This window comes from Callorhinchus milii, unplaced genomic scaffold (genome assembly GCF_018977255.1).
Source record: "Callorhinchus milii isolate IMCB2004 unplaced genomic scaffold, IMCB_Cmil_1.0 Scaffold1, whole genome shotgun sequence".
In the NCBI taxonomy this organism is placed as follows: domain Eukaryota; kingdom Metazoa; phylum Chordata; class Chondrichthyes; order Chimaeriformes; family Callorhinchidae; genus Callorhinchus; species Callorhinchus milii.
Window position 1 is genome coordinate 24,823,191 of NW_024704742.1, and position 144,179 is coordinate 24,967,369.

A 144,179-nucleotide genomic window follows, 5' to 3' on the forward strand; every position below is an offset into this window, starting at 1 on the left:
GCGCTGTGCCAAATACAGGCACCATTACTGATGTGCAGGTAGCTGAAGTTAGCTGGATTTGGACGGGCGGGATAGGCTTGTTTTAGTTTGTGTTAACATTTACAGATCGTGGGTGCCTTTAAGCTGAGTTGCTGGTAGCTGTCCCTTATCTATACTCAAATTATACGATAAGATTGAGTTTGCCTATGCCCAGTAGTGTTTTTAGCAGAAATATGTGAGTTTACCATTCTAACATTTAAAGCAAGTTAACGTTTCTGAAATATGTTTCGCAAATGGCAGTGCATCTCTTAAATCGTAATTTGCTAATTAGAATTATCCTGTCAGCTATTTTGATCTTCCCTTCTATTGTAACAGTATCACGCTTTCATGAGTTTAAACGGAGGCAGGATCATGAATATGCTGTAGCTTCCTATGTATCAAAGAACAAACTTCTAATGAGGTCAAAACACCTGTCTTCCCCTCAGTGCATATTTTAAGATGTAGAAGAAAACAGGCAAGGAAAAACAACACCCATCAAAAGGTATCAGGTTAAGACAAAATACCTGCTCCGCTGTCAGACCTGGTGTGGTGGAAGCTTGTCCAGTCACTGTTAAAATTTATGTATGTGTGGTTTAAATAATAAATATATAATTTCTGGAGGTGTGAATTGGTCAGGAATTATTTATTATTTTGCTTGAATATGAAAACAAAATGATAATGTAAGTAGGGATTTAAATCATTTTCATTGAGCAATAGTTTCAAGAGGAAATATTTAATTCACAAATCAATAAATAACATGTCAGAAACTTGTCAGGACGTCCAATACATTAGACGTTGAATCTATTTTCTGTTGGAAATAGATATATCCCGGAGACCCTCTTCTTCACCCCCTTCCCCCCTTAGGTCAACATTGAAGGACATTGAATGTCAGAATGAAAATATCTCCAAGCAAAGTCAAACTACAATCTCCAGAGAAATCAGACAAAGCATGAATAAGAGCTCCATGCAATTTCAAAATAAAATCCCAAAAAAATGAAATTTCTTTTTGAGAAAAATATCCTTGCTTCAAAATCCAGGTTGTGAAATGGACAATGCTCTGCCAGCTTTAATCTTTGAGTTTCAATTTATTTCTGTTGCATAGGATGTCAAGCATAGGACCAGTAAGTCTATACCCAACATATATTGAAGAATATTAAGCACCCCCTGGAATTTAAAAAAGGACTTTGTTTAATAATAATCACTGCATTTGATAGAGAGCCTTATCACATCTTTGAGACGTCTCAAAACGCTTCACAGAATATATTGTAAAGTGAATGGACTATATTTTGTTCGCGAACCATGGCAGCCAATAGCACACAGCAGTGCCCCACAAGCAGTAGTGAACCAAGTCACCAAATTATTATTAATTTTATTTTTTTGGAGGGATTATTATCCCCGGAAAAGCAATCTGTCAATTGACTTAACAACTGGGTTCTTACTTACTGCTAGATAATAATAATAATCCTTACATTTGATATAGTGCTTTTCACATCTTCGAGACATCTTAAAGCACTTCACAGAATATACTGTAAAGTGAATTGACTGTACATTTGTGGGTGAAACGCGGCAGCCAATTGTGCACAGCAGTGTCCCACAAACAGTTGTGAATTGAGTGACCAATTTTTTTTTGTTTTCTTGAGGGATTATCATCAGGCATGTGGAGTAAGGAAACTTGCCCAAGGTTTCGCCCTGCTGGGAATCGAACCCAGGTCTCTCGCTTGCAAGGCAAGTGCTGAAACCACTGAGCTACAGGACTCCAGGTTTAAGTAAAATCTGTAGTCATTCTAAGATTTTCAACTCTGTCTGAGCTGATTTGAGGTAAATAGAGGCATGTGGAGTAAAGACACTTGCCCAGTTTGGGAATCGAACCCAGGTCCTCTCGCTTGCGAGGCACTGACAGCATCAGCATCCAAGGCTGCACTCTCCACCTCTCAAAGCCAATCAGGAACCTCGGGGTTCTGTTCAACCCTGAGCTGTCCTTTCTTCCTCATATCCGCGCCACAACTGGCACTGCCTTCCATCATCTCCGAAACATCGCCAGACTACGGCACTACCTCACCCCTCACGCTGCTGAAACTCTGATCCACGCCTTTATCACCTGAAGGCTGGACTATGGGAACTCTCTCCTCGTCGGCCTTCCCGGCTCCTCCCTCCACAAGCTGCAGGTCATTCAGAACTCTGCAGCTCGTGTACTGTCCCGCACCAGGCTTCGGGACCACATCACTCCCACCCTCGCTCGCCTCCACTGGCTCCCCATCCCCCAGAGGATCGATTTCAAGATCCTCATCCTCACCTACAAGGCCATTCACGGCCTTGCTCCCTCCTACCTCTCCGACCTACTATCCCCCTACCTACCTGCCCATACCCTCCGTTCCTCTGGCTCCGGTCTGCTCTACATCCCCCGCCCCAACCGCCCTACCATCGGTGGCCGGGCCTTCAGCCTCTCAGCCCGAGGCTCTGGAACTCCATCCCCAGTGCCTTCGCCGCCTCCTCCCTTTCCTCCTTCAAGGCCGGTCTCAAGACCTTTCTCTTTGACGTGCCTTCAGCTCCCCTCTCGACTCTCTACCCCCTCCTCGCTCCCTCCCTTCCCTCCCCTCACCCTGACCATTTCCCCCCAAGGCTCGGGTCCCGACCCAACTGTCCAGCGCCTTGGGACATCCTCCCAACGTGAAAGGCGCTCTATAAATGCAATCTTGTTGAGTGCTCTAATCACTAAGCTGCAGGACTCCAGGTTTAAGTAAAGTCTGTAGTCATTCTAAGCCTTTCAACCGTCTGAGCTGATCTGACAAGGCAAACTACTGCTTTGCTTGAAAAAATGAGAATCTGTAGAAAAGGCCAGTCTTTTTTTTGCGGTTCACAATAGTGAAGCAAGATTAAAATAAAATCTAAACTTTTGGTGCATATTGTAACATTACCTTTTCAGATTTCAGTAATGTCATTTGTGGCACTTTCAATGTGCAAAATAATAATGTGGGCAATACCTAAGAATACATTTTCAGGCATGCAAACGTCAAGGCTGATAAGAGAAACAAGTTTTAAATTTTGGGAGGGGTAGAAGAACCTTTGCTGGTCTTTTACAAGTGCTGACAGTTCTGAAAAAATTGTTTTAAGAGATGGTCATTCACTTTATGAGGAAATCCGTTGGGAGTGGGAAAAGCTTATTTGAAGCTTCAACATTAAATCCACTCGTTCCAAGATATCAAGCACTTCAATATCAGAATCATTATAGGGAAGTTTATGATAAATTAGAGAAACATGTAGTACAGTATATGGAAATACAGTATTTTAGGGTAGTTTATTGATTACCAATAAAAGGCTATGAAAATTATACTGTTCCATCCACATTAAAATCAACATCTCAAAACAATGAGGTTAGAAAACTGACAGGCATATTTCGATAGTTATTCAATTACAATCATTCAATTGTTCATTTAAGTGAAACAAGTCATCGCAGATAGAACTAAAATACAATTTCAGTAGGTATTTGCTGTATTGGGGTATAAAAAGGGGAGGCTTTTAAGATCATTCACACATTGTGAATGCAAAGATACGTAATAGGTTAAACCCCTTGACTAAGCAGTGTAGCCACAAATTCTAGATAACAAATGGATTAAGCAAAAACTTTAAATAGAAATTTATGAATATGAAATACACAATTTTTGTACAGAAATGTTTATTATAGGAAAACAATTTACAACAGCATTGCTATGATGAGTTAAAAACATAATTTGACAATGTTTCTCGTGGCTTGTACAGTAATCTATTGGTCAGAGACAAATTGTAACAATTGACTTTGTGCAGCCCATTGATGTGGATTGGTAGGATGCTGGTTTGCACCTTCAATTTCCCACATGGCAGGACACCAATATTTGCTGCGATATCATGGAATATGTTGAGATGACAGGCATTTTACTAATAAATGGGAGGGGGAATAAAAAAATGGAGAACTTTCACATCTAGCAACTAACTGGTCACATATTGTCAAGTTCTGGGAAGCAGTCCAAGTCCACTTTTGTGTAAAGGAATAGTTGGGGAAGAAATCGGGAGCAGGGGAGGAAAAAAAAGAGCCTTATGAAAACAAACAAAAAAAACAAATGCAACATAACTATTTTTAATGTCAGAGTAATTTAGAATCTCTTCCTTTTGATGATCTCTGGCTTCCAATTGACTGGGTGAGTTTCTTCCGTCTGCAGGAAACATGGCAGAAGTCAGTTTCAAATCAGCAAAGAATCATAAATCAAAACAGTTTTAAAAATGTTTAGAGCTCTTTTTCAAAACAAACACTAAACTTGATCAAAAGAAATAGTCACAACCCGCATAACAGTTCAAGAATATGTGCATTTCACCCATTTATGTCTGATACTGAGCAGGCTCCGGAGCAAATTGGAGCAAAAACTTATATGAACTTGACTAGTGATATTACGACAAAAACTACCACAAATGTAAACGGCATATTCTGGATTGCTTGGTGCACGGTGTTGCACACTGCTTGGTCTTCAAGAATCAAGTAACTTAATTTTAAACTTTTAAAATAGGACATATATTTGAAGAATGTTTCTGCCAATTCATATATTTTACCTCCCAGTCAACAGTAAATGAGGAAATCATCTGCCACCGATAAGTTTCAGCTCTCGATTTGGTGTTAAGAAATGCACTGAAGCAACCACATTAAACATTTCTGCCAGAGTTATAACTTGCCTTCAGTCTTTAGTTTGCTAATTTCTCCCCACAGCATTGAAAGGCGAGGGTGGGAATTTAGACAAACCATACCTTATATTATTAATCGAATATTGAACGAAATGTTATTTCTCCTTTTCTGCAAATTACATTGTGTGAACAGAAAGCCTAGTATCTACAATATCAGCCAAGTTCGGATGCCTCGGTTTCTGATTCTGAAGGTTGTGGGTTCAAGCTTCAGGTCCGGACTTTGAGGTTGTTGCACCAATGTAGTGCTGGAGGTTTGGGGGCGCTGAAGTTACTCTTCAGCTGCTTGTGGGACATAGCTGCGTGCAAATTGGCTGCTATTTTTGCCTGTAAATAGTCTACACTTCACCGAAAAAAAATGAAGTGCTTTGAGATATTTCAAGGTGATAAAACACAAAATCAAAGGCAAGTTTTTTATTATTATTGATATACTATCCACACAACTGAAATTGAAGTACACAGAATGTTGAGGAAAGGCCCACTACAGACAAATCTGTGCTTTTAGTTTTAATTTAATTAATTATATACCTTTTAATCACAAATATCACTTATGTTTGATCATCTTTAAAATTAAGGTTTCTTTGCAGATTAGAGGAACTGTGGAAGCCACGCAAGTAACATACTTACAGCAGTGTCATCTTCTCTGTAGACTTTGATTGTTTTATCAGCCTCTGCGGTTAGCAATCTGCTCTCCGACTGGTCAAAGGTACAAGCGAATATTCCAGATTCACTGTCTAAAGAGCCTGGCTGAACAGCAGCATGTATTCGCTGATAGTTGTATCCAGTTCGCCAATCCCACAGATGCATGGTACCATTATCAGCTGTTAATAAAGTAGTCGTGTGAGGACTGATATACATCACTGATTTAACGCAAATATTAAAAATAACACATGCAGAAGTACCCCAACTTATTTAAAATGTAATATGACTAGAAAGATATTGAAAAAACAATTGCATGTGTGGAAAAGATGAGCATGGTACTGAAAGTGCACCCACACATTCAGATGTACTAAATTTAATTCAATTTAGGTGTACTACATTTTAGTTTGATTTATATTTCTGATACAGAACACAAGCAAAAGCTACATTAACCATTACATCCCACCTGTTGTATCTGAATTTTGTGTTATATTTTGAATACTTAAAAAATGGGTTATCTAAGCGCTAAGCATATTCTCTGTTCACTATCTCCTCTCCCATCTATCTCACAAGCAGCTTACCTCCTGATACGAGCACTCCATCTGAATTTACAGCAAGTGTATTGATGATCGCATTGTGACCTGGCAGATTTTGAATAAAAATTCCATCTGGGCACTTCCACTGCTTTATATTATCCGGAGAACCAGAGGCAAACGTGTACCTGTAAGAATAGGAATTGTTTACATTAAATATAAAGCATAACTGGGAATAAACTTAAAAGCAGAATTTTGCTTTCATTGAGAATCTTTAAATATTTAATCTAATCAAGTAATCCATATTTTTTGTAAATGGAATTGCCATCACAATTAACTAGGAGCAATAAATTAAAGCTTGTATTTGCATGAACCGCTTTCTTATAAAATGTCCTTTACACGTGATTTACAGAATACAACCGATTAGAATTGAAAGTAAATGGCAGCTAATCTGCAGCAGCAATGTCTTCTACACAATACATGAGTAGGCAATTCATTTGAATTGGCGGGGGGAAACTTTGGATTAGAAAGGAAATATAAGTCAGGATAACTGGGAGGCGAATGCCATATAATCTTTGAAACACCAAGGTCAGAACAGTCCTACTAATGTTCACCTGAATCATAGAAAGATACAAGCTAAATTAATATCAAAAAGGATGATAACCAGGAAATTATAAATTACTACTTCCCATAAGTAAGTCAATTAAAATTAAATACATTGAAACAGGTATAATTTTCCTAAACACTTACTGTCTTGGATGTAGAACTAGAGAACGCACAGATTTCTTGTGGTTTGTTAGGGTGACTCTAGTTTTCCCTGCCACCAGATCCCACAGCCGTATGGTAGTGTCATGACTACCTGCAAGAAACAAATTGCTCTTTTCAAAACACATTCAATGTACACAAAATAACCAAGGCAGTTTGATCTTTACAAATCCTTTAAGTGGTTACAGAGACACACAAATACAGATGTTACCTTTTACCGATAAAAAGTAAGTAATCAAAGGCATGCTCCTTAAATTTCAGTTGATGAACCATTAATGATGTTTTGCTTTAATATGGATCTGCATAACTTTACAAACCATACCTTCAATCTGAGTCAGATCTGGCTTACCCAAAATTAATATTATAAAGAAATGATTTTTTTTTAAATGTGAAAGAGCAATTGAACTCACAGTGGATCCAAGCGCATAACCTTCTGGTCCTCACACTTTCAATTCATATGGAAACAAAGACTGTACTTACCAGTTGGACCACACAATATCACCAAAACTATCCAATCAAAACAGAAACTGCCAACTCATCCCAAATGATGTACATGTACTAAAACATTGGGTTAAATGGGACAAATGGCCTATTATCATTCCTACCCAATTATGTTCAAAATCACATATATAAAGGTACTGACCTGTAATAATCTGTGGTTCTCCTGCTTGGCATTTCACTGTGGCAACAGTATTTGTGTGTCCTGATAAGGTGTGAACATTTGCTTTAGTCCGTATATCCCATACCTATGCCGAAAAAAAAGGTAAAAGTACCAAATAGTATCCAGTTATATTTGCTCAACCAGAAAAATAAGACCACCTCTTCCTTCCCCCACATCGCCTGGCTCCACCACCACCTCTTTCCTCATGCTGTTGAAACCCTCATCCACACATTAATTACGTCTGGGCTCAACTATGCCAACTCCCTGTTTGTCGGCCTTCTCAACTCTTCCCTTCACAAGTTGCAGATCATCCAGAACTCTGCAGCTTGTCCTCTCCCACACCAGGCTCTGTGACCCTATCAACCCCACTTTGCCTGACTCACCATCCCTCAGAGGATAGAGTTCAAAATCCTCGTCTTCAAGGCCCTCCACAGCCTGGCTCCTTCCTACCTCTATGACCTGCTAACCCCATATCAACCTGTCCGCTCCCTCCGCTCAGCAGGCTCTGGCCTACTCCACATCCCCAGCCCGGCTCGCCCCACCATCGGCAGTTGGACCTTCAGCTTCTCTACTCCCACCTTTTGGAACTCCACCCCAGTCCCTTTGCCTCGCCCCTTGGTCTCTTTCAAGGTACGTCTCAAAACCGTGCTCTTCGACCGCGCCTTCGACTACACTCCTATCTCTATCCTGCCTGCCCTCCACCCTCCCTGATCCCAAACCCACGCTCGGGTCCAAATCCCTGACTGTCCAGTGCCTTGGACATCCTCCCGATGTGAAAGGCACTATACAAATGTAATTTTTACTGCTGCTGTTAGAATGTGATTCCTTAAAGGTTTGCTTATAACACAAAATTGTAGGTTTGCTTATTGCCCTATGACCCCAAGACTTACATACGAAATGCACAGTGAATGCAGTAGTGACTGGCGATCACACCCAGTTATAGAACTTGTTGGGATTTTATGGACCACAACTACCATATTATGATGAGGACCTACTGTATTGCACCAAGAGAAGCCAAAAGCAAAATATTTTTGGTGGGATAAAATCAAATGCATCGAAGGGTTCTTCTACACCTCTTTGCAGATCTTATTAAATATTATGTTATCCATTACTAGCATTTACATCATAGAAACAGGCCATTTGGCCCGATGAGTGTGTGTGGGGATTTATAGTCCACATTTAGGCTACGCATTGAATATTTGAAAGGAACTAACCCGTGCAGTTGAATCTCTGCCACACGTTACAAGGACATCAATGGTAGGGTGCAGATCCAGCCCATATACTGCACTTAAATGCCATGGTAATGTCGGATAACCTACAAAACAAATAAATAAGATTGCACTCAAATAACCAGGTAAATTCAATGTCTTCTTACGTTCTGAGCATTAAGAATCTGTACCTTGTTATATTCCAGATCCCAGCATTTCACTTGCTTATCCTCTCCACAGGAGAAAAGGTACGGACTTCGTGAACTGACTGCCACTCCTCGTACTGTGCTGATGTGTCCAGTCAAAGACAGCTTCAGCTTACCACTGGCAAGATCCCAGATCTATACAGTAAATAAAAATGACAGGAAATGTTTTTTCCTCCCTTGATCAGTATAAATTCAATGGAAATCTAGATGATTCACAGTCACTGTTTTGTTTCTCATTTAACATATGTGCTACTAACACTAGACTTCAGGTTTCAGTTTCCAAGAACAGTAGATTCTCTGCCCTTAAAATGCAGTTATTTGTTGTAAGTTTAATAACTGAGTATTGTAAGGAACTAGAAAATGCAACAAACCAGAAAACATATCAATGCATCAATTTTATGCTAATACTTACTATTATATTCAAGCTTGAAAAATTCCAGACAATGTATTAATTAAAAGAGTAGATCATTCGAATCTCACTTGTAGCTTGAATATATTCTTGCAATTTTTATTCCATTAGTTATTTCATTGCATTGAACATTTAGTTAATGTTTGTTTTACTTTATTCAGTTTTCGTTTTCCTATATTTAAATGATTCCAATTTGCCTCCATTCCCATCTATCTTTCCCCCCAACCAAATATTTATTGTTTGATTGCAGTAAACTTTAATGCTTCTCTTTCAACAATAAACACAATCAACTGTAGTGGACTGTTGGAAAATGTTGAAATGCAGGCAAGAAAATACACAATTAAACTATTTTATAAATCCCAGACAAACCCTCCTCTCTGGGAAATAAATATTTATACCAAGAACATCAGCTGCCGCTCTGTAATTCTTCTGCAGGCTCTTACCTTAATCGTTCTATCAGCTGAGCCAGTGACAAACCACTGATTCCCAGGTTCTACTCCAAGACACCTTACCCAGCCCAAATGGCCACTGATTACCTGGAGAATAATGAAAGCACAGTTAGCAACACAATGTACAACAGTATTAAAAACTTAGATGATAATATTATAACCTAAAGATACATTTATTACCCTTGGACAATTAAGCAATCTTTGGAGCCTTCTGTCTCCAAGTGCCAATTGTTTTGTCTATTTTCAGCTCATACACTGATGCTGAAAATATTTACAGAAATAAAGCTACTTAAAACCTAAAATCACATTTATTATTGTATTCATCCTAATCTATTCTCACCTTTACTTTTTTCTATATTCTATCCTTCAATGATAATGGCATGCCAGTATCCTGTTGATAGTGACTCTAATCCAAATTCCAAAGGCCAACTTCAAGCCTAACCTCTGTGATGAAGTTGAGTGAAGGGGGGAAGAAAGGAAAAGGAGGGTATCCATGCTCAGTCAAGCCATCAACAAACCCCAATGCTTGCATTTACCAATGATTTGATAAATATCATTCGTGATAACATATTGCATCACAATTTGCACCTTAGCAATCAGAACTATTTTTGAGCTTTTTTTAAACTTTTCTCGTCGGTTTTCCAGGTGTATATTATTTTGCCTGTGAAGAAGGTAATCTGCACCCAGGCATATGGGTCATTCATAATGTAATCACTAAGAGATAAAAGAAAATAGATGGTTCATCCAAAAAGCACAACTGAGAAGAGAACCAAAGAACCCAAGTTTCTGCTGCAGTTTACTATGACTAATCTAGAATCACTATTGATTAATAAAACATCAATTTTATAGCTAGTTAGGATGATATATATATGTGGAGTCCTGTAGCTCAGAGGTTAGAGCATTTGCTTTGCAAGCGAGAGAACTGGGTTTGATTCCTGGCATGGCGAAACCTTGGGCAAGTTTCCTTACTCCACACGCCTAATAATAATCTCTCCAAAACAAATCAATCATAAATTGATCACTTGAATCCACGACTGCTTGTGGGACACTGCTGTGTGCAATTGGCTGCCGGGTTTCGCCCATATAATATACAGTCAATTCACCTTACAGCATATTCTGTGAAGCGCTTTGAGACATCTAGAAGACGTGAAAAGCGCTATATCAAAGGCAAGGATTATTATTATTATAAAACCATTTAACTGTAACCTTTTCTTGGCACATACCAAACATATCATTTAGATGTGAAGCTGTCTTTAATTAAGTAAGGGGAATATGTTCTAGGTTTATATAACAAAGTTCATTTAAAGTTGCTTACCCTGTAGAGTTTCCAAGGTGGATGCCACTGTGGTTTTGGCATTGCAGGAAGTTTCCTTGTAATTAAAGCAGAATTCTTTGTGCCTCCAGCATCCATTAGAGCCTAAAACACATTTTTTTTAAAAACTGCATTTAATTCAGATTGTACATTCACTTTAAGGTTTTTTAAATAATCTCCAAATTCTGACCACTATCAGGCAACTTGCATGCTAGTATGTTGGGATATTTGCTCCAGTTCTGGAATCTTACCAAGGCAGATCCTGGAGGCTGTGAACGTTCAGCAATTCCTGCATGTCTGTGGATATCGGCAACGCTAGCTGCAGTATGATTAGCATCTTGTCTGAAAGAGAAATAAACACATACTTAGGAGTGGATTCCAGGAATCCTTTAAGTAAAATCAAACCAGCAACTTCAAGATCTTGTGAATGCTTCACTTTTACTCTCTCTCCATCCCCCACCCCTCATTTTGCGTATAGCCAGTAAATCACCTGGAAAAATGACTCCAGAATTATGAAGCCAGTATTTAAAAGATGAAGTATATGCAGTTGTTAATCAGATGTGCTTTAATGTTGTAGGTTAGTAGACCTTTACACAGTCCAAATTAGCAAGTCTGCTAATGTAGGTTATTCCAACATTGCTAATGAAATCAAAACTGCTCCATAAAAATGTATTTTTCTTCTGCTGGAAATCTACAACTAAGTTTTCAAAACACACACAAAAAAGAAAATCGTGCTTATTGTGTTACTGATATTAACTGTACTGCCAAGGAGTTAGTCTTCAGCAAGACCATGCTGGTCCACAATAATGTGTCTGAGGGATTGTTGTCCGAGGGATGGTTGTCCAGAACACCAGGAGAAATCCCTTCTCTTTTCAAAGGATGGTACCTCCAACAATGCAGCACACTATATGGGAATGTCATAGTAAACTGCGATTTCAAAGTCTTGATGTGGGGCTAGAACCCACAACCTTCTGACTCAGAGACCAGAATGCTACCAACTGATCCAGGCTGACACTAACTTGTTCAATATTTTACACTGTAGTTGAAAGAACATGCAATTACCTGGCATCTAGATATGGAATGTTCATGCATTGGGGTCTGCACATCTGTGTTAATATGCAATATATAATTTGTCAATTTCATAACCAAACCTTACCTGGCCTTTGAGGGAGGAAGAGACAAAGCCAAGGCTTGAGCATTTGCCTCAGATGGCATTTTCTGCATCTGCGTTTCAGCTGTCAAACCCACTCCTATGGACAAATGCGATTCAATATTTGTAAGGAGCAATAAAAACAAACCTAGTAATTATCTCTTATTAGTGCTTTTATTAAAATTAAATGTTCAATTTGAAACCATTTAGAGAAATCCTCACCTCTCCTCCCAACAAAGAAACATAGTCATTTAACAATGAGTAAGTGTGTGCTCGACCCTTTAGACAAGTAAATGTATTGTAATTGTAGAATACTCCCAAACACAGAGGGCCTCTGGTGTAGACCAAAACAAAACGATTTAGTGACAAGGTACAGTTTTAATTATCTTCAATTATCATGATGTTGAATTGTCAATTAGAAAGCTTGCATTTTTAGAGTTCCTTATTTTGGCTGCAAAAATCTCAAAACACTTTCAAGTGTAGTGACTGTATGTCTTGGCAATCTTGACAGACATTTGTGCCTGGACAGACTGATAACAACCATGAATGAATGATAACCTGACCCACAGCATTATTTGAAAGGAAAAGGGAGTGTCTCCCGGTGTCTTGGCCAAGAAACCCCCAAATAAAATTGGTTATTCGCTTCATACGTTTTTGTGGGACATTGCTTTTGTGTATGTTAGTTGCCGCGTTTGCAAAATACAGTCACTACATTTTACTCCTGTGAAGTACTTTTGAGACAGCCTGTTGACGTGAAAGGATCATTTTTATTATTATTAATTATTTATTATTGTTATCATTATTATGAGTATTATTAAATGCATTGTAAGAACCACTACTAACCTGGACCGGATGGATAAGGATGTGTACCAGTTATAATGTATTCAGATTCCTGACCTGAAACAATACAATGACAAATTCCAACCTCTTTGAAATTGTACAGCAGTGTATTTTATAAGTAGAATATCCTTAAAGGAGAAAGAAACATAAGTAAATGATACACTGTATGTTTATACAGTATACTGTATGTTAATAATGTATGTTTAACAGTGTATCATTCATGTATTTTCATAAACTTTTTTAGGGGCACAAAAAACTTCAGTCCCAGAATTGTTCAAATGTATTGCGATACAATGCCTCACACGATGGTTATTCACTGAATGGAAAGTCATCAAGTAATAGTTTAATGTCACAAGAACTTTCAATGGCAAAATACGCCCTATTATTATCATATGATTGATTGGCTGCCTCATTTTGCCCACAAAATACACAATTCACTTTACAGTATATTCTGCTTTGAGACGTCTCAACAACATGTTGAGGCGCTATATCAAATGGAATGATGATTATTATTATTACATTAACCAATATTTGCATGTAAACATCCAAAAGTCACTATTTCTGAAGTTTGAAACGATTTTCACTCCAATTGCTGTCGTATAAACCTGGCCAAAGATCCTGGGAGAAATTTGGGACTGCTCATTTATACACGTATGTTGCGTCTGATCTTCTTATGTGCAGTGCAGAGGCCCCAATTAATCAGATAAACTGAAAGATTCATAATAACACATTTGGTATCAAGATGTTTGCTTAACTAAAGCAATGTTAACGTACCATGATTTAGGTCATAATGCCCAGAATTGTATGGATCGATGGATTGTGAACCTTTTTCTCTGGCCTCTTTAAGTACAGGCATGTGCAACACAGGACTGTACTCTGTACGAAGCTTCACATCCATCTTCAGTTTGTAACTGATGAAAATAAAATACAAATTAAAAAAACTTTATACAATAAGAAACGGTTGTTGAATTGAACAAATTGAAGATTATACCTGCTCACGTGGCACCACGGTTTAGCAGAGCTATTAAGGGTATGCCTTTAATTTTCCCATTTAGCATGGTCATCCCAGTATAGAACAACACTGCACAAGGACCAAGTGCTTACCCCGCAGTGTTATACTCCTGACGTGAAAGGCGCTATAAAAATGTAATTCGTTGTGGTTGTTGCAAAAACTGAGGGAGACCAAAACCAGGGCCCATCAATATAAAATAGTCATAAATAGATCAACAACAAGATTTCATTTATATAGCGCCTTTCACGTCGGGAGGACATCCCAAGGCGCTGGTCAGTATACAGCATTTCAGACCCGAGCTGGGGTCAAGGAGGGAGAAGAAAGGGGAGGGGAAAGGGGGTGGCCGATGGGATGGTCGAAGAGGACGGTTTTGAGGTGGGACTTGAAGGAGGCTAAGGAGGGCGCGAGGCGGAGTGATTGGGGGATGGAATTCCAGAGGTTGGGGGCAGAGTGGCTGAAGGCTCTCCCGCCAATGGTGGGGCGGGTGGGTCGGGGGATGTGGAGCAGGCCAGAGCCGGCTGAGCAGAGGGAGCGGGCAGGTTAGTAGAGGGTTAGGAGTTCGCAGAGGAAGGGTGGGGCGAGGCCATGGAGGGCTTTGTAGGTGAAGACCAGGATCTTGAACTGGATCCTCTGAAGGATAGGGAGCCTATGGAGTCGAGCGAGAATGGGGACGATGGGGTCACAGAGTTTGGTGCGGGAGAGGACACGGGCTGCAAAGTTCTGGATTAGCTGCAGCCTATGGAGGGAGGAGTTGGGAAGGCCAACAAGCAGGGTGTTTGCATAGTCGAGCCTGGATGTGGCAAAGGTATGAACAAGAGTTTCAGCGGCCTGAGGGGTGAGGTAGTGGCGGAGTCGGGCGATGTTACGGAGGTGAGGGGAAGCAGAGCGGGTCATGGCTTGGATGTGGGGAAGAAAAGACAGTTGAGGGTCGAACAAGACACCTAGGTTCCTGGCTGGCTTGGTGAGTTGTTGTGTGCAACCATGGAGGTTGATGCTGCCAGAGCCTGAGGTGCAGAGACGCTGGCGCGAACCAATCAAATAGGGAAGTTAGAAGAAATTTCTTCACACAGAGAGTAATGGGAACGTGGAACATGCTGCCACAAGGAGCTGTTGAGGCAAATAGCATAGATGTATTTAAGGGAAAGCTAAATAGGTACATGAGGGAGAAAGCAATAGAAGGTTATGCTTGAAGGCTTAGTTGAGGAAGGGCAGGAGGAGGCTCATGTGGAGCATAAACACCGGTATAGACCAGTTGGGCCAAATGGCCTATTTCTATGCTGTATATTCTAATGTATTCTAATGTAACTGTACAATTCATTATCACGAACAACTAATATCATGTGAGATCCTATATTCTGATTCTACGATTCTGTGAGCATCCACAGGAGTCAGTGGACACAGCCCAATTGCCAGCTATATGAATCCAAAGCCAAAGCCATACACAAACAAAAAGGAAGTCTTGAATTTAGTATTATTTTTATTCACACAAAAAAAGGTACTGATTCGGGTAATTACACATTATACAAATACGATTATGGGGCTCAACCAGCAAAACCCAGGTTGTGATTTTAACATTTGTATAATAGGCGATTGAATCCCTTCAATGCACAAATACACCATACTGGAATTTAAGTTATCCTTTACCCTTTGTGAGGTATCATACAAATATTGAAAATAAATCCTTCCCAACATTTAAAATGGATAAAAAATTATTTTAAATAAATAAGACAAAACTTTTTTTTTTACTCACAACTGATGTGATACAACTCCATTGATGTCCACAGTTAAACCGATCAGTATCAAACTGTGGGCATCGCATGGGGTGATGAGGGCTTGAAAACGCAGGCTGGATTTTTAGCATGCGGAACTGTGGAATTTATTTTCGGACCGCTAATTCCAAATTCCAGATATCTGGGGTCAGGATAGTTGGGGGTTTACTGTACTTACCTTTTCTCATCTATAATGACGGGCTTGGCGTGATCAGCTACAAACATGTCATGAGTCCTTTTCAGTGATCTGAACACTAACGTGTGCACAGAGTGCTTCTGCACCTCCTGAAACAAAAATGAAAATGTTTCAATTTAATGTAGGAATCTGAACTAAACTTGAAATGCAACTCAAGTGATAATTAAAACAATGTAATTGTATAGAGAAAGTACAAATAAACAAAATGTACGAGGTAATAATGCTACATTTAGCTTGCAAATAACATTCAGAAATATCTGAAATTGTATCCATTAAACAGACTCAGGCTGTTGGGGTCTTCATCAATATTGATAATTATATTATTTAACAATACAACAACAAAATTACATTTGTATAGCATCTTTCACGTCGCGAGGACGTCCCAAGGAGCTGGACAGACAGAGTTACAGACCCGAGCTGAGGGTCGGGATGGACGAGACGGAGGGACTGAGGGATGGAGTTCCAGAGGGTGGGTGCAGAGTGGCAGAAGGCCCGCCCGCCGATAGTGGGGCGAGCAAGGCGGGGGGCATGAAGCAGCCGGAGACCGCTGAGTGGAGGGAGCGAATAGGGTGGTGGGGAGTTAGGTGGTCGGAGAGGTAGGGGGGGAGCAAGACCGTGGAGGGCTTTGAAGGTGAGGACCAGGATCTTGAACTGTATCCTCGTGTGATGGGAAGCCAGTGGAGTTGGGCGAGGATGGGGGTGATAGGGTCGTGGAGCCTGGTGCGGGAGAGGACACAGGCTGCAGAGTTCTGGATGATCTGCAGCCTGTGGAGGGAGGAGTTGGAGAGGCCGACAAGCAGTGGTTGCATAGTCGAGCCTCGATGTAATGAAGTCATGTATGAGGGTTTTGGCTGCCTGCGGTGTGAGACAGTGTCGGAGCCGGGGGATGTTGCGGAGGTGGGGGAAGGCAGAGTGGGTCATGGTGCAGATGTGGGGTAGGAAGGATAGTTGAAGGTCAACCAACACCCCAAGGTTCTGGACTGGCTTAGTAAGATGGAGTATGAAACCATGGATGGTGATGCTGTTAGCGCCTGAGATGTGGAGGCGCTGACAGGTGCCAATCAGGAGAGCCTCGGTCTTGTTGAAGTTCAACTGAAGAAAGTTAGCTCTCATCCAGGACTTGTTGTCTGACAGACATTCTGTCAGGACAACAGTGGTCCTGGAATCAAGGGTGGAGGCAGAGAGGTAGAGTTGGGTGTCATCCGCTTACTATGGAAGTTGACCCCATGTCTGCGGATGATGTGAACAAGAGAGAACATACAGATATTGAAGAGGAGGGGACCAAGGACAGAGCCCTGAGAAACACCGCACAATATAGTGCGGGGGATAGAGAAGAAGCCGTTTAAGGAGATGAAGTGCAGGAGGTGTGAGAGGTACGATCTGAACCAATCAAGGACAGCGCTGTGGAGGTTGAAGTAAGAGGAGAGGTGATGAGGATAGAATGGTCGACAGTGTCGTAAGCAGCAGAGAGGTCAAGGAGGATGAGGAGGTAGAGGGGGCCCTGGTCGCAGTTGGACAGAATGTCATTTGTCACTTTGATCAGGGCTGTTTCTGTGCTGTGGGTGACATAGAAGCCCAATTGGAGGGGTTCGAGAAGGGAGTGGCGGGAGAGGAAGGAGCGTAGCTGAAAAGCAACAACTCATTCCAGGACCTTGGAGAGGAAGGGGAGGTTGGAGATGGGGTGGTAGTATGGGAGTAAAGAAGGGTCCAGGGAGGGCTTTTTAAGAATAGGAGTGATGACAGCGATTTTTAAATGGGTAGGAACAGTACCAGAGGACAGGGAGTTTTACCATGTCAATGAGTACAGGGGCAAGGAGATGGAGCTGGGAGGTAAGGATGGAGGTAGGGATGGGGTCGAGGGAGCAGGTGGTGGGTTTCATACGGATTATGGTGGTGATGAAAGAAGAGGGGGAAGCAGGTTCAAAGGTGTGGAGGGAGGGATGGGTAGGGGTCAGGTGGGAGGGGGAGATGGGGAGGGGGTAGCAGATGCAATGGCAGAGGCAGCTGAACGGATTTCCCTGACTTTGGATTCGAGGATGTCCATCATCGCCTCGCAGTTCGCATTTGAGGTGAGGATGGGTGAATTGTGAGAGGGTGGGCGGAGGAGCCAGTTTGTGATGGAGAAGAGGAGCCTGGGGTTGTCCTTAGCCTCCAAGATTGTCTTGGAGCAGAATGACGATTTAACGGACGATTTGACAATATCCGACATACAGCCATGAAGTGAACCATGGAAGTGAAACATGAAGTGAATAAAACCAATTTTGTCCGTGGGGGGAGGGGTTTTGTTGGTTAGAAACTTCTTTCTCTTTTTGATTAGCGCAATGGGACCCTGAAGTCCACCTGAACAGGCAGATGAAGATGAAACCGCAGTTTAACGTCTCATCCAATGGACAGCACATCCAACAATGCACACACTGTTTTGGAATATCAACAAAGAGACTACTACTACAACAACAACAACAAATTACATTTCTTTTGCGTCTTTCACATCAGGAGGAAGTCTATTTGAGTTCAAAGTTCTGACATTAGGCTTGAACCCACAACTTTCTGACTTAGAAGCAGCACACATTCGTTGAGTGAATCTAAATCAGTGAAAATTAACAAATTGGTAAAAGCAATCTAGCAAAGCAGCAACATTCAAAGTTACAAATCAGATCAGCGAACCAACAGCAGTAAATAACTGGGAGAAAGCTTGAAATACAACTGTTTGCATTCACATAGCATCTCCATGTAGGGAAACATCTTCAAGCGATTGTGCATGTGTGCGGTTGCCTGTTTCTCTATGCATCTTGTCTTTGTAAAATCACCTACAAAATTCAGTCATTACACTGGATAGCAAACCCTGTACAACGTCCTCACAAGTATAAGATAGCAATTGGGGGTGGCTAAAACAGGAACTTCTTCGAGAAAGAGGGCATGCAGTCCTGTAGCTCAAGTTAGAGCACTCGCAGGGCAAAACCTCGGGCAAGTTTCCTTACTCCATACGCCTGATAATAATCTCGAGAGAGAGAGAAAAAAAACTCTAATAAATTGGTCATTTCAATCCACGCCTGTCTGCGCGCAATTGGCTGCTGCGTTTCGCCCACAAACCTACCGCCAATTCGCTTTACGGTCTATTCCGTGAAACGCTTTTTTGGAGACGTCGAGAAGACGCGATAAGTCGCGGTGTCAAAAATGCAGCGATGATGATGACGACGACGACGGTGATGACGATTACGATTGAGATTGGGGAACACAACGCCCCAAAACAGATGGTTAGAGAGTGGCGCTCAAGAGGAACCCGGACGTACGCATATGAGGCAGAGGGAGTGGGAGCGGGTGGAGGGCTCATGTGGTGGAGTATAAAACACAGAGGCACATGGAGGGGAGGGGGAGGGGAGGCGCTCCCTCGCTCTGTGTGTGTGAGAGAGTCTCACTGCTCCGCTCCCAGTGAGGCCCCACTCAAGGCGGGACAATACAAAGCTGTCTGTCAGCCCGTGACACATTCTATACAGTTTCTCTCTCTCTCTCTCTCTATATATATATATATATACACATATACACACAGACACAGACATATATATAATGTGACGCTGTGGCACACGCACCACTGACAATCGCTCCTCCGGCCTCACCTCCGCCATGTCAGCTCTCCGCGACCAACCGCCCGCCCGCCCCACAATGCACTGCGACACCCCCCCCCCCCCCTCTCTCGCTCGGACCATCGCGAGATTTCCAGCCCGCGCGCCCGCCCCCCCACCACCAGGCTCAACCCAGCCCGTTTGGGCGGGTTCACGCCCGATTGGGCGGGTTTTTTGTTGTTGTTGTTGTTGTTGCGGTCGCTGTTAACAACAGGGCATGAAAAACGCCTTTGCGGGATGAGTGTCTTTTTTTTTTAAAAAAATGTTTCATTTAAACCTGCAAAACGTTTGGGTTTTTCTTCTTTGAGGACCTTTTCTGGCACAGTTTCAAAATCGCTGACCTAAATTGGCCACTCTCTTACCCACGAGCAGACGAGGCGTAATACTGGGCTACTTTTGGACCGGCATCTGATTGACTTTTTTTCTACAGACTCTTTTAATTTCTGGCAACTCTGCTACCCAGCACTTTACCCTTGCAAGCATCCGGTAACAGGCAGAGGAGGAGACTGGATCATCTCTTACATTTTATAATAACAACAACTTGCAGGATAGCATCTCGGAGCACTTAACAGTAATGTCCAATTCAATGTCTAAATTAATCCACCAAAAGGTATCCGGGTACCTCTGTACCGTTGCCGAGCGGAGAGAGTCGATAAAGTTGTTGACAGTCGTCTTAAGTCTTAGTCTTGATCTTTTTTCTTTAGAAGCTGGAATATGGTTTGGGACTCGCAAGTTCCAACTCCCAATCTCTTCTAATTCTCTTCCCGAATCGATCTCTCTTTCTCCAGTTTGTAGATGACAATTCACCTACTTCATCTTTCACAAGATGTCTCTACTTTGTCTCTACTTTTCCCTCTGAAAAAAATGGGAGTAAGCCCCCACCCTTCTCAGGCAGGCTGTTTTCCAATGAGAAAAGAACTGATAGGGAGAAAGAGAGATGGACAACTTTTTTTTGTTTTGGCAGTTCTCTGCGTGTAATCAGAAGCTGACCTTCGCCGGGTCAAAAAAATATACATTTATCTTCGCTAACTCTAATCAGCACATGTATCCTCTCAGGAGCCCTAAACTAGTCATTAAACCAAATAACTTTATGTAAGGATTATAGGTAGGTTACATTCTAAAAGAATATAAAAATTAATTAAAAGCCTTAAAAAACATCAAGCATCACAAATCTAATTTCAGATAATATTTAATTCATTAGTTACAGAATCCTCACACTAGGTGTCAGGTTTGATCCACAGTAGTACTTCTGGTCCCTGACCAGGACCGCCTTCCTCCACTTCCACCACATTACCTGCCTTTGACTGTACCTTATCCTAGGTGCAGCCGAAACACTTGTCCATGCCTTCGTCACCTCCTGACTTCAGAATCCACCTGATCCAAAACTTGGCCGATCGTATACTCACATTGCATACTAAACATGTGAAGCGTTGTTAAATCAGATTATAGTTAGGTTGATGTGAAGACTACATTTATCATCTTAGACTATGTGATTCCAAGTCCTGATATAGGGCTCAAACCCACAACCTTCTAATTCAGAGGCAAGAGTGCTACCACTGAGTCAGACTAGACTCAAATTTAAATTCACAAGTGCCTTGGCTCTTGACATGGGTATGCCCCTACAGAGACAGAGTGCATATTCTATTCCAGACAAAGGGAAATTTCCATATGTAACTGGCATATCTGACAATCTCAGTCAGGTTTGGATATTCTTAAGCATGGAATGGGTTTCTGCGTACAACCATCTGACCCAAAATATCAAATGTGACCAAAAATATCAAATGTGGGCAAAAATGAGCCAATATTTTGCTAGCTATTAGTCTACATATCAGATTTATTAAACTGCCATTTTTACTAGAAATCACAAGAATGGTTTGTGTTATGAATGTAAATATCACACGGATGCAATAGTAGATAGGCTTTTGAGGAGGAAAGATATACTGTAGAGGACCAATGGATGAAATCAGTGCGAAGGGGGTTTTAACCTGCAACTGATTTGACCTGGGTGTGTTTGAGACTGGCAGTGAGTATCAGGATTGAGTAATGTTCCAGGCGCAATTAAATCTAGTAATTTCTGATTAAATTCTACTTATAGATTTGAAACAAATGGGTAATTTTTGCGGTATTAATGGATTTCTTCATCAGGAAATTTGAATGGGGACTCCTTCCAGTAAATGGAGGTACATTGCACACATCACTCCACTCAAATAAAGTCCCCTCCAAAACTAGATTGAGCTGTAAAAGTATTATCAAAAGTTGGCATCATGCACTTTCAGCTTTCTTAATTTAAAAATCAATTTGCAATACTGCAAAATTCATCCCAAGGTATGTAACTGTTTTGATATTCCTATTGGGTATTGCAGTCTAATCCACTATATAGCAAAAGAAAGATTATCAATCGCTACAGAGTGCTAATTTCATGATTCTAGTCAAGTGTGTGCAAGTGAGGATGTATTGAGCAGAAATTTGAAATCCTCTATAATACTAAGCCTTCCATTTGATATAAAGCATCATCACATCTTTGACTGTCTCAAAGCACTTCATAGAATATACTGTAAAATTAATTGTCTGTATATTTTGTGACCGAAACGCAGCAGCCAATTGCACACAGCAGTGTCACAAAACTATATACTTGGAAGTTAACTTTAAATTCAACCAAAAGGATTTTTTTTGTAACTGCTGCTCAGAAAGACAAGGTGCGAGCTGACCAGAAATGACCAGGAAGAGAAGAAAGAAGCTTTATCTCTTTGTTGCATAAATCATTTTATTGATGAGCATCGGGTAAGCACAACTTAAATTAGGTAATAACGGGGATGAGTTTATTGTAGAACCAATGACGATGAATGAAAATCTGTTCGGGAAGTTGCCTTGTCTGTCTTTATGTGCTGCAGAATGAAACAAGGACACATTAAAATTCTGTAGAAAGCATATTGTAGTTTTCAAAAGAGAAATGGAACAAAATCAGTCCAACCAGCATTACATTTTACGTCACATAGATAGATAACCAGAACTTCTCCTTCATGTTTGTTTTCCTCCCTTCTCAGCTATACCCCTATTGGAATTTTGATGGACTGTTTTATTGGTCCCATCCATTGTCATTGGATTTTCTATTATCGTCAGTCAAAGAGAGCAGAATCAAATCTCAAGGATGGTGTGAGTTAAAACCTTTTGGGGCATAATTCATTTGGAGTTCACTAACCTCATTAACTAATACAGAAAATTCTTTCTGTGCTGTAAATTTCGATGATTCTGTGACTGACTGGATATAGAGTTAGAAAGACAGCTGTGGGTTGAACAAAATGTCTCTGTATATGCTTATCTAATTCATAGGAACATAGGAATTAGGAGCAGAAGTAGACCAATCGGCCCCTCGAGCCTACCCCACCATTCAATAAGATCATGGCTGATCTTCTAACCTAACTCCATCTGCCCACCTTTTGCCCATATCCCTTAATCCCTCTATCCTTTATAAATCTATCAATCTCAGTCTTGAGCATCTACAGCCTGCTGGGGTAAAGAATTCCATAACTTATTTTTTAAATTCTCCCAATTGACGCTGCTTCAACAGACATTCTTCAAAACAAGCCTCCTAACTTCTTTCACATTTTGAATTAGAATTTTAAATTTGTACTTTCTGATCCTTAAATCATCTACCAGCAGAAACAGTTCTTCACAATTTATCCTCTCAAATCATTTCATTATCTTAATCATCTCTACCACATCACCCTTCAATCTACTCTACTCCAGTGGAAAAAGTCCTATTCTGTCCAATCCTGAAGAGTTACCCAGAGGAATAGAGCATAAGTTCCTTTAAGACCCATCTCAAGACCTTCCTGTTTGATCATGTTTTGGATCACCCTGCTTTCCCCCTGCCCTCTATCCTCCCCAATCCCGCCCCCAGCTCTGGTCCAAAACACTGACTGTCCAGCACCTTGGGACATCCTCCCAACGTGAAAGGCACTATGCAAATGTAATTTTATTGTTGTTGTAAATCACAGGAGATGATACTGAACAAGGATCGATCACTGGTTCATCCCCATCTGGATTATCCAAATTTGGCCATTATATTACAATAAGGACATCTCGGTATTGGAAAGGGTACAGTGAAGAGCAATTATATTTATGGTCGGAATTGTAGGTGGAGATATGAGGAGAGACTAAACAAGCTGAGAATGTACACATCTGTGAAGATAAGGCTCAAGTGAATCCTTTTTGATGAATTCAAAATCGTAAATTGAACTCTAATAATAATGATCCTTGTATTTGATCTAGTGCCTTCTCACATCAACTTAACATCAAAAAGCGCAATATAGGATTTATTGTATAGTGACTGTCTATTTGGAGAGCAAACATCACAGCCAATTTGCTTACAGGACACAACCATGAAGTGAATGACCAATTTTTATCTGGAGGATTCTTGGCGAGGATACTGAGGAAAACCCCTTTTCTTTTTGAATAGTACCATTGGATCTTTAATGTATAGCTCAACAGGTAGTCGGAACCTCAGTTTCATATCTCATCTGAAGAATGACACTTAATAAATCTTTGCACGTGATATAGGGAGGATGTCTCAAAATGTTTCATAGGATTTACTCTGATGTGTATTTTGTAGACTTCTGACAATGCTTCAACACTGTATTGGAGTTTCAGCCTAGGCTCTGAACTTAAAATCCCAATCATATGTTGAAAATGGTCATAAACTCTACCACAAACAGTCAGCAATCAAGCACAAAAGAAACTTTGATTGAATTACACAGAGAGACCGTGGTGAATATATATAAGGCACTACTGATGGAGGCAGATTGGGCCATAAAATTCAAGCGGGAATTAGATAGTCATATGTTAAAGAAATTGGTTGAGGGGCTTTACAGATATTAATATGTATATTTTTTTCAATAGTTTGGATGGTCTACAAGGTTTTTTGTTTCTTACCTCATTCTGTACAATAGCGTGATCCAACTGGAGGCCCAAGGGCCGATTTCACCCCCCCCCCCCCCTTCCTTCCAACCCATTTCATCTGTCCCTCAGCAGCCAAAAGAGTGGCCTACCCTGCACATTAAAAAAAAGCAGTCTCAAAGCATACTTAATCGACTTACCTTTCCCAATGTAGCTTTCATGCTATATCTTGTTATTTCTATTAGATGTGACCTTTCCGGTCAGGAATATCTTCTCCTCTTTCATCCATAGACATGCGTTGCATGGCACTTTTTAACCTTCTTTGAATTGATTGTTGATCTGGAGAGTCACCTCCTTGGGTGGACCAGGATACTGAATGTGTTGTACGACTTCCAACAACTGAACTATCTCCATCGCTTACACTACCACCGGCGTCAGGTAGTGGCTGTCTCGGATCAAAAGTATGAAAATCCCTGAATTCTTCGAACCTTGCAAAGGGATCGAAATCATCTGTGCCTCTCACTGCATGACTTTCAGTAACAATAGAGTGTTTGCCTGTTTTGGTGCCTGAGGATGTTAAAGCACTAAAATCACGTGTACTTCCACCTTTACCTGTTTTAGTTCCTGTTACTGTTGTAAGCCTCCTGGACCCCATACCTGTGGTCCCAGGTTCTGTCCCAGATTGTAATCTAAGTCTGTCAAAATGTGAGCCCATAAATTCCGGAAATTCCGAAATTTCAGGAAAACCATCTGAGCCGCTTGTCATTGTGACTCTTTCAGTGGTTTTGCCATTTTTTGTAACAGTTGTTTTTGTGTAGGTTCTGGAACCATGTGTTGTGTGGAACCGTGTATCATCAATATCACCTCTGCCTCCTGTACCCTCTCCAAGACCATGTGCAACTCTGCTTTCTTCCCTACCACCGTCCCCAATTACTATGCCACTTGTCTGTTTCCGATCAACAGTGTGAAAATAACTGTGATCTGAAAAAGGTTCAGGTGTCCCAGCAACACCCCTGCTACTACCCACCAGTCCACCACCTAATGAGGTTGTGGAGCCTGCCTGATGATGAAACGATCCATCTGTTTTGGTTGAGTAGCTTGTACCAGAGGTAGAAGCCCCACCTCTTTTGGGAAAGTAACCTGTATCAGAGGTAGAAACCCTATCTCTTGTGTGTAAGTAGTCTGTACCAGAGGTGGAAGCCCCACCTCCTGTGGTTGAGTAGCTTGTACCAGAGGTAGAAGTCCCATCTCTTGTGGGTAAGTGACCTGTATCAGAGGTAGAAACCCTATCTCTTGTGTGTAAGTAGTCTGTACCAGAGGTGGAAGCCCCACCTCTTGTGGTTGAGTAGCTTGTACCAGAGGTAGAAGTCCCATCTCTTGTGGGTAAGTAACCTCCTGTATCAGAGGTAGAAACTCTATCTCTTGTGTGTAAGTAGTCTGTACCAGAGGTAGAAGCCCCACCTCCTGTGGTTGAGAAGCTTGTACCAAAGGTAGAACCCCTATCTTTTGTGGGAAAGTAACCTGTATCAGAGGTAGAAACCCTATCTCTTGTGTGTAAGTAGTCTGTACCAGAGGTGGAAGCCCCACCTCTTGTGGTTGAGTAGCTTGTACCAGAGGTAGAAGTCCCATCTCTTGTGGGTAAGTAACCTGTATCAGAGGTAGAAACTCTATCTCTTGTGTGTAAGTAGTCTGTACCAGAGGTAGAAGCCCCACCTCCTGTGGTTGAGAAGCTTGTACTAAAGGTAGAACCCCTATCTTTTGTGGGAAAGTAACCTGTATCAGAGGTAGAAACTCTATCTCTTGTGTGTAAGTAGTCTGTACCAGAGGTAGAAGCCCCACCTCCTGTGGTTGAGTAGCTTGTACCAGAGGTAGAAGCCCCACCTTTTGTGGGAAAGTAACCTGTATCAGAGGTAGAAACCCTATCTCTTGTGTGTAAGTAGTCTGTACCAGAGGTAGATGCCCCACCTCTTATGGGTGTGGAGGTTGCACTATGAATGGAAGCCTCACTTCCACCTTTAGGAGTTTCTTCTAGGGAAAATATTTGGAAATCTCTTTCAGCCCAGAATTCAGGATATCTACTGTCAGTCATTCCAGATTTATGAAGAGAGTCTGGATCAGATTCCTTCAAACTCCTCATTTTGAACACGTGCGTTGGCTTTGAGTATTCAATCCTGTCGACTGACATGCTATGTAATGATCCGAGTTTTTTGTCCAATTGGGCGTCACTCTCCCCGCTGATGCTGTAGGCAAAGGACTTGGCACAAGATCCTTTGCAGGATCGTATCTTGATGTCAATGTCAACCTAACAGGAAAACAGAAGAAAACAGTCATTGTTAATAGAAAAAAAATGAGGTGAAATATCATGTTTGTCTCAATTTATACTGCAGCACTATACAGTTTGTTCAGGGATGACCTCCCTTCCCCCCACCCCACCCCTGGCCAAGGACAGAGCCATTCAAAAGAGGAGTCATGGACACCACAAAATTTACAGTCAATTCACTTTACAGTATATCCTATGAAGCGCTTTGAGACATCTCGAAGACGTGATAAGGAATTCTATCAAATACAAGGATTATTATTATAGACCGGCCAGCCTGGCTCATCAGCTGGACTTGAACGGACAGACTAGTCACCGGGGGCAGTAATTCTTCTCACTCAGCTCCTGTTAATTCTGCAGCACTAATGGGTAAAGTGGTTCTAGCTGGACAAGCAGTGGGAAGCTTGTTATATAGTTATAATAATGATCCTTTCATTGATTTAACACTTTTCACATTGGGAGGACATCTCATAGCGCTTCACAAGATACACTGTAAAGTGCAGTGACTGTATGTTTTGTGGCAGGTTATGCTGTTTTAACTGGTTAAATTACAAAACGTGCCCCAATACACACTCTGGGTTTGTAGATTTCTTGCCAACCTGTGCCTAATACTCTCTAGATTTAGGTAAAGAGAGTGAGTCCCTACACAGAGAGAGTTTGCATTCCATAAGGGGCATTTTTACGTGTTAGTGGTGTGTACAAGTCCTCTCAGACTGGTTTGGCTATGCTTAAGCATGGTAATGGGTTTCCACACATAACAGAGTCCCTGCTGTAAATCTGCTGCTGTTCACAAATGTACTCAGTTCATAACCCTCACGATAAAGAAACAAATACCATTTTAACAGCTGTTCCCATAGTAATACTGTTCTTTCAGGGGGAAAAAAAACATGAGTAAAAGTATTCTCAAATTTCAACAAAAAAACCTTGTCATTTACCTCCAGTCGGGTGATTTCTTTGAATTGTTCGAATATACCTCTTTTCAGAGATTGTATTTTGGTGGTTTGACGATTGATTCTCTCCTGCAAGCTGAGAAGTCGGGTCTTGAGTGAATCCACCAGCTGATAGTAGGTAGTACCAGAGTCTAAAGGTGCAGAAAAAGACAATAATTCGATTAGAAACGTTTTGAATCCCGGGCAGGGTGAAACCTTACACAAGTTTCCCTACTCCACACGCCTCTGTTTACCTAGTAGTAAGTAGAAAACCGGTTGTTAGTTGATTGGTTAGCTTTCCGGGGTAATCATCCCTCAAAAAAATCTGGTCACTCAATCCACAACTGTTTGTGGGATACTGCTATGTGTAATTGTCTGCCGCTTTTCACCCACAAAATAGACAATCAATCCTCTTTTCAGTATATTCTCTGAAGCAATTTGAGACATCTCAATGAGTGATTGGGCATTATATCAAATTCAAGGATTATTATTCAAACAACGTTATGAAATGGACGGGCAGTAGAGGAAACTCTCACCTCCCACTTCGTTCAGAGTTTCCCTGATTCTTCTGGCCGCATCGGTGACGCTCACATGGGTAGATCCATATATTTTTGAGTAGTCGTCCAACATCTGTCGAATCTTCCTTACTCTGTCAGCCGTTTTGCGATCTTCATGGTCCATCAGCCCTTGGATTCGGCATCCGGATGGGCATTTCGGACCCTGTGCCAAGTAATTCAGATTTTTTTTAAAAAATTGCTTTGCAACATGTCATTCATTCAATGCATGACATTGAATGAATGATATAAAAAGTAGTTTCAGACACAAAAAATAGAATCAATTCACTTCACAGTATATTCTCCTCGAAGAAATGATAAAGTGCTATATGAAATTCAAGTAATTATTATTGATCTCGCAAACCGAGATCTAAATGCCACCTACCCAGTCCTCATCAGAGCACAAAGAGAAGCCACTCTCATCTGAGCATCCCAGTTTAGTAGATCTACTGCGATCTTTGGCTTGTGTAGGGCGGGCTCCTCGAGCTGTCAGCTGGGATTCTGACTGAGAGAAAACATCAAAAGTAAGGTTCGTCTTTGCAGATCAAATGTCTATTTCTATCTAAGATTTTTACTGAATCAAACAAGGTTCGTAAGGAAGATCTGATACACGTTTCACTCACTCAAAGCCTTGATCGTTTGTTTCTAAGTGGTACCAAAGAAATACGATTGGTGTTTAACTGTGTCTTTTCTGTGCTGGTCAAAGTAAATGAGTGAAATCCGCCTTTCGGCAGTGTGCAGAGCAAGAAGGGAAACCCACCCAGTGTAGAAGCGTGCAGCATACTAACAACCCCAGCACCAGAGCCGATCTCATCTTTCCTATTGCTCAGTAGACCTGAAGGAGATGTCTCTCCTGTCTCCCTTTCATCCAATTTGAATCTCAACAAGATCTGTGATGTCAGTTAGTGTGTGTATGTGTGTGGGAGAGGGGAGGGGGGGAGGGAGTGTCCTGTTTACGCAGAACTTGTCAATTATTTACCACCCATTGCTTACACAATTTATCCCTCGTATCTGTGACCTTTCCAGTATGTCTGCTGACACATCCAAGGTCTCAAAGCTTTTCCAAACTCCTGCACAAGCATGTCATGTGCAAAACAGGATTGCTCCACTCCAAATGATGTGGTCAGCTCTCTGGGATGGGAAAAAAATGGATGATTTAGTCCATGTAGAATTGTCCTACCGCACTAGGACTGTGAATGCCAAGGTTGAGCATCCACATCCACACCTTGGGCAAGTTTCCTCACTCCACACGCCTAATAATAATCCCTCCAAAACCAAAAACAATAATAAATTGGTCATTTTCAATCTACGACTGTTTGTGGGACATTGCTGTGCGCAATTGGCTGCCGCGTTCGCCCACAAATATACAGTCAATTCACTTTACAGTGTGTTCTGTGAAGCGCTTTGGGACGTCCTCCCGACGTGAAAAGCGCTATATCAAATGCAAGGATTATTATTATTATCTCCAAGTCTCATTAATAATAATAATCCTTGCATTTGATATAGCGCCTTATCACATCTTCAAGATGTCTCAAAACGCTTTACAGAATATACTGTTAAGTGAATTGATTGTATATTTTGTGGGTGAAACGCAACAGCCAATTGCACATAGCAGTGTCCCCCAAACAGTCGTGGATTGAGTGACCAAATTATTTTTATTTACTTTTGAAGGAATTACTAAGATGATGTGATAAGGCACTGTGTCAAATGCAAAGATTATTATGAAGGCTCAGTTTATTGCTGTTGGGTCCAATTTGAATCTCAACATTGCGGTATACAAATTGACTAACTTGTTCACCTACAAGTATATAGTCATTACACTTTAAAGGAAAGCCTGTGAAGTACTTTGAAAGACACTTTATTGAATACAAGGATTATTTACAAATATTTTCCCTCAGTCATTAATTAGTTTTCAACAAATTCCCATAAGATGTATCCTAATAAGCCCCTGTATCTGTAACATATTTGCTTGGAAAATATTTGTTGAACAGTGTGTTTCAGTTTGACTAAGAAACTTGTGACCTTGTGTTCTCTTTGCTAAATAAAAAGATCAATACTGTCTTCATCAAATGAAAGGGTTTTGAGTAAAAATGGACAAGTTAAACTTTTGTTCGCCTACAGACTATATAGTCACTATACCTTATAATAAATCCTGTGAAGCACTTTGAAAGGAATTGTATTAAATGCACTGTATTAAATTATTATTTTGTTAAATATTGACAAATGGAACATTACAGAATCCATAAAAAATCAAATATATCTTTAATTAGTAATTATATAATACAAGTATTGGGGAAATGTATCTAGAGTCAACCGAAAATTGTTAATAATTACAAATATAACCTTTAAGTTGGTTTAATAGCAACTTACTAACTAAAATAATAATCCTTGTGTTTGATATAGTGCCTGTAGTGTTGAACCATCAAATCTATTTCATAGGATATACTATAAAGTGTAGTGACTGTGTATTTACAGAAACAGCTCATTTTTGCAAATCATTGATAAATAGTCCTGTAGTGCAACGAGAGACCTGGGTTTGCTTCTTGGCAGGGCAAAACTTGGGAAAGTTTCCTTACTCCACACGCCTGATAATATTCCCTCAAGAAAAAACCCTAATAATAATTTGGTCACTCAATCCACGACTATTTGTGGGACTCTGCTGTGCGCAATTGGCAGTTGCGTTTTGCCCACAAAATATACGGTCAATTCACTTTACAGTATCTTCTGTGAAGTGCTTTGAGACGTTCAGAAGACGTGAAAAGTGTTATATCAAATGTAAGGATTGTTATTAATAAATAGCCATGAATGACCGATTATATCTGGAGGATTGTTCATTAGTACTGGAAGAAACTCATCTGCCTGTTCAGGTGAATGTTAAATATCCCTATGGCACTATTCAAAATGAGAAGTGAGTTTCTCCCAGTATCCATTTTTTTTGGTCAGCTGAGTGTTTGACACATGAGGAAACCCATCCACATGTTTAAGAGTATCCAAACCAAGCTGAGAATTCCATGCATCCCACCTACACATGGAAATCCCAGAGATAGATTGTTGGAATGGAATGCACACTCTCCCTCTAGAGGGACACATCCTGCTTATCTAATTCCGAAGAGTATGAGGTGCAGGTTGGCGAGAGCCAAGGCTTGGGGACCCCGGAGTGCGTGTTGGGGTCCTGCTGGAGTCTAACCAGCTAAAACTGCACAGCTTGCAATTGATATTGCTATCCGGCAAGCTTTCCCACTGCTTGTCCAGCTAGGACCACCCTACATGTTAGAAAGGACAATAATCCCCTGGATAAAATTGATCATTCACTTCATGCCAATTTGTAGGACATTGTTCTTAGTGCATAATTAATTTAATGCTTGAGGGTAGGTAGATGTTGAAGCGGGTAAAAGTTTTGGATAAACACTTTCTGATAAGTTTACCTCAGTCCTAAAAAAAGTTGAAACTTCATGGTTGCACTTTTACTGAAGAAGAAACCTTGGGTGTATTTTGGTCTTTTCCATAATTGGAATTCACAATTCACTGGCTGCAATTTTTGCTGCATATCTTGCAGTTCGATGTTCGTAAACCAGAAGACGCAACTAATGCAAAAATAATAATAATAATTTGGCCACTCAATCCACGACTGTTTGTGGGACATTGCTGTGCGCAATTGGCTGCCGGTTTTGCCCACAAAATGCACTGTCAATTTACTTTACAGTCTGGACTTGATTCAAAGTTCCAATGTGGGGTTTAACCCATAAACTTCTGATTCAGAGATAAGAGTGCTACCAACTGAGACTGGATGACACCCAAATTTACTTTGCGGTATGCTCAGAATGGAAGACCAACATCTAAATGTTTCAACTGAACCAAATTATTATGCAATGAGCAGAAGTGGAAATATCAATTCTAATCATAGACTAAAGGGAATTGTGCTGGACTCATTTAATGGCACCATTGGTAAAAGCCACTAATCAGTTTGAAATTGATCAATACTGAAAGGTTCCTGATTCAATTGCATCTATGCTGAATTAGCTGATGGCAAACAGACAGGCTCTAGGGGGCTCTATTAGTTGGCCTCAGCAAACAGGAGGAAACAATCAGCCAGTGTTTCCAATCTTCATGGAAAGTCCATGTGTGTGAATGGCAGACAAGGCAGCATTAGCTCAGCAGTGATACCTCCATAGTCAACTAGCCCTGACGCACATTTTCTAGGTAATTGTATATGAGTCACTAATTTTCAGTAATGGACTAAAATGATTCGTTACCCGTTTACTGAAAAGTTAAAAATACTTTTTTTTTACTCTGCTCCCATTGTAAAATAGGAGACAAAACCAAGCAAGCAACAGGAATTACAACAAGCCTGTTGAGAATTTATAGGCTTACCCCCAGTGGCTGATGCCTGTGCAACTTGTATGTGGAGTCCCATAGCATAGTGGTTAGAGCACTTGCCTTGCAAGTGAGAGGACCCAGGTTGATTCCCGATGCGGTGAAACCTTAGGCAAGTTTCCTTACTCCACACGCCTCGTGTTTACCTAGCAGTAAGTAGGATCCTGCTTGTTAGTCGATTGACGGATCACTTTCCAGGGATAATAATTCCTAAAAAAAATTTGGCCACTCATTCACAGAATACCGCACTTCACCCACAAAATACACAGTCAATCCACTTTACAATATATTCCGTGAAGCCCTTTCAGATGTCTCAATGATGTAATAAGATGCTATATAAAATGTAAGGATTATTATTATTAATTTTACCCCATAAATCGAGGGTTTGAGGAGAAGCTGGGGAGGAAAAAATGACAGGGTAAAAATACCTAAACCAGCTTAGTATGCAGACTGTGATCTATTGTTTATTAAAATACTGGTCAAATTAGTTGTGGAATCATAGATAAGGCTCCCACCAACATCTCCTCATTTCCACCTTTGGCCTCCGCCTCTGACTTCCCTGGCTTTGCTCTGACACTTACTGAACCAATGCACAAGATTGGGGTTCAGTTTGATTCTTGGCTCTCCTCCTATCCTCACAATCATTCCTGACCAAGACGGCTTTACTTCATCTTCGCCACATTGCTCGCCTTCCTCCCTATCTCACACAAAATGCTGCCAAAATTCTCATTTCACGTCTTTGTTATCTCCTGACTCTCTACAGTCTTCCTAGTTCCACCATTCACATGTTCCACCTCATTCAAAAACTCGTTTGAGAGGCGAGTGTTGTAACCACTGAGCAACAAGGTCACACTAAGCTGCAGGACTCCACGAACGACTGGATATAAAGAAGGAAAAATAACTCAGATTGAACCAAATGCCAAGGCTGGTGATGGTGTGAGCTTCAGAAAGGTTCTTGGTAGTGTCCCAAGGACAGAGCATCATTTCAGTAAATGAGCTAACAATTAGAGACCTATTCACTGCTGGTTTTATCAATGTACCTCATCAGTGGTACCTCAATGTATATCAGTGGTACCTCAAAGATCAGAGTTTAAAACTGCAATGTTCACTGTGCTGAGATATATGGTACTTTGATCTATGTTACTATTGACTGGCCCTGTTTCATAACCTTAAAACAATGATACAAAGGCACATTTCCTCCTTGATATTGTACAATATTTTCTAATCATTTTTGTGATGTTAAAAAGAGTACAATCCTTTTGTTTAATGATAAGAAATATGCATGATACTTCAATCATAATGATAAAACATCTGAAGGACGTCTCAAAATGCTTCACAGGATGTGGTAAATGTATTTTGTACATATTTTGTAGACAGGGACTAACATGTCAAACAGTGATTCCTAGGATGCACCTCCATTGACCAATTGACCTTTATTGATCAGCTAACTAAATGTTGCTGTTGCAAGTAGAACAAGGATCTGCGATAGCAAAGTTAACCTTTAAAGAGATAAATTCAACCACCTTTGTAAAAAAAGAGGACATTGTACTGCTGTCCAAGTAAACATAGTGATTTTAGTTTGGTTTATTATTCTTGCTCAATATGGCCCTGGGGACATGATGAGACATATTTACTGATGTGGTGGTTTATTGATTAGTTTCTGTTGAAGTACTGCCTTGTGAAATAGAAATGTTTGGAAATGTCACTGTCAAATATTGATAGTCCTGTTGGTTTCATCAATGTATTCCATGTATTATATGGCAATGTTAGTTTTACATTTAATCTAATAACAACAATAGCAATGACAAATTACACTTGTATAATGCCCTTCACTTTGGAAAAACATCTCAGGGTGCTAGACAGTAAGAGTTTTTTGAATCCAAGCTAAGAGTTGGGATCAGAAGGGGTGGAGGGCAATGGGTGTGTGGTTGGAAAGGTGGCCAAAGGCATGGTCAAAAAGGAAGGTCTTTAGAAGGAGGAAAGAGAAGGGGTGAGGTGGAGGAATTGTGGGATAGAGTTCCTGAGTGTGGGGGTAGAGCTGCTGAATGCCCAACCACCAATGGTGGGCGGTAAGTGCGGGGGACCTGAAGCAGGCCAGTGTCCGGGCGTAGATAGGCTGATTTGGGATTAGGAGGTCGGAGAAGTAGGGGGAGCAAGACCATGGAGAGCTTTGAAGGTGGTAATGAGTGTTTTGTACATGATTCTATGAGGGATGGGGAGCCAGTGAAGACAGGCAAGAATGGTTGTGATTGGTTCACGGAGTCGACTGTGGGAGAGAACACAAGTTGCAGAGTTTTGAGTAATCTGCAGCTTGTGGAGGGAAGAGTTGGGAAGTCCGGTGAGCAGGCAGTTGGCGTAGTCATGCCAGGACTTGATGAAAGATTGACTGTATATTTTATGGGCAAAACACATCAGACAGTTAGCGCACAGCAATGTCCCACAAACAGCCATAGAGTGAGTCACCAATTTTATTTGGGAGAGTGTTGTTGGCTGTAAGAGGTTTAGTGGGGGACGACACAGTCACCAGTGCAGCAGAAGGTCACACAGACCAGGTTTCAGATTTGATTCCCGAGTCTGTGTGGAGCACTATAATTGGCTGTAGTTTCTCTATAATAATAATACTAATGATGTGCACTGCTCAGTCACTGCACTTTACTGCATATCCTGTAAAGTGCAGTGACTGAGCAGTGCACATTAAAGTGCAGTACCTCTTGGCTAGGATGGGGAAAATGATCCAGGGTTCCTAATCCTGATCACTATCTGTTGAGTCCTCCTGGAAAGTACTTGTATGTGAACATAGGAAAACAAGGTCAGGCTCAGCTGCAAGTCAATTACAATAGTTATCCCACAATGCCTACACGCACACGTGGAGCTGGTAACGTGCATGGAATGCCCCACCTTCAGAACCTAAAATTGGTAACACTATATTGTGGAAACTAATAGTCATTGTACAAATACACAACAAAACATAATTAGTCCCCAATTAAATTACAACAACTTGCATTAATTTAACTTTTCATGCAGGATGGAGTCTTGGAGCACTGTACAGTAGAGGGTTTGGAGGCTGAGAAAGCAAGAAGGGGGAGATGATCAGAGGCACAGTCTATGATGTATAAGACACTTTACTGCCTTATACTAGTTGTGCCACTTTTGACGATCTGTGCTTTAAACCTCAAAGTAATTTGTCTTCTTGGAATACCAATAAAAAAGGTTTAACAAAATTGTTTTTCTGTTGTATTAAAAGATCCAATGCAAGGATCATCTATTGGCAGGCCCAAAGTCTCCGGGACCATTTGAATGCAAAGCCCATGAAGTCCATAAAGATATTTTATTGTACTATAAAACCATAGAACATTTCAGCAGAAAAGGCCTTTCGTCCATCATGTCTTTACTTGCTCTTTGAAAGAGCAATCTGTTCAGTCCCATTTATCCACCTTCTCCCCATTACTCCTGCAAATTACCCTTTTCGGCTTAACTTCAAGCCTAATCCTATATCTAATTTTATGCCCAATCCTATTTATGTTATCCTATGACTAATTCTATGACTAATCCTATACATAATCCTATGTCTCATCCTGGTTACTATTTGCACACAGCAATGTCCTAAAACCATTTTGAAGTGAATGACCAATTTTATTTCGGAGGGAGATATTTGCTAATGACACTGGAAGAAACTTCTCTTTGTTCAGGATACTCTCCCAATTATATGTCTACCTCTTCAAGTTACATTAAGCCTATCAGGATAGTTAAATACCAACAGAGCCCTGGAGAACTGCCAGGCTCAGGGTGCTGGATTGTTGAATCCACCACAAAGAGCCTCAACACAATTTCTCTTCACCAAGTGTTTCAATATGGAATTTCCCCAAGGAGAAAAGTCACATCTTGGTTATCAGGCAGCTGACAAGTGCGAGACTCATTTCTCTAGACAGACAGGTATTACCAGGAACTTTCCCCAGGCGGTAAGTTCAGTGCGACTCCTTGAGTTCTTTATGAATATTATTAAAAATTAATATTAGTATAGCTCTAAACTCCGAACTTCTGTCACACTAGTCCTCACCAGGCTTCACTTGCTCCCTATCAGAAAATGGATTGACTTCAAGATCCTTGCACTTGTCTACAAATCCCTTCACACCCTGGCACCTCCCTATGCCTCTGACCTATTTTCTTCCCACATCATCACTCGCCACCTCCGCTTTGCTGACTCTAGCCTCCTGCTTGTCCTTTGTTCCCTCTGTTCCACCATCAGTAGCCGTGCTTTCTGCTACTACACCCCAAAACTTTCCCTCAATCCCTCTGCCTTACCCCTCCTTCCCCACTTTCAAAACACGCTTAAGACCTTCCCCTTCAACTGAATGTACTATAGGAAGAATAGCTGTGGGTCGAAATTGATGTCTAGGGTGTGCACCAGTTTATTGAGTCTAAGGGATATGCTGGGAAGGTTGAGGAGGTCAGAGCTGCACGACAGAAGACGAACTAGACAGACTTCAGAAGGGAACTAGATAGATATCTAAAAAGGAGTAAACTACAAGGGTATGGGGAAAATACAGGGATTGAAAAGATTGCTCTTTTAAAAAGAACCCGCATAGACACAACTGGCCGAATGGCCTTCTTCTGTGTTGACCTGTAAGTATTTATCACTTTATGATTTTGTACTATTTCCTCAATCAGCAACTAATCTTTCTTGTTGCATCTGTACTAAAATGGCCAGGGTTACAATAGGAGTTTGCCAGTCACCAACCTGAAAAAAATCCTCCTGTTTCAAATATTAACCAGATTCTAAACACTGATCAGTCATTTGATCCAACCTCCTCTGGCCCCAGTACTGATGCTGAACCAAAGATATAAAAGGAACTGCAAAGGCCAGAGGGAGAGTTTGTGAGAAGGGACAAGTAAGTAGAGGTAGTAGATCAATAGAGCTACCACTTCAGCAACATGAAAGTATTCTTCCTACTTCTGTGCATCACAGCAGCTCAAATGTCTGATGTTAGTTCGGTGGACCTTGACAGTCTAACTGATTATGACGAAGATTTAGAATATCATGGTGGGATGGTGAGTGGCATGACTGTGCATGTTTTCTTGTGGCGGATACATTGTATATGAGAAGGCTTACGGTCCAGTGTTTCTTTTCCTTTGAAGTCCAAAAGTTTATATCTTCTGACTAATTTTCTTTCTTTTCTACATGGGAATCTCAATACTCAAGGAAATCACTTTGCATGTGTCAAGCTCTCATTTGAAGTTATTTTCTAATAATGCTTCCATTGAACCTCTGAAACAGATAATGCAATAATCTCAATCTTAAGAACTTCAGGAATTTTCGGTCCCTGATTTCAAACTACATACATATATTTTGATATCTACAAAGGTTTTGTTTAAACATTACTCTATTAATAAGGGTATAAATTGCACCCAGAAAATAGTTATTTTCTTCAGCTTCCTCTTACAGCCATGAATCTTCTAATATTCTCCTAAGGGAGTCCTGTAACTCAGTGGTAAGAGCATTCACCTAACAAGCGAGAGACTTGGGTTCAATTCCCAGCAGCGTGAAACCTTGGGCAAGTTTCCTTACTCCACACACCTGATAATATACCCTCAAGAAAAAAACCCATAATAAATTGGTCACTTCAATCCACATCTGTTTGTGGGACACTGCTGTGCGCAATTGGCCTACAAATATACAGTCAATTCACTTTACAGTATATTCTGTGAAGCGCTTTGGGACGTTTAAAAACGCTATATCAAATGCAAGGATTATTATTTTTGTTTATTTTATTCACTGCTGAAAGAAATTGTAAATTCTCTTAAATAATAATGAATAATTAATTATTTAATAATAATACTTGCATTTGATATAGTGCCTTATTACATTGTTGAGATGTCTCAAAGGACTTCACAGAATATACAGTACAGTGTAGTGGGCGAAATACGGCAGCCAACTGCGTATAGAAGTGACCCACAAATAATCGTGGATTGAGTGACCCTCAATTTTTTTTGAGGGATCATTTACAATTTATAGTTGCTGGCTGTACTGAATGTTCTGTTGTTTATCCCACACAGGAAGGTGAAGTGTACCCAGTAATTGATCCTCGTGGACACAGACCAACGTCTGGTCATGGAGACAGGCCATTGCCAAGTTTGCCAAAGCCAGCGGGTAGGCCAACATACGATGTTGCAAGAAAAAGAACTTCAAGCCTGCTCCCAGTTCCAGAAAAACAGGCCAAAATATCTGATGAAATTGAGGTGTCTGATCAAGGAGGATGCATGCATCTCAGCAGTGAACTGGTGAGAACAATCTGCAACAATGTGGAATGGGAAATAGTAACTTTCTAACATGGGAGTAATGAGGGAGTGATGTGATAATTCAGTAGAAACACAACCAAACTTCTGTGAGAATGGTCTTGGGTGTGAGGGGAAGTGTTAGTTAAGAAAGCCAGGTCTGATATAAGTGTATATTGTCCCAAGAAGTTGTCCTATGTAAAGAGCGCTACATAAATGCAAGTCGTGTTTAGATGGAGATAGCTATAAACAAGTTTACTGAGCATAAGTTTAAAGATTGTCAGCACAGATGTACATGTGCCCATTTTCAGTATTGTGCTGCACTGGTAAAAGACAAACACAACTGTAGCATTGCTGTTACATGCTCTATGCTGTGTTGATACAATGTCACTGTGCACAGACATGTGCAAATTGTACAATGCAGAATAACAAAGCACCTACAACTAGGGGTTTCCTCTGCTCAAGCATCTGCAACCCCACCCCACTGAGAGACAGAGAACGAAGAGACTTGGAGAGAGATAGAAGGGCTGGCACAATCTAGTACAACAGTGACAGTATAATTCATAATGGAACAATGTTTTATTTAGCTCTGTAGCCAATTTATATTTTGCATGATGTGCAACTACCTGCATTGTTTGTTGATCTGCAATGGAGCCAGTCAATCGCCTCTACTATATTATTCTGAATGAAAATACATTTTCGCAAATGTTACTCACTTATCAAATTGATTTGTTTTTATTCATCAACCTTCTGTTCAAGTGTGTAATGTGCCCTACTGGTTGTGTATTGAGAACTGACCTCCTGAAGCAGGAACGCGATATTAAACCAGTCATTACAAGTTTGCAAAGCAATGTTTCAAGTCTTAGTCGCTCGAGTCACTCGATTCAGTATTATGTGGAAAAGATGGACAAGGAGCTGGAACGGAGACGTTCACAATACACAGGTACAGCATTCTTGTTTCTTTGTAAGTACATAATTTGCCCAGTTTATAATACTTATTCCTTAGAGCATCAGGGGAAGAATCTCCCATTCCGTTATGTTTGTATTTGGGGTGATCATTTTCAAATGCAATCTAAAAAAGATCAGATGCTTTATGTTTTCAAATGGACAGTGTCACATGTCAGAATTATTGGGCACATTACTCTGAAATCAATTGCTCCAGGCGAAAAACATGTCATCTCTTGTGAATATGCAACATCTCCTTCACAGGTAACAATTATGTAGTGGAATCATATAGTACAGAGTTGGAGGAGCGTTTTATCCTGATAAAGGACACCATGGACAGGAGTCTTCCCTCCACCATCCGTATGATGCGCTCCATTGTGGACAGCTTCAAAGAAAAGCTGCTGAAGCTTGAACGAGCATTGGAGACTCAGAAAGGTTACTGCAAAGATCCATGCGTAGTTTCCTGTAACATACCAGCAATATCAGGAAAAGGTAAACTAGCCAGACAATTTTTTTAACATTAAGTATCTGTTTTTAAAAAAAATTTCAGTAAAATGAGCAATGTTCCCAATTCAAGATTCAAACACTCACTGTTGGATCTTTCCTAGACTGTGATGAAATTCGCAGTAAGGGCGGTGACACATCCCAACTCTACTTAATCCAGCCAGATTCCTCCCAACCCTACAAAGTGTTCTGTGACATGACAACAGACATGGGAGGTAGGAATTTTTACTCTTCCGTGCAGTGCAACATGTGGCTTTGTTCATGCACAGAAGCTTTGTATCGTTTTAACATTCTTGAAACAATTCACGTTTTCCAGGATGGACACTAATTCAAAATCGAAAGGATGGCAGTGTGGACTTTGGGCGGACCTGGGACGACTACAAAAAAGGATTTGGAAACATTGCATTCGATGTGGGAAAAGGTTATTGCGATACCCCAGGTGAGAATTCAGGAGCTCTCCAGAAAACCTGGTTTTAGTTCCAGTCAAAAGTGTACAGCAGTGCAGTGGACAATTGACTACAAGGGGTTTTAAAAAGAGATAGCCCCACAACAAGAAAGATTTATGTTTAAATTGTACCTTTTGTGTTGGAAGAATGTCACAAAATTGACTGGATGCCCAAGGTGTCCAGAGGGAGGAGAGCTGAGGACAATGGTGGTGGGGGCTGGGGTGGGGGGAGATCGGGGGAGAGGGAAAGGAAAAGGTGACCCAAAGTGCTGTTGAAATGATAGATATTAAGGCGGACCTTGAAGGTGGGTGGGAAGCGACAAGGTGAAGGGGTTCCACAGGTCAATGGTGGGTCGGATTGAGGTGAGTGACATTCACTGAGTGGGGTGAGCGATTGGGGCAGAAATTTTGCAGGTGGACACTGAGGTAGGGAAGGTTGTGGCCCATGGGGGGATTTGAATGCGAGGATGAGGATCTTGAGTTTGATCCACTGGGAGATGGGGAGATAGTGGAGTTGTAAATAAAAGGAAAGGGTTAGATGGCGCCTCATACAATTGTAGGGTTCACATGAATGGAAATCTGTAAAGTGATTATAATTTGACTACAGAATGGTTAGTTCCAAGTTCCATGAAATTGTCATCTGGGTGAAGATGCAGAGTGTCAGTCATGATAAATCCCATTTACCAAGCCTTTTGTAAATCTCACAATTTAAACCTATTATGTGTAAGTAAATCACTGCAGTTGATGCATGTAATTGCGATCAAAATGGCAAACACCTCTAATCTATCGCCCCAGAAAAGAAAGTTAGCCAGACTTTCTTGGGAGAATATAATGCTTTTTTAATGTCTCAAAAGCTACAAGCATTGCCTGCTGTATTACCAGGGAATCTTTTACACTGTGAGGGCTAATAATTTAATTTAATTATTTACTATTTTGCTTAGTATCTACATTAATCTGATCCCAATAGAGTACAGTCCTACCCACTTATCTCAAACTCCTTTATGTCCACATCCCACTTATATCAACAAAAAAGTGAAGTCCCGATCCCTACTCCATACATTAACACTAAAATCTAATTGTCTATATTGACGTACTGTCTCTGGCACACTTATGTTTGACAAATGGTTAGGTCCCTAACAACAACAACAACAAATTAAATTTGTATAGTGTCTTTCATGTCAGGAGGACATGAAAGGCATTGTATTAAAGGCATTGTTCTATTAGAATAATTTGGTCACTCAATCCACTTCTATTTGTGGGATACTACTGTGCACAATTGGCTGCTGAGTTTGCCCACAAAACATACAGTCAATTCACTTTACAGTAGATTGTGTGAAGCGCTTTGAGATGTCTAAAAGACGTGATAAGATGCTATATCAAATGCAAGGATTATTACTATTATTACCACTTATGGCGACAGTGTACTCTTAATGAACTTTTGTTTTGCTTGCTTGACTATTTTTGGAAATAAGGTAATGAAAACACATGTAAACAAATGGTTCGGGAATTTTAATTAAATGTATGACATTTTAAAATAAATCAATGTAAATACAGGGTTCAGAAATTTTAATCACAGAACACCTATTGCCTGCTTGTGACCCTCTATGTTGACAAACTCAAATGATCCATGATGTGTTGACATAAGTAGATAGACTGTATCAATTTTAAACGTCTCCCTTTCATCTGAAATAAATGGAAAACCATGTCCTACGAGTGTCTAGTGCGTCCACAGCTCACTGCACTCAAATGCTGCAGTTATTACCAGAATTGCAATCATGTGTTCACTCTTATCTGAACACTTAACTCCATATACATAGACAGACAGAGACAATAAACTTGCATTTGTTACATTCAATACAGCAACTTATGATGTAGAAAGACCTTAAAGTACTTCAAAATATGAGTAACTTTGGAAATTGTTGCGAAGGGGCACACAGCACCTCGTCTGCAGCAATAATATCCCACAAACAACAACAGGATGAAGAAAGCATTCATCTTGAGGTTTTCTTTAGTGGATCTGTAGCAGGGAAAGATTGTAGGCCTGGAAAACTCACTGCTCCTCAAATTTCAATGTGGGGTTTTAATATGTACCTGGACCAGCAAGCAGTCCTTGGTTTATTGTCAAATTGATGGTTTATGTTTTACTTCTTGTTTTCCCTCCAGACATCATTCAGTGATGAATGCCAGGTTTTCAAACATTATCTTATAATAATAATCCTTCCATTTGGTACATGTAATAATAATCCTTTCATGTCAGGAGAACATCCCAAAGCACTTCCCAGGATATACTGTCAAGTGGAGTGTCTATGTATTTTGTCTGTTGAACACAGCCAATTTAAGCACAGCAGTGTCCCACAAACAGCCATGGAATGACTGACCAATTTTATTCACTTTAACAGGAGGGATATTTAGATTTTGAAATCTATTGAACTAGAATTTGAAATGTACAAAACATAATCAGGAAATGAGAAGTGATGTGCTGTCTTCAAATCAAATATTTTTTCCAAGCATTGTTCATTGCATAACTTCTCTACAGGAGAATATTGGCTCGGAAACGATCGGATCAGCCGACTGACCAAATTGCGAGATTCAGAGCTTCTCTTTGAGATGAGTGACTGGAAAGACAATAAAGTGACAGCTAGCTACAGAAAGTTTTTAGTACAGAATGAAGTTGGCAAATACCGACTGACTGTAGATGGTTACTCAGGCACGGCTGGTAATACGCTGATGGATGGAGCAAAAACGCTGTATGGCTATAATAGAACCATGACTATCCACAAGGACATGATGTTCAGCACATTTGACCGAGACAATGACGGCTGGTAAGTTGAGAAGATCAATCTTCCCTCTTTATGTTCTGCAAACAGTTTATATAAAAATCTCAGATCTTTCTTGCGTAAAGATGATATTTTCTGTCTGAATATATTTTTCAATTAAAATTTAATTTTAGTAAATGTTGTCAGTTTAAATTTATATTAAGCCAAACCTGGACACAGGTTGGATTGAGAATGTAAACCTAGAACAATACTTCCGAATGCGCCAAGTAAGTAGAACAAAACGGCGCAGGTTCAGGGTAGCAATTTGAGGACAGACACCAGGAAGTATTTCTTCACTGAGAGAGTAATTAATGACTATAACAGGTTACTAGGAGGAGTAGAGGCTAGGACCCTGGACTCATTTAAAAATAAACATCAAAGCTATGATGTGAGGATGATAGGATGAGATTCTGGAAGGATAAAATCAATAACAACAATTACATTTGTATAGCACTTTTCATGTAGGTAACACTTCCCAAAGTTCTGCCAATTTCAGAATGACAACTTCAGAATGGATTCTTCATCCAAACTAGTCTTGTTTGATCTTGTTTTCCAATGCACTGAACTGAATCTTCCTCCTCCCCCTTCCAATATCTCTTGTTTCATTCGTAATGTGTAATTAGGCATTTGATGGTAAATGATTACATCCGACTATCTTCAATACTAATTAGGTAACTTGTTTGTTTTAACCTTTAACAGGATTCCTGGAGATGTAACCAAACAGTGTGCAAGAGAGGATGGTGGTGGCTGGTGGTATAACCGCTGTCACTCAGCAAATCCAAATGGCCGATACTATTGGGGTGGGGGATACACAAGAGAAATGGCAAAACATGGCACAGACGATGGGATTGTGTGGATGGACTGGAAAGGGTCGTGGTATTCTTTGAAAAAGATGAGCATGAAAATCCGAACATATCTGGATCCATCAGCTCATGGGATGATTCAACAGTCTCAATCTTTCCAGTAGAAAGAACATTTTAAAATGTTGCCAACAATAATAAACAATGCAAAGCTTTCAAACTATTATTGTGTTGCACTTTTATTCGAAATCTGTCATGATATCATAGTAATCCTTCCATTTGATGTAGCCAACGTCATCAAATCAGCTAAAGTGCTTCACAAGTAATTGCTGTGACATCTGGTGTTTTTATGTGTAGGTGAGAGCAGCAGCCAATTTGCACACAACCACAGTTCACAAACATCTATGAAATGAATACCCAATTTTATCTGGAAGATCGTCAGCCAGGTCGCCAGGTGAAACTCCCTTCTCTTTTCAAAGAGTATCATATGATTTTTAACACCTGCCTGAACATATAGATTAGGCTTCAACTTAACATCTCATCTGAAGGATGGCACCTCTGAAATGCTGTGCTCCCACTACATTACAATGAAGCATTAAGCCTAGACCAGTGTTGGCCAACCTATTCTCTGGACCGCGGAACATTCACACGAGTCTAGGTTTAAAAGCAATAGTGTGTTTCCAGTTTTTTTTGATTGACTATTTCTTGATTTATGTGATAAATCACACAGTATTCCATGAAGAATATTAATTTTGTTCGCCGACCAAAAGGTTGGCCATCACATGTGTAGACCATGATCTCAAAGACCCAACATGCAGCTTGAACTGACAAATTTTTCACCCAGACGTAAGAGTGCTTTTAATTGAACCAGAGTAACCATTAATAATGAATGATCGAATAATTAATTTGCGATGCAAACAAGTGCTCATTACCTGGAAAAAGTTCCAATATGACCTACTAAATAGATACTCAGGTATTCATTAAAACAGAAATTTCTTTTTGCAGTGGAATGGAACATCTGTATTTCTCAAACCAGGCCCTTTCTCTTCCTTCACACCCTGCAGCACTACCCAACATTTTAAGGCACATTAATAAATGACAACATTGATGCAAAAAATGTATAACCAGGACATGTACACACACACAAAATAGTCCCCAGAGTTTAACTTTCATATGATCCATTCAGAGGATCCTCAACTGATCATCTCCTTACAGAGTTTCTCAATGTTGGAAATAAAAGAGAAGTTGGGTAATGGGCAATATAGGGAAAAAGTCCACAATCCATAATTAGTTTATAAACTCTAGATGTCTACGTACTAATGATATGATGTATTATTTGTACAAAGCATAAATTACTCCAAATTGTATTGCAGCGCAGACCCCCTGAGCCAGGAAGAAATGGACACACATGGAGAAGCTCACTATAACACAGGTTTAATCTCAGGGGAGGGGAAACCTGGAACAGTGCAATCGCTATCCTCCGCACTAACTGCTAACCAACCTGAGGCCATCCATGTGGCCTGGGTCTCATGTCTTTGGCAGTGAGCCAAGCCAGGGTCTCATAAGAACATAAGAATTGCTAGACGAAAGAAGACCAAGGTCCATCCAGTTTGCCTTTCACCATCCTGGCAGTTGCATGCACATATCATGTCCGAAATTATATTGTGCATCCCGGGATATTATTTCCCAACAGATCTCCACCTTTCTTAGTCCATCCCTGGCACATAGAAAAAGATGCAGACATCAGCATCTCCTTAAGAAGACATGGGCTCCACCCTTCAGCCTCTTTGCCATGAGGTTTCCTCACTCACTTCTTTGACCCTCTCAGATTTCAATATAGTGTGTTCACAAAGTCCTGTTGAACCCATGGCTTTATTTCTACTGTGCATTGAGCATTGAAACATGTGGAAGAATTATGATGATTGTATTTCGAAGTACTTAAGTGTATTCAGTACAAGCGTTCAATGTTTTTGGGGGAGCCACTTTTTGAAATCCTTGCCTTAAAATCACAACGTATATTTTCCATTGTATTTCCAGTTGTTGGACGTTCATGGTCCCAGGTACTGACCACAACACGTTCCTTGATGGTATAGTTACTGGTATCAGACATTGTTACATTTGACTCATCTACAGCAGAAAATAAAAATTATTTGTAAGAAAAAAACAGGGGCTAACAGGACTTTGTAAACACCTTGTACAATACACAATGCATTGTACATTTTATTTCACCTCGGGATGACATCTCAAAGCACTTCACACAGCTGACTGGGCACCCAAACCAGGGAGTGGGAGGTCCTGAGGGTCACGGTTACCCTATTTTTGCAATCCTTAGTAACGTGTAAATAATATATATATAACTATATAATATTATTTAAGGAAAATGGGGAGGCCTGCCCTTTTCATTAGATTCTGTTTAAGAAACTGCTTGCAAAAGACTTAACGAACAGAGCACATGAGGTGCCCAAGTTGCAACAACATATAGCATAAGGCTGCTTGATAGACAGGCAGTTAACAAGCAGCCTGGAAAGGAAATAATACTTGGGTGCTCGCGTGGGAAAAAGCCCCTCGCATTCACTTCATACAGTGGGTGGAGCTACCTGCCTATAAAAGGCAATGCTCAGCGCTCCTCGTGGTCACTAGCTAATGGTCATCACCCGGTACACACTGGCTGTACAGGACTACTGTACAGTCGGGTTGGTTGAAACCACTTTACTAAAGTAATATTGTGCTGCTGGTTGTATAGTTATGTGTGTTGGTTATACTGGATCCCATTGTTGTTTATCTTAAATTGTATCTTTCTTCTATCTATTATATACTAATAAAACAACAATATATGTTTGCGCCTCAAGAAGGATCTCAATAACCAATTGACTATAGACACGATTTATACCTCATCAGAAAGGTATTGCAACTGGGAGTGACATGGGCATATTTGCTTTTTGGTATCTCCTATAGTTCATGAGTCATTTTCAGTTTTGAGTTTTGCACCGCAGTTACACCTGGTGGACGCCGAGTTAAAGTGGCACTATGGCATTGTGCACCACAGAGCACCTACGTATGTATGTACATACTGCAGTTACACCTGGTGCCGTGCCAGCTGCCCATGGCGGTGTGGCATTATCCATCACAGAGCACATACGTAGCCAAGGGACGGGAACAAAATAAGAACAACAATACAATTACATTTGTATAGCGCCTTTCACATTGGGAGGACATCCCAAGATGCTGGACAATCAGTGTTTCGGACCTGAGCTAGGGGATGGGATCGGAGTGGGTGGAGAGCAGGGGGGGAATGAGGGAGACCGAAGGCATGGTTAAAGAGGAGGGTCTTGAGCTTGAGGCGGGTTTTGAAGGAGGCAAGGGTGGAGCTTCAGAGAATGGGAGCAGAGTGGCAGAAGGCCAGCCTGACAAAGGTAGGACGAGTGAGGCGGGGTACATGAAGCAGGCTGGAACCCGTTGAGCGGAAGGAGTGGGCAGGTTGGTAGGGAGTTAGAAGGTCGCAGAGGTAGGGGGGAGCAAGGCCATGAAGGGCTTTGAAGGTGAGGACCAGGGTCTTGAACCATATCCTCTGTGTGATGGGAAGCCAGAAGAGTTGGGTGAGGATGGGAGTGATGGGGTCGTGGAGCCTGGTTCGGGAGAGGACATGGGCTGCAAATTCTGGATGCTTGTGGAGGGAGGAGTTGGGGAGGCCAACAAGCAGGGAATTTCCATAGTTGAGCCTGGATGTTATGAATGCATGTATGAAGGTCTCGGTGGCCTGTGGTGTGAGACAGTGGCAGAGGCAGTTGATGTTGTGAACGTGGGGGAAGACAGAATGAGACATAGCACAGATATGGGCTAGAAAGGCTGTCAACATCATAGTTCTGGCAGTACGAGCGGACTACGATTAGACATTCCAGTTACCGGGCATTGGAGTTAACTGGGAATGCCAGTCTGAGTGTCTAATTCTGACTCAGTTGAGCCACCTTCGAACAGGGATTCACACTGACAGGGTTAGGAAAGAACAGATGCCATTTATTACGAAAACATTACTAAAATTCACATATACATCAAGGAGTGAGAACAAGGAGTGAGCTTTGAAAGTGAGGGAGGGAGGTGGTGCGACGGAGGTTTGGATGGACTTCCAGAAATCCAATTATACAGCATATTAACCCCCCCGCCACACACACACATACACATATCACACACATATATAGTTCATAGTGTCAAATTGTATAATGTATCAGGTTGGCTCAGTTGATGTCGGAGGTCAAGTCCTGGATGAGGGCAAATTTCCTACAGTTGAATGTGAACAAGACAGAGGCCCTCCTGATTGATTCGCGCCAGTGCCTCGGCACCTCAGGCTCTGGCAACATCAACCTCCATGGTTGCACACTTCAACTCACCAAGCCAGTCAGGAACCTAGGTGTCTTGTTCGACCCTCAACTGTCTTTTCTTCCCCACATCCAAGCCATGACCCGCTCTGCTTCTCCTCACCTCCGTAACATCGCCCGACTCCGCCACTACCTCACCCCTCAGGCCGCTGAAACTCTTGTTCATACCTTCATCACATCCAGGCTCGACTATGCAAACGTCCTGCTTGTCGGCCTTCCCAACTCCTCCCTCCACAGGCTGCAGCTAATCCAGAACTCTGCAGCCTGTGTCCTCTCCCGCACCAAACTCCATGACCCCATCTCCCCCACTCTTGCCCGACTCCATTGCTCCCTATCCTTCAGAGGATCCAGTTCAAGATCCTGGTCCTCACCTACAAAGCCCTCTATGGTCTCGCCCCACCCTACCTCTGCGACCTCCAAACTCGCTACCAATCTGCCCGCTCCCTCCGCTCAGCCGGCTCCGGCCTGCTCCATGTCCCCCACCCACCTGCCCCACCATTGGCGGGAGAGCCTTCAGCCACTCTGCCCCAACTTCTGGAATTCCATCCACCAATCACTCCACCTCGGCCCCTCCTTAGCCTCCTTCAAGTCCCACCTTAAGACCCTCCTCTTCGACCATGCCATCGGCCACCCTCCTTCCCCTCCCCTCCCTTAACCCCCCCAACCCCAGCTCTGGTCTGAAATGCTGTACTCTGTCCAGTGCCTTGGGACGTCCTCCCGACGTGAAAGGCGCTATACAAATGTAATCTTGTTGTTGTTGTTGTTGATAGCATTCTCACGACTGACACAGCAGGTTATCAGTTCAGTTTTAAATTGAAAAAACGTTTCTTTGCAGTTCTTAAAACGGCTAAGCAGCATTTCAGGCTCGGAAGTCTCTTTTGATGTTTCCTTCGCCCTGCAAAGAGGCATATAGATTTTGTTCTGTAAGATCTTCTGATAGCTTGGTTTGAGATGGGAAATCACAGTGAGGTGAGCAGCCAGCATGAACCCACTTGCAGCCACTCCCCAGTCAGTGTTTTTCCACAACAATTGCCTCACCATTTCACCATATTTGACTTTCCCATACAGACTAGTTTGAAACAGCACCACAAAATCTAAACCTAAAAAGTCATAGTGTTTTTTTTAAAAACAGTAAAAAGCATTAAAATAACTCAAGAACCTTAAGACCTCTTTATCACAGCTCTCGATATTAATAGATATATAATAGATAATATATTAATAACAATACATTGTTCTGACTTGTTTCATTTTTCAGTTTACTTTCACCTCTGCCTGTAAGTATGCAAGGCAATACACTTTACAGTAAAATCCTGCGAAGCGCTTTGAGACGTTTCAACAATATAAGGGTCTATATCAATTGCAAGGGTTATTATATAATGGTTGTATCTTACTTGGAAGCAAATTAAGTTTGAGGTTGCACTTTTCAACCTGTACACACAGGTTTGCTGATGTTTTTAGATCACTATTTCCCAGCAAGCTGTGCAAAAATAATTTAGATCAAAATTTCTTTCTCTAAATTTTTCTTGAAAGTAACTGTGTAGGTCGGAAGCCTTAAGAAGCTCGCTATCAGTCATTGACCAATGCAGCACAAACATTGAAAGTTCAGTGAATTTTACCTTGAGATATCAAGAACATTTATTAGATGTAACTCAGTCTTGCTGAATATCCTCTGTTTTTACAGCTGGGCATGAAAGTAGTAGCACAGAGACAGAAAAAAGCAAACACTCAATCCATGACTGCTTATGGGACACTGCTGTGCGGAATTGACTGCTGCGTTTCGCCCACAAAGTGTAGAGTCAATACACTTTACAGTATATTCTGTAAAGCACTTTGAGACGTCTTGAAGATGTGATAAGGCGTTATATCAAATGCAAGGATTATTATTATGCTTGCGCCAGCTCTCTGAAGGAGCATCTCATTTGAGATAGTCATTAATGTCTAATTGTGATTATTGACCATTGGCAAAGTGAGGATAAAGGTTGGAGGGCAACTCAACAGTGAATATCCTCTATGGACCTTTCTTTTTGTACTTCATGGCCTTTCAAATAAATACAATTAACCATTTAGCTTGCCAGGAAGCAGCAAACCTGTGAATACAGGTGTAGGTACTGTCTCAAACATAATTATTAATTACTCTCTTGAATATCATAAATGAGATAGTTTTTGATATTTCCAAGATCGGCGTTAATCCATCAAATCCCATTTGCAAAGATGCCTTTCGCCCACTATTTATACAATCAATTCACTTTACATTATATTCTGTGAAGCGCTTTGAGATTTCTCAATGATGTGATAAAGCGCTATACCAAATGCAAGGAATCTTATTTTTATTACAAATAGGATTTATTGTGTTTAACACTTGGACACATTAATATACAACATTGACTTATCATTCAATGACATTGAAAAAATACAAAAGCTGTAAGATGTGTCAGATAATTGTCTCAAACAGCACATTTACTGCTGGAAGGATGAATTCAGGTCAGTTCTCTGCACGGAAAATGCTTCAAAAATTGCAGTTATTAATATCCCCAAATCTTAAGACGCAGAGAAAAGTGAGAAAAAATGTTTTTCTATTTGGAAAAATAGAATTTAGGCATGTAGTTTCCAGTTTAGAAATTTCCAGACAGGTCTACACAAATAGTGTCTCAAACTGGATGAATAACAGTAGCAGCAACATTCACATCATTGAGATATAATGTAAAGTGATGCATTTGTGTGTATTTTGCGTCCGCCAACTTCAATCACGGTGTGGTGTGTACAGTATAATTGTTCAACTTATATATGTTCGGGCTAATCAGATGGTTGCTCCCTAGCAACAACAACTTAAATTTATATAGCACCCCTCACGCAGGTAGCGTCCCAGACAGCAATAGCACGGATCTGAACAGTTGACGGTCAGTCAGGTAATAGATTTCTGGGAAAATAGTGGTGAAACAACTGATCAAAGCCATGGAGTTGTTTTTGCACTGACCCTGCTCTCTGTTTGTTTGCTGATCACCATTCTGTGATTATAAACAGCCACAAATATTTGCTGAGGGCTTGGAAGCACCAGAGATAATTAGACTGGACACTGACCATTCGTGATTTAAAAACAAGGTAACAAAGTTCAATGGATGGCTCAGGAGAAGTGGCCTTGAAACAAGGGAGAAGATAGCAGGGTCAAATTTGTAATGTTTCTTCTCAGGAGTCCTTCATAACAACTCCAAGTTGCAAATAGGGGCTCTTTCCAATAATTGGAAATGCTTCACCCCAATCCGTGGGAACTCGATTCTGAATGTAAATGGTGTCGGAGCGGAGCTCCCTCACACGAATTAGTGTGATGTAATTCCCGTTACCGGATGTGCTTCCATATTTTCAACTTGGAATTATTATTCATGACTGTTTGTAGGATATTGTTGTGGTCAAAATGGCTGCCGCGTGCGCCCACTATGCGCACAGTTGCTGAACTTTACAGCATATCTTGTGCAACACTTTGTGATGTCCTCCCAACATAAATGACGCTATACCAAATTCAAGGATTATTATTTATCCCAGGGGATGATTTAATCCAGCCACGAACTGAGAAAGAGCGATCCGGAGACACAGAGAGACACAGATACAGAGACACATGCGGACGGAGAAACACACACAGAAAAACACACAGATACAGAGAGACACAGAGATAGAGAGAGACAAATATAGAAACACACACAGACAGCCAGAGAGAGAAGAATACAGAGACACACACAGACACATATAGATACAGAGAGACACACAAAGGCAGTTATCTTGTATTATTGTTTTAAAATTTGTATGAATTTTTACATTGCCTATTTAAAGTTTGCATTGTAACCAAAGTATAGTTAAATTAAACAATACAGTTACACAATTTAAAACATAGGATTTCTATATGATTCTTGTGGTTTATGTTACAAAGGAATGAATAAAGGAAGGAAAAGCGAAATAACTGAAGCATTTAGTTTTTAACGATTAATGAATTCTTTATTATTTTGGTGATAAAAATGATACTGGTCAAACAAATGCTTTAAATTAAATCCACAACAAAGCTGAGTAAATTGTACTGAAATTCATATTGTTCACTTCCTGATGAACTGATGTGAAATCTTAACTTCTGATCTGAATTAGACACAGGATTTTTTTTAATTGAGCCACATTAACCAGAAATCAATTTAGTTCCCAGAATCATTTTATTTTATTGTTAGTCATTTTATCAGTCCACATGCTACTTAGAACCATAGAATATATCATTGTGTGCAGTTGAGAATGCTGTGTTATCAGCTGAAAGAATGAGCACAATAAATAAGCAAGATAAATAATCCCTTCAAAAAAAATTTTAAAATAATAATAATTTGGTCACTCAATCCAAGACTGTTTGTGGGACACTGATTATATGCAATTGGCTGCTGCGTTTCACTCACAAAATACACAGTCAATTCACTTTACAATATATTCTGTGAAGCACTTTGAGACGTCTCGACGACATGATAAGGCGCTATATCAAATGCAAGGATTATTATTATGCTTCTGGAAGGGAAACACAAAAATATTGCTTATGCGTCCCGCGGATGTTTCTCAAGTCTGGCTATCAATAGCCACAGGTGGAAACACCGTGCCATAGGCGAACAGATTTAATAGTGTTCTTACATTCTGCAAGCCTCGCCCACTTGATACAACACAATGATTCACACTGCACAAAGGACTTCAGTACCTAGCAGATGGTTTGTGGAACTGATGACAGGCATTGTATTTTGGGATGATTTTTTCTGTCCTATACCATCCTTCTGCAGGCTACTACCCCTAGTAAAAAAAAATCAGCAACGTTTTGTGCAATACAATGTGCTTTTATAACAAGTCTGTAAGTAAAGTTATTATATTTATGTACTCTTAAGGTGAGTGATGCCCTGCAGTGGCTATCACTAACATACCAACAGTGTATTATTATACATTAAACAGTAAGCAACAGATTAAGCATTTAAAAAATCGAAAGACAATAAACATATTCAAAAACACTGGTTACATAATGATGGGCCCAAAATTCCATCCAGTTTTAGCCTGCGAGAACATTTTGCCTTAAAATTAAAGATCATGCGAAAATTCTTAAATTCTCTCTTAATTTGGATGCTTTTTTCCCCTCAATATTACAGGGAAACAAATGGTTTCCAAAATTGTACTGAATTTAAGAATTTTCCACAATTCTGCTTGATCAGAAATTTTAAATTCTCATATGTTCGAAGGCACAGTGAAATTGCTGGCCTGAAGTGTCTAGCTCTATGGCTGTGGAAATATAAATGGGTGGTAGCACATTACCCAGTATAGAGGTACAGCAAATATGCACAATAGTTCACAAGGGCCCTTTACATATTTTATTGGCATCACCCAAACCATTAGGCTTTCACAAATGAAGGCATTTTTGTTTGCATTTTGGGATTGTTGGTCAGACGTACACACAGAATCTTGGACAAAACCAAAAATAGCACCATCGCACATATCATTGTAAATTCCAGCAGGTTAACATCGTCCCATGAACGCGTGTCAAGTCCGTAAACATTTATCGAGGTTTGCACAGTCAGAAAACCTTCCTCTGAGTTGGGCACAGCAGCAGGCAGCAAGAAGGTAGTGAGGAGGTAGTGAGTTCATGAAAAGTCACTTGGTAGATGAACAGTATAGAATGTGGAGTCACTGCTCAGTAGTATCCTTGATCATGTGGACCTCAGCCCTCTTCCCCCACCCACCCTCACTACCACTGGAGGTTAGCTCTTCCATCAACACCGAAGTTCAGGTAAAGATCCTGCTTCAATCAAGCTGCTTGTCTGGCATCACGCTGTCGATGGGTTCCCCAGTCACACCATCTGAGACAAAACAGTCACTTTTTTCCTCGGTGAATTCCATGCACTGGTGTGATTGGCTGTCATGTGATGGCACAAGAGGGGTTGATGGGCTTGCTCTGCCAGGGCTCTCTGTCCAGCCAACCATGCCATAACTTTCTCGGCATGAAAAGCTTCACTAGTGAGGACCTCGTACTCTCCGACTCCACAGAACTGGATCTACTGGAAGTAACCAGCACATCCTCTAGCAACCCCAGGGCAAAGAAATATCTCAGGCCCCGCGATGTAAACGATGATGGAGAAGGACTCATTCTACACAGCATTAGTTACACAGACAATCAAGTTTTATAAATAACTTCTAATCAAGCCTCTAACCTCTAATGAACATTTGATCATAATATTGTTAGCAAACTCAATGTAATATTAAGCATTCTGAGACATTACCCTGCGTGGAGAATACTATATAATTGCAAGTTGTTGTTATAATATTGACCCTATTATTCGATACCTCATTGTTACACTTCTTTAACTCTCTGCAAAGTGTATCTCTTTGTACTTAGCCTCTTTGTACTGTCTTACCTTAGAAGGGGAGAGGTAAGCGGGGTCTTTTTGGAATGTTGGAATTGAGCCAGCCCTCTGTGGTAGTCCAGTTCCTGAACCAGGTGGATTTGCAGTATTCCAGGACACTGCTGATGAGAGCACAGCCAGCCTGGCTCATCGGCAGGATTTGGAAGGGCAGACCAGTCACCGGGGGCAGAGAATCATCCCACTTAGCTCCGGTTAATCGTGCAAGCCAAAGCCCTAATGGGTAGGGAGGTCCTAACTGGACAAGCAGTGGGGAAGCTTGCCGGACAGGGATATCAATGGCAAACTATCCCGTTTTAGGTAGTTGAACACCAGCAGTACCCCAACGCACACTCCGGGGTCCCCAAGCCTTGGCTCTTCCAACCTGTGCTTAATACTTTCTGGAATAAGGTAAGCAAGATGTGTTTCTCCAAGGAGAGAATATACAAATCATTCTAATAATCTATCTCTGGGATTTTCACATGTAGGCAGAATGCATGGAATTTTCAGTTCGGTTTGTATTCTTTGAGCATGGTGATGGGTTTCCATGTGTGTCAGACACCCAGCTGACCAAAAAAAATACTTAGCTACCCATGCTGAGTGCTCCTGCTGTAGATAATAGGAAAGTTGTCATTCCCACTTTATTCTGAGACAACAATCGGGGACTGGAGGCTGGTTGAGCGAGGAGATGGTCTTCCATCTCTGTCTATAAGTTCACCTACAGTTTAAATCTCTTATTGACGGAATAAAATCAATGTGGGAATTATGGGCTGTTTTTCCTCTTCAACCGTGTCTTTGGTTATCTTCCCACCTCCACCCCCATTGCCCTTGACCCTCTTGGCTCCAACCCTCAGCTTGGGTGCAAATCCTTCAATGTCCAGCGCCTTGGGACATCCTAATATAATGTAATTTGTTGTTCTTGCTGTTGTTGTTGTTGTTATTTTATATCCCTGGAGAATTTTGTAGAGACACAATGGAAGTCATTGCCCACAGTAACTCGAATTGCTACACTTGGATCAGGATAATATTGAATTAGCTATATTAGTTATAATGTTATCTGGAGTTATCTGGAGTGGAGAGTATATTCTTGACTGCATTGAATGTGAAGTGGGGGCATAAACATCCCCTCTGCTGGGTGGCTGGTAGTTGATATGTAATGATCAGCGATTTATTCAGCATTAGTCCGGGTCATCCAGTACTTTGCTGAAGCACCAAGAAATTACAGGAGAAATTGACTTATTTTTTAATACAACAATAAAAAAAAGGAGACGTTGTTAACAAAATTCCTCGACAAGAACAGCTCCTAGCCTAGTTAGTAGCAATTCGTCGAATTTTCATCCTGACAACTTTGAGAGAGTAGTCATTACCTCTGAAAGGAATCCACACCATTCCATTTTCTATTTCGTAAGGCATGTTATTGCGAGGATCATACTGCCCACCCGTGTAGTAAATTCCATTCAGATTAGCTGCCTGACAGCTATTGTACCACCAACCCCCTCCATATATCTCTGCACAACTCTCCTCCCATCTATCGTGATCTCTGTCGTAGGTGCTAAACTTCATGTAAGAGTGGGATGTATGGTTACCATACTCTGGAAGCCCTGCTATTAATGCATCTCCAGCATCACCTGAATAATCAGAGAGTTTCAGCATGTAGTCCTCTGATTCACAACCTATGCTTACAATATAATGAGCAAATACCATGTGGCCTGACCAGTCCTCCAGCTCTATGCGAAGGAGGCTTTCCTCTTGCGTGAGTAAGTGCAGATTGTCATTTCCCAGCCAGACATCTCCATGGCCTTGATCATCGATGCTACCAAATCCATTCTTATACTCATCCCAGGATCGGTTGAAGTGGACTGATCCACCCATTCGCTGCTGGATTAGGATCCAGCCACCGAGACCAGTGCTCTGATCGCAGTAAGCTGTGATAGTAGCAGCTGAGCCATTGGGCTTGATTGTAAACAAACCATCTTCACCACCAGATGTATGTTTCTGGATGATATCACTACAATCTGAAAAGAAATGGAATGGAAAAAAATGAAAGAAATGAAAATGGAAAAAAAAATTGGTCGCTCAATTCACGAGTGTTTGTGGGACACTCCAGTTAGCAATTGGCTTCCACTTTTCACCCATAAACTACACGTTATAATATATTCTGTGAGTGCTTTGAGACATCTTAATGACATGATAAGGCGCTGTGTCAAATGCAAGGATTCCTGTTTAACTTTTGCCACTGTGGGATATTGTTTATTTGGGGGAATTGTTGGCGAGGACACTGGGAGAAACTCCCTTCTCATTTCAAATAGTGCCAAGGATCTTTAATGTCCACTTGAATAGGACCACGGTTTAACATCTCATTCGGGCAGCACCTCCAACAATGTGCAGTGCAACATCAGCACTGTACTGGAGTGTCAGCTGAGACTGTGTGAGTACAAGGTGCCGATATGGAGCTTGAACCCACAATCTTCTGACTCAGCCACGAGAGTGCTTCCCACTGAGCCAGCCTGACACACATACAAAAACTTGGAACACACGTCATCAGCTTACCTTTTCCAATGTACCCATCAGCCTTCTGCACCTTAGTGCTGTGAGCAAATATATCAGGAAAATCTTGTCCAATTTCATCCCGAAGCGGTAACACTGGGTCTGAAGAAGAATGAAGAGATTTCAAAATATTTGGGAGTCCTTTAGAATCGTCTGTTTTGGTGAACCATCGGCTGCTGCTGAAAGCCTCTGTGTGAGATACACTCCCTTTGGAGTCTGTCACCCCGGTGTTGGCTGTGGGGAAAGTGGGTTTTATATTGTCAATTCTGCCAGAGTCATCAATATCCGTTAAATTGATATATTCAGTGACACTATCAGAGCTGTTGATTTTCACATGAGTTGAACTAGCACTTGACCCCTTCATCTCTAGCTTTGACCATCCCACTGCTTCCTTAGGATCTGTTGCTTGTGGATCAGGGAGTGACAGGTCAGGGACAGTTCTGGTGTCATTGTCTTTTATGTAACCTTGCTTTGTCTTAGATTCAGCCATAATGCCAAATGTTTTAGTGTGAGAACCATAAGAGGAGCCAATTTTGTTTGCCCCCTCTGCCAAATGTAGTTCTTCTGCAATAATACTCACTTCGCCAAGGGATAAGGGTGCAGAGACCCTCTCTGTAATACTTATTCCATCCTCAGGTGAGGATATGTTGCCATCCCCTGTGCTAATTCTGTCAGAAGATGCAGTAGTAATAGCTGCAGGCATGAGAGGTGAGAGTGAGCTTTCAAAATAGCTGAAATCTAGATAAGAACTTGTAGGTTGGAAATAATCTTCGAGGGTAATTACATTAGTATGTATTTCTTTCCAGAATTCAGAATATCCATGATCCAAATCCAGTTCAGATTTAAAGCCAGTGACCACATCAGCTGTCTTGGTAGAAGTCATTTTGAGACTGTGCAGTGGCTTCTTATATTCAATCTTCTCCAGTCTCTTGATGCTCATTGACCTGAGGACTTTTTCAACACGGGCATCATTTTCCTTGTTGATGTCGTAGACAAAGGACTTGACACAAGATCCTTTGCAAGCTTGTATCTTGATGTCAATGTCAATCTAGCAAAAATAATATATTATATATTATTCTGAACGTTCAAATAACATTGAAAACAAAAACATAAGTCGCTGGGAACACTCAGCAGGTCAGGCAGTATCTATGTGGAAAGGATAGTGAGTCAACATTTCGGGTCCACGACCCTTTTTTAGAACAGGGTGGTGGACCCGAAACATTGACGCACTTTCTTTTCTCCATAGATGCTGCCCTGACATGCTGAGTGTTCCAGCATCTTTAGTATTTCGCATTTCATTCAAATAAAACTGTTTTTCTTATCCTGCCAGTTAGTTGGCATCCAAAATATTGCAGAAATGCAGCGTTTTAAATAAAATTAATAATAATAATCCTTGCATTTGACATAGCGCCTAATCATGTCTTCGAGATGTCTCAAAGTGCTTTGCTGAATATATTGTAAAGTGAATATTGTGGGTGAAATGCGGCAGCCAATTGCTCACAGCAGTGTTCCACAAACAGTCGTGGATTGAGTGACCAAATTATTATTATTTATTTGTTTTTTGGATGGATTACTAGCCCCAGAAAAGAGATCCACCAATTGACTAACAACCAGGTTCCTACTTGCTGCTAGATAAACAGAGGCATGTGGAGCAAGGAAACTTGCCTAACATTTCACCATTTTTAATTTTAAATCGTAATTTTTATTAATTTTAATAAAATTAAACAGATGAAATTAAATAATAACCTTTACATTTCTACAGTGTCTTTCATATGGATAGGATGTCTCAAAGCGCTTCCTAGGATTTACTATAATCTGTGATGACTGTATCTTGCTTTTAGTAGGCAAATTTGTGCACAGTAATATCCCATAAACAACCATGGAGTGTATGACCAATTTTATTTGAGGGATTGTCAACCAGGATACCAGGAGAAACTCCCTACTGTTTTCCAAATAGTGCCACGGGATTTTTAAGATCCAACTGAAAAGTACAGGATCTTGGTTTAATAGCACCTCCAAAGGATGACACCTTCAACAACCCAGCGCAGCCCTAGGTATGTTTTAGAATGTCAGCCTAGACTACGTGACTTCAAACTCCTAACCCACAAGCCTCTTACTCAAAGCCTCCAAGCCAGAGTGCTACCAACCAAGCCAGGCTGACATAGGCTGATGTTATAGGAGAGGCGGTGGAGAAGGATAGCATGATAATAATAATCCTTGCATTTGATATAGCGCTTTTTCATGTCTTCTAGACGTCTCAAAGCGCTTCACAGAATAGACTGTAAAGTGAATTGACTGTATATTTGTGGGTGAAAAGCGGCAGCCAATTGCGCACAGCAGTGTCCCACAAACAGTCGTGGATTGAACTAACCCAATTTTTTATTATTGTTTTTTTTGGAGGTTTATTATCAGGCGTGTGGAGTAAGGAAACTTGTCCAAGGTGTCGGCCTGATGGGAATCAAACCCAGATCTCTCGGTTGTGAGGCGAGTGCTCTAACTACTGAGCTACAAGACTCCTAAAATTTATTGTGTCAAAGGAGTAGAAGCAGTGGAGAGGTCCAGGGGACAAGGCGGCAGAGAGACCCTGGTCATTTGTGACTTTGATGAGCACTGTCTATAGAACAGCTGATTATTTATTGTATTCCCTCATGACTGCAGTTAAATTGAATTGTGCAGTTTGCTTGTTTTTTATAAAGGTTTTTTAAATTATATTTTGTCACCTTTTGGAAATTGTGAATCGCTGTTTTGTGAAAATTGTAAATTGAGGGCAAATGGAAGTCACAATTACTGCTTCTGCAAACTAAGCCCCAGGATTACTTTTTTATGAAAGGCAATAACCTATTTCATTCACCTATAAATTTCAGTCACTTTATAGTAAATCTTGTAAAGCTCTTTAAGATGTCCTCCTGATGTGAAAGGCCCTGTATCAACTGCAAGAATTATATAATATTAATAATGATAATAAGCATTTGAAGTACTTACGGTGGACATTAAAAATCCCATGGTACTATTCAGAAATAATTTATCCTGGTGTTGAAGCCAACACCCCCTGATAAAATTGATCACTGAATCCCTGACTGCTTGTGGTTCACTGTTGTGTGCATTTAGCTGCCATGTTTTGCCAACAAAATATACACTCAACTCACTTTACAGTATATACTGTGAAGCGCTTTGAGATGTCTCAATGACGTGATAAGGGGCTATTTCAAATCCAAGTATTATTATTATAATGATAATAATATAATGATAATAATAATAATGAAATGCAACCCACATATCACTAGTAACCCAGATAACCCTAACCCTAACATAAAGATGCAGCAATAGTGGCAGGAATGTTAATTAAACAAGCACTGTCTCCAAACTTACCATGTTAAGGTTTTGTGAAAACATTCTGAATAAATGTGAAGAATATTGTAAAATATTTAAAAACATTCTCATTTAAATAATTCATACTCATAATTTCATCTGTAATTGATTCATTGTAACAAAAACTATAGTTATTATAGAAATCTAGATTCATAAGGCTAACACAGTGCTATCTGCCTGAAAAAACACAGCACTGCAATTTCAAAATAAGGAAAACATTTATTTACCTCCAGTCGGATAATTTCTTCGAATTGTTGGAATATACTTTCTTTCAGAAGCTGTATTTTGGTGGTTTGGTGATTGAGTCTGTCCTGCAAGCTGGCAAGTCGGGAATTGAGTGAATCCACCAGCTTATAGTAGGTAGTACCAGAGTCTAAAGGCGCAGAGAAAGACAAGAATTCAATTAGAAACGTTTCTCATTCAAACAACGTTATGAAATGGACGGCAGCAGAGGAGGCTCTCACCTCCCACTTCGTTCAGAGTTTCCCTGATTCTTCTGGTTGCTTGGGTGACGCTCATATGGGTAGATTCGTATGTTTTCGAGTAGTCGTCCAACATCTGTCGGATCTTCCTTACTCTGTCATCTGTTTTGCGATCCTCATGGTCCATCAGCCCTTGGATTCGGCATCCGGATGGGCATTTCGGACCCTGTCCCAAGTAATTCAGATTTAAATACAACGTCTTCACACTGTGTCATTCAAGATCACATACTGACAAAATTGGTTTGGAAGAAGGAGGTCCTTTCCCCCATCTGATCTCATTCCTCCAAATCATTCCCACTTCACAGCATCAAACTCTTTTTTTAAATGAGTTTAGTGTCCTGGCCTCTACCATCCTACTCTACCTATTTGTTACATGTGTTGATTACTCACTGGGTAAAGAAAACCTTCCTGGTATCTGTCCTGAAATTGCCCTTTACAACTCTAAGCATATGTCCTCTTGTTCTATTGCCATGATACATCCTAAAGTATTGATCTAGGCTCGACCACATCAATTCCCTGCTTGTCAGCCTTACCAATAATAACAACAACAACTTGGATTTATATAGTGCCCTCCACGCCGGACAGCGTCTCAGAGCGCTTCACAGTAACGGATCCCAGGACTGAGCCAGGGGGAGGGGGAGGAAGGTGACCAAAGAAGCAGTTGAAAAGAAAGGTCTTCAGCAGTGACCTGAAAATAGGAAGAGAGGGAGCGAGATGAAGGGAGTGAGGAAGGGGGTTCCAGAGCCTTGGGGGATAGTGGCTGAAGGTACGGCCGCCGAGGGTGGAGTGGAGGACTCGGGGGACAAGGAGGAGGCCAGAACTGGAGGAACGAAGGCAACGGGCACTGTTTTGAGGAGAGAGAATGTCAGAGAGGTTGGAGGATGCAGAGGAGTGGAGAGATTTGAAGACAAGGTTGAGGATCTTGAAGTCGATCCTCTCTGGGACAGGCAGCCAGTGCAGTCTGGCAAGGACTGGGGTAATCAGGGAGTGGAGTTTGTTGCGGGTGAGAATGCAGGCGGCAGAGTTTTGAATAATCTGGATTTTGTGGATGGTAGTGGAGGGGAGGCTGGTGAGAAAGGCATTTGAATAGTCCAGCTGAGAGGTGACAAAAGCATGAACCAGGGTTTCAATGGCTTTCGGAGAGAGGTATTGTCGGAAATGGGTGATGCTTCGGAGGTGGAAGAAAGCAGTGCTGGTGAGGGACCGGGTGTGGGGGAAGAAGGATAATTGGGGGTCGAACTGAAGCCGAGGTTGCGTACGGGTTTGGAGAGTTTTAAGGGGAGGTCGGGTAGGTAGAGGAGGTGAGAGCCGTGAGATGTTAGAGGTTGACGAGAGCCAAAGAGTATGGCTTCTATCTTGTCAACATTCAGCTGAAGGAAATTTGCGCTCATCCAGCCCCTGAGGTCTTCCAGGCAGGCTGACAGAACATCAGGGGACTGGGGGTCACAAAGAAAGGTGGAAATATAGAGTTGGGTGTCATCTGCATACATATGGAAATGTACCCCATGTTTGCGGATGACATCCCCAAGAGGGAGCATGTAGATCAGAAAGAGGAGGGGGGCCAAGGATGGATCCTTGGGGTACCCCGCAGGTAATCGGGTGAGAGCGGGAGGAGAAGCCGTTTGTGAAGATGTACTGCTGTCAGTTTGTGAGGTAGGGCTCGAACCAGGCGAGTGCGGTCCCACTGAAGTGGATGACGGAGGAAATGTGGTGGAGGAAGATGGCGTGATTGACTGTGTCGAACGCGGCGGAGAGGTCCAGGAGGACAAGGAAGCAGAGGGAGCCCTGGTCACAGATAGAGAGGATGTCGTTTGAGACTTTCACAAGCGCAGTTTCTGTACTGTGGGCAGGGTGGAAACCAGACTGGAGGGGTTCGAAGAAGGAGTGGGAGGAGAGGTGTGCGTGAAATTGATTGGCAACAACGAATTCTAGGACTTTTATGAGGAAGGGCAGGTTAGAAATAGGGCGTTAGTGGCTGGGGTTTGAGGGATCTAGGGAAGGTTTTTTGAGGAGGAGTTTGATGACAGCAGTTTTGAGGGGGGCAGGGACTGATCTGGAGGAGAGAGACTGGTTGATTATGTTAGCCAGCAGTGGGCAGAGGAGGACGAGCTGGGTGGCCAGCAAGTTGGTGGGGAGGAGGTCGAGGCAGCAGGTGATGGTAGGTGAGAGGGAGGAGGGAGAGATGGGGAGGAAGGAATGTAGGATGGGGGTGGTGGTAGGAGCAGATGATGGGGAGGGTGAGGGGGACAGAGAGGGCATGATAGTGGGTGACAAGAGGCAGGTGGATGAGGCTGCCTGGCAGATGTTAAGTATTTTAGAAGAGAAGAAGTCCATGACCTCCTCACACTTGGCATTTGATATGAAAATTGAGGAGGCCTGAGGTGGGGCACGGAGGAGGTAGTGGGTGGTGGAAAAAAGGATTTTAGGGTTGTGTTTAGCCTCCAAGATGATGTTGGAGTAGAAGGCCGTTTTTGCGCATGTCAAAGAACGGCAGTAGCTGTGGCAATGCTCGAGCCACCGTTGGCGGTGAACTGCCAGGCCAGTTTTCCGCCATCTGTGCTCGAGCAGCCAGGTTTGGGTTTTTTGGCGGCGGAAATGGTTGTTGTATTAGGAGGATCGTGTGGTTTTGGAGAAGGTCCTGGATTTCAGGGGGACAAGGGAGTTGAAGGTGGAGGAGAGGCGATCATGGAGCAGCTGGATGGCTGCTTCAAGATCTCCGCGGGTGGAGGGCCAGAGGGATAAGATGTTTGATGATGAGAGGGCCTTCATGAGGGTCTCAGGTGGTAGCCTTTTCCAAGGGCGGTAGTGGATGGTTGAGGGCTTGGTGGAGGAGAAAAGGATGTGAAAGGAGAAGGAGATGAGGAATTGGTCCAAGATGGCCTTGTCCACTATGCTGAGGTTGGAAATGTCAAGACCATGGGTGATAACGAGGTCAAGTGCATGACCACGGTTGTGGGTGGGTGAATTTATATGAAGGGTGAGGTTTAGGGAGGAGAGGTAGGCAGTGAAGTCAGCAGAAGTGGTGCAGGGGGAGTTTAGGTGGAGGTTGAAATCGCCCATTATGAGTAGGCGCTCGGAGCAGAGAGGAGATTAGAGATATCTGTGTGGAAAGAGCTGGGGGGCTTAGGGTGGTGGTAGACAGGAGGATTTTGAAGAAAGGGATGGAAGAGGGTGAGGTACTCGAAGGAGGGGAAGCAGCCAGAGGAGTAGGGGATAAGACCAAGGGAGGCTTTGGAAATGAACGCCACCCTGCCGCCACGTTGGTTTGGATGGGGGATGTGGTGCAAGGTGTAGCCTGGAGGGGAGGCTTCCACTAGGGGGACAGGGTCATTGGGGGAAAGCCAGGTTTCGGTGAGCCCAAGAATATCAAAGTGCTCGTCCAGGATGATGTCGTGGATGGTGAGGGCTTTATTTGAGAGGGAACGGACATTTTGGAGGGAAATGCAGGTGGATTTGCTGGAGGGAGCGGAGGAAGGAGAGGGAGGTGAGAGTGATGCAGAGAGGATTTTGGGGTGTACGGGAGAGATGGTTGTGGAGAGTGGTGCGAGTGGATAGTTGGGGAGGGTACGTATGAGGGAGGGGGAGGTCAGGTTTGCTTTAAGGAGGCGGTTTGAGTGGAGGGAGTGAATGATGGGACACATGGGGTTGCTGCTCTGGGACAGCCAGTGCCGGGAGCCACGATGGGCCCGGCGGCGGATGCCCAGGCTGGAGCAGAGGGAATTGGTGATTGGGTCGAGGAGAGAGAGAAGGTGGGGAGGGCGGTAGGAGAGAAGGACAGAGGCGGAGTAGTGGATAGAGGGGGGTGGGAGGAGAGACATAGAGGGGGGTGGGAGGAGAGACATAGAGGGGGGTGGGAGGAGAGACATAGAGGGGGGTGAGAGGAGAGACATTTAGAGTGGGGGGCGGTAGGAGAGACATTAGAATGGAGGGGGAGGCTCGGGTCAGGGCGGCAGCCAAAACGCGCACGCAGAGACCGGGAGCGAACGATCAGCGGGATGGCACCAGCCCGCAGGCTGTGTGGTCATGGCCAGGATGGCAGTGCCAGGGGCTGCCAGGCCATTGTTGTTGTTGTTGGTTTTTTTTTAATCGTGACGTCACGCCAACGTCACTTTGTGAATGTCGCCCCCTTCCCTCACTTACCCCCCTCTGAGCTCTCCAGACTCCACTCCCGACTGAGTAGTTCCTCACCTGGTTGGGCTTTATACCCGCAGCTGGGTCTCGGCTCCGCCCCGCACTCTCCTGACTCTGCTACCAACTCTTTTCCTGCACAAGCTTCAGATCATCCAGAACTCTGCAGCTCGTCTCCTCTCCCGAACCAGGCTCTGTGAACCCATCACCCCAGCCTCGCCCGGCTCCACTGGCTCCCCACCCCTCAGAGGATAGAATTCAAAATCCTCGTCCTCACCTTCAAGGCCCTCCGTGGCCTTGCCCCCTTCTACCTGTGTGATCTGCTGACCCCTTATTAACCTGCCCGCTCTCTCCACTCACAAGCTCCATGTCTACTGCCCGGCCCCCCCCCACCATCAGCAGTCGGGCCTTCAGCCTCTCTGTCCCCACCCTCTGGAACTCCATCTCACGTTCCCGTCACCTCTCTCCCGCCCTTGGGCACTAAACAAATGTAATTTTGCATTGTATCTATTTACTTTCCAATCCCATTTAAAGTTTTATATATCCTTAAGAGGTTCCCTCTGCGTCATCTTCTCTCACAACGAAAAAGTGCTAGCTTGTCTAATCATTGCTCATATAGTACATTCGTCTAACACTGGGAATCATCCTTGTTGCTCTCCTCTGCACTGCCTCTAGGGCTTGGGCAGCCCTATTATGTTGCGGTGACCAGACCAGTATGCAGTATTCAAGCTTCAATCTGAACAGAGTCTGGGTATGATGTCTGGGGATCCAAACACAATAACAAAAGCAACAACAAATTGCATTTATATAGCATTGTTTGTGTCAGGAGAAGTTCCCAGGTATTGGACATATCCCAAAGCACTCAACTCAACTCAGAGTCATTCATTCAATACAAACTGAGATCTCAATGTCACCTACCCAGGCCTGATCATCACATGTGGGCCAGTCACTCTCATCTGAGCATCCCAGTGTAGATCTGCTGCGATCTCTGGTTTCTGAAGAACGAGGTCCTCGAAGCATCACCTCTGACTCTGACTGAGAGACAACATCATGATAAGTAAGGTATCGTTCCAGGACCTGTCTGAGGTTCTAGAACAAGTTGTTGCTTCCCAGGTCGCTCTTCTTCTGCTGCCACTCCCTTCACAAACCCTTCCAATCGGGCTTCTGTGCCGCCCACAGCACAGAAACAGCCCTGGTCAAAGTGACAAATGACACTCTGTCCATTTGTGACCAGGGCTCCTTCTTGTCCTACTTGACCACTCTGCTGCCTTTGATACCGTCGAGCACTCTATCCTCATCCACTGCCTCTCCTCTCACCTCAACCTTCACGGCTCTGTCCTTGATTGGTTCAGATCATACCTCTCACACCACCTCCACTTCATCTCCACAAACAGTTTCTCCTCTAGCCTCTGCACCGTCTTGTGCGGTGTTCCTCAGGGCCCTGTCCTTGGTCCCCTCCTTTTCAATATCTATATGTTCCCTCTTGGTGACATCATCCGCAGGCATGGGATCAACTTCCACATGTATACGGATGACATGCAACTATATCTCTCTGTCTCCACCCTTGACTCCAGGACCACTGTTTGTCCTGACAGAATGTCTGTCAGACATCAAGTCCTGGATGAGAGATAATTTTCTTCAGTTGAACATCAACAAAACCGAGGTTCTCCTGATTGGCTCCCGTCAGCACCTCCACTCCTCAGGCGCTGACAGCATCACCATCCATGGTTACACACTCCACCTTGCTAAGCCAGTCTAGAACTTTGGCGGCTTGTTTGACCCTCAACTATTCTTTCTACCCCACATCTGTGCCATGACCCGCTCTATCTTCCCCCACCCCCGCAACATGGCCCGGCTCCGCCACTGTCTCACACCGCAGGACACCGAAACCCTCATACACGCATTCATTACATTGAGGCTTGACTATGCAAAATCATTGCTTGTCGGCCTCACAACTCCTCCCTCCATAGGCTGCAGATCATCCAGAACTCTGCATCCCATGTCCTCTCTCGCTCCAGGCTCCATGACCCTACTATCCCCATCCTTGCCCAAATCCACTGGCTTCCCATCACACAGAGGATACAGTTCAAGATTCTGGCACTCACTTTCAAAAAGCCCTCCATAGTATTGCTCCCCCCTACTTCTGCGACCTCCTAACCCCTTACTATCCTGCTCGCTCCCTCCGCTCAGCCGGTTCTGGCTTGCTTCACATCCCCCTCGCTCGCTCCACCATTGGCGGGCAGGCCTTCTGCCTCTCTGTCCCACCCTCTGGAACTCCATCCCACAGTCCCTCTGCCTCTCCCCCTCTCTTGCCTGACTCATGCGGTGTCCCTCAAGGCTCTCCTCGGTCCCCTTCTCTTCACCCACTACATGCTCCCCCTTGGTGACATTTTCCGCAGACATGGGGTTAACTTCCACATGTATGCGGATGACACCCAACTCTACCTTTCCTCCTCTACCCTCAACTCCACGACCACCGATGTCCTGACAGCTGCCTGTCCGACATCGAGTCCTGGACGAGAGACAACTTTCTTCAGCTCAACGTGCGTAAAACTGAGGCCCTCCTGATTGGTTCGCGTCAGCGCCTCCGCACCTCAGGCGCTGACAGCATCAGCATCCAAGGCTGCACTCTCCACCTCTCAAAGCCGGTCAGGAACCTTGGGGTTCTGTTCGACCCTGAGCTGTCCTTTCTTCCTCATATCCATGCCACAACTGGCACTGCCTTCCATCATCTCCGAAACATCGCCAGATTACGGCACTACCTCACCCCTCACGCTGCTGAAACTCTGATCCACGCCTTTATCACCTGAAGGCTGGACTATGCGAACTCTCTCCTCGCCGGCCTTCCCGGCACCTCCCTCCACAAGCTGCAGGTCATTCAGAACTCTGCAGCTCGTGTGCTGTCCCGCACCAGGCATCGGGACCACATCACTCCCACCCTCGATCGCCTCCACTGGCTCCCCATCCCCCAGAGGATCAAATTCAAGATCCTCATCCTCACCTACAAGGCCATTCACGGCCTCGCTCCCTCCTACCTCTCCGACCAACTATCCCCCTACCTACCTGCCCGTACCCTCCGTTCCTCTGGCTCCGGTCTGCTCCATATCCCCCGCCCCAACCGCCCTACCATCGGTGGCTGGGCCTTCAGCCTCTCAGCCCCGAGGCTCTGGAACTCTATCCCCCATTGCCTTCGCCGCTTCCTCCCTTTCCTCCTTCAAGGCCGGTCTCAAGACCTTTCTCTTTGACCGTGCCTTCAGCTCCCCTCTGGACTCTCTACCCCCTCCTCGCTCCCTCCCTTCCCTCCCCTCACCCTGACCATTTCCCCCTTGCTCGGGTCCTGACCCAACTGTACAGCGCCTTGGGACTTCCTCCCAATGTGAAAGGCACTCTATAAATGGAACCTTGTTGTTGTTGTTGTTGCCTCCATCAAGACCCATCCCAAGTCCCTCCTCTTCGACTGTGCTTTCGATCTCCCTGCTTGCCCTCCACCCTCCCCAATCCCGACCCCCAGCTCGGGTCTGAAACTCTGTCTGTCCAGTGCCTTGGGATATCCTCCCAATGTGAAAGGCCCTATACAAATGTAATTTTGTTGTTGTTGTTGTAAAGTTGCCTTTGCAAGAATAACACTGCGCATCAAATATATAATTCCATATTCGGTCTTTACTGAACTGCAGCAGGTTTATCACCTCTGTAACAAACAAAAGTGATGAATTGAAGCATTCATTTCTATCATTCAAAATAAATAATCGAAACAATTTGCATAAAGAGAAAAATTTACCATTCATGAGGGAGAAGAGAAGGAAGGGGTATAGTGAGGGGAATAGGAGAGGGGAAAGTTCATGTGGAGTATAAAGACAGGCCTGGACTAGTTGGGCCAAATGGCCTGTTTCTACGCCGCCATCACTCTATGTCACTCTATTTAAGCAGTTACATCCTCAACCCAAACACACAACTGTAAATAATTCCCTTTTCCCACAAAGAAATGCCTCTTAGCTGCACAGGTGCAAACCCTAATGCAATTATAGCACAGCACGGCATCCATCTTTTCTCGCCTCTTGATAAACTCTGCCTCATTCTTTACAAGATTAGTAGATGATACATCACAGTAATGACAGGCATTGTGAAGATCAGTGATGTGCGAAGTATGTCCTTCATTGATGCTGTTCATAATTTGCTCATGATTTGCTACTCAAGAGTAATAATGTCGGTCTACCCTTGGGATATAAAATTCTTATCCCTTGGTCTTCACAGTGAGTCAAGGCTCTCAGTATAACTGCTGTCCAGAACAGAAATCCCCCAAAAAAGAAAAAAGGACCTACCGAATGTATCAGTGTGAAGCACACAAATAAACCGAGGACTTTTGCTGCTCTCATCTCTTTAACTATGCAGCCAAGACTTGAAGAAATGCCGCTTCTCTCTTTCTACCTTCAAAAGTGAAGAACAACAGGATCAGGCTCAGTGAGTGTGTGTGAGTATACTGTTTACGCAGTCGACAGAAACCTTGTCAATCATTTACCTGTCAGCTCTTGTACAAATCAACGCTCATGTTTCTGACTTTCCTGCAGTTTTGTTAAAACTTCAAAGGTCCACAGCCTTGAATCTCTCCTAAAAGCTGTTGCACAATTGCAGCACTTAGTTCATGTGATAGCCCATTTGAATGTTGTTTATATTGTTGTTGCGCAGAGATCGAGCTTATGGTAAAATAAAATAAAGGAACCTTGTTCAATCGTTTTAGATTTTGTGTCCCCACCCAGGTTTTCAGCTGTGATACGCTACCCTATGGGAGCGACACTATATAATAATAATAATCTTTGCATTTGATATTGCGCCTTATCATGTCTTCGAGACTTCACAGAATATACTATAAAGTGAATTGACTGTATATTTTGTGAGTGAAATGCGGTGACCAATTTATTATTATTATTTTTTTCAAAGGAATTATTATCCCCGGAAAAGCAATCTGCCAATCGACGAACAACCGGGTTCCTACTTACTGCAAGGTAAACAGAGACACGTGGAGTAAGGAAACTTGCCCAGCATTTCATCCTGCCGGGAATCAAACCCGTGGTGAGTGTTCTAACCACTGAGCTACAGGATTCCACATGTACAAGCCTCATCACCAATACAATCCAAACAGTGATAATTCTGGCGTGAACAAACAAATGATTGAGGGAATGGAGGGACTGGACTATGAGGAGCGACTAAGTAAATTGGGCATGTTCACCCTGGAAAACAGAAGATTGAAAGGAGACATGATTGCTGTCTTTAAGATTCTGAAGGACTTGACAAAATAGATCATGACAGGCTGTTTCAACTAGTCCAGAATAGTAAAGCCAGAGGACACGGCCTGCATTTGAAGGGGGGTAAATTCAGAACCAAGGTACCAACACACTATTTCCGTGAGCGAATAGTAAACCTGTGTGTAAATGCAAGTTGTTGTGGTTGTTCACCCTGTATTGGAAGAGGAGTGAAGATTATATGCCCTTGACTGTTAGATAAAATCCTTGCAGCAGTTCCCACATGGAATGTACTTCAAGTGCTCTGAGATGCTAGACTGCATGGAGGGCGCTATATAAGTGCAAGTTGTCGTTGTTGTTCCTCCGATCTCAGAATGAAATTTTCACCGCGTCTTCAATTGTAATGTTCAAACCAAAGCTGATGTATTTGCTGTAACAGCTACAGACAGATAGTCTAAAAACTAAAAGAAGTTGATGAATGGTGAGTGGAATGATAATAATCCTTGCATTTGATATGGCATCTTTCATGTCTGGAGGATTTACTGTAAAGTGTAGTGAATGCCTACAATCACTAAAAGAATGGATAGGATATGTGATGAGAGGTGAGAGATCTTTATTATTAGAGAAAGAATACAATGGAAAAGAGAGTAAATCTCTGGAAAGCTACATAGATGCCAGAAAAAGAATCAGAGGGCAAGCTCGTCGATGTTTATTTTCAAAAGTTGCATTTGGCAGTCCTAATAGCAGGCAATGAGAAATCGCACCTCATCTCAGCCTGTAATACAATATTGCCTCAGCATTTCAGATCATGTAGAATTATGGAAAAGTCTTAAATTAATTTTGAATTTGGAAGTAAGTTTTCAAATCAAGAATGAATTTAATATGTTCCACAAATCTGTGCGTTCTTAAAATTAAAAAGAAAGTGGTCCTACAGGCTGAGACTGGTTGGAATTTTTGACCTACAGACGCTACAACCAATGGTTTAAAGCAAAGTTGAAGTTGGATTGAGATTCCTTAAACTGATTAAAATGCAATGAGCAACAGGCAGAACTTTTACAAGAGAAAACAGAATTGCAGAAAACTTTTTCCATTTATTATCACTCTTATCTTCCAGCCACTAAGCTAATTTTCAGTCTATCCTAGAATTTGCCATTAATTCAATGCTCTTTAACATTGTTTAAAAGTCTCAGATGGAGAATTTGACTCTGTTTGAAAAGACAGGGTATTTTCTCATTGTGTGTCGGCCTGGTTCAGCTCGTAGGACTCTCACTTCCGAGTTGTAAGATTGTGGGTTCAAGGCATAGTTCAGGATTTTGAACTCATTGTCTAGGCCGACACTCCAATGCAGTGCAGGGATTGTGCTGCATTGTTCGAGGTATTGTCCTTCAGATGATTCATTAAACTGAGGTCCTGTCTGCCGGTTCAGGTGGATATTAAAGATCCCACAGCACTGCTTGAAAACAGAAGGAAGTTTCTCCCAATCTCCAAATGTCATTCACTCCATCACTGTTTATGGAACATTGCTGTTCGCAAATTGGCTGCCACAGTTGCTTACAATATACAGTAAACTCTGGATAACTCGGCACACAAAGGGTAAAAGATCCAGTGACGAGTTATCTGATGTGACAAGTTAGCCATTGATCCGCGATCTCTGTCTTTCTGAGCCAGCATCCGCTCGCCTCAGACATTGCATCTGAGTATGCACGCCCAACCTCCGCCAAACATCCGCACCAGTCATAGGATAGGAGGGGAGGTCATGGCACAGCCCTTCGATTGACCACCAGTCTCTGCAATCCAATGATGTTAACGTGGGTGCTGCCATCTTGTTCAAAGGACTGCTTAATTTTACATTGAAATACTTTCAAGAATTTCTGCAAATGAAACGAGTTATGTGTTAAGCAAGTGAAAAGTGAAGTGATTCCCTTATTAATAATACTAATTCTTGCATTTGATATAGCGCCTTATCACATCTTCAAGACGTCTCAATGCGCTTCACAGAATATACTGTAAAGTGAATTGTCTGTATATTATGTGGGCAAAATATTATTAATAGTTTATGTGGTAAGAGGTCGGTATATTAATAACATGATAATTTAGTAATAGTGATAAGTTAATCCAGGGTCAAGTTATCCAGAGTTTACTGTATAATCATAATAATTCTTGAATTTGGTACAGCACCTTTCACATCAGAAGGATGTCTCAATGTGCTTCACACGGTATACTGTGAACAGTAGCGATGTCCGATTTTGTAGGTGAACACAGTAAACATCACTGCCCTTGTGCTGCACAGTCAGCCTGGCTCAGTTGGTAACACACTTGCTTCTGCGTCAGAAGATTGTGGGCTCAAGCCCCATATTGGGACCTGTGGAGTCACATAGTGTAAGTTGACACTGCAATCCAGTGCTTGGGGTGTGCTGCATTGTTGGAGGTGCCGTCCTTCAGATAAGATGTAATTACAGTCAACAGCAATTACCTATGAAGCATTCTGAGACATTTTATATTGTAGGGATAGATCAAATTCAAGAATAATTATAATTTTATGAAATGTTCTTCGAAAATCCAAGTAAATTGTAGTCACTGGCCACTACTTTAGTTCCTTCCTTCCAATAAATCTGTGCTGGCAACTCCTTACAGTCTCTATTCTTTTAATTGATAATATTTTGTAAGGTCAAACGTTTTCTCCACCTATTGTTACACTAACTCTTAGAACTCACAGTAAAGCTCTGCTAACTGGCCTGTGAAAACTGTATGCTGGAAGTCAAACCGATAACCCCACTTCATGTATGTTGGCACTGAGAGCAGAATCATGGAGAATAATAATAATACTTGCATTTGATCTAACACTTTATCACATCATTGAGGTGTTCTCAAAGCTCTTCACAGAATATATTGTAAAGTAGAATGATTATGTATTTTGCAGTTGAAATGCAGCAGCTAATTGTGAACAGCAGGGTCCCACAAACAAACCTGGATCGAGTGACCATTATTACCCTGGAATGTGATCCACCAATCGACCAACAACCGGGTTCCTACTTACCCCTAGATAAACAGAGGCATGTGGAGGAAGGAAACTTGCCTAAGGTTTACCCTGCCCAGGTATGAAACTTAGGTCCTCTCGTTTGCAACCCGAGTGCTCTAACCAATATGGTATGGGACTCCACAATGAGGTGTGAGTCCATCTGAAATATCTGGGTACCTCCTTTTCAATACTTTGGAATTTTTCAAATTGAATCCACATTTTAGACCTCAGTGTACAATAACCATGTATTTCATTACCATTAGCAGTTTTTCTTGATGGACTGGCAGAGATCATATTCAGCACTGCCATGGGAGCCCACAGCTATTCTGTAACTCTGCATGGATACAATTGTGACCATAGTTGTTTTACCTGTGGCTCATTCCTCTATGCCTTAGTGGCAGGTTAACAGATCCTCAGCAAGCTTCATCAGCAAGGGATAGCTCCAGGGATTCAGCAGTGGTAACTAATGATTGTTATAAGAACAAAATCGCATTGAATGAGAAAAGCTTAATTAACATAACACTATTCTCTCTTACCAACAGACCGTCTATGATTTGCACAATCGCAGACTAAACTCAACTGAAGGAGATCAGTAAATATAGATAAAACAATCTGAAGCTCTGTGAAATCTTTCCTTGAACCCCCCCCCTAAAGTAATCTCACTGAACTAACATAAGTCTAGGCTATCATCTAACCTGCATATTTCAGCCTTGGTCAGACGCATTCCACAGGTGACACGTCCATGGTTGTTGCAGCACAACAATCAATGTTTTATAAAGCTGTTCACTCCATAATGGGACATGAAAGTGCACAAATTGTTTGCTGCATTCCCTCACAGAAGACTCACTCACTACAATTTGCTGTCAATCTGCAGACATCCAACTGATCTAAAAGACGCTATATAAAATACAAGGATTGTTATGTTATAATCTTCAGTGCTTCTGTAAGCCAGATGTTCATGCAATTCTTTTTAAAGGAGTTAACCGAAACAAAATTTGCAATGCTCTATTCACAAATCAGATTTGCTGTGTTAATTGCAATTTCTGATCTACAATGATCAGATTGTGGGATTCACAGTGAAATATATGAATCCCAAACTTGTATATAACCTGAAAATAGGCTGGTGTGCAAAACATTGGCAAAAAAAAGCTAGTGTTTTGCGGGACTGTTTTTAGAACTTGTAGTATCAGCATTCACAATTTGCTGGCCACTAATTTCTTAAACAAACTGGAAATTGCAATTCATGCAAGAAATTGGGTTTGCAAATACTGCAAATTAGATTCCACTTGTTGCTTTCTGTGGGATTCTCCTCCCTTCAGAAATCCTTAATTCTGTGGAAAAAAATAATTGTCTTTATCTTCCATTGCCTCCATGTCTAAAATTGTTTAAATCTTGTTAATTTTGAAATCATGTCCTCCAGTCTGCAATCAACATTTAAATTAAATAACCATCTTATCTCTTATTCCCTTTCGGTTTTCATTTTTCCCCTAAAAAAACAGAAGGATTTTCCAGGTATCGTTTATTTTTCAAGGTTCTTCAGAAATCTGTGTAATCTTCATCAGATTGGATGTATCAGAAATTGAGAATTACACATTTTTTTGTAAGAAAAGACACAAATTAGATCTCATTGTGCCAGAACACACTACAATCGCTCTGGTTTTCCCAACTATGATTTTCCAAGCAAGTCCTCATAAAGGCCCTCTTTAATGTACTTGAATTAAATAATAATTACCAACTGAATAAATGCCTCTCACAGAGAAGACATGACTGCACTGCCCCAGAGAGACACAGATGAGAAATCCATTGAGTGATTTGAGATAGATACATAGATGCATGGGGAGTAAAACTATTCAGTGATAGGATGGGAAGGCAAGGAAGAAGAATTAACGGAGGTTTGTGGTGTGTGAGCAATGATGGTCAATGGTGGAGCAGCTTCGATTGACCGAATGGCCTTATCTGGTTTAATAATAATAATAATAATCCTTGCATTTGATATAGCAAATATATTGTATATTTGATATATAATTTCCTATGTTCCTATGAACCATATTGAATCAAGTCAACCAATGGTACAGTCACACCAGCAGAAATAGTGACCAACTTTAATAATAATAATAATAATCTTTACACCGTTCACGTCAGGAGGACATCTCAAAGCGCTTCACAGGATATACTGTATGTAAAAAGCATAAGAAATGCTAGATGGAAAAAGTCCAAGGTCTAATATGCGCACAGCAATGTGCCACAAACAGCCATGAAACGAATGACCAATTTTATTTGGGGATTGTTGGTCAGGACACTGGGAGAAACTCCCTTATCTTTTCAAATAATGTCATGGGATCTTTACCATCTAACTGAATAGACAGATGGGGCCTCAATTTAACAACTCATCGAAGGACATCACCTCTGACAATGAAATGTACCCCTGGGCTGCATTGGAGCATCAATTTAGACTATATGAGTTCCAAGTACCGACATGAGGCTTTAACCTGCAATGGTCTGACTCAGAGGTAAGAGTGTTACTAAATTGAGAGAGCTACTAAGTGAGCCAAGCTGATACACTTGGTGACGTGCACAAATTATGAGAAATCTCAATATAAATCCATACCACCAAAGTTAGCTGTGGAATTTCACCTCTTCAGGCTAGTTTTCATGTTGATTTTCATATGTTTTTAATCATTTATTCACTGAATGATAAGTTAAAAATTCTTTTATTCGCTATTTTCATAAAACTGAATGAACTAAAAAGACTTCAAATCTGTCTCTGATGAGAATGGATTTGTAGAGGGACATTTTCTTTCTCTGAAGTTCTGTTCACAGCAAAATGCTGCAATAAAAAAAAGGTTGGCAAATGACAAATGCTAAGACCTGCCTCACAAATTGAATGCTCTATCAAACTCTATGGAAATGAGGAATCTTCATGCTTCTGTCCTTGAATGATTCAGATCGTACCTCTCACACCGTCTCCACTTCATCTCCACAAACGGTTTCTCCTCTAGCTCTTGCACCATCTCGTTTGGTGTTCCTCAGGGCTGTCCTTGGTCCCCTCCTCTTCAATATCTATATGTTCCCTCTTGGTGATATCATCCAGATATGGGGTCAATTTCCACATGTATGCGGATGCCCCCAATCTCTGTGCTGCCACCCGTGACTCCAGGACCAATGCTGTCCTGACAGAATGTCTGTCTGATATCAAGTCTGGATGACTATCCCACATCCATGCCATGACCTACTCTGACTTCTACCAACTCCACAACCTTGCCCGGCTCTGCCACTGTGTCGCACCGCAGGCCGCCGAAACCCTTGTACACGGATTCATAACATTCAGGCTTGACTATGCAAACTCCTTGCTTGTCGGCCTCCCCAACTCTTCCCTCCGTAGGCTGCAGATAATCCAGAACTCTGCAGCCTGCGTCTTCTCCTGCACTAGGCTCCGTGACCCTATCACCCCCATCCTCGCCCAACTCCACTGGCTCCCCCCTACCTCTGTGACCTCCTAATCCTAACCCTCCACTCAGCAGGTTCCGGCCTGCTTCACATTCCCCACTTCGCCCGCCCAATTGGCAGGTGGGCATTCAGGCACTCTACCCCCACCCTCTGGAACTCCATCCCACAGTCCCTCCACCTCGTCCCCTCCCTTTCCTCCTTCGAGACCCATCTCAAGACCCTCCTCTTCGACCGTGCTTTGATCACCCACCTTCCGCCCCTGCCCTCCACCCTCCCCAATCCCGACCCACAGCTCAGGTATGAAACACTGATTGTCCAGCGCCTTGCGATGTCCTCCCGACGTGAAAGACGCTATACAAATGTAATTTTGTTGTTGAATGAATCTCTAAAGTTAAAAGAACAAATATGGATTCTGAGTGCGAAATTTGTCTGGGAGGAAGTGCTGCACTGACACTACAATTCTCATCATTATTTATCTTTGTAAATGCATAATGAATTGATAAAAATAATTTATGGCTTTGGTGGGACTCAACCAGCGTGTGGTGGGAGAGGAAGGAGCCAAACTGGAAGATGGTGGCTTGTTCCAGTATTTTGGAGAGGAAGAGCAAGTTAGAGATACGTTGGAGGTAACTGGAGAGCATGGAAGGCTTGAGTGAGGATTTCTTGGGATAGGGTGATGACTGCAATTTTGAAAGGCAATATAAGGAGTCATATGGCATAGTGGTTAGAGAGCTTGTCTCGCAAGTGAGAGGACCTGGGTTCAATTCTGGGGCAGGGCAAAACATTAGGTAGGTTTCCTTACTCCACACACCTCTGTTTATCTAGCAGTGAGTAGAAAACCGGCTGTTAGTCGATTGGCGGATCCCTCCAAATAACAAATAAATAATAATAATTTTGGCACTCGATCCAGGATCGTTTGTGGGACACTGCTCCGCGCAATTGGCAGCTGCGTTTTGCCCACAAAATGACAGTCACGACACTTTACAGTATATTTCGTGAAGCGCTTTGAGACATCTCCACAATGTGATAAAGTGCTATATCAAATGCAAGGATTATTAGTACTATTATGTAAATGTAGATTACATTGTATTATTTTGTAAATGAAAAATATACAGATAAAATATATGGTGAATGTTACTAATGAGGTTTGTCATATAGTTTAGTATAGTTTAATTAAAGCATGTATTTATTAAGTTTAACATATAATCCACACATTGACCGTTGACATGCTCAGGTGAGAGATGGTACAACTGAAAAACATAACTTATGAACTTACATGTTATGCCGTACCGATATTGATAAATTATTCTGATTTTATTGCTATTTTCTAATACAATAGAAACAAAAATTCTTTCGAAAACAAATCAAATGTAATCCTTACATTTATAAAATACTTAGGCTTTTTTGTTGGCAAATAAAACACATCAATGACAGAGTAAAGTGTTAGGAGAAACAAACTTACTTTAATAATAATGGCATCCAAAGAAAATACATTTGAAAGGGGAATTGTGATTATTCCCTTATACTGTGAGCAGTACACATTCACTCATGAATCAGCTTATTTCAGATGCAAGTTCTACTGCTATCAATCATCAAGGAGAAATCAAAATGTATTTCTTCGATGGGATGGGAGCCATTCTTTTACTAATTGTCGCCCCTTGGCATATCTTGTGTCTGTTCTTGTTCAAGGTGCTGTAGTTCTGAGTATCTCCTGATTGGTATGATTTTCATTGTGGTTTCTTTGAGAGAGTACCAGCGGTCCCGCCATGTTGCCCAGATAATGCCATTGTCAAACCCACTGGGAGTCTGGTCAGCTGTGTAGTGTCCACCTGAAACACGGTCAACGATAAATACCTTTCAGATAAACAGTCTTTAGCACCATAGCCGACAGTAAATACTGAAAGTAAAGCTACACATTACTTTATGGTCCCACAATAGTTTCAATGGGGGCATTTTATCACAACTGTCTTTGTCTTTATAATAGCTAATCTCGGAGGCACAGAAAGTCTTCTTGAATAGATTCTAGTACTTTAAATTTTAGATGCACCCAAAGTGCTGGGATGAGTACACAAACATGTCATGTTTCAGGTGGTGATCCCTATATTTGTGAAAAAAAATCCTCTGTCTTTCACTGTAAATAAATACAACCTTTTCGCTTCATCTTTGTCTAAGTAACTATTTCCTCTCCCCCCCGCCCCCCAAAAAATTAGCAATAAGATGAAAAAGTGTTCCTTGGGAAAATGTTAGTGTAAATGGAGCCTGGCTGCCGGGAAAGCTCTTCACACTATAAACTGTATTTCCAACAGGGAAACCCATATACGTCAGTCAGCTTGATCTGTGTGACCTCGGATCTCTGTTCAATTTAACACTATCCAAAAAATACTGCACTTCTTAAAAAAAAAAAATTTCCACAAGAATTAATCATTGTTTTCACAATAATTACTGATGTTCGTTGACAGGAAGGTCAACGCTAAGAATTACAGGAGGACCCTGTTTAGGCATGGTTGTCTGCATATCTTACACACCTCATTGAAAAGGAGCTGTGTAAGATATGCAGTAAAGGCACTTCCTGCGTGCTGTACATGTGTGCAGCATCCCTGACATACTGCCTTCATGAAGTGACTTTTGGTAACCATCAGTAACTACAGTTTACCTAGGTTAAAATCAGATCCATGCTCTAGCAAGATGGTTAAATAATGTGCCTATATCTACAGCATCAGCTGTGAAGACTTGCACAATAAGTATCCTTTGGTATCCTTCTGACAACCTAGTCAGTTAAAAATATAACACTTTCCATGCTAAAATTCATTTCTTATGAATGTGTCCACAAAACTCTAACACTGGAAGATTGCTGTCCAGGACACTGAGATAAACTGTCTTCACTAAATTTCTGATGGGGCAGCTGGAATTTGAGGGGAAGTAGAATAAAGTCTTCCATCAGTTGCAAATGTGTCAGCATTTGGTTGAGATCCTACTTGTCTTTCTCATAACTTAGTTTATCCAAAACACAGTCCCAGTTATCTGTAGATCCAACACTATTTGATCAGTACTAACTGACCAACTCTTAAAAATGGTCAAAATCGTATTGAAGAATTGTACAACAAATGATTCAACTCTACAAAGAACTATAACAATCCATGAAGCAAACACTTTTTTCAGCACCCCTTTTGAGAAACTTATAACCCCTATTCACTCTGTCATTGAGTCTCATATGGATTACTATCAGCAGCTTCTCTCCTAACCTCTCTTCAAGCCCCATGTTGGGATTTTAAACCCACAACCTAAGATGATATTCCAGGGCACTGTTGCTGGAAACGCGGCATTGCTGCTTTCCAGTTGAGCTGTTAAATCAAGGTTCTGTCTCCCTGTTCAGGTGGACCTTAAAGGTCCTGTGGCACCATTGGAAAAGAGTTCCCCCAGCACTCTACTGGAATGTCGGCCTCTTCTATGATCTAAAGTCGCAACATGGGGCTTGAACCCACAACCTTCTGACTCTGAGATGAGAGTCCTACTGACTGAGCCAGGCTGACTCTTAACTATTTAACCTGCACTCTTTCCCCTGGGGTCCATTAATATGCCTTACAAAAGTTTTCTAATAAGGACTTGCAATTTTCCTTAAAGTTCTTCCTTTATAATTAACTTTATGAAAGTAAGGGTTTATGCTACTGAACATATACCAGTTATCCATCCTGGACCTCAGTCAGAAGGACAAGTACACATAATAAATTACATGTAACTGCTCTGATTAATTCTGATTAAAAACTGATTTACACCAATTCATGACAAACCATAGATTCCTGCTCTTCCATTGGTCTATTGGGGAAACATAACCCGTAGCTGGGCTACATTTTTTTAGGTATCCACCAAACATGCTCAGCAGAATCTGTGTAGAATTGCTCTTTCCTGGTAACCTTTGTTGCAAACTGTTGCTGAATGTGATTACCACAGCATCTCCAGAGCATGGTACAGTTTTCAGCTTTACCTGTTGGTTTGGCTGAGTTGGTAGCACTCTCATTTCTGGGGCAGAAGGTTGAGCTCACTGTCTAGACTGATGGAGCTGATGGCTCAAACCTGCACTTGTTGGATATCTAGTGACCAACCAGCAACTATCCTCCTTGGGGAGAGTTAAGTAGGGTCACCTTGGGGCTGAGCTGGCTCAAAAATGACATGCTAGGCAACCGAATGTCAGAATCAAGTCAACTTTCTGTGGCAGTCTTGGTAGTCCAGTTCTTGAGCCGGGTGGGTCTGCAGTACTTCAAAGCATTGTTGATGACAGATGAGGCAGCATAGATCAGTAGCAGCAATTGTTGGACAAACCAGTCAATGGGAGCAGGGATTCTCACTCTTGCTTATCCTGCAAGACAAAGCCCTAATGGATAGGGTGATTCTACCTGGATATGTACTGGGAAGATTGCCAGACAAGCTATGCTGAGTTGAAGCTGTTTAAACGCCTGTATTATTCTGATGCACACTCGTGATTCCCAAAGCCTTGCTCAACCTATGCCTAATACTCCCCAGAATTAGACAAGCAGGGTGTATCCCTTTGGGGAGATAGTGCGCGTTCGATTCCAGAAATTTCCTTGTGCATAGGTGGCATACATATGTGGAAGACTCAATCTAGTTTGAATACTCTTAAGCATGGTGGTGGGATTCCATGTGTTAGCCACAAGACTAACCAAAAACAAAAATGAAGACAGCAAATTAAATCTCATTCAGTCAACACGTGACAGTCAACATCAGACTGGTCCCAAACACCAGATCTGGTCTTAGAAGGTTCTAGGTTTGAATCCAGGTAGTGGATAGACAACTCAGCCCTTAAGTTTTTCAAAGCTGATAACATGAGCAACAACACGTTAGGAGGATGTCCCAAGGCGCTGGACAATCAGTGTTTCAGACTTGAGCTGGGGGTTGGGATCGGGGAGGGTGGAGGGCAGGAGGGATGGAGGGTGACTGAAGACAGGGTCGAAGAGGAGGGTCTTGAGATGGGTCTTGAAGGATGCAAGGGAGGGGGTGATGCAGAGGGACTGTGGGATGGAGTTCCAGAGGGTGGGGCAGAGTAGCAGAAGGTTCACCCGCCAATGGTGAGGCGGGCGAAGCAGGGAACGTGAAGTAGGCTGGAGCCCGCTGAGTGGAGGTAGCGAGCGGGTTGATAGGGGTTTAGAAGTTTGCAAGGCCATGGAGGGCTTTGAAGGTGAGGACCAGGATCTTGAACTGTATCCCCTGTGTAATGGGAAGCCAGTGGAGTCAGGCGAGGATAGGGTGAGAGCACATTTCCATACTAGTGCTTTTATCAATCACCTAGCTCTTTAGTTCATAGTTGTTTTCACCGTTGACTGGAAGGACATTTTATGGAATGGACTAGATCTATGCACTCAATTTTTCTTCCCCAAATTTACACACTTTTACATAGAGAAGCTACGTATAGTCGTCTGTCTCAGAACCAAATGGCACTCATTCTTTCAGTATAGTCAAGTCCAAATGTCAGCTTTACTTGAAATTGAACCAAGGATAGCTTACTGGGTTATTACCACTGTGCTGCTAGTGATGACAAACTGAAATAAAACACACCTTTACAGCATCTTTGAATACTATTTTGATATGATGAAAAGCCTCTGTAATACAAATTATTTCCATCTTCTTTGCACAAGGCAACAGAATATCAACCTCCCAGTGTCACTCCAAACATAATCCGATAGGAGTCAGTGAGAGTTCTTTATTACATTTTAAAACATTTTAGGGCATGTGAAATGAATATTTTTTTTGGGGGGGAATTTTGATTAATGTTGTTTTTCAGCTTCTGACAAGAGCTGTCTGTAATTTAAATGTAAGTTGCTGATGGGTATTGCAGTATTACTCATTCAGATCACATTCAGATTATTCAACGGATCGCTTTCTGGGGCTAATAATCCCTTAACGAAAATAATATTAATAATTTGGTCACTCAGTCCACGACTGTTTGTGGGACACTGCTGTGCACAATTGGCTGCTGTGTTTGCCCACAAAATATACAGTCAATTCACTTTACAGTATATCCTGTGAAGCATTTTGAGACGTCTTGACACCGTGATAAGGTGCTATTTCAAATGCAAAGATAATTATTAGTAATATCATTACCTTGGTAGTAGTTGCCGTTAAGGTTTGCAGCATGGCATTTGTTCATCCACCAACCGGATGTATCCTGTAGAGCACAGTTCCCATCGTACGCATCATTATCCTGGTCGGCTGTGCTGAACTTCATTCCATTGATCCTAGTGTAGAATTTGTCACTCACATCTTCTTTGAAGGCAAAGCCTTCAAAGGCATTTCCTGCGCTTCCCCTGTCAAAGAAGCTGTAGATCAAGCGATAGCCCTCTTCCTCGCTGGCCACTTTAAATCCATTGTAAAAAGCATAACTGAAGGAAAAGAAAAGGTGACAAACATAGTGAGTATTCTGTAGCAGGATTCAGTGTGGTGGAGAAGTGCTTCATCCCCTCTTTGTTACCTGCAGCAACTGCAACAAAAAGCTCGTCTTCTCTAATAATGGGGTTGTTTTGCTCTTTTGATGGCATTTCTGAGCTCAGTGGCAAATGGGCATTGAAGGAAGTAATTTGAGAGGTTCCTAGGGAGTAACTCCATAAGAACCTTCCAAATCATTTTCTTCAACGGCCATTTGCCACGACCCAAGGTAATACCAAAATAAATGGTAGTGCCTTGTGCCATCTTCCAAACAGCAACATTGGTGGTTGATCAATTTGGTTCTGAATTACTTGACATAGGAACATAGGAACAGGAGAAAGCCATTTAGCCCCTCAAGCCTGTTCTGCCATCATGATTGATCTGTACCTCAACTCAAATTACCCGCCCTTTCCCCATATCACTTGATACCTTCAGCAACCAAAATCTGTCCACCTCACTCTTGAAAATTTTAATGAATTCAGTATCCATAGCCTTTTGGGAGAGAGCTCCAGACTTCCACTACCCTTTGCGTGAAAAAAATGCTTTCTGATTTCACTCCTAAATGGCCTAGGTCTAATTTTGAGAATTCTCCAGACCTGGAGAAGAGAGAGATGTGTCCAATAACTCAGAGAGGACTGAGGAGAGGTAATCATAGGGGAGGGGGGAGTGGGGGGGTGTCTTAGTGAAGGTGTGCATATAAACCAAGTGGTTTGTACAGATTTAGGATCTACATTCATTATTACAGAAGCTTTGCCTAGATATAACTAGCGCAAATCATTAAAATCTGACTTTTGTAACAAAAAATGTATTTTAATGCAAAGATGCTGGGCTGTTGTGTAAGATCATGCAATCGTTTTCCATGAACCCTCCTCTTTGAAAAACACACTCTGACCAGCACACAATTTAGTTGTTATATACAAATGATCCAGGACGGCCTTGGACCAAACTCGCAAAAAAAGTATAAAGTCAATCATGCACTAGACTAGAATATCATGCAATACTAATTTAATATCATTCTGTACTAGAATAATATCATTCAGTACCACCACCACCAAAACAACAACAAATTGCACTTATATAGAGCCTTTCACATTGGAAGACATCCCAAGGTGTTGGACAGTCAAGAGTTTATACCCAAGCTGGTGGTTGGAGTCAAGAGGGGTGTAGGGCAGGGGGGATATGGGTAGTAGGGTGACCAAAGGTGTGGCAGAGTGGGTCATGGCACGGATGTGTGGTTTAAAAGACAGTTGAGAGTCGAACAAGACACCAAGGTTCCATACTAGCTTGGTAGGTGGACAATAACATTGCTGTCAGGCTCAAGGTGAGGAGATGCTGACGGGAGCCAAGCTGGAGGGCTTGTCTTGTTGATGTTCAAATGGAGATAGTTGGCTCTCATTCAGAACTTGATGTCTGACAGGCATTCAGTCAGGACTTCAGTGGTCCAGGAGTTGAGGGTGGAGGCAGAGAGACAGAGTTGGATGTCATCTGCATACATGTGGAAATTAACCCTATGTCTGTGGATGATGTCACCGAGTAGGAGCATGTAGATATTGAAGAGGAGAGGGCCAAGGACAGAGCCCTGAGGCTGCATGTGATGGTGTGAGGGCAGGAAAAGAAACTGTTAGTTGGATATAAAGTGGAGATGATGGGAAAGGTAAGACTAGTTTAATAGCAGGTGGTACAAGAATAGTATCATGCAATATTAGTTTAACACCACGTTTTTAAACACAACTATCAAATTATTCAACTTTTTTAAGCTTGATCAAATCAAACAGCCCTATCATACTGTTTACAAGGATGAGAAAAACATTACCTTTCCTCACCACTCCAGTCCTTTAGCGTTATTTTGAGTAGATAGGGTCTGTGCTGCTGCATAGTTAATAAATGCATCTTCTCATTGCCAAGCCAGAACTCAGTCCTATCAGCAGGTGACAAGTATCCAAAGCCTTCTTTGTACTGAACCCAGTTCTTGTAAAAGTTCACACTGCCATCGAGTCTCTAAAACAGATTCAAAGTGAATAGTGAAATCAATTCACACTTTTTATTTCACTTGAAAAGTCTGCTTGTCCATGTGATGTAATGTATTATACATACCCTTTGCAGCACTGTCCATCCTCTCCCTGCTGAGTCTATCTCACAATACACTAAGAATTGCTGTTTGGTTCTATCAGGCTTGATATAGTAAAGACCACTTTTTCGAGCCCCCTTGTCAGCAATTTCCTGACAGTCTGCAAAGGATTACATTTACATTTCATGCCCAGTTTCTTGTAACAAAGCAATAGTTGCAGTAAAACAGCAATTTATCTTAATTCCAAAGAAAAATGTCAAAGTAAATTCTTACAAATACAGAACTAATCACCTAAAGAGGAAAATCTTTATTGTAGTTCAAATAAATAAATAATTTGGTCACTCAATGCACGATTATTTGTGGGACACCGCTGTGCACAATTGGCTGCTGCATTTTACCCACAAATACGCAATCAATCCACTTTACAATATATTCTATGAAGCGCTTTGAAACTTCTTAATGACAGAGACGTCTGATTGATAAGGTGCTATATCAAGTGGAAGGATTATTATTATTATAGATGCTCTTTAACTGCAGTAATAGAATTTCTGTCTATAGACAAATGGACACTAACCTCGACCTGTGACTTCAAAGATTTCTATAGTGTCTCGACACGTCTTTCCACACCGTGCGTGAAGTTCTTGAGTCGTTCTCTTCAAGCGACTTATTACTTCGCGGTTCGATGACAGTATGCTTTCTATTTCACTGTTTGAAAAAAAATACTAAATGATTCATTGACTCAGAGAGGTAGAGACCTGTATGTCGAACACACCTGCAGATTGAATTATTTAAAGGCTAAATAGAATGTAGAAACTGGTCTTCTGCTAGAAGAAAATCTGTCTCTATACAAAACCATCCACCACCCCACCATTACATGCCGGATCACTTGATGATGTACTGCGTAACACAATCTCAAATGCCTACCGCAATTCGACGTTCTTGTCTTCGCTGACTCTCTCAAATCTGAAAATGTCTGTCTGGATGTCCCGAATCCTTTTGATGAATGTGTCTTTCAGACATAATCAAATAATAGGAAATTAAAGGCATGAAAATCAAGGCATGAGAGTCAATCTAAACTCAATTTTTTAATAAATATGAATTTGTCTCAACTTTTGTGCACATAGAATTATTACCTGGCAGTTGTTTCTTTATGACTACATTGGATTGTTCAATAGTCTCCATCTGTCTTCGTGTTAAAGTGGTTGCATTTTCAATGGCTTGCAAACTCTTTTCTAGTACACTTAATTGATAATCAGTTGTCCCTCGGTGTTTGCTCAAGAAATTAAAGACGCCACAGGTTGTTGGGCAGAATTCTCCCTAAATGATCAAAAATACCAAACAAATAATAGGTAATTTACAGGCTAAAATCAACATGCTGTGAATTGTAGTCAATGCAGAAAATCTTTACTCACAAAACGGCTGTCTAGGTTGCAGCAAGTATCTTTAGATGGAGGAAATTGCTGTGAAAGCAAACCAGATAGATCATTACTAGATTTTCTGCAATGTGCTAAGATGTCTGCAAAAACTATTCACTGTAGATTTCCAGCACAAAAACAAATCATCACTTACGGATCTAGTGAGTGAACATGCAAGTAGTAAAACTTGCAGGAAGGCTAATAGTTTGCTCCTTGTTCCTGACATGATAAGCACCAAAACAAGATCCCTCTTCACTGTGGAATAAAAATGACCCCAGTTGGCGAGAGCAGTTTTATCTTATTGAGTCGCTGAGATAAGAGCTTGCAGTGATTGCTAAACAGGCAAGAACATAGTGTCATTACAGAGTGCATCAAACATTAACCTCTGAGTGACTCTATTGTATGTCATTCAGAAGATTATGGGAAGTGAGTGGGAAAGCTAGGTCAACAATCATAATACATTTTTGATCACTTTAAAAGCAAAATGAAAACAGTACAATTTATGTTGTGCCTTTGAATGAATTCGAGCCACCAGCTCAATCAAGCAGGTATACAATTATGTTGCAGCAAATGTATTTTACCTATCAAAATCTTGTTATGATATGATCCTATCAATATCCTGTGAATAGCAAATACGTACAACATAAATGAGGATGAGTAAATACCAAATACAACATATATATATTGGGAGAAATTCCATATGGATTCTGATGTTCTCCAATTTCTTGCCATTTCAGAACATTAGAATTTGCGAATTGTTGAATTCAATCTTAACTTTGAAGATGGATTTCTGTGTTTCTTGAAAGTTTTTTTTACAGAAAACCACAGTAGCTTCAAAATTAAGAATGTATTTAAGAATTTGCCAAATTTGCCCCAAAATCATTTTAAATTCCAAATTTCTCAATTAATCTGCTTCATATAAGACATCATTCAGCTGCTCATATTAATCCAAACAGCATCTGCCTTTGTACTGGAGTCAATATTAATTTGACATTTTGTTTACCACCCATAATTATCGCAGGTCTATTTAAATAAGTGGACCAGCACCTTTCACGTCAGAACGTCTCAGAGCACTTCACAGGATTATACTGTAAAGTGTAGTGACTGTACTTTGTCCTCAAACACAGTTTTCTTAATTTCCACACAGCAATGTCTGAAGTGAATGACGAATTTTATTTGGGGGGATTGTGGCCAGGACATGGGGAGAAACTCTCTTCTCTTTTCAAGTAGTGCCATGGGATCTTTAACTTCCACCCAAACAGGTAAATGGAATCTATGTTTAAGATCAGCTCATCCAAAGGATGGCAGCTCCAACAATGCAGCACAGCCCCAGCACTGCACTGCAGCATCAGTCTAAACTATGTGAGTTCAAGTCCCGATGTGGGGGTTGAAACCCACAAATGTCTGATTCAGAGGTGAGAATGCTACAAACTGAGCAAGTTTGAGTCCAACAATATCCCACCAATTATGGGATATTGAGTTGCAATATCCAATACTGAGTCCATTGTGGGATAGAAAATCCACCTGGATCTAGATTTACTTTGTTTTCTTAATATCGGGACATCCTCCCGACGTGAAAGGCGTTCTAAAAATGTAACTTTGTTGTGGTTGTTATTGTATTTCAGTGTCCAGAATTTGGCAAATTCTTAAATACAGTTCTTACTTTGAAGCCAGTTTTCTGTAAATACTTTCTTTTAAGAAACAAAGAAATGTGTATGTGTGTCAGAATTCAGGAGGGATATTTTAAATCCATTTTTATAAAGAATATTTTAAACATTCAGAGGCTATTTATTACAAAGGGTAGAGATTATATATCAGATGTATAATTCTGAATACTTCAAATATCAATAAAATTATATCAATAATATATTTTAACAATTGTGCTTTTTTGACTTTTTTCATTCATTTTAATGTGACTCCAGTTGAAAGGATCAATTGGGGGACCATTTCTACAGTCTCCACCAATGTCACTTTGTGAGTAACTGTGAGTTACAACAACTTGTATTTATATAGTGCCTCTCATGCAGGGTAGCATCCCAGAGTGCTTGACAGTGGCGGACCACGACTTCGAGCTGGGGAGAGGGCGCAGTATCCATAGGCACGGTCGAATAGGAAGGTCTTCAGGTATGACCTGAAAATGGGGAAGGAAGGGGCAAGGCAGAGGGAGGAAGTGTGTTCCATAGTTTTGGGGCGTAGTGGCTGAAAGTGCGGCCACCAATGGTAGAACGGAGGGCACGGGAGATATGCAGAAGGCCGAAGCCAGTCGAGTGGAGGCAACGGGTTGTGGGTTGGGGATAAGCAGGTCGGAGAGATAGGGAAGTGCCAGGGCATGAAGGGATTTGAAATCGACCTGTTCGGTGATAGGGAGCCAGTAGAGCTTGGCTAGAACTGGTGTGATGGGGGTATGGAGTATAGTGCGGGTGAGTAAAGTACAATGCTGTGCCTGACAAGCTTGCTGTAACTACAACCAACTGATCATTTGAAAGCAAGCCAGAATGCAAACAGTAATGGCAATCGACTTCAAAACTTGCACTCTCACTCCTTAACATGGTTCAAAAGTACATCTGATATGATACCACTGATCCTTGCTTTTGGTAGAACATCTTTCACATCAGGAGGACATCTCAAAACGCTTCACGGGATTTCATTGCGCACAGCAATGTTCCAAAGCAGCCTTCATATTAAAGATCCCATGCCACTGTTCATGAAGAGAAGGGAGCTTTTCAGATGAAAATGCTTTTATTTATTTTCTTCAACAACAATTTATTCCACAACTCGATGCGAGGAAATGGATGTACAATAATAATAGCATTTACATCACTCCTTCACATAAAAAAGTCTCAAAAGGCTTCGCAAAATATAATTGATTGTAATTGTAAGAGCAGCTTGTTACTGCAGGCAAATGGCATAGCTATGCCGAGCCAGCAATATCTCATAAACAACTATGAGGTGAGCAGTCGATCAATTTGAATTTGGGATTAAATTTAAATTAGGAGGGAATATAAACCAAGAAAACCGGAAGATTGAGTCCTACGTCTCTTTGAAATAGCAATGGCTGAGTGGTCGTTTACCTGAATCCCAAGGCAGATGGAACCTAAGTTAAAAGGATAACAAAAGGATCAACTAAAGAAATTAATATTAAAGGACCAAGTTTTTTAAAACATGTACAAGGAGCTTTAGAAATAACATTTCAAGCATAATGTAATTAACCTAATATTCATAGTGGGGAAAGTGTCAAACGCATTCAACAAGATGATCAATATTCATCTAAATATTCAATAATCCTTGTATTTTATATAGTGTCTTATCACAGTGTACAAACATCTCAAAGCACTTCACAGCATTTATTATGAAGTCCAGTGACTGTGTATTTATAGGCAAACATGGCAGCCAATTTATATTTGATTTTAGTCACAGGATATTTACAAATTGGTTTCAAAAGAAATCAAGAGAAAGAACAGTAACCAAGTGTCTTTGGAAAATATCCATAAAAATGTGGTAACTCTTGGTAGCAATGAACTTTTGTTCTGTTTGATAAATAAATAAACTGATGTTTGAACTAAATAAAACAAGTTTCACAGAAAGAATGGATACGAGAAAGACTTTTAAATATTGACTAACATTTGTACAAACTGGTCATTTTTATACAAGGTAAGCAAAGCCCATGTTAAATCTAAGAAGAAATTAAGTAAGAATAAGCATAATCTTGAAGTTCCAAAGTATTTTATTGAAACTCTCAACTTCTTGCTGTGGTTTAGCTGGGAAAAGGCATATGATTTCAGACACAATGAGTTTCCCTACACTTCTTTTATTAATGTGAACAGCCTGCAACCACAGATCAGTTTACAAAGCTTTCCAAACTGCTCTCCAAACAAAAATATAGCGGCTTCTCTAATCTAGCTTCTCTGAAGAAATGATTGCATCTTCCAGCAGTGGTTCCATTATTAAACAATTTCCAAATTTGTATTTGAAGTTTATACATTTTGTGACAACGTTGCAGGTTTTCTTCTGCAGGATGTTGCATTGGGTTTGTTAGCACAGTTGTGCATACACAGGGAGATAAATATGTTTAAGGGTTAGGGGGTCAAGGCATTTGTGTAGTTTGGGATTGTTTAGATGACCTAAATGTCCTCAGTTCTAGCCACGATCTCTTCTTTCACGTATCTCCACCAGTCGCATGATGGCACCTTTGGTTGGGTAATTTGCTTCCACAAACTAGCCATGAGAAGATTCACAACAACAACAACAACAAATTACATTTGTATAGCACATTTCATGTCATGAGGACATCCCAAGGAACTGGACAGACAGAGATTTGGACATGAGCTGGGGGGTTGGATCAGTGGAGCTGGGTGAGGGTGTTAGGGTGACGGAGCTTGTGCAGGAGAGGACACAAATGTTCTAAATGATTGTTGAGAAAAGAGTTGAGAAGGTCAACAAACAGTGAGTTAACGTAGTTGAGCCTGGATGTGATAAACGCGCAGAGCAGGTCTAACAAACTACAGAGATTCATCTCAACAACTTTTGATTAAAGATTACACTGGTGCGGGGGCATCAAGAAGTGGCTGCATAAGTCCTGGCAGATCTGCACTAAATCAATACCTTGTTTCCAGTAGCTATCGAGCCATGATACCCAAAACACTGTCATAAATAAAGAAAAATTAAATTAAAAAAACATGTATTTGATTTGCCGACCAAAAAGGTTGGCCACCTTTGTTTTAGACAAATTCTGTCACGACTATATTCAGTGTATTATGTGTAATTTTAGGTAACTGATGTTCAAATAGGCATTGGTCACATAAGACTTTAACCAAAATTGATAAAAGATGATTTCAGACTAAGTTATGAGGAACACCCACATTTGAACTACAATTTAATGTACCTAGGACCTACTATCCATGAGTGAGGGCTCAAGCACTTGCTTGTCGGAGGCGGGGAGGTAATCGGGGTCTCCATGGAGCTGAACTGGTTCCAAGGTGACATATTTGGCAACGGAATGTCGAATCGAGCCAACCCTCTATGGTGATCTCAGAAGTCTGGTTCCTGAGCCAGGCGGGTCCACAGTATTCCAGCCTGGCTCATCAGCAGGACTTGAAGGGCAGACCAGTCACTGGGGGCAGGGAGTCATCCTACTCAGCTCCTGTTAACCCAGCAAGCCAAAGCCCTAACGGATAGAGTGGTCCTAACTGGTCAAGCATTGGGAAAGCTTGCCAGACAGTGATATCAATTGCAAGCTAAGCAGTTTTAGCGGTTATACTCCAGTAGTAAACCAACGCACACTCTGGGGTCTACATGCCTTGGCTCTTGCCAACCTGCGCTTGATACTTTCCAGAATTAGGTAAGCAGGATGTGTCCCTCTAGGGAGAGAGTGCGCATTCCATTCCAGCCATCTATCTCTGGAAATTCCATGCATAGTTGGGATGCATGGAATTGTTAGTTTGGTTTGTGTGGTGATGGATTCCCGCATTACTTTGTTTTTTGGGGGGCTCAGCCTAGTGTCTGAAACATGCGGAAATCCATCACCATCTCTTTAGCGAGAAAAGGCCTAACTCATCCAGTTTATCTTAGTAACCTGCCAGCCTTAGTAACAGCACTGCACTTTTGTACATATTATCTTTAGGATGAGATGTTATAATCAAGTATTGCCAATAGAGGTGGATGTTAAAGATCCCATGGCACTATTTGAAAAGAGAAGGGAGTTTCTCCGGCTGTCCTGACCAACAATCCCTCAGATAAAACTGGTCGATCAGTTCATGGCTGACACTCCACAGTGATGCTTCACATTATGGAAGTTCCCTGTTGCAGAACGAAAGGATTCAAGATCCTCATTCTCACTTTCAAATCGCTTAATGGCCTGGCACTTCCATACCTCTCTAATCTGCTCACACCCCACACACACACAGTGGTCACCTTTGTTCAGCGGGCTCGGTCTCAGGAAATCCCTGCCTTCCATCTTGCCCCTCTGACCGCTCACCTCCCCTCCCCTTTCAGCTCAGCATCAAACCACACAACTGTTAAGTGCTCTAAGGTGTTACCTGCATGAAGGCTGCTATAAAAATGCAGATTGTCGTTGCAATATTGGCTGCTGTGTTTGCCTACAGAATACAGTCACTGAAGTTTACAGTAAATCGTATGAAGCGCCATGAGGCATCCTCCCAAAGTGAAAGGAATCTTATCAACTACATGGATTTTCGTTTATTTTAATACCTGCACTGTTAAAAATAAACAAGGCTCTGAATGTTTGAATGGAATCTGCGATCTATGACGTTTACACCCTCCCAATATGAAAGGCACTTTCTCAAATGTAAAGAGTCATATTAAATGATGAACTATAATGATGACACCTCTTCATTAGAGGAGTGACTTCTAATTCTTAATTCTCATCATTGTTGAACACAACAGGAGAGGAAGAGCTGCTGTCAGAAAACAGAAAACAGCAAGACAACTAATATAATGATAATAATAATATCTGCATGAGGTTTGAAGCACTCTGAGACGCTACCAAGCATGAGGAGCACAATATAAAGCCAAGTTGTTGTTGTTGAATCCCCTTCGTGTATATAAAACCATTTTATTCATCATTTCATTCACATATCATTGTAGACATCAAGGCATCTGTTTGTTTTAAGTATTTAAAACAGACTCTCTATCCCCTTGCATTGGTTGAAGCAGAAAACCAATGTATTTGAAAAAACTTGATACATACACATGGAAGAAGGGAATAAAGGATATGTACAAATTTATGTATATAATTTTCTATTTTATATTTGTAATTGAACATATAATTTATTATTGTGTTATATTTTATATAATTATGTATGCAAACAATCATGATTACTTATTTATTATCAATTAATAATTAAAATAAAGATTCTATATTTTAAATATTTAAATTATATATCTTTAAACGCCAACACAGACTAGTTGGACCACACGGCTTGTTTCCGCCCTGGACATTGCAATTGGCTGCTGATTTTGCCCACGAAATACACAGCCCATTCAGTTTACGGTATATTCCTGTGAAGCGCTTTGAGACGTCTTGACAACAAAGTGATAAGGTGCTATATCTAATGCAAGGATTGTTATATTATTTTGTAATTCTGCTAAAAACAAAGTAGAGAGAAAATAAATACCTTGTTTGAACCACCCGATTCCCTTTTTTTTCACTAAAACAAACCAATCTCAACAACAACAGAAAAGAGGAACAGTCCTTGAAGTGGAAAGATAGTGTTTTTTCTGCAAATACTTTGATTCATGACTATATTTGCCAGTATTAAGTGACAGGTACAGCACAGACTGTACGTTTGTAGCCCAAAGTCAACCAGATACCAGCACAAAAGTAGCCCAATATTTAGCATTGCCTCGTACAGAGAGAGTGTGGGCAACAATAATAGGGCAGTGCTTTTGAAACTGTGTAAGAAAATGTCTTCAAAGAGGGGAGAGGGGGGGTGGGGGGGGGGGGGAGGGGGCGTTTTCAGGGCTGAATTAAAAATTAGGACGACGTTTTTCCAACTAAAAAAAGAAAAAGACGCCCAAGACGCCCCATTGGGCGTGAATCCGCCCGACCTGAGCGGGGTGGTGCGGGGCCGCCCCCCAGTGGTTAATGTGCCGGGGAGCGCTGCGGAACCAAGGAGGCGGGAGGGCGGGCGGGAGGGTGTGGGGGGGCGTTTTAAGGGGTTGCACTCGCATCTGTGAAGCCGAGGGATTGGGGGGAAGAGTTTGGCCGCGGCGGCTCCTCTCTGCGATGCTGAGCCGTTGGGAGCGGGCGGCGCGAGGCTGGGCTCGGGCTCGGGCTCGGGCTCGGGCTCCGGCCCCCATCCAGGCCCCGGGGGGTCCCGGGCCCCACTGTCGAGGGCTCGGCGCCCGGGGGCTGTGCGGCGCCGGGCGCAGCGTCAGGATCGCCTGCGCCTCGGGCTTCTGGGGGGACACGGCCACCTCAGGTGAGGGGCCAGGGCTGGGCTGGGCGGGGGGGCGGCAGAGGAGGGGTCGGTGGCGGGGGGGGGTTAGCGGGGTTGGCAGGGGGGGGTTGGCAGGGGAGGGGTTAGCGGGGTTGGCAGGGGAGGGGTTAGCGGGGTTGGCAGGGGGGGGTTAGCGGGGGGGGGGGTTAGCGGGGTTGGCAGGGGGGGGGTTGGCGGGGGGTTAGCGGGGTTGGCAGGGGAGGGGTTAGCGGGGTTGGCAGGGGAGGGGTTAGCGGGGTTGGCAGGGGGGGGTTAGCGGGGTTGGCAGGGGAGGGGTTAGCGGGGGTTGGCAGGGGGGGGTTAGCGGGGTTGGCAGGGGGGGGTTAGCAGGGTTGGCAGGGAGGGGGTTGGCAGGGGGGGGTTAGCGGGGTTGGCGGGGGGGGGTTGGCAGGGGGGGGTTTAACGGGGTTGGCAGGGGAGGGGTTGGCGGGGGGGGGGGTTAGCGGGGTTGGCAGGGGAGGGGTTGGCAGGGGAGGGGTTGGCAGGGGGGGGTTGGCAGGGGAGGGGTTAGCAGGGGGGGGTTGGCAGGGGGGAGGGGTTGGCGGGGGGGGGGTTAGCGGGGGAGGGGTTAGCGGGGGGGGGTTAGCGGGGTTGGCAGGGGAGGGGTTGGCAGGGGGGGTTTAACGGGGTTGGCAGGGGAGGGGTTGGCGGGGGGGGGGTTAGCGGGGTTGGCAGGGGAGGGTTGGCAGGGGAGGGGTTAGCGGGGTTGGCAGGGGAGGGGTTAGCGGGGTTGGCAGGGGAGGGGTTGGCGGGGGGGGGGTTAGCAGGGTTGGCGGCGGGGGTTAGCGGGGTTGGCAGGGGGGGTTAGCGGGGTTGGCAGGGGAGGGGTTGGCGGGGGGGCTTAGCGGGGTTGGCAGGGGAGGGGTTGGCGGCGGGGGTTAGCGGGGTTGGCAGGGGGGGGTTAGCGGGGATTGGCGGCGGGGGTTGGCAGGGGAGGGGTTAGCGGGGAGTGTGGTTGGCAGGGGAGGGGCCAGTGGGGGTTGGCAGGGAAGGGGTTGGCAAGGGGTGTGGGTGAGGGGTGTGTGTGAGTGCGGGGATGGGGATGGGGGGTGTGCTTTGTGTGGTCAGGGCCCCACAACTGGTTAGCAGATCCAGCCATGGAAGCTTTCCCTGTCGATGCCTTCTTGCCAGGTTGAACTGCCTTTTGACACTCATGGTGGAGCTCCACGTCGCCCCCACCCCAGTGGCCAATTGGACCAGGATTCCCCCAAAGGGGTGGCTTGGCGTCTTACACACAGAATTGTTATGCAGCCAAACAGCAGCACCGCGGGGCTGTTCAGGTGGACTTTAAAAATCCCATGACGCTATTTAAAAGTCACCAGCGGGGTACCCCAAGGATCCATCCTTGGCCCCCTCCTCTTTCTGATCTATATCCCTCTTGGGGATGTCATCCGCAGACATGGGGTACACTTCCACATGTATGCAGACGACACCCAACTCTATTTTTCCACCTCACTTTGCGACCCCCAGTCCCCTGATGTTCTGTCAGCTGCCTGTCAGACATCAGGAGCTGCCGCGATGAGCGCGAATTTCCTTCAGCTGAACGTTGACAAGACGGAAGCCAACCTCTCTGGCTCTCGTCAATGTCTAAAATCTCACGGATCTCACCTCCTCCACCTACCCGACCTCCCCCTAAAACTCTCCGAACCTGTACGCACCTAGGGGTCAGGTTCGACCCCCAATTATCCTTCCTCCCCCACATCCGGTCCCTCACCAGCACCGCTTTCTTCCACCTCCGATGCATCGCCCATCTCCGCCAATACCTCTCTCCGAAAGCCGCTGAAACCCTCTATGCCTTTGTCACCTCTCGGCTGGACTATTCAAATGCCCTCCTCGCCGGTCTCCCATCCGCTACCATCCACAAAATCCAGGTCATCCAAAACTCTGCCGTCCACATTCTCACCCGCACGAAAGTCCGCTCCCCAATCACCCCAGTCCTTGCCAGACTGCACTGACTGCCTATCCCAGAGAGGATCAACTTCAAGATCCTCATCCTTGTATTCATGTCCCTGCGCTCCTCTGCACCCCCCTACCTCTCTGACCTCTCTCCTCAAAACAGTACCCGCTGCCTTCGTTCCTCCGGGTCTGGCCTCCTCATCGTCCCCCGAGTCCTCCGCTCCACCCTCAGCAGCCGTGCCTTTAGCCCCGAGACTCTGGAACTGCCTTCCTCACTCCCTTCACCTCGCTCCCTCTCTTCCTATTTTCAGGTCTCTGCTGAAGACCTTTGTTTTCGACCGCGCCTTTGATCACCTTCCTCTCCCTCCCCCTGGCTCGGTCCCCGGGATCCGTTTTGTAAAGCGCTCTGAGACGCCGTCTGGTGTGAAGGGTCCTATATAAATCCAAGTTGTTGTTGTTGAAAGGAAAAGGGAGTTTCTCCCAGTGTCGTAGCTTACAGACCCCCATTCCCCCCACCCCAAATAATATTGGTTGCTCACTTTATGGGATTGCTGTGGTATATTGCTGTGAACTGCGTTTGTGATTAAAATTAAGTACTTTACAGTAAATCCTCCTTCAGGATAGAAAGAAGGATGATAATAATAATAATCCTTCCATTTGATACAGCGCCTTATCACGTACTCGAGACGTCCCGATAAAGCGCTTCACAGAAAATACTGTAAAGTGAATCGACTGTGTATTTTGTGGTCGAAAAACGCAGCAGCCAATTGCACACAGCAGTGTCCCACAAACAGTTGTGGATTCAGTGATTTATTTCTTTTTTGGAAGGGATTATTCTCCTCGTCGTTTATTTTGCAGTTTATCTTGTTGCCTTGTGAAGAATAGTAATAATAATCTTAGCATTTGAATATTGAGCCTTTCACATTGGGTGTGTACTGACTTTGTATTTCATTGACAAACCAGGCAGCCAATTTGTTCAGAGCCGTGAAGTGAAATGGCCAATTTTATCAGGGGTTAATTGGCCAGACCTCTGGGAGAAATTCCCTGTGCTTTTTGAACAGTGCCATGGGATCTTTAATATACACCTGAACAGGCACAGATGTCTCATTCGAACATTTCATCTCCAATATTGCAGCACTCTACCATCAGTATTGGAGTGTCAGCCTCAGCTATGAGTTCAAAGTCCCGACATGTGACTTGAATGCACAGCCTTCTGACTCAGAAGCACAAGAGCTGCCAATGAAGCCAGACTGACTCTTGAGTCATTGCAGACTGTGTTAAAAATAATACAATCTATAAAGCCTTTGCATTATTTCTCAACCCAATCTTGCTTTCATCTGATCACTTTGTAGTTCCAGCATCATAACATTGTAACTTTGCAGATTTCAACAACAACTTGCACTTATATATATATATATATATATATATTCACGCAACCTCACTAAGCCAGTCAGGAACCTCGGTATCTTGTTTGATCCTGAACTCCCCCCACATCCGCGCTATGACCGGCACTGCCTACCACCACCTTCGTAACATTGCCAGACTCCGCCACTGCCTCACCCCTCAGGCTGCCGAAACCCTCACCCACGCATTTGTCACCTCAAGGCTCGATTACCGGAACTCCCTCCTCATCGGCCTTCCCAACTCTTCCCTTCACAAGCTGCAGATCATCCAAAACTCTGCAGCTCGTGTACTCTCACGCACCAGGCTCCATGACCCCATCACTCCCACCCTCGCCCGACTCCACTGGCTCCCCATTCCCCAGAGGATCAAGTTCAAGATCCTCGTCCTCACCTTTAAGGCCATCCATGGCCTTGCCCCCCCTACCTCTCTTACCTGCTGACTCCCTACCAACCTGCCCGTTCCCTCTGTTCATCAGGCTCCGGTCTACTCCATGTCTCCTGCCCGACCCGCCCTACCATCGGTGGCCGGGCTTTCAGCCTCTCTGCCCCCACACTCTGGAACTCCATCCCACAGTCCCTTTGCCTCACTTTCTCCCTCGCATCCTTCAAGGCCGGACTCAAGATCCTTCTCTTCGACCGTGACTTTAGTCTCCCTCCCACCCCTCTGCCTTTCCTCACCCCTACACCACGCCTCCCCCATGCTCGGGCCCCAACACCTGACTGTACAGCACTTTGGGATGTCCTCCTGACGTGAAAGGCGCTCTGTAAATTTAATTTTGTTGTTGTTATACAGACTCTGAGATCTTAATGTGTGTTGCAGAAAAATAATAATAATACAAATAAAAAGAAAACTGCATGTATTCTAAAACGTAAAGGACATTTGGGAATGTGCTTAAGGCTGTATGCACGCTTGGGTTTAGATGCTAGTTTTTTTAAAAAAATTAAGTCTATCTACCTCAATCAGAATAAACTCGCAGGGCCACCATGGGAGTTGCAGGATTGGTTGTATTTTAGATTTCATCTTAAAGGCAGTGTCTTTGTTTCATATCCATGAGTCATCTAAATCCTGTGTCAAGTTTGTATCCTAGAAGTTTGACATTTTCTTTCAGCGAAGTGGATGTCTTGGAGTGGTATATGGCAGAAGGATTGCTTCATACACATCTATTCTGTAATCTTACCATGCAAATCATTGATGACTAACTTGACTGTCAAGGTGTAATTTAGCAGGATCTTCCATAATCCAAGCTGCACTTGTCTGTTCTCGATTCTGATCACAGGAGAGAACAACTTAAGAAAACTTAACCTAAGATTTAGACTGAGAATGAATCGCTGGTTACTAAAGCACTCGGAAAGCACTCCGAGATTCTGCCCCAAGTGAATGTCGGTATATAAATGCAAGTTATTGTATTATGGTATATTGAGAGTAAGAAGGTTAAATATGAGCTCATGTTGTGGTCTATTTTAACAACTTGGGTTAATCTCCTAATGAACACACAAGCAATCGTGTGAACAAGCTGATACAGAAAATAACAAATAAGAAGAGGAAGCATTGTGCATTGGTTTTAGAGCCGTGCTGAGCATCCTTTGTGACTTACGTCAACCTACAGTATTTACACTTGATGATGGACTGAATTGATATAGGAGAAAAATTGCAAGGAGTTTAACCGTGAAATTGTCCTGTAATACAAATGTCTTCAATCCGCTACACTAGCAAAACACACACTAATATCTATCTAATAGCTGTAAATATTTTTTTGAAAAGGTGCACCAAAATAAATGAAAACTCGTTTATGCTCAAAAGGGTATTAATGTGTCTGCCTGGATGTTCAAAAGTTGGATCCTGTTAGATTTCAGCCATATTGTGTTTTCTGGGCTTAAATTCGTGCTGGTTCGTTTTCGGTTCTTTGCAATGATTTCTACACAGAACTCTGTCAGCTGACTTTAGTGAGCGTTGTTCAAGTTTAAAGTTTCTGTTTTGCGTAATGACCACAGGGTGGCATCATAACATTACATTATTGTTAACTCAGAGCACAAAACGCAAAATACTGCAGATGCTGGAAATCTGAAACAAAAACAAGTCGCTGGGAACACTCAGCAGGTCAGGCAGCGTCTATGGAGAGAGGAAAGTGAGTCAACGTTTCGGGTCCACGACCCTTCGTCAAACCGGGTCGTGGACCCGAAACGTTGCCACACTTTCCTTTCTCTACAGATGCTTCCTGACCTGCTGAGTGTTCCCAGCGACTTCTGTTATTGTTAACTCAGTGTTGTGGGGGTCACTGAGGTGGGATTTGATGTGTGGAACCTATCAAGGGAGTGTGGAATTGAAATGTTACTGAATTCTTGCAACATAAGTTTCTTGTCTTCAATCTAGTGATTGCATTTCTTTATAATGTATTGACCATATTATTTCCTGTGATTACTATTGCTGGAATTACTGGAACTAATACAGTCAAAATTAAGTGAATGGGCCGAAAATTGCAGTATTCCTAATTTAATAATTGGAATGTGTTTTGAAATAACCCCTCGATTTCTGAACAGTTGTAATGTTAGAACTCAAACCAGTTAAAAAGTCACAGGTTTTGGATTTCAAATGCTGAAAATAGTTCTCTGAGTTTATTCAGGGAACGCTGGCCAGATTCAATATGAATTAGATAGAACGATACAGCATGGAAACAGGCCATTCGGTCCAATTATTCCAAGCTGAACTACTTGTGAATTAATTCAAAACGTGTTCCTTAACTACGAGTTAGTGAAGTGTCCCAGGAGTAAGTTTAGAGAATTTGGCTTCCACACACAGAAATGGTAGTCAACGAGTTTCTGAAATCTTCAGGCTTGACTGGGCTGAAGCTCTGATCTAGTTGGGCAGTATCAGTTAGACCCTATGCAGGCAGTACATTATAATAGGAGAAAGAGAAGAAGCCTTTTAGTTAGAGGGTAATTTCGGAGGTGTAACGCTGAATGTGTTTTGCGTTCTGTCGACAAATAAATAGTTGATGCACTTTACAGTGAGCATGTGGAGTTCTTTGAGACGTCCTCCCCGATGTGAAAGGTGCTGGATCGAATTCAATGGTTATTCTTATTTTGTGCAATTTGACCGATGTGGGTGTTAATGAGATTTTACTTACACTTGTTTCTCTCAGTTCCACAGTTGGTGTTTGATGGGAACCTGGATTTCCTGGTCTTTGATTACCTGTCTGAGATCACCATGTCGCTGCTCACTGCAGCAAAAGCCAAATCACCTGTGAGTGTTTACCTTCACTATTAAAAGGTTTGGCGTTTTTTCAGTGATATTTCCAGCACAGTCGACATAAACTACTTCCATTTATATAGCCCCTTTGATGAGAGGGAGGTTTGGAATACAGTGCAATATAGTGTACAGTGTATGTGAATATATATAATAATCTTGCAATTGGTTTAGCGCTTTATCATGTCAAACTGTCTCAAAGCACTTCACAGGATATACTGTAAAATAATGATTTCCAAATTTTCTGGGCTCAAGGCCCCCCAGGACATTAGGTATCCTGACTAAGGCCCCTCCCCCCCCACTCGGGCTACTAGTGTTTCCGGTGGGGGGTTTGACCAAGGCCTCCCTCCCTCACAGTCTCCACAAAATGCTGCCCTGATACCTTCCACTGAAACCTTGGGAATGCACCTTTCACATCCACTCGTTGGGCTGCATAGCCTTTGCACACTATTCATTGTTGGAGGAGGGTTGCCTACAAAATGCACAGTCACTATATTTGATAGTAAATCCTGTTGAGGTGCTTCGAAGTGACTTGATTTGAAAGGTGCTTTATCATATGTAAGGATTATTATTAAATGTAAGTGACCAGCTGGCTTCACACATGGCGGGAAACTAGGCATGACATCAGCATCAACCTCATAAACCAGAAGCCAGACCAACAGCCTTTTTTTTCAGATACTTTACATCTCTGTGTCTAAAAATGTTATTGATTCAAAAAAAAACCCTGTTGTAACCACTTCACCCTGTAGTACTCCTTGTTGCATGTGTTCATAGCACTGCTTGCTATAATAATAAAAAATAATAATCCTTGTATTTTATGTAGCGCCTTATTCAAGACATCTCAAAACGCTTTGCAGGATATACTGTAAAGTGAGTTGACTGTATATTTTGTTACATACACAGTATATTATAAGGGCACGAAATCTCTCTCTTCATACAATGCTCAATGAGTCGCACCTCCACACATGCACACACCGTTTCCCATGGTTGGGAAGATGTGCATGTGATCTGCTCCCAGAACAGTAGCAGTATAGCAATACCATTCCTCAGGAGGTCAGAGAAACAGTGCTGCATCCCTACTAAAGAACTGGAACAGTATCCCCTCCTGCATCTGTCCTGACAGTAGCAACTCTTCCAGCTGTAAGCACCACAAATGCCTATAATTCTCCACATAGCTCACGCAACCAAAGACCTTTTCATCTATGAGTCTGACATAGATCGTGTGGGACCTTGTGCTCATTGTAGAGCATCATCATGCAGGGACTTTTTGAGGAAAATTGAACCTTTTTTAAAAAAAAACTTCTTCTGATCCATTGCAAATAGTAGAGAAGAAACTTACAATATTTTCTCTTTGTTTCAGGATCATGGCTATGCACCTGATTTTGTGCAGGTTGCGATGGCCCCGTTTATCAAAGATATTCACAAAAGAGGTAATGGAGTAATTGACGTATTGCGTTATATCAAATTGGTAACTAGCAACCCACTTCACCAAATTCTTCATGATCTTAGATTTCAAACTATTGTTTTAAATTTTAACATGTTCTCAGTTTTGGGAAAATTCTTTAATTGTGGCTTAATTTGTAAGCCGCTTCTTTTTAAGCAGAAAAATCTCTCGCCAATGCCCTGCTTCCTTGATCCCTAAAATAAAAATAATAATTCACTGGGCTTGAGAATAAAAGCAAATGTTTGGGTATTGGAAGCTTTCAAAATGCAACTTTATACCATTTAACATTTGTAAAAGGTTTGGTTTTCTTTTAAAATGTTCTAATACAGAATATAATTGAATAAAACTGGACAGAAGTGGGAAGCATTTTTTCCTTCACGTTGGCAACTTTAATTTTGGGTTGGAGGAATATCAAGCCTTGGGACGTCCTTCTGTTATGAAAGGCACTATAAAATTGTAATTTTAATTTCTTCTCCTAGCTTTATCCTTTTGTCCAATAATGATTCATTTGCCTCTCTATCCAACACTGGAAATGATCTTCTTTGCTTATAGAGCAGTGTTCACAACTTTCAATGAAGTGGTGCCAGGAATCACAAGATTGGTTTAGCTGAAGTTCAGTTATCTGATCTCATCCCCCCAGAATACCCATGCTATTGTCCTCCCATCACAGCAATAAGGTGCTTTTTAAATTGGTCCAGTGTCCTCGTCTTAACCATCCTTGCTGATAACCTATTCCAGTTAATTACATAACATAACATGTAGGAGCAGGAGTAGGCCATTCGGCCCTTCGAGCCTGCCCCGCCATTCAATCATGGCTGATCTTCTAATCTAACTCCAGCTAATAACCTAACCCTGCCTTATCCCCATATCCCTTAATCCCATTTGCAATAAGAAATCTATCTATCTCAGTCTTTAATATGTTCAAGGACTGAGCGTCAACAGTCCTTTGGGGTAGTGAGTTCCATACATTCATCACCCAGAATGTATGTATGTATTACTCATTATCCTCTGAGTAAAAAAAAGGCTTACTGCAATTCTAAACCTATGCCCCCTTGTTCTACTTCCTTGGTGCATTCAAAGTATTGATCTATTTACTTTTTCAGTTCGATTTAAAATGTTATATACCTCTAGGAGGTGCCCTCTGAGTCATCTTCTTCCAAGACTGAATAGCTTGAGGTTGTCTAAACATTGCTCATAGCTCATTCCTCTAACACTGGAGATCATCCTCAGTGCTCTCCTCTATTTAATCTACCAGCTCAATAATTACCACAACTCTACTTAAAGCTCTCGCACAGGACAAGCTCCTACAGCTGTGCAAGGCGTTTCACTACCTCATTAAAAAGGGCCCCATCTCACTGATCCGGTCTCAACTTCAAACAAACAATAAGAAATGGAGTGGGACTAAAGAGATTGCTTTTATAGGGGGCATCATGGCCGAATGGCTACCTCATGTGCTGATAAATTCTACCATTCTTTTGTCCTTGGTGGAAATGATTTGCTCCCTCAACGTTGTAAAACAATATAAACCCAGCCCCAACAAAGCACAGGCACTATCCGATGCCTCAGCGAGTTTATTGAATGAGTAGCTGAGCTGCACAAACTGGGGAAGGTTTGTGATGATCTTAGCCGATGTGGATGTATTTGTGGGTGGGAGGAGGGGGTCATTTTTGGTTCATTGTTCATTTAGAAATGAAAATACATTCTGTTAAAATATTTTTACTTTTTGCAAACGCTGAAAACCCCAAAAGACTAAGGGCCATTGTTCCTTCTCTTGTTTTGAGGTATCCGGGTGGTTAGCAATGCCGGTGGTGTGAACCCACACGCGTGTGCTGCTGCTCTGCAGGAGGTAGTTAAGAAAGCAGACGTGGACTTGAAGATTGCAGTTGTGACAGGAGATGATCTAATGCCGCAGGTACACACAAACTACAGCAATTTTCATGAGGACACCTTCAACAAATTCATACAGTCTCTTCTGCTTAATATTCCACAGTTTGCACCCTTGTATTGCTTGTAGCTGAAGATTTATATGATGCCAAGGCTCACAAATCAGTTAACGTTACTTGACAGGTGCCCCACAGCTGTTTAATGTATTTCACTACCTTATCGGAAAGGGTGCCATCACATTCTCAGTGAAATATAATTGTACTTCCTTAGCAGAGTAGAACAATGCTTCACTGGAGTATGTTCAGTAAGTGACAATGCCATACATATGTCAAAGGTGCTATTCTCATTCTCTGAAATTAGATTGGGAGATCCTTTGGGGCTATTTGCACATGCTAATATGAGCTATTATTTCTGTGAAGTTACTAAGATCTAGAATAAGCGATGGTAGCTATATCCAGTGACAGTACAATACCAGGTATTAATGATGAGGTACTATTGGAGTCCTGTAGCTCAGTGGTTAGAGCACTTGCCTTGCAAGTGAGACACCTGGGTTCAATTCCAGACAGGGCGAAACCATGGGCAAGTTCCCTTACTCTACACGCCTAATAATAATCCCTACAAAACAATAATAAATTGGTCATTTTCAATCCACAACTGTTTGTGGGACACTGCTGTGCACAATTGGCTGCCACGTTTCGCCCACAAATCTACGGTCAATTCACTTTACAGTCTATTCTGTGAAGTGCTTTGAGACGTCGAGAAGACGTGAAAAGTGCCTCATCAAAATGCAAGGATTATTATTATTGTTTGAGTTGCTCAGTTTTGTCGTTTATAGCCTAAACCCACTGCGGTCTGAATTTGAGCCAAACCATTTCCTTGTAACAGCTAGCAGTGCTTTATACAAGTGTTTTCATTTTTCTGTCTTTTACCAGAGAGATTTGCTGAAAGAAGCGGACACCAGAGACATGGAGAGTGGACAACCTTTCCCTGCCAGCCTCCACAGCATGAATGCATATCTAGGGTGAGTGGCTAATGCTGATCTGAAATCCATGCAAGTTATGCTGGCTCATCGGCAGGACTTGGAAGGGCAGACCAGCTATTGGGGGCAGGGACTCTTTCCATTCAGGTCCTGTTAATTCTGCAAGTCAAAGCCCTAACAGGTAGGAAGATCCTAGCTGGACAAGCATTGGGAAAACTTGCCAGGCAGTGCTCACAATGGCAAGCTATGCAATTTTAGCTGGTTAGATTGCAGTCGTACCCAAACAAAAACAACAAATTACATTAGTATAGAGTCTTTCTTGTCGGGAGGATGTCCCAAGGTGCTGTATCTTCAGGGATTTAGATCCGAGCAGGGGGTTGGGATCAGGAGGGGTGGATGGCAGGGAGGATAGGGGTAGGAGGGAGACCGAAGGCGTGGTCGAAGAGGAAAGTCTTGAGACAGGCTTTGAAGGAGTCAAGGGAAGGATCAAGACACAGGTACTGTGGGATGGAGTTCCAATGGATGGGACCAGAGAGGCTGAAGGCCTGACTGACGATGGTGGGGCAGGCCAGTCTGGGCTGGGGACATGGAGTAGGCCGGAGTCTGTTTAGCGGAGGGAGCGGACAGGTTGATATGGAGTTAGCAGGTCACAGAGATAGGAAGGAGCATGGCGATGGGGACCCCAGCAAACTCTGCAAACCCCATGCCTTGGCTCTTGCCAACCTGCACCTAACACTTTCCGGAATTAGATAAACAGAATGTTTCCCTCCAGGGAGAGAGCGTGCATTCCATTTAAACAATCTTATCTCTAGAATTTCCATGCGCAGATGGGATTTGAAAGTGAGGACCAGGATCTTGAACTGTATCCTCTTGTGTGATGCGAAGCCAGTGGAGTCGGGCGAGGATGGGAGTGATAGGGTCGCGGAGCCTGGTGCGCGAGAGGCCACACTCTGCAGAGTGGATGATCTGCAGCCTATGGAGGGAGGAATTGGTGAGGCGAACAAGCAGGGAATTTGCATAGTCAAGCCTGGATATTATGAATGCGTGTATGAGGGTCTCGGCGGCCTGCGGTCCGAGACTGGCAGAGCCGGACGATGTTGTGGAAGTGGGGAAGGCAGAGCGGATCACGGCATGGATGTGAGGTAGAAAGAATAGTTGAGGGTTAAACGGACTGGCTCAGTGAGGCGAAGTGCGCATCCTTGGATGGTTATCCTGTCAGTTCTTGAACTACCTTCAAGTAGGTGGCTTCAGAGGAAGGGAATCAATTGAAGTGTTGACATTTGTTTCTCATTAGCAAAGACCAGTAACACCGCTTCCCTTTTTTTCGATGTCTAACATTTCAGCAGATCCAAAAATAACTATTTACTGAGCACATGTGTGGTCCCCGATTTGTGGAAAAAAGAATATCGTATTTCCACAGTGGGCTTCAGGGAGATTACCAAATAGCTTTCTCCACATTCTTGGTTGTTACAAGTTAAATTGCTTGTTCGAAAAAGTAAAGCTCTTGTGGGGGGGGATTGATGATTGATTCACCATTCAGTGATAATGAATAGTTTCACAGGTAAGGTGACGGAATCATTGAAATAGTTGCATGTTGAGTGCCTTGCGCACAAAATACACAAAGTTGTGCCACATTATATCCTGTAAAGGGCTTTGAGATGTCTCATCGACGTGATAAGGTCGTTTCAAATAATAATATAGTAATAATCCTTGCATTTGATATAGCCCCTTATCCCCTTATCCTTATTGAGACATCCCAAAGTGCTTCACAGGATACACCGTAAAGTGTAGTGACTGTATTTTGTGGGTGAAACAAAATGCAAGGTTTATTATTATCATTACCGTGTGGGTGGAAATATTTGTTGCACCACAATTCATTGTGAATGAATTGTTCCTTTTCTACCACATATTTTAAACACAATTTCTCAGCAATAACAACAATTTGTACTTGTATAGGTGCTTTCGCATAAGATAGCATCTCAAAAACATCTTATTTTTAATGTTGATAGGTTTATAATGTAATGGGTTCCACTCATAACTCTCCAAAATACATCAATTGCATTGCTTCTCTCCTTTGACCCGAGACTGATTTGGACTAATAGGAAAACTCACTTTAGAGGAATTAAGTTCATGCTGTCACTGTACTCTATATATTTTCTAATCAACAACAACAACAAGATTCCATTTATAAAGCGCCTTTCACGTCAGGAGGACGTCCCAAGGCGCTGCACAGTTGGGTCATGACCCGAGCAGGGGGGAAATGGTCAGGGTGAGGGGAGGGGAGGGAGCGAGGAGGGGGGAAATGGTCAGGGTGAGGGGAGGGGAGGGAGCGAGGAGGGGGGAAATGGTCAGGGTGAGGGGAGGGATGGGAGGGAGCGAGAAGGGGGAAGAGAGTCGAGAGGGGAGCTGAAGGCTCGGTCAAAGAGAAAGGTTTTGAGACCGGCCTTGAAGGAGAGGGAGGAAGCAAGGCGAAGGCACTGGGGGATAGAGTTCCAGAGCCTCGGGGCTGAGGCTGAAGGCCCGACCACCAATGGTAGGGTGGTTGGGGCGGGGGATGTGGAGCAGACCGGAGCCAGAGGAACGGAGGGTACGGGCAGGTAGGTAGGGGGATAGTAGGTCGGAGAGGTAGGAGGGAGCAAGGCCGTGAATGGCCTTGTAGGTGAGGATGAGGATCTTGAAATCAATCCTCTGGGGGATGGGGAGCCAGTGGAGGCGAGCGAGGGTGGGAGTGATGTGGTCCCGAAGCCTGGTGCGGGACAGTACACGAGCTGCAGAGTTCTGAATGACCTGCAGCTTGTGGAGGGAGGTGGCGGGAAGGCCGGCGAGGAGAGAGTTCCCATAGTCCAGCCTTGAGGTGACAAAGGCGTGGACCAGGGTTTCAGCAGCGTGAGGGGTGAGGTAGTGCCGTAGTCTGGCGATGTTCCGGAGGTGATGGAAGGCGGTGCCAGTTGTGGTGTGGATGTGAGGGAGAAAGGACAGCTCAGGGTCGAACAAAACGCCGAGGTTCCTGACCGGCTTTGAGAGGTGGAGAGTGCAGCCTTGGATGCTGATGCTGTCAGCGCCTGAGGTGCGGAGGCGCTGACGTGAACCAATCAGGAGGGTCTCAGTTTTTCGCACGTTGAGCTGAAGAAAGTTGTCTCTCGTCCAGGACTCGATGTCGGACAGGCAGCTGTCAGGACATCGGTGGTCGTGGAGTTGAGAGTAGAGGAGGAAAGGTAGAGTTGGGTGTCATCCGCATACATGTGGAAGTTAACTCCATGTCTGCGGATGATGTCACCAAGGGGGAGCATATAGAGGGTGAAGAGGAGGGGACCGAGGACAGAGCCCTGAGGGACTCCACATGAGACAGTACCGGGGGGTGGAGGAGAAGCCATTCGTCGAGTGAATTACACTTGTCTTTTCAGGTGCACTCTGAAAGTCACAATCCTTCATTCCTCGGGGGTGGGGGGTAGGGGGGTATGGGTCCAGTCAGAGCGAACTCAAGAACTATGCACAACATTTTATTTATCATAGACCATTCTTCTTTATTCCTCAAGTTACACTGTAAAAACAGAATTTCCCGAATACAGCACAACAATGCAAGAACAGTACAAGTAGTAGAAGAACTTTAGTACAATAAGCATCGTATACTTTAACAATTACTGAGCCTGAAGAACTTGAACACAACTCACTATCTTATACGATAACTACTGAGCCTCAATAAACCGACACTGCCTGAGATCTATTGAAACCTCTCATCGATCAGCTGTTCCCGACACATATTTCAACTCCTTTCCCCAAGTGCCCCGATTCTCTCTTGCTCCCTATTCTTTATCCCTATCCGTATATTTTGGATCACAAATGAGTCTGACTTATGTCTCTGTTCCTTATGTTATGGTCACTTCTGTCTTTGTTCCATCTCTTTACCCTGTTGTTCGTCCTGTCAGTGTATTTTAAATGTGCTTGTTAACAAATGCGCCACATTTGGTATTCATTCCATTTGCTGTTACCAGACTTTTAATCTCCTTTGTCAAATTGAAGTGATATGTTTGTTTTATTTATAATAATATAATAATATTCCTTGCATTTGGTATAGAGCCTCATCACGTCGTTGAGACGTCTCAAAATGATTCCAATTTATATAATGCTTATATTTATAAAAAATGTTAATACTTTTATGTCTATAACAGTGACCATGATTTTTAAAAAATATATATGTCTAAACCTCTTTGGCTCATAACTGTCCTAGTTTGTATCTGTGGTTGAGGCAGAGTTTCCTATTCTTGGTATGAAGAGCCAGGATCAGAGAATGAAAAACTAGCAAGAAAATAGTCTGATGCTGAATAACTATAACCTCATGCAAATGTAATTCAAGTACTTTCCCAAATTTCTCAAACCACATGTGTGACACTAAAATGCAATGTGGAATGAGGTTTCACTTTCGTTCATTAACTCTTAACTGACGCTCATTTTAGCCTGGCTGAAAATTGATGCGAGGACAGTCTCAAAGAGGTATATAAATGTCCTGCAGGTATAAAAAGAGACTCTTTAAATGATGGCTGGACTTAGCATTTCTGTACATTTTTGTGCAATATCAGACCATTGTCAGAGTGTGCCACCAGACTCCTGTTCCATCCCAGTCTTCTTGCAATCCTCTCATAACTTGGAACTCTAACTGTTGTAATCATTGTTGCTTCTTTCTGGAATTATCCTCTTTGACTGTACCTTTAGTCATCTCACCTCACCAGCCTCATTATCTCCCACCCTGCTAGGTTCTCACCATATTGAACTGTCTGAAAGGTGCTGAGTAAGTAAGAGTATTATTGTTAATAATAATAATAATCCTTTCGCTTTCATGTCAGCAGAACGTCTCAAAGCACTTCACAGGATTTAGTTTAAATTGTAGTGACAGATTTTTTGAGCGCATCAATGCCCTTTTGAAAACTGGTAGCCAAAACTACATGGGATATTTCAGTGAGTTATATATTGAAAATTTATTTAATTTATTTGTTTTAACCAATAGTTAAAGGCCCTCAAGCTATCACCTAGTATTTGATCAGCTTTGTTGACAGCAGGATCACATTGCCTTCACAGCATTAGTGACTTAACAATAATCACACCCAAATCCTTCTCCTCCTTGACTTTACTAATGATATAATTCTTTGTGTACACTTCTTTCTCAATATATGTATTTATCTGCCCTTCCTTAACCCAATCTTCAATTGGTCAGGTACTTCTTGAATGCATTGAAATAATAATAATAATCTCCATATTATGTAATTGCTTGGCTAAACATCTTATAATATTGCCAAATGTTTCACCCAGAATTAATCCTTGTGTAACTCCTCCAGTCAATGCCAACCCCCACGCCCTCAATGAGGCTTACTGTACTGGGGCTCCTCCTGTTCCTCGTATTTATTAGTGACTTGAAATTACAGATCCCATGTAAGATTTGCTGATCAAGTTGGGATGGGGGAGGGGAACTGTGGAATTAGAGGGGGCAGCAAAGGTCTTACAAAGAGAGCTTGATCGGGTATGCACATGGGCTGATTACAATGCTGGGTACTACGCAGGATGCAAGAATAGGGAACAAAAGTGCTCCGTGGATGGGATAGAACTTGCCAAGAGGGAAGCTGAAAGAGATCCAGGATTGTTAGTTGATTCTTCGTTCACTTAGTCAAAAAACAGTGTGAAGCAGCAATAAATAAGGCAAACAGATGTCATACTCGGACTGTACAGTGCTTTAGTCAGAAGGTATCTTGAATACTGCATACAGTTCTGATCACAGTTACATAAGGGAACTGCCCAGATCCAAGAGATAGTGCAGAGATGAGCAATGAGGATGATCCCAGTGTTGGAAGGATTATGAACTATGAGCAACAATTAGACAAACTAGGGCTCTTCAGTGTTGAGAGAAGATGACTCAGGGGACCTTGTAGAGGTAAATAAAATTTTAAACTGGATTGAAAAAGTAAACCTAGAACAATACTTTAGGATGCAACAAAACAGTAGAACAAGGGGACATGTAGAGTCATAAAGGGCAATTTGAGAACAGATACCAGGAAGTTTATCTTTACTCAGAGAATAATTAAAGACTGTAACAGGTTAGCAGGAAGCCTGGTTGAGGTCAGAATACAGGACTGATTTTAAAAAGCAGTTTAATGCCCTGATGGAGGGACAGCAGGGATGAAATCAGATGGGCTTCAGCCATGAAGTTCCTCTTTATCCAAACCGATCTTGTGATCTGTTTAATAAACTGATAGCAATTGTCCAGCGTAAAACCAGCTGAGCAAGTTTGTTCTTTTTGTTATGGAATGTTGCACAGAAACAGGCTGCTCAGCTCATCAAATCTTTGTGTTTTTCACCACATGAGCCACTTAATCTATTACCACCCTCCTGCGAGGTTCCCTTACTCATTAATATTCCTCTTTGCAAGCACGTGTCCAATTCCCCTTTAAGAACGAATTATGTATTCTGCTTCAATCGTGGTTTGTGGGAGAGAACTCTAGCCACTTTATGTGCAAAGAAGTTTTGTTTTTGTAGCCTCACCTTTAATCCTGCTCGGAAAACACCAGCTAAATAGGTTTCAGCCTGGCTCAATTGATAGCGCTCTTGGCTCTGTGTCTAAGGTTGTGGGTTTGAGCCTCACATTGGGACTTTGAGCTCACAGTCCACATTGACACTGCATTTAGTGCCACGCTGGAGTGTGTAGCATTGTCAGAGTTGCTATCCTTCAGTTGAGACTTGAAACTACAGCAATTTCAACCTTGTGTGCCTGTTCAGGTGAACATTAGATGTCCTGTACATTAAAAATCCCAGGGCACTATTTGAAAAGAGAAAGAAGTTTCTACTGGTGTCCTTGCAGACAATCTCCCAAAATAAAATTAGTCATTCACTTCATCGCTGTTTGTGGGAAATTGCTATGTGCAAATTGGCTTTAGTGTTTGCCTACAAAATACCCAGTTACTACATTTTGCAGTGTATCCAATGAAGCTCTTTGACGTCTTAACAAAGTGATAAGGTGCCATATCAAATGAAAGGCTTATTATTTATCGGAGCAATATGTGTGGCTCATTCCATTTGCTGCAGTGATGAATGAGTCTGTTTAAACTTCTGTTTGCACAGGGCAGGGCCGATCAGCAGAGCTCTCGATCTGGGAGCTGATATTGTTGTGACCGGCCGATGCGTGGACAGTGGTGTTGTTCTCGGGCCACTCATCCATACGGTAAGGCTCACTCCAGCATCGTTCATTATCTGAGTCATTTCAAGGTCTGCCCTAGGCTGTTCCAGTGTGGAGTGTTTCCTGGAGAGGCCAGAGCACCTCTGTTGAGCAAAATGGGAGCAAGATCTGTGGAAAAGCTCAGCAGCTTCCCAGACTCACAAATGTTCAGTACCAATAATTGGTAAAACAATAGCCAAGCATGGGGATTCCAGACACCCTTCTGAACTCCATAAAGCTGCAAAATATAGCCAGATTGGACAAGGAGACAGGTCCCCAGTACCATATGGAAGAGAGGCTTCCAATTTTGGGGGTTAGCCGGGTGTCTTGATTCCTTTCTTTGGGAAAAGTGCTGAGAAATATTATTTTTCCTTTATTTATGATGGAAGTGCATTATAATTACTGCCTTCTGAGGTTTTATTTTTGGTTACGCTGGGTAGCCCAGTAAGCCTTTAGAACCATGCCTACATGATCACTTATTGTCCTATCATCCCCTCTACTCCTCTCATGTCCAGCCCACACCCTTATTCAACTCCCCCACACTGGCATTCTGTTCCAGCTTTTTCTGATTAGCTCCCCACCCGAAGGGGCACAGCCTCCTTGTCTGGCTCCTGCTTGCCTCCTTTGGCTTTGAAGTTAATAAGCTCATAGTCTGCAACGCTTTGCATATCTCCCAGCTACCGAGTTCAGTGTCGTCGCCAGTGTTGTTACCTCACAACCCCCTTCCTTCCGTCCCAACTTCTATGTGCTTGCTCAGTGTGCATTGCCTTGTTTGAAGTAGCTCTGATCTGCTTTGTGTTACCTGGGGCATCAAGGAGCGTTGAGAAAAAACACAGGTTTAGAAGTGGCACAACAGTCACAACAACAGTTCTGGACACAAACACTTCTCATCTCTAGTTCTATCTCTCTCTCTGTCTTTTTCTCTCCCTCCTCTCCCTTTGTCTCATTCGATCCGCACAGGAAGCTTCACCATTGGAGTTAGAACGACACATCAAAGAAGGGGAAACATGGACATTGTGGAAGAAGAACAGGAGCCCCGAGGCCCTGGCTATAAATACCAGCATCATTGCCTGTCACCGGTCGTCTGGGCTCCTTCCACAGGACAAGAAGCAGAGTGTGCGCCTGCTCCCTGCTGCACACTTAATTAGTGCTCTTGTTTCTGGTTTGTGTTTGTGGCTCTTTCTCTCTTTACCACCTGTTGTAACTTAGTTTTTTAAAAAAAAGAAATTAAGAAGCCAGCCACCCTCTCTGGTAACCCAAAAGGATTTTTTAAAATATATTTTAAGAAACACAAAATCTCCTGCATACCTTCCTCCCCAAGCCGGTATCTGTCACTCAGGAATTACTTCAGGACTGAAGGCTATTTGTTTTGTGGGTATAGTTTTGTAACTTTTTTTAAAAAAAAACACACCCCTTTCAGGATTATAATCAAAACCAAAGCTTCCAGCCCAATTCCATCTCAGGAAAAATCCCACCGGCCAGCGATCTGTCACTCAGGAATTAATTCATGACTGAAGGCTACTTGTTTTCCCTCGTGGGTAGAGTGTTATAACCTTTTTTAAAAAAAAAGCACACCCCTTTCAGTCTCGGAATCAAAAGCAAAACGTCTGTCCCAGTACCAACTAAGCCGCCGGCCTATGTTTGGCAGCCTCGGGAAGATTCATCAGGGAGCTGGCAGTACTTCTAAAGCAGCAGCTTAGCAAGCATCTCCTCAGGGATGATTTCACAAAGATGTCTTGCGTTGCTCAAAGCAAGTCTGTGGCATTTCCTCAGCCTTGTGGGCAACTGGAGGAGAAGAGGGATTTCTTAACAATCCCTTGTGGGATCTGAATGTAACCGGATCAGATTTTCAAGGGCAATTCTGTTCTCTAGACCACCCAGTCATACCCCAATGGCTCATTGAAACCTTAGCTTGATCCTGCATGCTTTTTAAGATGATTGGTTTGGTTGCTCTGATTTACAATGCTTTGTTACAAAACCTTAATTAAGTGGGAAGTTTGCCAACTTGGTAGTGGGGGAGTGGGATGTTACCATGTTACCATCCCTTTCCAAGCCCTGCTTCTGGTAGGCAGTACATCCACAAATTGGGGTGGGGGAAGTAGAACGGTGGTACTTTCAAGCTCTGTTTTCAAGGTCTGAAAGGTATTGTCTCTTCCTTCTTCGACCTTGCCCAGGGTTGTTTAATTCCATCTCTGTTAACGAGAAACCTCCGTTGCCCTGGCCACAATCTTATGGCAGGACTCCACTAGAAGCCTTACGCTCACTAAATGATTGTGAGACGTCTGTCCATTAATTTGTTTTAATTGGAGGCTTTTTACTCAGGTGGTTGTCTTTCCAGCGTTTGTGGAAACATTTGTTCGTGTTGTCTGGCTTTCTGACCACATCTTTACACTGCAATTTGGACCTCCCGCCGTCAGCTGTGTGTGGCCACAGGGTACATCTATTGGGCACATTGTTCTCTTTTTGAATCTTTTGCCTTCCTATTTCTGGCCCTCTACTCAGCTAACGGCAGAGATTTTGGTACGGAAGGGAAGAGAACGACTAATTAGAACATTTCCGTTCACCCGTTCGAAAAGCAGTGTTTTCTCTCGAGGCTCTTTTTGTCCTCCATTGCAATATAAAAAAAATTTGAACTGGAATAGTTTGCGTAACCTGGCTCCTTTGCAGCCTTCTCTGGCGAAGTCTGGGTGGAAATGGCGTCATGAGAGAAATAGAGTGGCTCAAATTTTGACATTTCAATCTGGGACTGGCAGCGAGGTGCTCTCGTTGTGTTGTTTTGCAGTTAGTCCTGACAACTTCATCGGTGATATTTTCCCCCCCCTACTTTCTATTCGTCTTTGTTCTTTTTTCTGAGCATTTCTCTGACCGCTGTATGAAGACAACTAGCCGGTTCACTCTGTCTCTTCTAATCCCAGTGGTGAAGATTTCTAGGATGATTGAGAAAAACTTGGATGATTCTAGGATGATTGAGAAAAAATTACAATTTTTATTTCCTATAAGGATGTAAAAACGCCATCTCCAAAATTGTAAACAGCTCTGGTTTAACCCAGTTGGAAAATGGTTGTTATAATCTCCGAGTTTGTTATAGAGCCTTCTCTAGTTGAAACTTGCCAGAGCAGTTCACTCACTTTGACCGTTGTTATGTAATGCCAATCTGTGCCCCCAATTTGCATTGATGCATTGACTTGCTGGCTGTATTATTCTGTCTAATCAGGTCAACAAACTTTCTTTTGTTCTCGTTGCGGTTTCCAAGTTAAATGATAACTTTGAATGCATTTCCATTTTCATTAATTTTAGTGACATACTGTAAAGGTTTATGTTTTATTGCAGTTTGGCTGGAAACAGAATGAGTTTGACCTCCTGGCTGCTGGAAGGTAACGCAGTTTGTTTGTGCAGTAGCTTGTCTGAACGTGGGTTCTATGTTTCTTGCCTTTTAACATTGGACAATTCTTAGGGGAAAATATGATCTCCCGACTCGTCTATTTCCCTATTGTCTCTTATGGCATATTTTCCATCCCCTTCTTCATGATTTTCTTTCTTTTCCCCCGCCGGATTGCTCTCTTGAAGGTGATTGACTCCTTTTTTTTTTCTCTTTCACCGAGATCAGTTACATGGTGCACTTTCAGGACTTCTCCCAAGTGGCCATTAACCATATGTGAGCATTGACAGTGAGCACGCAGTTTGACAACAGGGGAGCATCGCAGCTTAGATCTTGTCCTCACTTGATATCCACACTTGTATACCTTCCACCAGGAGTCTCTGGATAGTGATAATGAACAGGAACCCTGATTTTCCCTCCCTAATCCAAGGAGTACTGTGGCCAATTGTAGCACTCAAAACCCAGCCCCAACTGAGATGAACTATATCAGTACAGTCCAAGCTTTGACCCTGTGACTTTCTAGTCTGTATGGTCCAAAGCTGCAGCGGGCAATGATTTCATCCACGAGTAAAATTGAGGAAAGTTCATGTTCAAGATCTCTGTTTCTAATTACTATTTCACGTTAAATTCTTTTTCCACTCTTTTGCCTGGATTTTTCTGCCATTCATCAATGCTAAAACAAAAGCGTTTTTTGAAATTTTCACCCAAATTAGCGATTGACATTTCATCGGGATCCTGACTGCTTTGAAATGAGGAGCTCTCAACTAACCTGGCCATGCTTGTGTTCCAAAATTAAACCTGTAATTGGAAAATACTTTGCAAGAGTGCAATCAAACTTGGATGTGAATTCAGCTCCTGATTTATTGAGTCTTGATCTTTGCGTGAGTTGTGAGATAGCCAATAGAGGCTAAAAATATAATGAATAATAAAGGAAAGTCAGAGGCCATGTTACTCCAAGTTTCTCTTGTGAACTAATGAGGCCAGGGTTTCCTCAAATCTTAGCCTTAATAGCACAGACTTAAATTTTTTAAATTGTGCAAATTCGAAATTCTTTAACCAAAAGCTGACAGTTTGTCACACTCCCTTTTGAGGAAAATTGGATTGTAAATGAATAATAATAATCCTTGCATTTGATAAAGCACTTTTCAAGTCTTCTAGAGGTCTCAAAGCGCTTCACAGAATATACTGTAAAGTGAATTGACTGTATATTTGTGGGTAAAACGTAGCAGCCGATTGCGCACAGCAGTGTCCCACAAACAGTTGTGGATTGAAGTGACCAATTTATTATTGTTTTTTCTTCTTGAGGGATTATTATCAGGCGTGTGGAGTAAGGAAACTTGCCCAAGTTTTCACCCTGCCGGGAATCAAGCCCTGGCCTTTCGCTTGCAAGCTACAGGACTCCAAATTAAGACTGAATTTAAGAGTTTTCAGGAATTGCTCACAATCTTAACTTTTAAGACAATAGATTTTAAGATTGAGACTATGTGGGGTGAGGAGAAGGGTGGGCTTTGGACTCAGGGGGCATATCATATCCAAGAGTGAGTTCACCTGTCGACCTTATTGGCCAGGAAAAGCCACGAGATCCAAGAGATCTGATAAGAAAAGCATATGTGGTGAGGGGGAAAAATGGTGGTTCTAAAATGTCCTAACTGTGATGTGTTTTGATTCTTAATGTTCAGCCTTGCCGGCCACCTGATTGAATGTGGAGCCCAGTGTACAGGGGGAATATTCACAGATTGGCACAGAGTCCCTGACTGGTATTGAACCATCATGTTTCTTCCATAAATTGTTATTTTTAGCTTTTATTGTTCTATAAACCAAAATCGAGGTCTATCGTGCTCCTTGTGCAAGCCATATGTAAATACTCAGGGAGTTAAAGTTACATTTAATAATTCGATACACACCCAGTAAAAAACATTACAGAGTCACAAGACCCCTTGCTAGCTCCCGATTTGCCTTTTTTTTAGAGTTGTGTTCTTATTTTACACCCATAGTTCCAGTATTTTTGCTGAAAAAGAATGAGGTCTAATTTCTTTTTGATAAGTGTGCTTATTAAAATGTGAAATTTTCACAAGAGGTTATTAGATGACACTACTCTTTTAAAACCCAAATCCTTCTCCTTTACAAACATCAGCTTTCAAAGCCTGTTTATAATATCTATCTCTTTGACAACGGCTTTCAACCACACTCTCTCCCGTCTATGTGAAAATTGTTATTGTCGTTGATGTAGGTGACATTGCTGCTTTATATTGAGTTGAATCTGTAAATTCATCTGAGCTTTCTGACTAGTAAGTGCTCTGGGATGACACCCTGCGTGAGGGGTACTGTATAAATGCAAGTTGTTGTTGTTAAAGTAATATTTCTGATCTGTTTCCAGGGATAACATTGGCTTTCCTGTGGTTCAATGTTCCTCTGATGGAAGTTTCATACTCACTAAGCCACCTAAAACTGGAGGCCTCGTGTCTTTTGGTACCGTAGCAGAGCAGCTGGTGTATGAAATAGGTGATCCCCAGCGTTACCAATTGCCTGATGTCGTCTGCGATTTCTCCCAGGTTACTATCTCTGAAATCCCAGGTCAGCACATACCACGATCCTGTTCACATGCTGTACCAAGCTGTGTTTTAGAACTTGACATTACAGCCAGTAATGGACAAAAGCCCTCTGTGGTGGCATTAGTTGAGAAAGCATGTGGCCCACTTGTTGCTCATTTCAGATGGTACTAATATGTTTGATCATAGATTTGTTTGGTTGAAAACTGCAGTGACCAGGCATTAATTACAGCTCTGTGTCAGTTTACGAATGCCAGGGACAAAGGAACTGACCGGTGCAATGATTAAGAAAACTGACCTTTCACATCCAATAATAATGATAATCCTTACATTTGTTATAGTGTCTTTCAACAGCAACTTGCACTTATGTAGCACCCTCCACGCAGGCTAGTGTCTCAGAGCACTTGACAGTGGCGGAGCCTGACTCCGAGTGGGGGGGGAAGTGGAAGGTGACCGTAAGCACGGTCAGAAAGGAAGGTATTCAGGCGGGACTTGAAAAAGGGGAGAGGGGGGCAACGCGGAGGGATTGAGGGAGAGTGTTCCAGAGTTTTGGGGTATAGTGGCTGAATGCGCGACTACTGATGTGGGGCGGATAGTGCGAGGGACAAGCAGGAGGCCAGTCGATGACAGTTGAGTGGAGGCACCGGGTGGTGGATTGGGGAGTGAGGAGTTTGGAAAGGTAGGGAGGTGCCCGGGAGTGAAGGGATTTGAACACGAGCGTGAGGATCTTGAAGTCTATCCGTTCAGTGATGGGAAGCCAGAACTGGCCAGAACTGGTGACATATGGGTACCGAGTTTGGTCCGGATCAGTATGCGGTGGCAGAGTTCTGAATGAGCTGGATCTTTTGAATAGTGGAGCTGGGGAGACCGGTGAGGAGTGCGTTTGAGTAATCCAGGCGGGAGGTGACAAATGCATCAACGAGGGTTTTGGCTGCATTTGGGGCAAGGTACGGTCGGAGGCGAGCAATGTGGCGAAGGTGGGAGAAGGCGGACCTGGTCAGGGACCAGATATGGTGAAGGAAGGACAGCTGGGGCTTGAACCTGGTGCCTAAATTGCGCACTGGTTCAGTCAATCTGAGGGAGGACATCCCTAAGCATTTCACATGGTATTAACGTCTCGTTCGATGTCCTGTGCATGAATTTTGGTGTGAAACCAGCGTGAAATGAGCATGGTTCAATCAGATTCCTATCGGCGCTAAATTGCTAATCTTGCACAGAGAGGGCACGGGGATTGCTGGTGATGCAGTGAATTGAGAGACATGAGATCAAATCGCCAACTCCACTTCTGGACTGAGGGCGCTGTGTGGGCTCAAGGAGGTGAAAGCATCAAAGAAAAGTCAGTGAATTTGGAGTGAAGTCCAAATATTTACGTGTAAACACCTTTATTTTAATATAAGGTATACTTGGCCACTTTATACTGTAAAAGAGCCTTGTAGCATATTATTTAAAGCACTCGCCTCACAAAGCGAGAGGTCCTGGGTTCGATTCCCAGGCAGGACAAAACGTTAGGCAAGTTTCCTTACTCCACGTGCTTCTGCTTACCAATCAATAAGTAGGAACCCGGTTGGCGGATTGCTTTTCTGGGGATAACAATCCCTTCAAAAATAAATAAATAAGAATACAAAATAAAGGGTCACTCAATTCACTACTGTTTGTGGGACACTGCTATGAGCTGCCGCGTTTCACCCACAAAATATAGTCAATTCACTTTACAGTATATTCTGTGAAGTGCTTTGAGGCATCTCAGACGTGAACAGGCACTATTATCAAATGAAAGGATTATTTTTATTATTATTATTAAGATGCAATTTTGTTTGACTGTGTTCCCCAGTTTAGTTAAAAAGAAATAGTCCTACATTTCCCTGAATTGATTTTTGTAAGAAAACACAGAGAGCGTCAGCATACAGTGCAGTATTATCACTTTGTCTATTTAATAATGGCATTCTCATGCAAGCTTTGACTTTTAGAATAACCTGAAAAGGCAATACTCCCTGAATGCTCAAAAGAAAAAGATATTTAGTGACCCAATACTGCAGCCCCTCTCTATAGCTATATCTAGTTCTAAGAAGACCTCAAACTGTGCGAGGCTTCCCCACTAATGGGGAATATGAAACCCCCTTGTGTGTTGCACACTTTTCACTAAGGATAACATTGCAATGAAGCCTCAGCAAAAACTAAAACAAATATTATTTTTATTTCATGGTTTGACTTGTTGAAATAAGAATCTAATTGTTGACTTGACCGACTTTACTATTGAAGGTCTGAATCGCAAACCTCTGTCACACTTCTCTATTGCGTTACTGCCAAATTATTGTTGGCACTTTTATTTTCATTTCTGTCCAGCAAAGTAGTACGTAAGGCAGTAAGTAAACTAGTCCTACGTAATCGATATGGAGTGAATTGTTGCATTGGAGTTCCAACAACTATTAAGTGTCCACAAGATCACAAGAGACATTTGGTCTTCAGACCATTTGATCTCATTTTTCCAGAATATTCACCCAAATTTGCAAAGCTAAACTCTTTTAAGGAAGTCCATCAAGCTGTTTCCTAAATTAGTTCAATGTCTTGGACTCCCATCACCCTGCCTGGTAATTATTCCAACTGTTAATTACTCTCTGTGTGTGAAGAAATACTAGTTCTAATACTAGTATCTGAAAATGCTCTCTACAACCCTGAACCTGTGCCCTTTTATCCTATTGTGTTGATGTAAACCAAAGAGCCCTACCTTATCAAGTCATTCCTCATAACTCATCCTTCTAACATTGGGGATCATCCTCGATCAGTCTGTTCTGGACTAGATCTAGGGCTTCAAAATCCCTCTTATGTTGCAATAACCGGATGGTACGCAGAACTTTAGGTCCAACCTAACGAGAGCATTTGACAGCATGAACATGGAGAACTGAACTGATTTGACAATGTAGCCTGACATCCTTTTTGTCTTGTTTATTGCTGCCTCACACTGTTTTGACGTGAAGGATGAGGAGTCATCACCTCAGCTGATCTTGTGCCTCTCCAAGCGGATGAGTAGGAGGGGGTTTGTCCACCAACCTCTTGAGAACTCTTGCACACTTTGGTGTACAAAGCTTGGAGAGATCTTAATTGAAGGAGGGAGGGGGGAAAATAAGACAACTTAGGGAAGGGGGAGGCAAAGATAGCATTTGCAGTAATTGGAATTCAAACTGCATTTCCTGTAGCTAACTCTATAATTTTGTCTAATGGCATTCGCGGTTATTTTTAGGTTCTGGAGGATCATTAACTCTGACACGCAACGTACTAAGAGCTGCACATCGACGTTTGCATACCTAACATAGATGAAGGCTGCTTAAAATCTGAACTGGAAGTGAACTAACCATTAGCTTTGCCAATGACCCAGTTCATAGTATGTAAACTCTTACTGAACTTTTACATGAACTTTTTTATTTATACCTACTATAAATACAGCTAATGGGGAACATGCACAGCTTTTGTTTTTTAAAAAAAGTTGTTTGGAATGATCTGGAATGTTCTGTCAGATGGGAATACCCTGACATTTGATGCAGCCCACCGCACTCGGGGGGGGGGGGGGGGGGGGGGGTCATCGTGTCGACAGATGAAGAAGGATTAGGACAGTTTGTAAATAGTTCTGTAAGTTAAATTATGGGTTTGTAGTGTGAAGTTGCCATATCTGCCTGACTTTATATTTGATAACAGTGCAACCCGTTGGCACCAGCTTTTCAAAAAGCATTCCATAGAACCAAATGGATGTGCTCAAGTGTTCGCTCATAATAATAATGATAATGATAATCCTTGCATTTGGTGTAGCGTCTTTCACGCCAGAGGGATGTCTCATAGCGCTTCACAAGAACTGCCACTTCCCAGGATATACTGTATCAGGCTGACACACTATAATAATTCCTTGTACTCGATATAATACTTATATCAAAGCTTCACAGGTAATTGCTGAAGTGTAGTGCCTGTATTTTGATCGTAGCAACCTTTGATTACAGTACTGTCCTATGAACAGCCGTGAAGTGAGTGTCCAATTTGTTTTTCTCTGGACGACTGTTGACCAGGACACCAAAACAAAAAAAAAAACTCCCTTTTTTTTCCAAGTAATACCATGGTATATTTAGCATCTACCTGAACATGCAGTCGAGACCTCAGTCTCATCTGAAGGATGGCACATTACAGTAAATCGTGTGAAGCAGCTTGAAAGGTGCTATATCTAATGTAAAATTAATATTATTCCACTGACTCTTTGCTTCGTAAAAGTCTGGTAAGGTTGCATGTAGTATTTTAAGCTGACATATGATTGCTTTAAGTGCATGGCAAAACAATTCAAACTGTTTCTCTATGTTATGAAACCAATTCTAGATTGTCTTGTAGGGCAGCCTAAATCCGATTGCTTTCATCCTTTTGTAGACATGGAAGACAGGGCAGTGCGGGTCCAGGGAGCAAAGGGATCGCCTCCATCTGACCACTACAAGGTACTGTGAAATGAAACATCACAAGAACTTTGACAGTGTAGAGAAATGGTCGGGAAAGTGGCAGATGCAGTTTAACCGATGATAAATGTGAAGTATTACAGTTTGCGGAATAAAAAACATTTTGGCGCATTTACCAAACAGCAGAAGCCCCTCCCTCCTACATAATGTTCACTGATTCACCCCCCCTCCCCCTCCTATTTAATGTTAACTTATTCCCCATTCTCTGAATATTATTACCATTGATAATGTTAACTGATTCCCTATCTTCCTACTTAATATTAACTGATTCCCCTTCCACCTACTTAATATTGTCTAATATCCCTTCCTCTGACACAATGCTGACTACCTTCAGAGCAAAAGTATTTTTATAAGGACTAAAGGCAAGCTACGTTACACTGGTGTAGTGGCCCACGGGCCATTTGGGTGGAAGGGGGCCTGTAGTGGCCTACAGGACATCTGCAAAAGTCCAGGCAGATTGGCACCAAATAATACTTGTTTCCAGTAGCTACTGAGCCACAATACCCACAGCGCCATCATCAATGAAGAAAAATTCCAGAAAGAAAAATGGATTTGGTTGGATGGTCAAAAAGGGTGGCCACCACTGCCTTAAGTTGTAGGTGTCCAAAGATAATCCATAGCCGTTTCTGAATTTGATTCCAAACATTTTGGGCCCTTAGGTTTGTGCTACTTACTTTGATGGTTACAGAGCCACAGCCGTCTGCTCAGTGGGAGGGCCCCGATCTGTGGAGAAAGGAAAACGGACTGCTGAGAGCATTTTAAAACGGTTTGTTTTAATAGAGAAACAAATTATCTCGGGAACAGTACTTTGTGTAATCATTTTCATTTCATTTTTTTAAAATAAATTTTAACAAAATATCAATATCTCCTTCCCTGTTGGAGGTTCTTGAAAACAACTTCACTTGCCCTTCCTAGCACAATGGCAAAGATCTGCCATTTTACAAGCACTGTTCTGGTCAATAACCTCACCTACAAATGCCCAGTCATTACACTTTACAGTAAAATCTGGTGAAGCACTTTGAGTTGTTTTAATGACGTAATACAGCATTATATCAAACAATAACAATAATAATCCTTGCATTCGATTACTATTACTACAACTATAAATGCAAGGATTACTATTACATCAGTCTCCTTTTAGGCCCTGTATGTTGATCTTCAGTTACCTGAACCAGGAGACTTCAGTACTGGCTGAGTATGCAGCTGTACTTGGTGGACTGCTGTCACCTTCTCCATAGACACTTGGGCCTGGAAAAGATGCTAGTCCATTTGTGGATGGCAGATCATCCAGAACTCTGCAGCCCGTGTCCTCTCCCGCACTAGGTTCCGCGACCCTATCACCCCAATCCTTGCCCAACTTCATTGGCTTCCCATCACACAGAGGATACAGTTCAAGATCCTGGTCCTCACCTTCACAGTCTTGCTCCCCCCTACCTCTCCGACATTCTAATCCCCTACCATCCTGTTCCCTCCCTCCACTCAGCGGGCTCCGGCCTGCTTCACATCCCCCACCTTGCTCGTCCCACTATCAGCGGGAAGGCCTTCTGTCACTGCACCCACCCTCTGAATCTCCATCCTGTAGTCCCTCCATCTCGCCCCCTCCCTCGCCACCTTCAAGACCCACCTCAAGACCCTCCTCTTCGACTGTGCTTTCGATCTCCCTGCTTCCCCCCCCTGCCCTCCACCCTCCCTCACCCCGACACCAGCTTGGGTCGGTAACTCTGTCTGTCCAGAACCTTGGGACATCCTCCCAACGTGAAAGGCGATATACAAATGTAATTTTGTTAATATCCATGTGCCAGCCTGACTCTCGGAAGCATTGCTGTCAATGGTTCAGAAGGTTATGAGCTCCAGCCACACTTTGGGACATTGAGTGCATTGTTGGGAGAGGGTTGCATTCTTGGATGTGCTGTCCTTTTGATGAGATGTCAAATCAAGGTCCCGCCTATCTGTTCAGTTAGATGTTAAAGATCCCATGGCACTATTCGGAAAGAATATTGTCCTGGCCAAAACTCCTCCAGATAAATTAGTCATTCACTGTATGATGGTTTGTAGGACATTGTTGTGTGCAATTTGCCTGCTGCACATGCCTACAAATTCATTCACTACATTTGACATAATTTCCCTGTACTTTATGGTGTTTCAATTATATTGGTGGTGTATCAAATGCAAAGCTTATTATTTTTATGGCCTTTACCAGAACTGGCTGCCTGCGTTAAAGATCCCATAGCATTATTTTGAGGAGAGTTATGAGATCCTCTACAATAGAGTGTCCTGCTAAAGTTCTCCTGATGTTGTGACAAATATTCTTCTCCCTTGCCCGCATTACAGTTGGCAGTTAATTCCATTGCTGTTTGTGGAACATTGCTGATGCAGGTTATCTGTTGTGACTGCCTACATAACAAGTCACTGCAAAAAAGTGACTCATTTGTGTGAAGCATTTCCAGTCATTTCAAAATGATGTGCACTTATGTCAAATGCAGGTGTATGATTGTTTTAACGTGATGCTCTTTTGTTGACTCTTAAAGGACTCGACGCATGTTCAAGCAATTTGGTTTGGGTGACTTTAAGTCGGTGAACGTAGAGGTTCTGGGATCTGGTGAAACCTACGGGGGAGAGCGAGCAGTAAAGAGGGCAGATGGTGTATGTATAACTCTGTTTATTACTGACTGAATTACACAAGGATGTTCCTGCTATCTGTGGTTTTCAACAAAAGATTTTTTTTAACAGCAATAAGATCCAATCAGCCAACCATGTCAGGCATTCCAAAATTTAATATCTTCATAACTGCAGAGGAACAAAGTTGAACTGGGAAGGAGAAAGCCATGTACCATAACTTACCTGGGTGGGAAAGTGACCAAGAACCAATCTTCCTTTGACAGGTTTTCTGTCCCAGGCTGATCCAACAAAGCTGTGAGGCTGACTGTCTTTGGCACTTTTTAGCTGCTTTAAAACTACTTTTGCAATACCTTTATAAGTAGCTACATAAACAGTGTGGATGTTACAGAATTTTAATAAGTGTATTATTCAAAGTTTTAAAATACAGCCTAGTGGAGGCAAGCAGCTATTTAAGGATAGGACTGTCGTATGAATATTTACCTCAAATCATTTGAAAGGAGAGGCAATTTGTCTGATCTAAGCTCTCAGCAATGACTCGTGACGTGTGTCCAAAATCAACAAATAGTCACATATCTAATTTAACAAATTGCAATAAGTAGTAAACAATATATAGATATGAAATTGTTATAGTTAGAGAAACCAACAACAGCAACTTGCACTTATATAGCGCCCTCCATACAGGGTAGAGTTTCAGCGCTTAAAATCCAGAGCTCTCAGTAAGCGTACCTTGTATTATAAAGTTAAAATTGGGGGGTGCAAGTTTTTCTTTCCATCACCTCCCCCGCCCCACCCTGAAGGTTCTGCCTGACATAGTTTCTCAAAAAACCTCAAAGCACTTCACCGGATTCACTGTAAAGTGTAGCCAATCTGCGCACAGCAACGTCCCACGAACAGCCATTTAAGTTTGATCAGGCACTTTAAAATGATTTTTTTTCTCTGGAAAAATAGATGGTCTTTGACTATGTTAATTGTGTACATATACAGGGTCCCCATGAGGCTGTTATTTGGTTGGCGGTGCAGCATATGCAGAAGAAAGCCCTGGAGCTGTTCTCACGGGAAATAGCACCTGCTGGCACAGGAATGGGTAAGTGGATTAGACTTTTTTCGTGAAAAAAGCATGACGATCCCTGTGTGTGATACATCCAGCTGATCAAAATCTTTTAATTTGGTCAGCTGGCTGTCTTACACACAGGGAACCCCATGAACCTGCTTAAAAGTCTGATCAAACTGAGACAGCCCTGATGTTGTGGTGGACAAAGCTGCATCTTACAGACCAGGAGCTCACAGTTTCAAATCCTGGTCCGTGCTTAGTTTGCTGTAATCTTGCCAAGGTTAAAGAGGGGAAAACCAGCCAGGGTCCCTACTCCTAGCCCCTCTTCAGCACTCTCTACTGTTCACCCTTGTGGCAGCTGGATGGGGAGAAGTCGAGCTTGGTTATGAGATCCTCTACAATAGAGTGTCCTGCTAAAACTCACTGCCGAGGCTTACATGTGAATGATGGTCACTGGAACAGGGGAACCATTCACCAACAAAGGAAAATCAGTGAGGCAATTAAAAAAAATACACATAATTGAAGTTACTGACACCATCTCTATAGACTCCAGTTGTTTATGATCAGTTTCTGCATTTCATCACATCCAGGGGAAGGATTTACGATATAAATCAAAAAGAAGGAATGTTCTTTCTCTTCTATTCAAGATCCTGATCCACACCTTCAAAGCCCTCCGTGGCCTTACTCCCCCCTACCTCTATAACCTCCTAACCCTCTGCCAAACTGCCTGCTCGCCCCGCTCAGTGGGCTCCGGCCTGCTTCACGTCCCCCACCTCGCCTGCCCCACTATTGGTGGATGAGCCTTCAGCCACTCTATCCCACCCTCTGGAACTCCATCCAACAGTCCCTCCACCTCGCCCCCTCCTTTGCCTCCTTCAAGACCCTCCTCTTCGACCGTGCCTTGGATCACCCTCCTTCCCCCTGTCCTCCACTCTCCCCGATCCTGACACCCAGCTCGGGTCTAAAACACTGATTGTCCAGTGCCTTGGGACGTCCTCCGATATGAAAGATGCTATACAAATGTTATTTGGTTCTTATTTCTGAATGGGTTTTGTCCTCACATTGCTCCGGTTACCTGTGTGTTACAAGGATTAGCTGAGCGCATCCTAGATGCGTAAATTAGCAGGAGAAGGCATTAACATAACATAACATGTAGGAGCATGAGTAGGCCATTCGGCCCTTCCAGCCTGCCCCACCATTCAATCATGGCTGATCTTCTATTCTAACTCCAGCTAATAACCTGACCCTGCCTTATCCCCATATCCCTTAATCCCTTTTTTAATAAGAAATCTATCTATCTCAGTCTTGAATATGTTCAAGGACTAAGCATCAACAGCCCTTTGGGGTAGTGAGTTCCATACATTCACCACCCTTTGAGTGAAGAAGTTCTTCCTCAATTCAGTGCGAAAGGGCTGGCCTCTGATTTTAAGGTTGTGAGCCCTGGTTTTAGTTTCTCCAACCAGGGGAAACAATCTCCCACTATCTACTCTATCATGCCCTTTGATGATCTTATAGGTTTCTGTAAGATCCCCTCTAATTCTTCTATATTCTAGAGAATATAGGCCCAAATTGGTCAGCCTATCCTCGTAACTCAACCCCTTCATCCCTGGTACTAACCTAGTAAATCTACGCTGCACCCCCTCCAAGGCAAGTACATCCTTCCTTAAATAAGGAGACAAAACTGCACACAGTATTCCAGGTGTGGTCTCACCAGGGCCCTATACAGTTGCAGCAAGACTTCCCTACTCTTATACTCTAATCCTTTCATAATGAATGCTAACATACCGTTAGCCTTCCTAATTGCTGCTGCACCTGTAGACTAACTTTCTGTGATTGGTGTACAAGGACACCCAAGTCCCTCTGGACGCCAACACATTCAAATCTCTCCCCTTCTAAAAAATAACCCGCTCTACTGTTTTTGCTACCGAGGTGGATGACTTCACACTTCCCTACATTATACTTCATCTGCCACCTACCTGCGCAATCACCTAACCTATCTATGTCTCGCTGCATTTTTTAAATGTCATCCTCTGTGTTGACACTTCCTCCTAGTTTTGTGTCATCCACGAATTTAGATATATTAACTTCGATGTCCGCATCTAGATCGTTGATGTAGATGGTAAATAGCTGAGACTCAAGGACTGATCCTTGTGGCTCTCCACTAGTCACATCCCGCCAATCTGAAAAGGACCCGTTTGTCCGTACTCTTTGTTTCCTACCCGTTAACCATTCCCCAATCCACGTTAATATGCTCCCTACAGTGATGCATGCATTCTACAGTGATGCTTGATCTTGGAAGGTATGTTACCTGCTCTCCTAAAACTCTTAATTAAATCAACACTTGCACTGCCTCACCTGCACTTTTCTTAGCTTCTTTCTGGTGGTAAAAATTCAGTGCCAGCCAGAAACCAAGCAGGCAAATTGATTACTTTCAAAATGAGAAAGGTGGCGCCTGATTCAGCTTTGCGCTTAATTTTGCCAACGCTTTTCTCTTTCTACTTAAGCTTGTTTTGTTCACATGCGAAAGGACTCCAAAGCGCGTGCTTTTTCACATGATCCAAAGTGTGTGCTGTGTCACCTGAGAACAGGATTGTGAGGATTTTATTTCAGAGAAAGCAAATGAGAATCACTGGAAAGTGGGTTACATTTTGTGCACTCATACAAGAGCATTCATCAGAATGATCTATAAGCTGTGTTGTACAGCTAGGCACAGGTCCAGAGCAGTTGCAATAAAGGGGCTAATTACTAGATGTTTATATAAAAGGATAAAGGCACAATCCACTTATTGACACAGAGTTTGCAATGGAAATCTGTACAAGTCTTGTTTTCTTCACTAAATCCCTTGAATACAATATTTTCTGAGCTGCTTGTAGATCGGAAAATTGGAGCGGAAAATTGAGAACATCGAGTATTCTCATTGAGAACATTGAGTATTCTCAATATGTGTTTCATTGGAATAAACTATAAGTTTCAGAATTGTGTTTTTCATTTTTGAAACTTTACAAAGTAATAATCCTTGCAGTATATCGTCTTACCATGTCATCGAAACATCTCAAAGTGCTTCACAGGATTTACTCTTAAGTGTAGTGCTTACTTGTTGGATTACACCAAATCCTGTATGTGAAAGAAGGGAACATGGATGGACCCCACAAGGAGACAAATGAACTGATCCACGCCGCTCTGAAGTTAGGAATGCTTGGTCACAATGCAAATGCTATTGTTTATTGTAATATGACCAAAGCAAATTTACACCTATTGCAGTTCATTCTCTTCTGTCGGAAAATTCACCTACTGCTGGGTGATCCAACTTTTTAGCTGCTGAGGAATGGATGCCCTATTTGAGAAACGTATGTAGGCGGCATAGGCAATATTTTTGTGCTTCCCATCCAGAAACATAACATAACAACCACATCTACGGGTTACGGAGGAAGTGGGCGGGACAGATGAAAGGGAGGGAGGGAGGAGGCTGAATGAAATCAGGCCGCCTGTTGAACCACCTTGACCTAGAGTTTTGAAAAGCCATTACCAAAGAGAAGGGCATTTCTTCCAGTTGGTCAGGACTCCAGGTAAATTGGTCATTCACCTTGTGGCTGTTTGTGGATCTTGATGCAAGTAAAATGGTTGCTGTGTTTGTCTAAAGAAAGTAGTCACTGCATGTGACAGTAACGACACTCTAAAAATACAAATTATTTATTGATTTTTGGGTTTGGGGGATAAGAGCAGTGATTTATTTCTCTATGAATTCTTCCACCGTCTTCAAAGGCTGAACCTGGTAGGACCCTGATAAGTGGTGCTACTCCTTCCATGGCAATAACAAAAGTTGGCTTAATAGCAGTTTAAGTTGCTCAAAACACATCTATTTTTTGTCGAATCAGTGAAATTCTCCTGGATCGTAACTACACCTGACTGGGTATTGAACAGGGTATTTTGTGTTGCAAACTATTCATGACTTGAGCAACAGTTATTCAAAACTGTCAGGTGCTGTAAATTTTTCTTTGGATTATGAGCTGTAGATGATTGCATCAATCAAGCTTATTCATAAAGTTCAAGAGTTATTTTAGCTGTATTAAAGAAGCAACTTCTAAAGAACTGTTTTCTCTACTATATTGGCATCTCACAATAAGAAAGCTACATTGGGGATGTATTCCTTCTAAAGGACATCCTGTAATTTTATTTTTGCTCTGTCTCGGGATGTGAGCGGTAGACAATTTGCCAGCTTTTATTGCCCGTCCTGGTTATTCTGAGAAGGTGATGGTGGGGTCTTCTTTAAAATGTTGCAGTTCTAGCACCAATGGTGCTTCTACTGTGATGTTGGGTAATAATAATAATAATAAACCTTGCATTTGATATAGCGCTTTTCACGTCGGGAGGATGTCCCAAAGCGCTTCACAAAACACACTGTAAAGTGAATTGACTGTATATTTGTGGGCAAACGCGGCAGCCAATTGCGCACAGCAATGTCCCACAAACAGTCGTAGATTGAAAATGACCAACTTATTATTGTTTTTGGTTTTGGAGGGATTATTATTAGGCTCTGTGTGGAGTAAGGAAACTTGCCCAAGGTTTCCCCCTGCCTGGAATTGAACTCAGGTCTCTCGCTTGCAAAGCGAGTGCTAGACAGTTTCCAGGATTTTGACCCAGTGACATTGAAGAAGTGGCGATGGATGTCCAGTCAGGATGGTGTGTGACTTAGAGAGAAACTTGGACTTGGTGTTGATCCCATGATGATACTCCTTTTGTTCAGGAGCTCTGAGATGTCCTCACAATGTGAAAGGGGCTATATAAATGTGTTTGAATATTGTACAGTTCCCTCACCAGCAATGTTCCTCAATCACACAAAGAGACTGTATGGTTGACTGCAGTGATAACATGACACGTAGGAGCAGGAGTAGGCCATTCGGCCCTTTGAGCCTGCCCCGCCATTCAATCATGGCTGATCTTCTAAGCTAACGTCAGCTAATAACATAATACATCACAGATTTATTTCATTTGCTTACCTTTACCCCTTTCAGTGATAGGAATAATAAAGTATGCTTGCTATCTGTCAGCACTAATATAGTCCTCAATTGGCCTCCTTCTTCCCTTATCAGAGATAGAAGGGCATAAGGGAGTTTTTTTTCCAATAATGAATTGTTGAATGAGCACTTTGTCTTTCCAATATTTTTCTCTGCATTTCCTGAAAGTGTTGACTTTTGCTGCATTCAGTTCCATGGGCTCAGGCTGCCGTTCAGCACTTTACCCAACTGTGGTTCTTCTTCATGGTGAGTCCAGTCAGGCAACATGTAAGCATAACATTCAGACCTTCATCATGTACCCACTCGGCATTCATCCACTTTCCAGTAGGGGTTACTGCACAGTGATTGAGAAGGAACCACTGCTGCTGTCCTACACTAAATTGCACCAAAGCCAATTATGTAGCAACTGAAATGAACTACTTCAGCAGGGACAGGAGATTGAACCTGTGGCTATTAAGGGACTTTATGTTATGAAATTGTCTATGTTTGGAAGCTGCATGAATTCTTCTGAGTACTTTTTAAATCCAAATTCTCCAGTTTCTATTTGAGACTGAGAATCAAGTGTACACATGCGGTTCTGATTTATAGCATGAAAAATGCTTCATCTAATTTTAATTGAACTTTATCAGATATTGGCCCCCTTTTATAAATAGCATGTGAGTTCGGGGCTGTAAATCCTTCCTCAGTAGTTATAGTTAATTAAGAATTAATGAATTGGAAGGTGTGCCAAAACTCAGCACACATGCTTGTCTATGACTTTATCATCCCATGGATCCTGGTTATATCGGAGTGAAAGTGAATATTTTTCCACTGGTATGAAAAGCTGTTTTGTTCCAAGTTACTTCATTCCTACAAGACTCAGGAAATCTCTTCCAGAAATCTAATGTAGTCTAAGATAATAATAATCCTTGCATTTGATAGATATCACATAACTGGGAGTGTTGCATAATAAAAAAAAGTTTATTATAGAGCTAAATTCAAGCTGGCTTTTTTCCCCCTCTGAAGCTAATGTTTGGTTTTGCTATGCCAGCATAATTTATTCTGTTCATAGCTCCTTATACAGTGCACATGTGTTTTTCCAATCAATAAATGTATCCTTCACACTCAAAAGCTAAGAGAGATTGACAGAGCAGTTTAATGTGTGGTAATGATGCATACTAATGTAAAACATTGCAGAAATACCCCTTGCACTCAGTAGTAATAGAATAACTGCTCATGAAGTACAGGAAATCGTAGAAATTCATGCCATAAAACTGCACCAGCAACAGTCTTATTCCTGCTTGTGTGAAATCATGTTCTCCCCAGCCCCCACCCTCCACCTAAAACATCAATAAAAAAAAATGTTTTGCCCAAGATACTTGATCAGACAGAAAATGCTTAAAGCTTTCTTCTCTCCTGGCCTTTACAGAACTGGTAATGGACACTGGTAAATGTGTAATACAATTTGTCTGTGCGGTGGACATTCCTTATCTTTGGAGGGAGTTACACACAATGCAGTCAGATTGGCTACTGCGATTTTTGTTGCCTGTTGCTATTGAGCAATTGCACTACATCCCATCAGCAGTTTGGAGTAAACATAATAAACCCATGCATTTGGTGCATGGTCTTAACACATCGTTCAGATGTCTCAATGCGCTACACAAGATTTTACTATGAAATGTAGTAACTGCATTTGTAGGGGAACACGCCAGCCAGTTTTTGAACAGCAATGTTACACCGTGAAGTGAATAATCAAAGCTGTAGTTACATAACGGCTGTTTTCCTACAAAAAAGATTAATATTCTGTACATGGATTTAAAATATGCAGACATTGATTGTTAAGCATCAATAGTATAACTTGCTAGTGCATATTCTGTGCAGTACAAGTAGAACACACAGTTTTAATCCTATGAAAGGGTCCAACATATACTGATCACTAGAGGTAGCCATATTTTCATATATGCCTTTCTTGGAAGGATTTAGTAGAAACAATTATTTTTAGAGATACCACATGTTTGACATACATCTAAAGCAGTGATGTGTGAATTTATGGTTGTCACAGGATTATAGTATGGGCATTTAGTTTTTAAATAGCTTTCATTCTCACGAAAAGAGAAACTCTTAAGATGTCACCATTTATGCTTTAATCAAAACGAAACGGGTTAGTTTAGCACAGGGTTCAGGCTGAGAAAATAGCCCAATGTTACCACGGTGTTATTTACAATTATTCTTTGCATGTCAGGCAAATAGCTAACAAATGGTTCTGTTGACCTGGGGCACGGGTTGACAGTGCTAGTGGTGTCTGGCAGGAAAATGTGAGTTTGGCTAATTATTTTCTTTCTTAACAAAACCGCTAAAACTGTTTGTGATAAAGTTCAGGTCAGTCAAGAGTTGAATCCAAGTGCGCAGCAAGAATACTAGACTCTTATTTTATTAAAACAAACAGATCAAAACCAAGAGACCTTCTGTGTGCAGTTCAAGAGTCCAAAAGCTGTTTCCTATATTTCTGTTTACAAACATCAAAATCTTGAACTTGTCTTAGATGAGTTAACAGTTTCCTTCCTCCAGTTTTTCTCTCTTACTCAAAATAATTGTGGATCAGTGACCTAAAATTACACCTTATCTGAGCCTGTAAGACTATGGTTAAAAATGTAAGAAAAATTTTATTAAAGAGATGATCGGGCAACTGGTTCGTTAATGGCATTAAGAACACTAATACCCAAAACAGTTGTGTGTGTTTTTACAGCTCCACTGAGAAGGAAATGTATGTCAGGCTTCTCATTCCCTATCAATGTGATGGTGAGAGCAAAGAAATAGATACTTTTTATTTTCTCTTTACTTCTACTTTTATTATCTCGAGTTTAGGAATTGTGTGATTTGCAAAGATCCCTCTTGAAAAAGAAGTGCTAAATTGTTTGCATCTCAACATCTGTAGTTTATTTATAGGGCAGGAAGACATTTAAAAAAAATCCCCCCCCCTCCTGCAGAGCTCTCTCTCATTAGTACATTTCTTTATCCAAAGCAGGTAGCAATTAGAGGCAATTATTAGAAGGAGAGGGCAATAGGTTAATTATTCCTCCTGCAGTTTCTCAGCATCCCAGTATGGCAGGAGGAATTCATTGCAGAGAGCCACAATAAAGTGTAATTTTTTTTCAACAAAATATCTTTACACTACTACTTGTGCCTCTTGTGTAGCCTGTTCTGGAACCCACACGTTCCACAGGACCCGTAGAGTCCTGTAGCTCAGTGGTTAGAGCACACGCCTCGCAAGCGAGAGGACCCGGGTTCGATTCCGGGCAGAGTGAAATGTTGGGCAAGTTTCCTTACTCCACACGCCTCTATATACCAGCAGTAAGTCGGAAACCAATTGTTAGTTGATTGGCGGATCGCCTTTCTGGGGGTAATAATTCCTTCAAAAAAAAAAAAAAATTGTTCACTCAATCCACAACTGTTTGTGGTACACTGCTTTGCATAATTGTTTGCCGTGTTTCGCCCACAAAATATACAGTCAATTCACTTTACAGTATATTCTGTGAAGTGCCTTGAGACATCTCACAGACATGATAAGGCGCTATATCAAATGCAAGGATTATTAATATTATCACACACACATATTCCAGCAGCAAACTTGGCACACAATTGCAAAATAAGCATGATGGCAGCAGGAAGTCTAGAAGAGTCTGTGGCCTTAAGTGGACCCCTCTGATCTTGTGCCAAAATAGAAGCCACTCTTGTTCTGCTTCACCCACTGAAGATCAAAGAAATTCTGAGGTTTTAGGAAATAAAGTATTAGTGAGAGTCGGAAGACAGAGAAAAGAGATTTCATTTCAGCATGGTGAGGGAACAGCCTAAACTCCAATGGAGCTATTCAGTTTAACCCTAATTCCCTCCTCCTTTCCCATACCCCTTTTTTAGATACTTAACCAATTTCTTTTATATGTTGTTGTTCTCTCAGCCTCAGTAGCTACTTGTAGCAAACCATTCTGTGTTATAAACACCCTCTGTGTGGTATGTACAATAGGAGAGCTACTTATGATAGTCCTTAGCGCTCAGTAATTTTGCTAAAACTGTTGACAAAACTTCCTCCATACTAAGCAACTCATTGGATTTGTATTCCACAAGGCAGCATACAGTTTAATTCAAGTATTTTAATTGGCAGTTTAGATTTCTTTTTGAAATCATGTCTTTTTCCTTTGGCAGATTTCAGCATCTCATAATTTCCCATGTGTCCAGCTTTAGTTTTCCCTTTATCTTCTAAATAGAAATTGACCAGTCAAAATATTAGCCAATAAACCTCTTTGCTTGAATTTGAGTCAATAGAAACATTTATTTGCTCAGGTCTAAATGTTTGAAAAATGTCTTTGAGTTGAGGAGGATAAATTCTGCTCATTTTACAATGGTCTGCAGTTGAGGTTTGGAGAATTAGACAGAATTGGGGTTAAGCAAAAGGAGAGCGTATATGCCACAGTAAGCGCTGCTTACATTGAATTCATTGGCCTCCCGTAGAGCAATTTGAATCCAGCAGACCCCAGTTATATTACCAGTCTGTTTGCCTGAGGCTGAATCCAAGAAGGACATCACATGTGCAGAGCTAGATATTTAAAAAAGGAGTAAATTACAGTAATATGGGGGAAAGGCAGGTAAATGGGATTGAAAGGATTGCTCTTCCAAAGAGCCATCATAGATACAATGGGCCTTTTCTCGTGTTAAATAAACTACTGAGAATGTAATTCTCCTTACGCAACTTAAGACCCAGGACTTTGCACCTGAAGGGGTATTTTAAGGCATTGTTATTTTTAAGGTGTCCTTTGTGAACTGGAAGTAGCTAGCCTGCTATAATTGTAACATCGCTTGGTGTCAAGCTTGTTCTCTCTGCTTCACCCTCAGTGACAATGCTTTCAGTCACTATGCCTCAATCCCTCTGCCTTGCCCCCTTTTTGTCTGCCTTCAGGTCACGTCTGGGGACCTTCCTCTTCGACCGTACCTATGGTCACCACTTCTTTCTTCCTGGCTCAACATCAAGCTCCACCATTAGAAAATGCTCCAAGATGCTAGCCCTCATGAAGGGAGATATAAATGCAAGTTGTTGTTAGCGATTTTGCATTGCATTTGTATTCAGAACAATTATCCCTGTCTAGATTGGTGACACTTTATATTCACTATACTGGATGTTTGTTTTACATCACTGTGAAGGAGTATTAATGGAGACCTTTAACCCGGGGCTGATTAACTCCCTTGTTAAAAAAACAAATAAGGGAATGTGTTAGAATATTGATTGGCGATTACAGGAGTGAATATGAATGGATACTATTAAATGTTCCATGGATCAACAATACTTTCCATGACTAAGCAGATGTTGTTTGCAGAAAGCAGACAGTTAATAATAATAATAATCCTTGCATTTGATATAGCACTTTTCACGTCGGGAGGACGTCCCAAAGCGCTTCACAGAACACACTGTAAAGTGAATTGACTGTATATTTGTGGGCGAACGCGGCAGCCAATTGCGCACAGCAATGTCCCACAAACAGTTGTAGATTTGAAAATGACCAATTTTATTATCGTTTTTGGTTTTGGAGGGATTATTATTAGGCTCTGTGTGGAGTAAGGAAACTTGCCCAAGGTTTCGCCCTCTGCCTGGAATTGAACTCAGGTCTCTCGCTTGCAAAGCGGGTGCTCTAACCACTGAGCTACAGGACTCCATAGTTAGTGTTGAACAGTGGAGATAGATAGACATTCTGTACTTTGTCTTGGTTATCTTTGGATCACAGTGAAAGGATAGGGAACTTTTCCTGCCGAGATTAAATACTCGGGTAGAATCCATTATTATAGACTTGTGTCTGTGGTCTGGGGAGGAAGTGAATCTGATTGTACGATGGCTTTCCATGATTTCTTGTGTTCCTAAGGTCATCAAGTGCTTCATTGGGCCCCACCTAGGGTGGTTGTCAGACCGTATAATGAGAAATATGGAATGAGTAATACAGTAGTTATTTGTCCCTGAAGGGGAATCTGTCTGCTCAAGTCTAAAATATGGCGCTGACACCTTGCACCATCCAATGTGCATCATAGCCAGTTGTTTTTAAATTGAGATTTGTTCTTGCCTACCACTGCAAGCTGATTTCTTGAGTGGGTGGGCTAGCGGATTGGAAGGCAGGGATGATGTATGGAGCCAGATCACCTTCCCTTCTATAATCTAGGACACTCTCATGACTGGCTCAATCAATCCATTCTTGAACAGATGTGATTTTTATTTCTGAGTCATTGGAGGACACTGGAACAGCCAAACGCATGTGACCGTTCCACCCCAGCCAACAGCACTCAGACAGTATTACGCAGTCTGCTTCTCTGGCACCAAAAATTGGCATAGTGAGGGCATCAGATAATCCTGTCAGAATTGGGAAGCAACTAATCCTGCTCGGGTTATTTGGACCAGTACCTTCTAGGACCCTTTTATGTGACTTTCTTTCAGACTCCTCTGAACGTTTCAATGATGACCTAATTCTGAGACTGACGGAACAGCTCCCCAGAAGCGTACCTCCGAATCGTCAAGAATAATCTTGTTTAAATACTTTAAGGAACCAAATCAACCTGAAAATGCAGATCTTGGGTTGCCAGGAGGCTTTTTTCCTCCCTCCCCTCCAAGTGAAAAACAGCAGAATAAAAGGCATTTGTTCTCAACTCAGCCTCTCTGAATTTAAATCAATCTTCTCAAAGCCACGCTCTCATTTTAATGACTGCAGACATTTATGAAAGGATTTAGGCTTCAGCTTGAAGCATTTTTGTTTTCGCTTTTCTGTGTAATTGATAGCTTTGTTGGAGTGAAAATCTACCCTCGCCACTTAGAAATGCATTTGGGGTACTGACGCTGAAAAGTTGCACCTTTGTGGGAATTGTAAACTAAAAACATTAGAAAGAGCTTGCATTTTAACATGTCGAAACTTTCGAAAATGCTTCCCAGTAATTACTATTGAGTGCAATGACCTTTTTCATAGGCCAACATGGCAACCGATTTGCACCAGCAAGTTCTACAAATAGCTATGAGGTGAATGTCACTTTTGGCCAGGACATCGGGAGAAACTCCCTTCCCTTTTCAAATCGTGATCTTTAACATCTACCTGAACAGACAGATAAGACCTTGGATCAGTGTCTTATCTGAAACATAATGGCTCTGAGAGTGCCACACTCCCCCCAATATTGCACTAGAGTGTCAGTCTGGATGGTGAGATCAGATCCTAATGCAGAACTGAAATCCAAAACTTTTGTACCCAGGAAGATCACAATCTCTTGTATACTCTCAGTCATTCCCTATGACAGATCCATTTGTTGTGAAGGAATGTGACAGCATCCAATACCTTGAAAAGGTTCATTGGAACACCTTCTTGCTAGGTGGTGTTGTATTCATTAATAAGGGTCACAGACAGTTGTCTGCGGTCTGTATTTCCAAGTGACTATTGACCAGTCACTGAAAGTGAATGTGAAGTTACTCTTAGTGACAATAATCAAGTACTAGATTATATTTAAGGGCATTTCACTTCAAGTTGAGACATTTTATTCCAATCTTGTGTAAATAACCGTTGAGGCCACATGTGGAATATTAGGTGCAGTTTTGGGCACTCCACTTTCAAAAGGGCATTGAATTAGTTCAGAGAAAAGATGATTCAAGCTCTGAAGTTTCCAGGAAAAAATTGCAGAGTTGAACTTGTTCTCATTGGAAATCAGTCACATCTTCAAAATGACAAGAGGTGGGTCATTTGGCTTAATAATGAGAACAGAACTAGTAGATATGATTTTAAATGTAAACTATGAATTGAAGCGAGATATGTATGTAGAGTATGTGGGTAAGGACCAGCATGGGCTCAGCTGTGAACTACCTTCTGGGCTCACTAACTCCTCTGGCCCTGATTAAATAGCCTGTTGATATTCACTGTCTAGACTTGTGTAGTGGATCTCATTGTGAGCCATAGTCATAGATGTCAGCCTGGCTCAGTTGGTAGCATTAAGCCTCTGTGTCAGAAGGTTGTGGGTTCAAACCCCACATGGGGACTTGAACCTCATAGTCTAGTCTAGACTCCATTGCATGCAAAGAGGCACACTGTACTGTTTGAGGTGTCGTCATGTGGATGAACAGTAGTAGCACGGTCCTGTCTACCTGTTCAACTAGGCGTTGAACATCTCATGACACTACTCAAGAAAGAAGGAAATTTCTTCCAGTGACCTGGCCAATAGTCCCCAGAAAGAAAAAAAATTATTCACTTTTTGACTGTTTCTGAGACATTTTATGTATAAATTTACTGCAGTCAACTACAAATAGTGGTTCACCAAAAAGTTCACAAGTGAACCAACTACAAATAATGGTTCACCTATTACCTAAAAATAAATATATAATTTCTTTAAAACTTATTAGACATTGTAATGGTATCGTGACTCTTTGGTCACCCTGTATAAGTCAATACAATCGATAGAAAACTCTGAAATGATTCTGAGCTGTTTTGATGTAATAGGAGCTATATCAAATGCATGGAATATTATTACTATTATAACCTTGTGACATTGGGGGTGGGAAGAGAGCTAAAATTTCTGATTGCAATAGTTGGCTAAATTTATATCTTCTTGAACTTTGCTTGAAAGACCTTCACAAAAGTCTGAGAATATTTAAAAATACGTGGGAGCCTGGGTCCACTCAAGATATCTTTAAAGAAAATAATTGCTGACCCTTAAGTGACTCCCAAGTGTCCGCTGGGTGATACTGCAGAGGCTGTTGGTTGACACTGTACACGACTATTTATCCTCTTAACTACGAAACTGTCTAAATATTGAAACAAGGCTACCAGCAGTTACTGTAGAACACACACTGAGTATTTCCCTAATTATTGTATGGCTGTCACTTTTTCGCTGCTGGAAATACATTGCTATCTGTGGGCTTTTTTTTTAGCTCTTTTTGAAAATTGATGAAATTTTAAAAAATCCTTTGCTATAGTGCCTAATCATGTTGTCGAGATGCCCTGAGGCTTTTCATAAGGTTCTACTGTAAAGTGTAGTGACTGTATTTTGTAGGCGAAAAGGCAGCCAATTTGCGCACACCAGTGCCCACAAACAGCAATTAAGTGAATGATTAATTTTATCTGGGCAATTGTTGGCCAGGATCCCTTTCTAGAGACAGAAGGAAGCTTTGGCAGTATGTTTTAAACATGAGGTATTTTACTGTCTTGTGCTAATGGATAACAAACATGCAGGAAAACCTTCAACATAAAGTAATAATAATAATCCTTGCATTTGATATAGCATTTTCACAGCTTCTAGACATCTCAAAGCGCTTCACAGAATATGCTGTAAAGTGAATTGATTGTATATTTGTGGGCGAAGGCGGCAGCCAATTGCGCACAGCAATGTCCCACAAACAGTCGTAGATTGAAAATGACCAATTTATTATTGTTTTTTTTTGGAGGGATTATTATTAGGCTCTGTGTGGAGTAAGGAAACTTGCCCAAGGTTTCACCCTCTGCCTGGAATTGAACTCAAGTCTCTCACTTGCAAAGCGAGCGCTCTAACCACTGAGCTACAGGACTTCTGTGTGCAGTGCAGTGTAATTTCAACGACAGAATTTAATTTTGCCATGACAATGTATTGTCATACTTTTTAAAAAAAAGTTTGTACTGATTGAACAAGAACACAATCAACAACAACAACTACTTACATTTAATCGTGACTTCACATGGGATAACATCTTGGAGTGATGAATCAAGTGCAGAAGGTAATAAGCTCACATTCGTGTTATTTGATACATTTGCAATGACAGCACCAAACCCTTAATATACTACATGTTTCTTGCATGGTATATAATGTAAGAACCCAGAACTTATTGCAAATAATAGGTGTTAAATGAGACGTTAAACTAAGGTCTTGTCTGTCTGTTCAAGTGGATGCTAATGGTACCATGGCACTATTTGAAAAATGAAGGTTTTTCTCCTGGTATCCTGACTAATAAACCCCAAATAAAATCACTCATTCACTTCATGGCTCTTTGTGGGAAATCGCTGTTGTGGGACAAACTGGCTGCCACCTTCGCCAACAGTCACTACACTTTATAGTAAATCCTGTGAAATGCTTTGAGATATCCTTCTGAAGTGAAAGTCACTATATTAAATGGACTCATTATTTCTTATCAACTAACTTCCGTTTTAAACAACCCAATTGATTTGGCATCTATTAAGTATTGCTGCTTAAAAACTATTTGTCTGTGTTTTTGTGCAGCACCAGGTCTCACTGGAATTGTTGGAGGAAGACCCAAAGTGTGAGTATGAGGGCCTGGAGACAATGTAAATCTGATTGACTAAAACAAGAGTTTTATCATGTAAATGTTGCGCATAATGTTTAATGTGCTTTACCCCATGGATCTAAAAATCGATTGTAAGCCTTTAATTTTGCAATACAAATATTCTGACTTTTTTAAACAAATTATCAATTTTTGGTAATCTACACTTAAAATTACACGCCATCAAAACAATTGGATATCCTTTTTAAAATTATGCAATGCAGAAAATGTGCGTTCTGGAATATATTTTTGCCATATGTCAGCTTGTTAGAAAGGGTTGTTGGAAATGTTCTCTGTGCACAAGCTAAATGACCATTTATCTACCTCAGAGAGTTATGTTTTCCACCTGTCTAAGTGTTCTTTGTAAGGTGTACTTGACAGAGTTTATGACTAATTAGTTAATGTGAGATGAATGGACAAGAAACTCCCAAGGGTTGGGGAGGTATATCTGAAATGTGACAACACCTCATTAACCCATTGCAAACAACAAAGGTTGTATTGAACATACTAAAAAGTTTTATAACTGAACAGTAAGCCAAAACATTTTGTACATCAAATTTAAAGGCACCACAAAAGTATGTTTTACTGAACTGATTTAAATCACTGTACAGTACAATGTGTAACTAGTTTAGCTGCATTGACTAATCCTCAGTGGAACACTGAAATGCTGAAACTTTGCACGGATCCTAAATCTCCAGCTTCTGGAAATTTTCTCACTGCAATCTTAAAGTCTAAATGTTTGTGTTTGTCATTGGAAATTATTCATGTGATATGTAAATTGTTGTGTGCCTATTCATTATGGATGAAGAATGGCAGTCCTGCTTTTGAATCCATCAATACTCCCATATCATAATAATCCTTGGATTTGATATTATGTTATCGAAATGTCTCAAATGTGCTTCACAGGGTTTACTATAAAGTGAGAGACCTGAGTTCAATTCCAGGCAGGGCGAAACCTTGGGCAAGTTTCCTTACTCCACACGCCTAATAATAATCCCTCCAAAACAAAACAATAATAAATTAGTCATTTTCAATCTACGACTGTTTGTGGGACATTGCTGTGCTCAATTGGCTGCCACGTTCGCCCACAAATATACAGACAATTCACTTTACAGTGTGTTCTGTGAAGCGCTTTGCGACGTCCTCCCGACGTGAAAAGCGCTATATCAAATGCAAGGATTATTATTATTATAGTGACTCTGTATTTTGTAGGCAAAATTATGATGCAAAAGAAAAATGTCCATTGCATTGCTCGTGACGATATATCCCAATCCCAACTCTATTTTCAGTGCTTCTGAGCGGGTATCTCATGAGTCAACCATGACTTGTGGTTGATGTGAAATCTTGTAACTTAGTGGGTAGAGCAATTGCCTCTCAAGCGAGAGGACCTGGGTTTGATTCCTGGGCAGGGTAAAAACATTGGGAGAGTTTAATTACTCCACACGCCTCTGTTAACCTAGCAGTAAGTAGGAACCCGGTTGTTAGTCGATTGGCGGATCGCTTTTCCAGCAGTAATAACTTAGTCAAAA

At 42.1% G+C, this 144,179-nt stretch overlaps 6 protein-coding genes across 7 annotated transcripts in view; 2 read left to right on the forward strand and 4 right to left on the reverse strand.

Annotated features, from left to right (window-relative positions):
- Positions 1 to 3,294: 3,294 nt before the first annotated feature.
- plrg1 (pleiotropic regulator 1) lies at positions 3,295 to 19,534 on the reverse strand. Its single transcript, XM_007909758.2, is given in 16 exon segments — positions 3,295 to 4,205; positions 5,350 to 5,543; positions 5,943 to 6,082; positions 6,645 to 6,753; positions 7,303 to 7,405; positions 8,535 to 8,617; positions 8,620 to 8,635; positions 8,720 to 8,869; positions 9,587 to 9,679; positions 10,908 to 11,009; positions 11,156 to 11,246; positions 12,061 to 12,154; positions 12,898 to 12,951; positions 13,669 to 13,805; positions 15,854 to 15,960; positions 19,486 to 19,534. Coding segments are annotated over 16 exon segments (1,542 nt in total). The 5' UTR covers positions 19,495 to 19,534; the 3' UTR covers positions 3,295 to 4,145.
- Positions 19,535 to 22,237: 2,703 nt separating this feature from the next.
- LOC103189384 (fibrinogen alpha chain) lies at positions 22,238 to 29,070 on the reverse strand. The gene is made up of 6 exons (XM_007909756.2): positions 28,948 to 29,070; positions 28,573 to 28,692; positions 28,170 to 28,353; positions 27,640 to 27,785; positions 24,588 to 26,689; positions 22,238 to 22,376 (listed from the first exon to the last, which is right to left on the reverse strand). Exons 1-5 carry the CDS (start codon positions 28,999 to 29,001, stop codon positions 24,629 to 24,631), a joined length of 2,565 nt encoding a protein of 854 aa, XP_007907947.2. The 5' UTR covers positions 29,002 to 29,070; the 3' UTR covers positions 22,238 to 22,376; positions 24,588 to 24,628.
- An 8,344-nt stretch (positions 29,071 to 37,414) lies between these two features.
- On the forward strand, positions 37,415 to 44,566 carry fgb (fibrinogen beta chain). The gene is given in 8 exon segments (NM_001292588.1): positions 37,415 to 37,610; positions 38,616 to 38,840; positions 39,594 to 39,777; positions 40,044 to 40,271; positions 40,388 to 40,498; positions 40,600 to 40,722; positions 43,265 to 43,550; positions 44,244 to 44,566. Coding segments are annotated over 8 exon segments (1,542 nt in total). The 5' UTR covers positions 37,415 to 37,493; the 3' UTR covers positions 44,512 to 44,566.
- Positions 44,567 to 56,003: 11,437 nt separating this feature from the next.
- Positions 56,004 to 70,171, reverse strand: LOC103189382 (fibrinogen alpha chain). 2 transcript variants are annotated; one of them, XM_042337669.1, is made up of 7 exons: positions 70,152 to 70,171; positions 69,955 to 70,060; positions 66,554 to 66,670; positions 61,490 to 61,673; positions 61,253 to 61,398; positions 57,660 to 58,704; positions 56,004 to 57,124 (listed from the first exon to the last, which is right to left on the reverse strand). In XM_042337669.1, the coding sequence occupies exons 2-7, from the start codon at positions 70,006 to 70,008 to the stop codon at positions 56,418 to 56,420; spliced, it is 2,253 nt and encodes a 750-aa protein (XP_042193603.1). In that variant the 5' UTR covers positions 70,009 to 70,060; positions 70,152 to 70,171; the 3' UTR covers positions 56,004 to 56,417. The 2 variants fall into 2 exon arrangements, with proteins under 2 accessions (XP_042193603.1, XP_007907944.1); XM_007909753.2 differs by lacking the exon at positions 70,152 to 70,171 and having other exon boundaries at positions 69,955 to 70,090.
- An 8,612-nt stretch (positions 70,172 to 78,783) lies between these two features.
- fgg (fibrinogen gamma chain) lies at positions 78,784 to 87,496 on the reverse strand. Its single transcript, NM_001292581.1, is given in 9 exon segments — positions 78,784 to 79,167; positions 83,453 to 83,730; positions 85,587 to 85,771; positions 85,868 to 86,001; positions 86,416 to 86,546; positions 86,766 to 86,850; positions 86,975 to 87,158; positions 87,254 to 87,301; positions 87,411 to 87,496. Coding segments are annotated over 9 exon segments (1,302 nt in total). The 5' UTR covers positions 87,483 to 87,496; the 3' UTR covers positions 78,784 to 78,982.
- Positions 87,497 to 95,000: 7,504 nt separating this feature from the next.
- The window catches only part of lratb.1 (lecithin retinol acyltransferase b, tandem duplicate 1), a 63,491-nt gene continuing 14,312 nt past the window's right edge, over positions 95,001 to 144,179 (forward strand). Inside the window, exons 1-14 of the mRNA XM_042340390.1 lie at positions 95,001 to 95,196; positions 101,654 to 101,754; positions 103,118 to 103,187; positions 104,983 to 105,113; positions 106,018 to 106,106; positions 113,169 to 113,268; positions 116,593 to 116,636; positions 118,321 to 118,398; positions 119,019 to 119,215; positions 123,592 to 123,656; positions 124,334 to 124,440; positions 126,203 to 126,317; positions 127,278 to 127,377; positions 142,590 to 142,629. Coding sequence (XP_042196324.1) covers positions 95,001 to 95,196; positions 101,654 to 101,754; positions 103,118 to 103,187; positions 104,983 to 105,113; positions 106,018 to 106,106; positions 113,169 to 113,268; positions 116,593 to 116,636; positions 118,321 to 118,398; positions 119,019 to 119,215; positions 123,592 to 123,656; positions 124,334 to 124,440; positions 126,203 to 126,317; positions 127,278 to 127,377; positions 142,590 to 142,629 — 1,433 coding nt within the window. The remainder of the gene's footprint in view (positions 95,197 to 101,653; positions 101,755 to 103,117; positions 103,188 to 104,982; positions 105,114 to 106,017; positions 106,107 to 113,168; positions 113,269 to 116,592; positions 116,637 to 118,320; positions 118,399 to 119,018; positions 119,216 to 123,591; positions 123,657 to 124,333; positions 124,441 to 126,202; positions 126,318 to 127,277; positions 127,378 to 142,589; positions 142,630 to 144,179) is intronic.

What these genes read in the sequence shown, in the direction of transcription:
- LOC103189384 (XM_007909756.2), bottom strand. Translation starts at nt 29,001, where the DNA reads ATGAGATCGGCTCTGGTGCTGGGGTTGTTAGTATGCTGCACGCTTCTA. An exon ending in GCTGCACGCTTCTACACTGG is followed by an intron (nt 28,693 to 28,947) that starts GTGGGTTTCCCT and finishes GTTTTCTCTCAG; the next exon opens with TCAGAATCCCAGCTGACAGC. An exon ending in AAGAAATCACCCGACTGGAG is followed by an intron (nt 26,690 to 27,639) that starts GTAAATGACAAG and finishes TTTTCCTGTTAG; the next exon opens with GTTGACATTGACATCAAGAT.
- LOC103189382 (XM_042337669.1), bottom strand. Translation starts at nt 70,008, where the DNA reads ATGAGAGCAGCAAAAGTCCTCGGTTTATTTGTGTGCTTCACACTGATA. An exon ending in AACTCTGAACGAAGTGGGAG is followed by an intron (nt 61,399 to 61,489) that starts GTGAGAGCCTCC and finishes CTGCGCCTTTAG; the next exon opens with ACTCTGGTACTACCTACTAT. An exon ending in TGATGGGTACATTGGAAAAG is followed by an intron (nt 57,125 to 57,659) that starts GTAAGCTGATGA and finishes ATTTCTTTTCAG; the next exon opens with ATTGTAGTGATATCATCCAG.